The following is a 123,881-nucleotide window of genomic DNA, read 5'->3' on the forward strand; positions in this document are numbered from 1 at the left end:
ATTGAGGGTACGCTTCATGAGTTATGTAGCATGACCACCATGCTAAATGGGATTGATTTTGAATAGATCTACCAACTAAAAACTGCGCGTCCATGAATTGCTGGGGGCCATCAGCAGCAGCAGAATTGTATTCAATCACAATCTGTAACCTCATGCCCTGCCATATCCCCCACTCTACCATTACCACCAAGCCGAGGGATCAACCCTGGTTCAGTGAAGAGTGCAGGAGGGCATGCAAGGAGCAGCAGCACCAGGCATACCTAAAAATGTGGTGTCAACCTGGTAAATTTACTACACAGGAATGCTTGTGTGCCAAAGAGCATACGCAGCAAGCGATAGACAGAGCTAAGCGATCCCACAACCAACGGATCAGATCTAAGCTTTGCAGTCCTGTCACATCCAGTCGTGAATAGTGGTGGACAATTAAACAGCTCACTGGAGGAGGATGTTCCACAAGTAACCCCATTCTCAATGATGGGCAAGCCCAACACATCAGTGCAAAAGACAAGGCTGAAGCATTTGCGACCATCTTCCGCAAGAAGTGCTCGGTGGATGATCCACTTTGGTCTCCACCAGAGGTCTCCAGCATCATAGATGCCAGTCTTCAGCCAATTTGATTCACTCCACGTGATATCAAGAAATGGCTGAAGGCTCTAGATACTGCAAAGCTTATGGGCCCTGACAATACTCTGGCAATAGTACTGAAGACTTGTGCTCCAGAACTAGCCACATCCCTATCCAAGCTGTTCTTGTACAGCTACAACACTGACATCTACCCTGCAACGCCCTGCCCACAAAAAACAGGACAAATCCATCCTGGCCAATTACTGCCCGATCAAACTATTCTCGATAATCAGCAAAGTGATAGAAGGTATCATCGACAGCTCTAAGAAGCGGCACTTATTCAGCAATATCCTGCTCACTGACACTCAATTTGGGTTCTGACAGGTCCACTCAGCTCCTAACCTCATTACAGCCTTGATCCAAATATTGCCCGTTGACATTCAATGGCATTATCGTCACTGAATCTCCCACTATCAACCTCCTGGGGGTTACCATTGATCTGAAACAGAACTGGACTAGCCATATAAATACTGTGGCTACAGGTCAGAGGCTAGGAATCCTGTGGTGAGTAACTCACTTCTTGACTCCCCAAACCCTGTCCACCATCTACAAGGCACAAGTCAGGAGTGTGATGGAATACTCCTCACTTCCCTGGATGAGTGCGGCTCCAACAACACTCAAGAAGCTTAGCACCATCCAAGACAAAGCAATCCACTTGATTGGCACCACATTCACAAATGACGCACAGTAGCAGCAGTGTGTACCATCTACAAGATGCACTGCAGAAACTTATCAAGGCTCCTAAAGCAGCATCTTCCAAACCCACAACTGCTACCATCTAGAAGGACAAGGGCAGCAGATACATGGGAAAGCTACCATCTGCAAGTTCCCCTCCAAGCTACACCCCATCCTGACTTGGAACTATGGCAGGATCTTCCAGTCCATGAGCGGGGGCGGGGCCCGCTCGCTGACACATAAAATGAAATAGTATGATGTCAGGTGGAACTCCTGACGTCACCCCACGTCATTTCCATTTTCAGGTTGGCGGGGGTGCAGCTGAGTCAGCTGCGTGCCTGCCGACCTGTCAATGGCCAATTGAGGCCATTGAGACACTAATTAAAATCGTAAATAACCTGCCCATCCAACCTCAAGGTTGGCTGGCAAGCCGGGAGCCCTGGCGGGCTTCAGAAAAAGCATGAAACCTCATCCACAGGCGGGATGAGGTTTCATGAGGGTATTTAAATTTTAAATAAAGATTTCAGTTAAAGTTATGGACATGTCCCAACTCATGTGACAGTATCACATGAGGGTGCATGTCAGGGAAATTTTCCTATAATTTTTATTGCAAATTTTAATTCAGAGCCGATCTCCCTGAGGCAGCACTTAGCCTCAGGGAGATGAGTGCGCTCTTTCGTGCACATGCGTGAAAGAGCATACTCCCAGCTCAGGGAATCCCCCCTGCCTGCACAGGGAGCACATAGCGCTTCCTGGTGGTCGTCACACTGGGTGGGCCTTAATTGGCCTGCCCATGTAAAATGGCGGTGCGCCCCCGATTGGGGACACTGATCAGAGGCCCGCCCGCCCGCACCCACTCCCGCACTTCCCCCACAACGGAGGAAAATTTTTCCCTATATCGCTGTTCCTTCACTGTCGCTGGGTCAAAATCCTAGAATTCCCTCCCTAACAGCACTGTGGGTGTACCTACACCACAGGGACTACAGCAGTTCAAGAAGGCAACTCATCACCACCTTCTCAAGGGCAATTAGGGATGAGCAATAAATGCTGGTTTAGCCAGCGACGCCCACATCCCTTGAACGAATAAAAAAAATCCCAGCAATCATGGCATCTAGCCAAACTGGAAGATGTGCACTTTGTATCTTCCTGGCAAACTTGTTTTATACATGAACTGAAATAATCCTCCATGAGCACTTGCACTTGCTTTAATTTTCCTTTATCATAAATATTTCATACCATTACCTTCCAACAATTTTCATGCTTCTAAGACACTGGATATTTTGTTGTGTAACCACAAACTCAACAGCTTCAGGCCTCACTTCTGAGTGATGAATAATTCTTTTTCTTTGGCTTGAATTTAATTTTTGGCAATTCACCACTCTTCAATCCTTTCTAACATTCCAACTATCTATTCCTAATACTGCAATAACACTGTCAGGTCATCCATGAATGCTATCTGCATTGATAGTTTCACCTATTCTGTCATTACACCAAAGTAAGCCATGAAACAGCTATGTCTTCTAATTCACCACATGTTTGACAGTCTTTCGGATTACTTGAACATGTTTCAGACAGCCAGAGAAACAGGAAATTCCAGTTTTCTACATAGAAGTGTTGATCGGCTATTTCACGTTCATATTAATGGATCTGTTTTGTAAAGATTAGACCATAAGACCATAAGACATAAGAGCAGAAATTAGGCCATTCGGCCCATCGAGTCTGCTCCGCCATTCAATCATGGCTGATAAGTTTCTCAACTCCGTTCTCCCGCCTTCGCCCCGTAACCTTTTGATCCCCTTACCAATCAAGAACCTATCTATCTAGGTCTTAAATACACTCAATGACCTGGCCTCCACAGCCTTCTGTGGCAATGAATTCCATAGATTCACCACTCTCTGGCTAAAGAAGTTTCTCCTCATCTCTGTTCTAAAAGGTCTTCCCTTTAATCTGAGGCTGTGCCCTCGGGTCCTAGTCTCTCCTACTAATGGAAACATCTTCCCCACGTCCACTCTATACAGGCCTTTCAGTATTCTGTAAGTTTCAATCAGATCCCCCTCATCCTTCTAAACTCCATCGAGTATAGACCCAGAGTCCTCAAACGTTCCTCACATGTTAAGCCTTTCATTCCTGGGATTGTTCTCGTGAACCTCCTCTGGACCCTCTCCAGGGCCAGAACATCCTTCTTGAGATATGGGGCCCAAAATTGCTCACAATATTCTAAATGCGGTCTAACCAGAGCCTTATAAAGCCTCAGCAGCACATCCCTGCTTTTATATTCTAGTCCTCTCAAAATAAATGCCAACATTGCATTTGCCTTCCTAACTACCGATTCAACCTGCAAGTTAACCTTAAGAGAATCCTGGACTAAGACTCCCAAGTCCAGATTTCTGAATTCTCTCCCCATTTAGAAAATAGTCTATGCCTCTATTCTTCCTACCAAAGTGCATGAACTCACACTTCCCCACGTTATATTCCATCTGCCACTTCATTGCCCATTCTCCTAACCTGTCCAAATCCTTCTGCAGCCTCCCTGCCTCCTCAATACTACCTGTCCCTCCAACTATCTTTGTATCATCTGCAAACTTAGCCAGGATGCCCTCAGTTCCTTCATCTAGATCATTAATGTATAAAGTGAAAAGTTGTGATCCCAACACTGACCCCTGCGGAACTCCACTAGTCACCGGCCACCATCCTGAGAAGGACCCCCTTATCCCCACTCTCTGCCTCCTGCCAGACAGCCAATCTTCCATCCATGCTAGTACCTTGCCTCTAACACCATGGGCTCTTATCTTACTGAGCAGCCTCCTGTGCGGCACCTTGTCAAAGGCCTTCTGGAAGTCCAAGTAGATAACATCCATTGGTTCTCCTTTGTCTAACCTACTCGTTACCTCCTCAAAGAATTCTAACAGATTTGTCAGGCATGACCTCCCCTTGATGAAACCATGCTGACTTTGCCCTATTTTATCATGCACTTCCAAGTATTCTGAAATCTTATCCTTAATAATGGACTCTTAAATCTTACCAACGACTTAGGTCAGGCTAATCGGCCTGTAATTTCTCGTCTTTTGCCTCACTCCCTTCTTAAACAGGGGGGTTACATTAGCGATTTTCCAGTCCTCTGGGACCCTCCCTGACTCCAGTGATTCCTGAAAGATCATCACTAACGCCTCCACTATCTCTTCAGCTATCTCCTTCAGAACTCTGGGGTGTAATCCATCTGGCCCAGGTGATTTATCCACCTTCAGACCTTTCAGTTTTCCTAACACCTTCTCCTTGGTAATGGCCACCATACTCACCTCTGCCCCCCCGACTCTCTTGAACTTTGGGGATGTTACTCGTGTCTTCCACCGTGAAGACTGACGCAAAGTACCTATTCAGTTCCTCCGCCATTTCTTTGTTCCTCACTACTACTTCTCCAGCATAATTTTCCAGCGGCCCAATGTCCACTTTTGCCTCTCTCTTACCCTTTATATATCTAAAAAAACTCTTGCAATCTTCTTTTATATTACTGGCTAGTTTACCCTCATATTTAATCTTCTCCCTCCTTATTTCTATTTTAGTTGTCCTCTGTTGGTCTTTGTAGGTTTCCCAATCCCTTGGTTTCCCATTGTTCTTCGCCGCATTGTATGCTTTCTCTTTAGCTTTTATGCTGTCCCTGACTTCCCTTGACAGCCATGGTTGCCTCGTCTTCCCTTTAGTATGCTTCTTCTTCCTAGGAATGAATTTTTGCTGTGTCTCCCAAATTACTCCCAGAAACTCCTGCCATTGCTGTTCCACTGTCTTTCCTGCTAGGCTCATCTCCCAGTCAATTCTGGCCAGCTCCTCCCTCATGCCTCTGTAGTTGCCTTTATTCAACTGTAATACCGTTACATCTGATTCCAGCTTTTTCCTCTCAAATTGCAGGGTAAATTGTATCATATTATGGTCACTTCCTCCTAAGGGTTCCTTCACCTTAAGCTCCCTTATCAAATCTGCCTCATTACGCATCACTAAATCTAGAATTGCCTGTTTCCTAGGGGGCTCCACCACAAGCTGCTCCAAAAAGCCATCTCATAGACATTCTACAAATTCCTTTTCTTGGGATCCACTACCAACCTGATTTTCCCAGTCTACCTGCATATTGAAATCCCCCATGATCACTGTAACCTTGCCTTTCTTACACGCCTTTTCTGTCTCCTGGTGTATCCTGTATCCCACATCCTGACTACTGTTCGGAGGCCTCTACATAACTCCCATTATGGTTTTTGTACCTTTGCAGTTCCTCAACTCTACCCACACAGATTCTACATCATCTGACCCTACGTCATTTCTTGCTATCGATTTAATTTCATTTCTTACTAACAAAGCAACCCCACCCCCTCTGCCAACCTGCCTATCTTTTCGATAGGATGTATATCCTTGGATATTTAGCTCCCAGTCCTGATCCCCTTGCAGCCATGTCTCCGTGATGCCCACCACATCATACCTGCCAATTTCAATCTGCGCCACAAGCTCATTTACCTTATTTCGTATACTGTGTGCATTCAGATACAACACTTTCAGTCCTGTATTTCCCGTCCCCTTTCTCATTGTCGTCCCTTTATCTGATGTACTTGAAGTTAGATTCCTAGCCTTTTCCAAACACTCTGTCCTATTTTGTGTTCTGGGGACTTTAATAGCCTCTCCTGGGCTCTCCTTTCTTTTCAGTTTTTTCATAATTTTCCATGAAGTTGAATCCACCCCCCCACATGCTAACCTGCTGCTTTGTTTCCCATTAGTCATACTTCTTGGAGTTTTACCCTTCCCTCCCCCCCCACTTTCTAGTTTAAAGTCCTGTTGACCACCCTATTTACCCTTTTCGCTAGAACATTGGTCCCAGATCGGTTCAGGTGGAGACCATCCCAACGGTACAGATCTCTCCTGTTAGGTTAGAAAGACAGTATAGAAACCTCGGGTGACAGGAAATTCATGTCTGATAGAGTCTTACATGGATTGTGGAAAGAGGAATCTTGATGGGCAATTATTGATTATGTTTCATACCTCTTCTACGTCCATTTCTTCACTTGGTGTAGTTAAAGTTTCCATTTTTGCACATGATTTTCGTGTCAGGTTCTTTCAATTTGTCCCAATCGTAGATTTTTGTTTTAAATATTTACTTTTCGGCAGCTCTCATTTTCAGCCTTACTGATGCCAAAAATAATTTATGGTCAGAGCTGACATCAGCATCAAGGGATCTACATGTCAACACTGGATTTCAATCTTCAATTTATGACTGTGCTAAGAAACAAAACAGAGGCTGTATCAAAAGATAAGAGAACTAAATGACTCTTATAAACTTAAAGTGACTACAGTGAAAGACCAAAATGGTCAGATATTTGAGAAAGAACAGGTGAGGAGCAGCGATGGAAAGATTAGTTTGAAGATCCATACATTACACAGAGCATGGTTAATGAATGAAATTGGAAATATCGCTGTATACAGATAGAAACAGGAGTAGGCCATTTAGTCCATTGAGCCAATTTCGTCATTCAGTGAAATCATGGCTGATCTGTAATCTAACACCATATTCAATTTAAGCAAGGGGAAAATGTATGATTAAACTCATGTATCCAAAAATTCCCATCTGAGCTTTGTGCAGTAGATGCAAACTAAACCCACCACAGAAAGTTAAGTCTTGCCCATTTTAGTCTAAGTATGCTGTTAACAATGATTTGGATTTTGCAATCAGCAGTGAATGAACAGACCAGATGCTCATTGCACTTATACTTGCCCACAGACTTTCTATGGGGTTTTGTACAGGAACTTGAAGCAATTAGAGAGCCACTTCAGTTTGGCGTCCTCTACAGGGGACTTGGGACCTCTGTGAACAGGGCAAGCAACCCCTTAATCAATCAGACTGTAGAAGTGTTAAAGTGGCATGCAGAGTCTGAGCCAGGAAGCGTAAGGTAGAGTAGTTAATTCATTGCCAAATCATGTACAGAAAGGCATATAAAGAGAGGAAAGGAAAGATAGAATTAAGAGAGAGGTAAAAGGGACAGAAAGAAAAGTTTTAATTTTTTTATATCTCCCACAATAACTAAAATCTAAAGGAGTGAGACTTCACACTTATAAAGGTTAATTTTCAGGTCCAGAGAGGTTTTGTTGACAGCAATTAAGATTTACCACGCTGTTAAAAATGCATTTACACTGGAATGGACAAGCCGTAATTTTTTCTGGTGTGCTTAGTGTATAGCTATCACCTAAATACATCAATTTCATGCTATTGCATCTGTTTCAATTCTGAAGCCAGAATACCAGTATAGAACAGCTTCTGGAGGAGCAGAGTAACTCAGACAGCAACTTGCTGATTTCTGCATTTAGCTGTGCATGTGCAATTGCTGGAATTTGCTGTCTAATTTACACTTTAATAATGGTGCCAGCAAATAGACTGTGATAGTCTAAATGAGGATTTGTGTAGCTGTAGCATAACCTCTAACCCCTTGTATTCTAGTCCTCTAGATGTAAAGGCCAACATCCCATTAGACTTTAGATGATTTTTTTGTACCTGTCCATGCACATGGATCCCTAAAACTCTTTGGATCTCCACTACTTCTGGCTTTTCACCATTTAGAAAGTGTTGTTTTATCCTTTTTGGGTCCAAAGTGGATGACTTCACATTTGCCACTGATTTGGAGTTCTGGTAATGCAGCACTCAACATATACCCATTTCTGAATCCACCACCATCAACATCCTGGGGGTTACCATTGACCAGAAAATTAACTTATTCAGTCATATAGATACTATTGCTACAAGAGAAAGTCAAAGACTGGGAATTTTGCAGTGAATAACTCACTTTGCATCCCCCTAAAGCCTATCCACCAGCTGCAAAACACAAATCAAGAATGTGATGGAATAGTCTCCACTTGCCTGGATCACAACAGCTCCCACACAATGCAAGAAGTTCAACACCATCCAGATCAAAGCAACTACTTGGCTGGCACCCAATCGACCACTAAAAACATTCACACCCTCTACCGCCGGCGCACCATGGCTGCAGTGTTTACATGATGCATGCAGCAACTTGCCAATGCTCCTGCGACAGCACCTTCCAAACCCACACCCTACACCACCTAGAAGGACAAGGGCAGCAGGTGCATGGGAACACCACTACCTGCAAGATCCCTTTCAAGTCACAGACCACCCTGACTTTGAATTATATCACCTTTCTTCACTGTCACTGGATCTAAACCCTGCAACTGCCTCCCTAACAGCACTGTGGGTGTACTTACATTTCATGGACTGCAGCCATTCAAGAAGGCAGCTCACCAGCACCTTCTGAAGAGCAATTAGGAATGGGCAATAAATGTTGGGTTTGCCAGTGTTGCTCTCAACCCATGAACAAATGTTTAAAAATCTCCCTTCAAAGCCTAAATGCCCTGTTACAGCAAATTATGACCCAGTTCATTCAATTCGAAGCCATGAGGTAATTTCTGATGCACATTTTCTCTTCTCTGCCACATGCCAGATCAGTGAGTTTTAAAAAAATATTTCCATCTTTTCTCACTGCTGAAGCTAACTTGCTGTGATATAATGCATACCACTCATAGACAATGTTAGCTGCAGCTAAAACATACTTGCTTCTGGGGATTGGTAATTAAATTTAAGATAGAATTACCTATTCATATGAATATTCGAACATACGAATTAGGAGCGGGAATAGGCCATAAATTCAAGAATTTATGGCAGCTTACATTAGAAAAGAGATTCAAAATGATTTGCCTTCATCTCTGAAAACAAGTAAGTCAAGTTGAAACTTCGACAGTGTGCAGGGTTATGGATGCATCTTACTTCATATCCTTTTAGTCAGCGTTTGAACTGTTAGTTGGATTTCCTCTTATTATCCCCCTATCAACTGTGTAGATGTTGCAGACAAAGGGCTCTATGTTTACAAAGGGACTAGTGATTATAATTGACTGTTGAAGCAGACGCAACAGAGTATGCATTAGCACAAAGACTGATGGTGTTAATTGTGACATCTTCAAAAAATAAAATATTAAAGATTCTGGATGCAATTTTTTGGCAGATGTGGTAAGTACAATTAAATCACCAAAGTTTTTTTTAAAAGATGTGATTTTATAACTGATCTAAAATTTCTGATTTATTTGATTGTTCTGCTATTTATCTGACTGTATTTTCAGCAGAAACAACACTGACATCAAAACAATGTCATCCAGATATAGTAAGAAGTTTGATCTTCTTTCTGGCTGGTATTTGAGGAACAAGTATCTCCAAATTAAATAGATTGCCTTTCATACTGTTTATGAAAGTTTGAAATGTCATAACCAGAACAGAGCCTTGAATAACTCCATTTACGGTAAGAATTCATTCAGGAGTTTGGCCAACTCCCCTGACTTTAATTCTAAAATTAGTACCTCAGTGAAGTTTATAATAATTCAGATTTGACTGCTTACTAATCTGACAGGATTCAGTGTCTCTTAAATTTATTTCTGAGTGAGCTCATTGAAAACAGTCCTGAGATCTGGAACAGTATGATACAAGTTGTTAGTGTTGGAATGCATGAATATTTATTACCCACAAGTTAATATAGAGTCCACAACTGAGTCTGACAACTAATGGATTTCATGTACTTACTGTAAAATGTTAAATATAGCATAACAGATGGTCAAGGGTGGATTAATAATGAGTATACATTCGCAGATTGGTTTGAGGTTATTCGGGCTTTTATATCAGACATTCATTTTAGTTTCAAAGTAGAGTATTGTTAGGATGAATGCTATATATTCATTATCTGCTGAGGATATCCTTATATTTTAATATGCCCTAGGTATCAATTAATCATACGTTTAGCATATTGGAGGCAATAGAGAGTTGTTTATAGCATCTATTTTGTAACACAAAACTAATGTAGCAGGTTGTGCTCTTAAGCTGTGATCTAGCTCTTCAATTTGGTCTGACAAATTCCCAAATGTGTTGCACAGGCCATTGGGCATTATTACTTAATATAAAAAAGGTAATACTTAGTCACGGACAGTGCTACAGAGAGCATCTTTTAAGAGGATCACCACAGCAGTGAAGAACAACAAATATGGTGGATTTTGACGACCTCTCTATGAAGCACTTTTGGATTTTCTCTATATTAAAAGTGCAAGTTGTCTTTTTGAAGTCACACACACAACACTGTAATAGATATTTGAATCAGAGGTGAAGATTCAAGTGGACATAAATTGACTTAAGCACATGTAATTTATATTCAATTTCTATATATTCAAAATCCATTTTAAATTGTGCTAATTTCCCAAGCCTTCTGCTAATTATGCAGCTAAATTATGTTTCTTTCATTTAGCTCTCAGTGCAACTGATGATATCATTAAGTGAACACAGACACATTGATGATCCCAACATGAATATAGATAGCTTGGAAACTGTTGTTTCCTTTTGAGCTATATACTTTTGGATAGGATGTTTAAACTGAGGCTCTTGTGCCTTCTCAGATGGATGTAAAAGAGTTATTCAAGAGAAGAGCAGTGGGTTCTCCCTGCGTCCTGGCAAACATTTATCCCTCAACCAGGTTTCAAACAAATTATCTGGTAATTTTTAAATTGCTGTTTGAGGGACTTTACTGTGTGCAGATTGGCTGGCACATTTCATACATTACAACAGTGACTGTACTTCATTGGCATGAAGAGCTTTTGAACATTCTGAAATTCAGAGAGGTGCTATATAAATGCATGTTTTCTCTTGGCTTGTGAACGAAGAATGCCATGTTACTAGTTAAAACAAGAAGAAAGCGATAAGATAGCCCATTAGTTCTGGTAAACTATTACTAATACAACAGCACATCTATTAAAAGACGATGCTTAACATGAGTAATATGTTGTCAAGTTTTCTTCCTTTTGGTTGGGTCCATGAGTTCTTTAATCACCATATACATTGCGACTCATGCAATACTATATACACAATGCACCCATAAGTAGACTCGCATTATGGTGTTCTCAGTCAGGTTGTTGTTGCTCCACACTCTCTTCTTCATCTTGGACATAACAGCTGCAGCTTTTGGGATGTGTGTGTTGATTTCAGCATCAAGTGACGGATTGATGGGGATTGCAGAGTCTAGATATGTGAAGCTATCAACAACGTCAGCAGTGTCACATTGTCAATAATGATAGATGGCGGTATTATAACATACTGGACATTGACATTTGCCTTCCTAATGCTGATGGTGAAACCAATCTCATCACAAGTATGAGGGAGTCTGTCCAGTTACCGCTGAAAGTGTTCCTTGGTATGGAACATTAATGCAGCATTGTCAGCATATAGCAACTCTCAGATGAGGACTTGGCATACCTTGTCTTGGATCTCAGGCATGCAAGGCTGAACAGATTTCTGTTCAATGTTCAATGTTCAAGAACTCCAGTCCTTATTGAGTGGAAAATATATTAAAGTGACTAGGCTAATTAGTATATTGCAGGATCAAAATTTGCAGTATGAAATCAATAAATTTAATATATATTTTACATGAGAATTCATGTCAGTTGACACCCTCTGTAGATAATCTGAAGGTATATGACAGCAGCAAAGAGAAGAATATGCCAAATAATGTTGGTGCCAGAACACAACCCTGTTTGACCCCACTGCAGATCTCAAAGAGTTCCAATGTTCTCCTGTCATAACTGACCTTATTCGTCAAGTTGACATTGAAAAAGGAGATCACAATGAGCAGCTTTGGCGGGCATCCCATTATCTTCAGCAGCTTAAATAGACCGCCTCTGCTCTTATGGTTGATTAAAACAATATATAGTGGCTTGCTTTGTTCACGTCATTTCTCTTACAGCTGCCAGACTGAGACCATTTCAATTGTAGATATTCCAGTTCTGAAATCACACTGGGATTTGGGGTAGATGCGCTAAGCCAAGACCTGCAGTTTGACAAGAGCAACATAGGCAAATGCTTTTCTCACAATGCTCAGCAGTGAGGAGCCTCAATGGTTGTTGCAATCACTGAGGTTGCCTTTGCTCTTGCACGGGGTCTTTGCATCATGTATATCTTGGCGCACTGCCCCCTCCCTCCAGCAGAGCAAGTGAAGTTTGTGCAGATGCTGCAGGAGTTCCAGTTTCCCATGCTTGATAAGTGCAGGTGGTACGGCATCATCGCCTGGAGCTTTGCATAAGGCAGGTGAGTCAATAGCTTTGCTAAGCTCCTCCACTGTAGGTTCAATATCTAGCTTAGCCACGATCTGCTGAAACTATGATGTTACAATTAACTTTAGTGGCCCAGGCTTAAAAAGAACAGAGATGATCCCAAGGAACTAATTAGCCTAATCCCGATATCATACCAGTGATCCCAACTCAGAATTGTGATGGGATGTTAGTTGAGCTCAGATGTGATAGATGAGCAGTTTGGTGATATTCGCTGTTTAGGCTCGTATATGAAAATGACCGCTTGAATGAAATATTGGAGCACTGTGCATGTTATACTACATAGGAGAGGAAGGAGAAATTCTGGAAAAAAAGAGAAAATTTAACTTTTTCATTCTTGTTCAATAGGGAATTCACTCTCTTTTTAAAAAATGACCATTAAAACTCATTTCCATATCTCTGAGATGATTGGATGAAATTTGAATGGGTTAAGCTGCCAAAGTAGCGAACAGCTACAGTTACATGAGGATTGCTGTCACTGAGCCCTAGGTTCACCACATTTGCTGGGGTTAGCCTGATGGTTCCAACCTTCCTAAGCTGGTCAGCCATGAGCCAATTGCTTTCCTCCCACATTCTTCAAGTTTTTCATTGCATTCAGACAGCAAAGCTTTTCTCCCTGACAACGTTCTGGAAATTGTGCTTCTCCCATACACATTAATTGGTGAGAAAAACATGATGTGTAAAGGGTGCCCACCATTAACCTATTTAAAGTAAGAAGGTAAAATTGCGGACAATAAAATTTTTTCATTTGTTGGAGATTAAAACTTACTTTAACAGCATTTGTAATAGAGAAATATATTATACATTGTTATTGTAAAAAAAAGACCTCCACTGTACCCAGGTATAAATGCCAGTGTATGCAAAGCAATTTTAATATTCCTTTCCTTTGTATACATGTTTGGGGGTTATTACGTGGGTTGCTGGAGGTGTCCAATGTTCAAGAACTGCAGTCCTTAGTGAGTGGAAAATCGATTAAAGTGACTAGGCCAATCAGTATATTGCCGGTTCAAAAATTGCAGTATGAAATCAATAACGTTAATATATATTTTACATTAGAGTTCATGACCAACAACATAGAGTGAATTAATTCCTTGCTTCTATCATTGCAATATATCAGTGAATAAATGTTTATACAATATAGTTAATTGTTAGTCAATCTCCTTTGACATGCTCCCAGTGAGTCAAAGGATACAGTCTGTCACTCACGTGTAGTTGGTGCCTCACTGCTTTGTGTCCAATTTGATGTTACTGTGTTGTTACTCTTATGATGCTGACCTGTTATTTTGCAATCTTCAAAATGCTTATCAACTGTTGATGAGGGACAGTATAAAAGGAAGCAAATAATGCCCTGTCAAATAAATAACAACTGTAACATCAAAATTGTTATTTAAAAATATGAAAACTTGTTTGATAAGGCTAAAGAAGAACAAAGATAATTTTATATTGGTAAGGAGAAACAGGTAATAGGGTTCTGGAAGTCTAAGGTGGATGGTTGATGTGGGAGTCACGACTGGGCAGTGGAGATTGGCAGGCTTGGAGGACTACTTTCAAAAGACTTCATACATTAACAAAAATGAATTGCACATGGGAGAGAAAAGTTTAAATTTACCTGCATAAACTTTGCAAGTCATGGGGATGGGAGGAAGAGATTCTATTAGGTTTGTTGCATCCTTCGGAGGTGGGCAGGTTGGGGGAGGGTGCAGCTCTGTGTTATTGGTCAGCTGCAGGTAACTGGAAACTGTCAAGCTCTATCTTGTGGGAGAAGTGAAACTGTTAGCTTGAAAGTTGCTTCTAACTTATCATGGAAAATTTTATTGAGGTGCCACCCTGAGGTATGACAGGGAGTGATAATAAATGAAATACTGGCCAATACTTATCCCTTACCAAAATCATTTATAAAAAAAAAATATCTGGCCATTATCACATTGCTGTTCGTGGGAACTTGCTGTGTGCAAATTTGCTGCTATGTTTCTTACATTACAAATTAGTTATAATGTGATTTGGGGTGTCCTGAGGTCATATAAAGCACTTTTTAAATGCAAGGACTTTCTTCTCATTACATGCTTACTAAATGTTATAGATGGCAATGGATAATTATTTTTCAATGTTTGATTATAATTACAATCTAATGAAATTGTAATAGTGTAATAGCAACTACTTGTGTCCATTTGTGTATGTTTGTACATATAGTCAAACTGGAATAAATTATTTTCAGTTGGTACTTGACTTTACATGTGATTCATTGTCTCTTTTCTGTCCTGCAAAGATATCGCAGTCTGGCATTGAGATTGAATTGTGGATTCACTAGCCGAACAAATTTAGTTTAGAGAAGCTTCCAGCAAATCAGTAGAGGTTGTTTTTTTTAGAGTTTTGTTTGCTGAGAAATTATTTTAAAAATCCAGTCTTAGTGAAAAAGCCATACACGTGCGTGGACTGATCTGCGAAGATGGCTACATGAACAGGTATTGTTGGAGACTGGGAGAGTATAGCACTGACTGAGAGTTTTTCAGTGTGTATGTAAAGCGGCTCGAGATGTTTTTCACTGCTAATAAAATCCTCCATGTTCCCGCTAATCCAGCTGTCAATCAAGCAATGGGAGGAAGGAAAAGGGTGATATTTCTGATTGAAGCAGGCCCAGGAGTGTATGAAATGCTCAAGAATTTGCTCACCCCTGCTAAGCTAAAAGACACTCTGCTGTCAGACATTTTGTGTAAGCCTGAGCAGCACTAGGACATTGGAAAGTTTATCATGACTTAGGAAAAGCTGTCCATACATTGTAATTTTGGAGAATTTCAAGAGAGAACATTATGGGACAGATTTGTGTCCAATTTAAAAAGTGAATGCATTTCCAGTAAGTTGCTGACATTTTCAAAGTTAACTTTCGACATAACTTGTCAAACAGCATTGCCTAAGGACATGTCAGAACATGACTCAAGAGAAGTCAGGGTTAACAACTGCCAGTTAACTTCTGAAATAAATAAGCTGCAGCAGAGTAAGTAGAAGGCCTAACGACAGCACTTAATAGTAGCAGAGATACTAAAAAGTCTTGTTACTGGTGTTTAAACCAATATTTGGCACAGAATTTTCCATTTGTGAAGGCAGAGTGCTACAGCTGCAAGAAGAAGGGTCATCTTGCCAAGGCATGTTGAAGGAAGGTAAACAGAGAAAATGCTGGCTGGAGGAAATGGTAGTCATTGCATACAGTTGTCAAACAGCACCAGGTCGATGAGGATTGGTTGAGGCCCATACAATCTGAAGCACAAGGATGTCCAATGGCAATTCACAGGGTTTTGTAGTCCAAGTAGCATTAGATGGAGCTTGGGTAAACATGGAAGTCGACACGGGTGCACCAGTCAGCGTGATTCCTGAATCACTATACTATTAAAAGTTGAGCAAGCTGGAGAAATCACACATAGAATTGAAAGTTAGGGAAGACAGATAATCCCCATAACGGAAACTGTTGGTTCCAGTCACTTACAATGAATGATGTACAAAATTGCCCATCATTGTCGTGAAGGGTGATAAACCTTGTTAGGAAGAAACTGGTTAACAGCATTTAAGTTAAACTGGAATGAGCTTTTTCGCATGGAAGCGAAATTCATAACACAAGACAACATGATCTCTAAGTACTTTCAGGTGTTTAGTGAAACCAGCAAATCGATTCAAGGATATAACGCCAAAAGGAATGCAAAACCAGTTTTTTGCAGGCCTTGTTTGGTACTCTGTGCTCTAAGGGAGAAAGTAGCACAAGAACTGAAAAAAAGACTTGAGACTGAGAATATTATCTCTAAAATAGAAAGAGTAATTGGGCTCCTCCCATAGTGATAGTACTAAAGTGGTAGTGTAAGAATATGTGGGGATCATAAGGTAACTGTAAATCAGGTACTGGATTGTAATCCACCCAATACTTTGCCAAACGTGGAGGATCTGTTCACAATGTTGTCAGGAGGTCAGATTTTTTCAAACTTAGGTCTGACAAATGCCTATCTGCAACTTGAGTTAGGTGATGAGTCTAAGTCACATTTGACAATTAATACACACATAGGTGTTTTTCAGTTTCATAGGCTGCCAATTTGTGTTTCTTCGGCCTCTAGAATTTTCCAAAAGGTGATGAACAAAATTTTGCAAGGAATTCAGGGAGCAGTGTGCTAATTGGATGAGATACGTATTTCAGCTCCAAACAGGCAGACCCATGAGACAGGCTGAAAAAGGTGCTGCAACGTTTGAAAAAGCATGGAGTTTGGGCGAAGGCACACTAATGTGAAATGTTTCAAAACTCTGTAGAGTATTTGGGTCACAGAGTAGACAAGGATGGGTTACATCCTTCCAAGAATACGGTTCAAGCAATAAGAAATGCACCACACTCTCAAAATATCTCAACTCAGATATTTTTTGGGCTTAGTGAATTACAATGGTAAATTCATATCAAATTTGGCAATCTTATTGCATCTATTGAATGAACTCTTGAGTAAGGGTGTTCCGTGGAATTGGACAAGTAAGCGTGACAAAGCATTCCAGTTGTGTAAAAGTAATTTGGTAGATGGTATCATACTTGTACATTACGATGTATCCAAAAAGATTAAGCTAGCATGTGATGCCTCTCCAGATGGAGTAGGTGCTGTGATCTCTCATGTGTTGCATAATGGTGTGGAGAGACCAATTGCATTTGCCCCATGCACTCTCAGTAAAGCATTTAGATTACCATTCCCAATAGAGGTAGAGACCAACAGGGAGGATGTATTTTTATTTTTGCATGTAAATGAGCTGCCAGTCACAGCAGATGACATCAATAGAACAACTCGTAGGGACTCTGTATTCACAAGGTTATACGACTGTATTGCCAATGGGAGGCCAACATAGGTACTGGATTTAGAAATCAGGCCAATTTTTATATGTAAGAATGAGCTGTCTGTTGATAAAGATTGTGTTATGTGGGGAGCCATGGTTGTAATTCCTGAAAGGTACAGATCGCAGTTGCAATGTGATCTTCATATCAGTACTTAGGGATGAGCTTGACAATGAGTCTAGCAAGAAGCTATCTTTGGTGGCCAGGGTTAGATAATGACATAGTAGACACAGTGAAACAGTTTAGACCATGTCAACCTGTAAAAAAGATGTCACCGTCAGGACCTTTACAACCATGGAGATGACCAGCAAGAATGTAGCAGAGGCTTTGCAGAATTTGAAGGGCATAAGCCATTCATTGTGATAAATAGCCATTCAAAGTGGGTTGAGGAATTTCCAACGAATCAAACAACAACCTGCAAAACTCTAGATATTTTGTGTTGTTTGTTTGCTGCTTATGGGTTCCCAGGGGAAATTGTGTCCGACAACAAACCTCAGTTTTTTTCGGAAGAGTTTTCAAATTTCTTGAGAATGAATGGGGTAAAGCACATTAGAGTTCCACTGTATCATCCCGCATCAAGTGGAGCAGCAGAGCACACAGCACAAATTGCTAAGCATGCTCTTGTTAAACAAATACTAGATACAAATTGGAAGAAACGCCAGTTGTCATTGAATCATAAACTGGCGAATTTTTGGTCTATTTATCTTAACAACCTCACTACTACTGGCAGAATGCAGGCTGAATTATTTCTTAGAAGGCAGCCCAGAATAAGGTTTTCATTGCTGAAGCCACATTTAGCATAGTCAGTAGACAAGAAACAAACTAGGCAGAAAGAGTCATGATATCAGTACAGTGAGAGAAAGAAATCTAAAGTTGAATCAAAAGGTTAAGGTGAAAGAAAATCATCATAAGTAGTTGAAGTGACTACCAGGATGGGTCTTGAAAATATGTGGCCCTCGCACATATTTGGTCAAGATGTTTGGTAGTGGTAAGGCTAGGTTTGTACATGCAGATCATGTTTTATCTTCGGAAGTTCATGAAGAAGTAGGAAGTTGGGAAGAATCAGATGAGTCTGATGAATTGGATAGCTGGTATACGAGTGGAGTACCAATAGTTACTCCAAAACAAGTCATACCTGAACCTAGTTCAGATCCGAGTCAGAGTCAGAAAGATATGTCTGATGAAGTGGAAATTTAAATTGAAGGTCAAGGGCAAAATCAGACTTTGCTGAAGAAAACTTTTTCTCAGACTCAGGCCCAGATGGATTCAAGTCTTTCCCCAAGTCTTGAAAGTTTGGGCCAAGAAAAGAGACATCCTCTTAGGAATTGGAAATCAGTGGTTAAGTTGGATTTGTAAATAAATGAAAAACAAGAAACGTATATAAGTTGTTTAGAATTTGAACATTGTGTACATTTCTCATTAATGAGAGAGCAGTGTAATAGTGTAATTGCACCCTCTTGTGGCTATTTGTGCATGTATGTATGTATGTATGTATCTATCTATGGTCAAACCAGAATAAACTTGTTTCTATTGGTAATTGACTTTGCATGTGGCACACTGTTTCTTTTCTGTCCTGCAAAAAATCAGAGATATAAAAGCCTATTCCAAATGCTGTAGGACACTCAGATTGGCTGGGGTAATTTTGTGGCTAACACAGATGCTGGGTTTAGAAATCAGGTCAATTTTTAAGATTGTAAGAATGAGCTGTCCATTGCTAATGGTTGTGTTATGTGGGGATTCAGGGTTGTAATTCCTGAAAGGTGCAGCTCGCGGTCGCTATGTGATCTTCATGATCAATACTTAGAGGTGAGCTTGGCAATGAGTCTAGCGAGAAGATATCTTTGGTGGCCAGAGTTAAATAAGAATATAGAAGACACAGTGAAACAGTTTAGAGCATATCAAGCTGTAGAAAAGGAGCCTCCACCAGTACCTGTGCAGTCATGGAAATGACCAACTGGAGTGTGGCAGAGGCTTTGCAGAATTTGAAGGGCAACAACTATTCATTGTGATAGATAGCCATTCAAAGTGGGTTGAGTGATTTCTGATGAATTGAATTCGAGATATTTTGTGTGGTTTGCTGATTATGGGTTCCCAGGGGAAATTGTGTCTTGACAACAGATCTCAGTTTTGTTCGGAAGAGTTTTCAAATTTCTTGAGAATGAACGGGGTAAAGCACATCAGAGTTCCACTGTATCATCCTGCTTCAAATGGAGCAGCAGAGCGCACAGCACAAATTGTTAAACACGCTCTTGTTAAACAAATACTAGATACAAATTGGAAGGAACATCAGTTGTCATCGAATCGGTCGTTCTAACAGGGCCTTGGCTCCTCTCTGCTCTTTTTCCTAATAGCACAGTTGGGACAGTATAAGGAAAAGTGAGTCCAAGTCGTTTCTTGTCTCTCCTTCAGTGCATTGTACATCATGAATTTTCAACTTTGAACATTTATTCTGATTTAGTCAAACCTTGACTGAGTACGCATTGATGATCTCTCTCTTTCTCTGTGCTGCTGCTTTGGGCTAGTATGGGATCTAAATAAGGTAAGGGACAAGTCACTAATTGTAGCTGTTCCTTTACTGGAACACTGACTCAGTTGTTAAACTGCACTTTTCTGATTAGTGATGAGCTGGCTGATCTCAGCTGTGGTGACGCTAAGGGAAAATGAGCTATGGCTTGTTCAGTGACATTGGCTGTAAAATATGTGTGAGTTTCAACAGCAGATGAGAGCTAAGTTAGGTTTTGCTATGATGCTTCACATAGGAAAGAATAGTTTGCTGCTGCTCAACACTTAAGCTTCCACAAGTAAAATGGCTACTTGTTTGAAATACCTGAGGGCATCTGGCAACCATCGCATTGTACCACAAGCTGAAGCAGAAGCTTCAGAGGAATAAAGTAAACGTTTGAAAAAAACTTCAGTTTTGATGTAATTGTTCTCTCCAGAAGAGGGTGCTATATCCTCTTAAAATAAAAGGATAGCACAGCTACCTTATCTTTTTCACATTCATTTCCTTGTGCTAAAAGCTTCTTTTTCTATATAACTCTTTCCTATATAAACAAATCCATTCTTTACCTAAATTTTAATAAAAGGTTACCGCCCATTGCAGGGACGCTGAAGATATCTTGGAAAGATTTGCCGGAATGGTAGTGATGTTCTGCTCATTGAGCAACATGGCTGCAGAAAGAGTCATACATCTGCTTTGTGGATGTGGACCTTTGGCAAGGAGATGGAGGGGGATTACAGGGAACTAGCAGACGCAGAGCAACTACCACAGGAAACAGGATGGGTTTGGACTCTGATTTAAGAATTCTCCCTTGAAGCTTGCCTTTTGAATTGTATTTTCTCCTTATTAAAATGGCTTGATTGAAAATCATTAATTGAAAGAAAACAATGACTACCAAATGTAAAGTGCAGGATCTATTTCTACCTATTTCCCTGGCTCTGCCTGGATGACTTTGTTGCAGGCTGAGTCCTCACTTCAGGCACTGATTTGTTCAAGCAAAACTTTTGTCCTGCCACAAAGTCTCAATCTCAAACTGATATATATTACCAATGTCGCGCAGAAAGAAACAGTGCAGGAAGAGGAATTTTACCTGGAGAGTAGCCAAAGTATAAGATTATCACTTTATATACAGGAGAGCATAGCAGAGTGACGAATAACCTAAATATGTGATTTTGCCATCAATCGCCTGTGCTACAAATTATTCACTTGACATAATGAACATATGCTTCTAGACAGCATTCAAAATTAGATTGTGTATTAACTAAATAGAAAATACTTCAACTTTTCAGTCCTTTTCTGGAGGTAATTAGGTTGATTCCGCCGTCACCTTGTCAAACTGGCCATTCTTCATCTGAAAGCCTAAACAACAATTGTCAACAAGCTGTTCAACTATGCAGAATAATATTGTGGGAACCACTGGATAGTAATCAGACTTGGCAGCATTGGCTGATCTTTTTTTCTCCTCCGTCAATGCCCAGAGGAGCCTAGTCCAATTTTATCATCCCTACCACCCTGAAAATAGAAAAACTCAACATGGACTGGGAATGAAACTTGGGACCTGGCACTGGGCAATGCACTAACATACTAAACTATTGGGAGATTTATATATGCTAATTTTGGAAAACTAGCTTGGAGTTCAACACAATGAAATAGTGACAAAATGAGTACTAAATGGAGAATGAGATCCTGTTTTTCCCATTAGCAGGCTGAGGGGCACTTACATCATTGCTATATAAAAGTTAAGATTGAAATTTAAAAAGAAACCCTTTGAAGAATCTAATATTTTCCCAGCAGTTAAGAGGCCAGCTCTGGAACAAATGTTCTACAGCAGACTGTCCCTAACATTTTCCAGGATCAAGGTGTGCACAAAAAAATTTCCAGTGAGGCAACAATATCCCCACAAGTCATTAATACTGGACTATTTAAGTAGAGATGCAATGGTCTGCTTATCTGGTCTGTGACTGCCAGAGAATCTTTAAACTTTCCGAAATTACACCATGGGACGTTAGTCTGTAATTTCTTACATGTCATTTTATAACTGAGATGTTAAGCCAGCTATTTCACATAAGTTAATGCTTCTGCTAATACAGCAGCAGATGGAATTTCAGATGATCACATACTGTGTTTGTACAGTAGCCTCCTGCGGTGCAATTTTAGTACCCAAGTTTTTAGCAATAGAAAAGAACGGAATAGAAAGTTGGCATTTTTCGTACTGTAACTTTTAATGTCAGAGTTGGTTCAGTGGAAAACTGGAAGTCTTTATAAAGTTTCATGCAACTGCAATTAGCTTGAAGCCAAAATGACATAAAATTAATTTCCCCATTCAAGAAACATATAATTCATGCAAGCTTGCTGAAATTATGCTAGTCATCTTGTGTTAGAGCATTGTGGAGAGGTGGAAGCAACCTGAACTGGGTGGAAGAGTCCCAAAATTCTAGACGTAGATTTTTTTTAGACCTTGAACTGGCCCTGAAGGGAGGGAGAGGTGTCCTGCACACCAAACGGGGCAGCAGCATACTTCCTGCTGCACCAGCAGCTATTTTCCACCCTCTTCTTTTGGTCACCAGGATCAAATTCATGAGGGGTCTGGACACAGTAGGATAAGCTCCCCACAATGGTGGATGGTTTGAGAGCCAGAGGACATCATTACTAGCTGAATGGCAAAAGACGCAAGGGCAACATGAAAATGGCAATAGATGCGAAAAGCGAATGGCTTGCTGGGCCTCATGCTCTGCTGGGATTTTTTTTGCTGGTGGGTGGTATCAAGGTGTTCTGTGGCCTTCCTGGCAGGACAGAAAGCGAACTTAAATCGGGGGAGAGATGGGCTAGTTGACCTCGCCAGCTAAGTTGTTTTTCCTATATTCTGTCACTGCTCTGCCCAATTTGGACCTGGTTTGTGGGGGAAGATCCACACCCTAATGTGCATTGTAAGGAAGGAAATGACCCAACAGAATGCATGCTTGGAAGCACAATTTTTCCTTTGATTTTGAATTCATCAAATGCTTGCATTGGTTTGAGTGAGTAAGCAAGTGACATTGGGGAGACTGAGAGTAAGGGTCATGGTATGCACTCAAATTGAAAGGATGTGATTAGTGGTGTCCCACAAAGATCTCTGGATATGTGCTAGGATCTCACTTATTCACTGCATTTATTAAGACTCATTAAACACAACAGAATTCCATATATCTAAGTTTGTGGATAGCACAAAGATTGGTGATACAGTAAGTGGTGTATATGGGAGCATAGAATTACAAGGAGACATTGATAGATTATGTGAGTGGGCAAAACTGAGGCTGATAGATCCTGCTCTCTCAGGTGGATGTAAAAGATCCCATGGTACTATTTTGAAGAAGAGCAGAGGAGTTAATTTCAGTGTCCTGTTCAATATTTATCCCTCAATCAGCATGACTAAAATGGATTATTTGGTGATTATCACACTGCCATTTATAGATTTTTGCTCTGTGAAAATTAGCTGCTGCATTCCCTACATTGAAACTATGTCTACATGGAAAATTTTTTATTGGCTTACAACACTTTGAACATCCTGAGGTCATGAACGGCACATATAAACGTTTATCAATCCTTCCTTCCTTCCTTTCTTCCTACCTTCCTTCCTTCCTCCCTTCCTCCCATCCTCCCTCCCTCCCTTCTTCCCTCCCTCATGTTCTCCTTCCCTCCCTCCTGCCCTCCCGTCCTCCCTTCTTCCCTTCCTCCTGTCCTCCCATCCTCCCTCCCTCCCTGCCCCCTGCCTCACTCCCTTCCTCCCTGCCTCCCCCTCTCCCATCCATTTGTACCAAAAGAAGGATCGATCTGAATGTTATTTAAATGGCGAAAAGCTAGGAACAGTGGAGGTTTAAAGAGATTTTGTACACAGTTCACTAAAATGTTGTAGTCAGGTATAAAAAATAATCAAAAAGCCTAAAGGAATGTTAGCCTTCACAACTAGAGTGCGAGAATATAAAGGGAAGAACATTTTACTATAACTATATAAAGCCCTGGTTGAACACTACTGTGTGCAGTTCTGGCACTACACTTTAGGAAAGTGTACTTTGACTTTGGAGGCAGAGTGCAGATTCACCAGAATGTTCCAAGAATTAGATTATGAGGTGAAATTACAGAAACTCGGCTTATATTACTTGGAATTCAAAAGATTAAGAGGTGAGTTGGCTGTTGTTTTTAGGATTTTGAAAGGAATTGATGGAGTAGACAGAGATGAACTATTTCCACTGATAGGGGAGTCTAGGACGAGGGAATGTAACCTTAAAATCAGAGCCAGGCCATTCAGAAGAGAAATCAGGAAGCACTTCTTCAGGCAAAAGTGGTAGAAGTGTGGAACTCTCTCCCACAAAAAGCAATTGTTGACAGCTAAATTAAATTTTTTTATCTGTGATTGATAGCTTTTTGCTAGCCAAAGGTATAAAAAATATGGATCAAGGCAGGTGATGGAGGTAAGGTACAGGTCAGCCATGATTGTGGAATAGGCTTGAGGGGTTGAATGACCTGCTGCTGTTCATGTTTTCCTTTGTGAGTGAACGAATTAATGAACATTTGAGTGTGTGAGTATGTGCATTGGGTGTAAAACTAGATGGATTCTGTTAATGTTTTAAAGTTTACAAGTGGCTTTTCACTAGCAAAATACAAACTAAATTAAGATGAAATTGTTTTCAATGAATCCCTATGACATTATGAATTATGTAGCATTCTTTGTTTCTGTGCATTTTGCTAATTCTACTTTGTATATCTGTAATTTTTTCTACAATCAGCTTTTTAGATGTTACATGAAAGAAAAATCTGCGTGTTTTGGATGCACTTATAGGTCTGTTCTCAAGAAGATTTATCATCTCAACACATCTTTTCTATGGTTGGTTCACTAGACAGCTGGAGAGACCGAATTGTACATTGTAAGTGTGACTATGTAATCGAATGGAATCAAACACTAACCTTTTGGCTATTTTGTTTGTAAGTCAGTCCAAACCAGCATAAAAATTGAGGAATTTATAATGCAATCTACATCCAAAATTTGTATGTTTTATATCTCAAAGCTACACAGAAATGACACACCAGTTTTTACATGTAGGAGCTTTTTCACAGTGCTTTAAAATGTTTGCTCCATGCTTACTGCTTTTTGCTTCCAGCAACTTGTACAGTTTGTTTACTTTTCTCTGTGTCCACACCCAGGCTTAACTAATCAAGCACAGTATTATAATAGTCAAAAGACTCACATAATCAAACACAGAACAACTAAATAATAGAACACCATGGCTGGAATTTTCCTGCCCCGTTGGCATCTGGCATCATGGTGGGCGGTGGTGGGGAATTGATGTGTTGATGAAGGAGCATGACAGTACCCCTTAATCTCCCAAATCCGGTAAATGAGGAAGGATACTGCTGGGTATAGTCTGCATCGTCGATCACACTAGTGTGTGCTCCTTCAAGTTTGAAGATGTCTTTAAGTTTGAAGCCAAGCTATCAAAAAGATTTACCTCCATAAGTTTTCTGCCTTTGGTTACATGGAACGTGAAACTGTCTAGGGTAATGTTTTTGTAGTATACTCGAACTGTGATCATTACCAAAACTGAAATAATTGAGTTGTTGTAAGCTTGGAGGAACACCTGCAGCCAGGTCTTAGGGCTGACATAAAAGGCCTCCAACAACCACAATCATACTCCTTTGTGTTAGGTATGACTTCAGCCAGGGGAGAGTTATCACCCTGATTCCCATTGACTTTAACTTTATTAGGGTTTCTTGATTCCACATTTGGTCAAATCCTGCATTGATGTCCAGGGCAGTCACTCTCACCTCAACTCACCTTTAGAATTAAGCTCATTTGTCCATGTTTGACCAAAGGTGTAATGCGCTCTGGAGATGAGCATCAGTGAACAGGTTAGTAAGTGCTGCTTGATAGCACTGTCGACAAACCACCTTCCACTTTGCTGATGATGGGAGTAGGCTGATGGGGCGGTCATTGGCCGGATTGGGTTTGTCCTGCTTTTTGTGGACGGGACATACCTGGACAATTTTCCACATTGTCAGGTAGATGTGATGGCTGCAATCATGGGAAAGGATTAATGTTGGTTCCATTAGGGAACAGGCAAAATGAAACATAAACTGGAAGTAACCTGAAAGCCTGCAGTCTAGTTTGATTGGAATAATGCGTTTTATTAATAATTTTGTGTGAATTAGCATCAGGTATGAAGATATTTTGGTTCTATGGTGTTATCTGTAATTAGAGACAAACTTCAATTGAATTAATTTAACTTAGGATTTCCCTTTAAATGCACCTCCATCTTGGCTACACTGAGATGAAAATTCAGGGGATGAAATTCATCAATGCCAGCTGCTCAAACCATACTTGTAGCAAATCAGCAGCTGATTTTTCACTGTGGCAATTTTTATTTTCCATTTACTCAGAAAATATTGTCAAGATATTTAATTTTAAGCCAGGGGCAGAATTTTATATTCCCCTGCCGGCAGGTTTGTATGCAGGGGTGGCTGTAAAATTTCTCGAATGGCCTTCCCACTGGGCTCTCGCCCACCCCAACCTCTCCGCAATTTTACTCTGGGACATGCCCGTGCCCCAACAGAGAGCCTTAAGTAGCCTATAATTGATCACTTAAAGGCTGTTTCCTGCCCAGCCTCGATTTGCAGGCTGGTGGGAGGAGTACAGGGTCAGGGGGGAAGCATGAAAAATAATCCTGTTCAGGCCTTGGGTAGGATGGGTGGGAGGGGCCGGGGTGCAGGCGCCTCAGGTTGTCCATACCCACCTCCTCCCCCCCACCCCCCGGCCTTTCCACCAATACCTCTTCTGCCGACCCCCCCAGGGGCTCACCTCCTCACCCCACACTGAGGCCCGCAAAACTTACCTGGCCCTGAACTCCTGCAACTTAGGCCCCGGGGGGACTGCTTGAAGTCCCAGTCCTGTCCACTGCAGTTTCTGGAGCTGCAGGGACTAGAGAGCTGCCAGTCAATCTTATTGGCCAGCAGCTCTCTGAGGCAGGACTTCTCCATCGTGAAGGGTGGAAGTCCCGTCTCCAGGCAATTAACAGTTGTTGGACTGTTAAGTGCTTGCTGGACAAACAGTATTGGTGGAGATGTGCTTTCCACCGACTCCTCAGATGGCAGGAAGGGAAAACCTGCCATCCTAAAACCCCTGGCCCAAGTAAAACTGACATTGAGAATTGAGTCACTAAAAAGTTTGAACTATTATCCTGTGAACTTTTGTAGAAAGAAGAAAGGCATAGTGAAAAAGCAGCTGCCAATTCGCTACAAGCCCACTTCGCACAGCTGGCATTGACTTTTCACCCCCACTGTGGACAGAATTTAATGCCCACCCTCATGGTGAAGTTTGGTGTTGAGGGGGCATTTAATCAGGTGGGAGGATGATGGGTGGTGACCCCACTGCCTTCCTGCCACTGCCCTGATTAAGTGCAAGGCGGGAATGATTGTGGACAGCCTTCCTACCCCTCCGCCAATTGAAGCCCTTAAGTGGGAAATTAATGCCTACTTAAGGGCCTCATCCTGCCGCCGCTGGTATTCACCCAGTGGTAGGCAGGGACTCACCATGTGGAAAAACAGGAAAGCAAACCCTGTCGGAGTTGCTTCAGGGCTCCCTGGTATGAGTGGATCCCTCATTCAAAAGCACTCAGTGCCTTATTGAGGGACCCCCTCATGGGAAGGAGATTAGGGCTGCTGAGAGCAACCCCTTGCTTTGCTGCCCTTCCTTTGCTGCTGAGCCCCCTCCCCACCTCGTGACCCATCATTCACCTGTTCCTGGGTTCATGGCGATCTTCAGCCTTGGATGAGAGTAGCGCCGGCAACAGCCACCACCTGTCCTGTGGCACTGCTGATCAATGAAGAGCTGACGGCCTCTGATTGGCAGGTAGCTCTCGGCAGACCGGATTTCTGCCTCGGGGGGTCCTTGATCCTGGGGAAGATCCACTGCTGCCCAATTAAGTGCCTCACCTGCACTTAATGCAGCGTGCCTTCCTGAAAAGAAGCGATGCAGGACTCTCGCTGGCTGTCAAGAAATACTGCCCAGTATTTGATTCTATGACTCATTCCCAGATTTATCACATTATCAGCATCTAGAATTTATTCCAAAAGGCCTTGTAAGGATTTCATTAGAATTTTGTTACTCTTCTTCGTGGTGAGTCACAATAGTCATAATCATTTCAGCAGTTGATACATTAACAAATATATGTGGCAGCTGAAATATTTTACTTGACAAGTTTATTGGTTTTGTGACTGAAGGGTAATTTTCAGTTTGAGAGCATGATCAATGACCTATTGGCTTACAGGGCTGTTATATCTCATGTGACCATTCAGCATACCACACATGTGGAATGGCAAATAATGACTAATAACAGTATAGCATTCTAAAGAAAGAAAGATTTGCATTTATATAGCACCTTTTGTGATCATCCAAAGTGCTTTAGAGTAATTAAAGTACCTCTGAAATTATTGTGTAGGAAACACAGCAGCCAATTTGTGCACTGGAAACTCCCACAGACCTCAAGGAAATGTGATGATGAACAGATAATCTGTATTTAGAAACATTGAATAAATATTGGCTTGGAAACCAGGGAATTAATCTGCTGCTCTTCTTTGAAATAGTGTCATGGGATCTTTTGTATTTACCTGAGAGTACAGAAAGTTGGCACCTCTGATAGTGCAATGTTCCCTCAGTACTGGAGTGTCAGCCTAGATTGTTGTGCTGAAGTCCTGGGGCTGAATATTAAGTGTGGGGGGAGGTTGGGTAGGGGCAGGGGCAGGCAGCACACTCCCCTCCCCCCCCCCCAACCCCGCCAGCAAACTACGTTGGCATGCAGCCAACATGCCTCATGCGAACCTGCCCCACAGCCATAAAGCTCTGCGGGGTGGACTACTGAGAGCCAAGTGTGGCTTCAGCCCCTCTTTGCGGCAGAAGCCCCATTCTCTGGAGCTGCTGGCCAATCCGATTGTCTGGCAGCTCCATCAGTCCCGGCAACGTCAGGAAGGCGCCAGTGGCTGCTGCTGGGACTGCAGAAGGAAAAGAAGATCAAGGTCTGTAGATTCCTGGAGCAGCTAAGTCCAGGGTCTTGGGCTGGGAGGGTTGTGTAGGTTAGGGAGAGGGACGGAAGGGGGAGTGGATGGGTTTAAGGGAGGGAGCGGGAAGGAAGGAAGGGGGATGTTCAACCTAAGGGGGGGCTGCCCCGCGATTGGCAAAGGCACCTCCCTTCCTTCCCGCCCTTTAAACATTTAAGTTAAAAAAATTGGGCATCCTGCTCCCGCTCGGCTGCTGAGGTCAAACGTCTTATGGTGTGGGCAGAGTATTATCAGGCACAATTGGTTTGATAACAAGCCTAATTGACCCTTAATTATTCATTTAAATATGGCGAGTGGGCTGCTGATTTTGGCACCTGCCCACACCGCCACCCCCCCACCCCCCTCCCCGCTTCCCGTAATATGGGGGTGAGCCCGGGGGTGGGCGGGAAGGTGGTGGGATGGGTGCCCACCCCATTTTAATGTGTCATCCCTGTGAAAAACATGCCTGCAGAGGCACACAAAATTCAGCACCTGGTGTGGGTTCGAGAAATTAGTGTGAAAGGAAATGATTTTCCTGTAAAATGCAGTGAAATCATGAGGGGAATTGTAACCCACCCTCACCTCCCCCAACCCCCAGAAAAAAGCTGGGTGGGAAGTAAAAATGTTAAAAATTTCAATCCTGACCCTAACTTGCCCCAACTCCCTGATTTCTAGTTTTAATGGAAGTAGGATGAGGTGGGTGGGAGCTTCATTGGTGATTTCCCCACCTCTACCCCATGATCAGAAATCTGCCCCAGCCAAAATCTTCCATCAGTCCAATCCTTCCAATCTCCCCTCACTCCTCCCTTCCTATGTGCTCCTGCGATGCAGCCTCCAATCTATCTAAGCCTGATGATCTCCCTATCCACCCTTTTGATCGCCACCAGTCCGGGTCTTCATCCCATCCCCTCAGCACCTTTGTTCTCCTCTGCAGCCTCTGATCTCTCCCTACTCTATCTTCTTCGATCCCTCGCTCCTACCCGCTTGCTGGCTGCTGCCTGGTGCCAAAAACCTATCCGCCCAACAGCCTTTCAAACTGGTTGGCTGTGGCTGAGCAATGTTAAAATTGGCAGGGCCTGAGGAAAACCCATTTTGGGCCCAGTCCTACCCCAGGGCCCCCACATCCCACACTCTCCTTGCTTCCAAGTTGTAGTAATTATAGTTTTGATAAACGTAGGACTGTAGCTTTAAGAATAATCCTCTGTTGTAAGATCACATGATCTGCGTAAATCAATGAGTTAACATCACGGAGAACCTCTAGGAGGGAGTTCTTCTTTAGTTATGGAGTTGGATGCACACATGTAGCTGCTGCTGCTGTCTTGTAAATAAAGTTCAATATTTCCGCCAAGAAAAGTTGCCTGGAAAATCAACTCTATAACAACTGGCGATGAGGATAAATCAGATCCGTTGCTGTCCCTCGCCCAGGAATCGTATCTAAGATAATTTAAAATAAAGGAAGATATACTTGTCCGAGATGCCACAATTTAGCAGAGTTGATCCCTTTGAGCCAGCCACAGATGACTGGTCTCAATATATAGAACGTCTTGTGTTCTACTTTCAAGCCAACAAAATCATGGGACAGGAAAAGAGGAGAGCGATTCTCCTGAGTATTTGTGGGAGCAAAATCTACAGTTTAATTCGAAGTTTGATGGCCCCCAGTGTCCCCGATTCAAAGACTTTCAGTGAATTAGTAGACTTTGTTAAGCGACATTTTCAACTCAAGCCCTCAGTCACAATGCAAAGGTTCAGGTTCAATTCATGGAATAGAGCCCTGGGGGAGACCATTGCTACCTCCGTGGTGAAATTAAAGCAACTAACAGAATTTTGTGATTTCAGTGAAACCCTGAATGATATGCTCAGGGATCGTTTGGTCTGTGGCGTGCAAGAGGATGCTATTCAGCGAAGATTGCTGGCTGAGGTGGATCTTGATTTTAAGAATGTGTTAGAAATAACACTGGCGATGGAAAACCCTGCGAGCGATTCACAAGCAATTCAAGGGATGCAAAATGGTACTATTTTCCTAGTTGGGCAGGAACGGTCAGACAAAAGTGGTGTGAAAAGCCGGGACTCCGCTGTGGAGTGAGAAACAGCCCCCGCTAACCGAAAATTTAGAGGAAAACGGCTTATTAGCAAATTCGAAAACTAATTTTTATTGACTTGGGAACAATCATACCCCTGACGATTGGCAATTTAAAAAGGCAGAGTATTATTTTTGTCACAAAAATGGGTATATATGGAAGCATTGCAAAGCAAGATTAAAACAGGCTTCCAGGCAACAAATGAAGTCCAATGAAGTCTATAGTATGGAAGAGCCAGAAACAACCAATTCTGACATTTATTCATTATTCAACATGAAAGTTGGGAAGACAGGGCCAATTATTGTCACGTTACAAGTGCATGGTAAACCCTTAAAAATGGAAATAGACACTGGTGCTTCTACCACTGTAGTAAGGGAGAAAACCTGCAGATATTTAAATAAAGGTGTTCAACAATTAAATTTGGAACAAACCTCTGCCAAGTTGAAAATGTACACGGGTGAAGGAAGCCAGGTGAAGGGAATCACCAGAGTACCTGTTTATCATAGACACCAAACAGCAAAGCTACCAGTGATGGTATCAGAAGGCAGAGGTCCAAGCCTTCTAGGTCAAAATTCATTGAGGAAAATAAACCTTGATTGGCCAGTGAGGTTTCAAAAGCAAGAAGGAAGAGTTCCTGAGTTGGAAAAAGGAACAAGGTAAAGTACTTCAGAAAGAGCCTGGAGAATCCCAGGAACACAACTGGATGAAAAAGGAATGTGCAGCCATTCAGCAACCTGAGGAAATGAAGACTGTCTTAAACAGCAACAGGGTTCTGGGGGAGGTGGGACCAGTACAAACTGGACGGGTTACACCTGGGCAGGACTGGGACTGATGTCCTAAGGGGAACATTTGCTAGAGTAGTTGGGGAGGGTTTAAACTAAAATGGCAGGGGGATGGGAATCTATGCAAGGAGTTAGAGGAAGGGGAATCAAAGACAAGAACAAAAGACAGAAAGCGGAATAAGAAAAGTGATAGAGAAATGAAGGGCAAGAATCAAACAGGGCCTCAGTAAAATATAGTGGGAACGGGGACAAGTAATGTTAAAAAGACAAGCCTTAAGGCTTTGAGCCTTAACATGAGGAGAATTCTCAATAAAGTGGATGAATTAACCGCGCAAATAGATGTAAACAGGTATGATATAGTCGGGATTACAAAGACATGGCTGCAGAGTGACCATCCAGGGAACTGAACATCCAGGGGTATTCAGTTTTTAGGAAGGACAGACAAAAAGGAAAAGGTGGTGGAGTTGCATTGCTGGTTAAAGAGGAAATTAACGCAACAGTGAGGAAAGATATTAGCTCCGACGATGTGGAATCTGTATGGGTAGAGCTGAGAAACATTAAGGGGCAAAAAACATTAGTGGGTGTTGTATATAGGCCCCCAATGGTGATGTTGGGAATGGCATTAAACAGGAAATTACAGGCACATGTAATAAAGAAACATCTGTAATTATGAGTGACTTTAATCTGCATATAGATTGGGCAAATCAAATTAGTAACAATACCGTAGAGGAGGAGTTCCTGGAGTGTATACGGGATGTTTTTCTGGACCAATACATTGAGGAACCAATAAGAGAACAGGCCATCCTAGGCTGGGTATTGTGCAATGAGAAAGGAATAATTGGCAATCTAGTTGTGCGAGGCCCCTTGGGGATGAGTGACCATAATATGATAGAATTCTTCATCAAGATGGAGAGTGAGGTAGTTGATTCTGAGACTTGGGCCCTGAATCTTAATAAAGGAAACTACGATGGTATGAGGCGTGAGTTGGCTATGATGGATTGGGAAACATTACTTAAAGGGATGACGGTGGATAGGCAATGGCAAACATTCAAAGAGCGCATGAGTGAACTGCAACAATTGTTTATTCCTGTCTGGCGCAAAAGTAAAACAGGAAAGGTGGCCAAACCATGGCTTACAAGGGAAATTAGAGATAGTATTAGATGCAAGGAAGAGGCATACAAATTGGCCAGAAAAAACAACAGATCTGAGGATTGGGAGTGGTTTAGAATTCAGCCAAGGAGGACCAAGGGATTTATTAAGAAGGGGAAAATAGAGTACGAGAGTAAGCTTGCAGAGAACATAAAAACTGACTGTAAAAGTTTCTATAGGTATGTGAAGAGAAAAAGATTAGTGAAGACAAATGTAGGTCCCTTACAGTCAGAAACAGGGGAATTTATAATGGGGAACAAAGAAATGGCTGACCAACTAAATACATACTTTGGTTCTCTCTTCACAAAGAAGGACACTAATAACATACCAGAAATGTTGGGGAACACAAGGGTTAGTGAGAAGGAGGAACTGAAAGAAATCAGTATTAGTAGGGAAATGGTGTTGGGGACTGAAGGCCAATAAATCCCCGGGGCCTGAAAATTTACATCCCAGAGTACTTAAGGAAGTGGCCCTAGAAATAGTGGATGCATTGGTGATCATCTTCCGAGATCCTATAGACTCTGGAACAGTTCCTACAGATTGGAGGGTAGCTAATGTAACCCCACTATTTAAAAAGGGAGGCAGAGATAAAACAGGGAATTATAGACCAGTCAGCCTGACGTTGGTAGTGGGGAAAATTCTAGAGTCCATTATAAAAGATTTAATAGCTGAACACGTGGAAAACAATGGCAGAATTGGACAGAGTCAGCATGGATTTACGAAAGGGAAATCGTGCATGATAAATCTACTGGAATTTTTCGAGGATGTAACTAGTAGGGTTGATGAAGGGGAGCCAGTGGATGTGGTTTATTTGGACTTTCAGAAGGCTTTCGACAAAGTCCCACATAAGAGATTGGTGTGTAAAATTAAAGCGCATGGGATTGGGGGTAGCGTATTGAGATGGATAGAAAACTGGCTGGCAGACAGGAAACAAAGAGTAGGAATAAATGGGTCTTTTTCTGAACGGCAGGCAGTGACTAGTGGGGTACCGCAGGGATCGGTGCTGGGGCCCCAGCTATTCACAATATACATTAATGATTTAGATGAGGGAATTAAATATAATATCTCCAAATTTGCAGATGACACAAAGCTGGGTGGGAGTGTGAGTTGTGGGGAGGATGCAGAGATGCTTCAGTGTGATTTGGACAAGCTGAGTGAGTGGGAAAATTCATGGCAGATGCAGTATAATGTGGATAACTGTGAGGTTACCCATTTTGGTAGCAAAAACAGGAAGTTAGATTATTACCTGAATGGCTATAAATTGAGAGAGGGGAATGTGCAACAAGACCTGGGAGTCCTTGTACACCAGACACTGAAGGTAAGCATGCAGGTGCAGCAGGCGGTAAAGAAGGCAAATGGTATGTTGGCCTTCATAGCCAGAGGATTCGAGTACAGGAACAGGGATGTCTTGCTGCAAATTGTACAGGGCCTTGGTGAGACCATACCTGGAATATTGTGTGCAGTTTTGGCCTCCTTATCTGAGGAAGGATGTACTTGCTATAGAGGGAGTGCAATGAAGGTTTACCCGACTGATTCCTGGGATGACGGGACTGACATATGAGGAGAGATTGAGTCGATTAGGATTATATTCGCTGGAGTTCTGAAGAATGAGGGGGGATCTCATAGAAACCTATAAAATTCTAACAGAACTAGACAGGGTAGATGCAGGAAGGATGATGGTGGGGGAGTCCAGAACCAGGGGTCACAGTCTGAGGATACGCGGTAGACGATTTAGGACTGAGCTGAGGAGAAATTTCTTCACCCAGAGAGTGGTGAGCCTGTGGAATTTGTTACCACAGAAAGTAGTTGAGACCAAAACATTGTATGCTTTCAAGAAGGAGTTAGATATAGCTCTTGGGGCGAAAGGGATCAAAGGGTATGGGGAGAAAGCGGGAGCAGGCTATTGAGCTGGATGATCAACCATGATCATAATGAATGGCGGAGCAGGCTCAAAGGGCCGGATGCCTACCCTTGCTCCTAATTTCTATGTTTCTATGGAAGAACAGCAGAAGAAACTCAAGGAGACTCTGCTGAATGACAGAAGTCAAGATGAAACAAGTGAGCTTCGCAAAGAAAAGGAAAACCTACTGTTTGCACACTACAAGGGTCCCTCAGATCAAAGTTTGTACCTCTGGAAAAGTATGAAGAGAAACAGAGGGCTGAATTTTACCCCCCATCGGGGGCAAAGTTGAAGGGCGGGCGCGCACAGGCATGCTTCCGATCGGTGCCCCCAATCGGGGGCGGGGGACCATTTTATGTGGGCGGGCCAATTAAGGCCCACCCAGTGTGACATCCGCACAGAAGCACTATGCACTCCCTGTGCGGGGGGGGGGGGTGGGGGGGGAAATCCCAAAATTGAGAGAATTGAGAGTGCGCTCTTTCGCACATGGCTAAGTGCAGCCTCAGGGAGATCGGCTCAAAATGTACAAAGCCTAAAAGTAGAAAAGTAAAATTTCCCTAACATGTCCATAATTTTCACAAAAACTTTATTAAATTTTTAAAAACCTACATGAAACCTCATCCCACCTGTGGATGAGGTTTCATGCTTTTTATAGTTCGCGACGGGGCTCCTGGCCTGCCCGTCAACCTTAAAGTTGGACGGGCAGGTCCTTTTATTACATAATTGACTCTGTCAATGGCCTCAGTTGGCTTTTGACATTGGCTTTTGACAGGTCGGCGGGCGCATAAAATCAGTAAAATCCTGCCCAAAAAGAATTTAATGTCATTCTGAACAAACTGAAGAACCAGTTGGCAGAGAAGACACAGCAATGTTCAAAATTCCTGGAGGAAGCCAACAGATACAAGAAGGAGACAAAAGAGCTGAAAAATCAGCTGAATGAAGCTAAAGAGGCTTTGAAAGCAAAAGTCGTAGAACTGTGGAAGATGCGAGTAGATAATGAATGAGGTTGGAAATCACCTGGCATCAGTAAAAGCACACTCTCAGCCTTTCACCTAGGCATGGGCGCAGGGATTCAGTTTCACCCTTTGACAGTTTCTCAGTCTGTAAGTTTCACTGAATAAGCACTCGCCACTGTGCACTCACCTGATTGACCCTGGCGAGTTGCACATAATTTGGGAAACCAGTGCGCTGGCTGCTAAAGCCAGAATGTTGGGTTAAATTCTGGGTTCATTTACTCCTTGCATATTTTAGTTATTTACCTGATAGCTCTGTCTTTGCCTGCAAACCCAAGCCCGGGTTAAACCCAGAAATAATCCCAGAACCTGGATTATGTCGGGTGCCTGACCCGATGCCATTTTTTGGAGCTTTAACCCTCCTCTACCCCAAACCGAACCAGCCTCAGATAAGATTCTGTCCAATAGTGTATGAAGTCTCCAGCAGATGCATCGACTAGATGAATATACTTAAATGCTCCCTTCCATTCTTGCCAGAATGTTTCAGTTAAAGTAACGATTTTGAAGTGGAAACTAAACAGCATTTAGAGTTAACAATGCTGAAAATTCATCAATGTTGTAGATTAGAACCATGTGTTATTTTGTTAAAATGTTCTGTTGGAAAAGGTTTGATGGTTAATTGGGTTCTGGTGGGCATAAACCCATAATACAAAACCTTCCAGAATGTAATGGTTAACCTTAGTAATTGAGGTGTGTGCAGAAAGTAGAAGCAGTCAGACTGATGCATTTGCTTCCTTTTCATGCTAGATTCACATAAACAAATACATTTCTAAATGCAATGTGTGGATTTATCTGTGTCTGTAAGTTTTTATAGTGAAGGTCAAGACATATATATTTAAAAGTTGTAGTTTACAATATCTTTCCAATAAAACTTGAAGTTTCTGCTTAAATACATTTGTTTACATCAGGGCATTTAAAAAAACCCTGCAAGCTTAAATAATGGTGCAGTTTTTCTAGAATTTTCATTGTTTCTGTGGATTATTTTGTTTTCCTGGTTATTTTGATTTCTGAGATGAGCATAAGTAGAAGAAATACAATTGGTATAACCACTTAGAACAAATTACTAAATGTGAAGGTTTCCCACTCATGCTTTTCTCCTAGGTTGTTTCTGTGTTCAGCTCCCTTGACGTATTTGAGGATTATCATGGTGGAAGGTACATTAGTAGATTGTATGTATTGGTTTTGTTTTCAGGTTTGTCTCTGAAAAAATTAAGGAGTTTATGGTTTACGATTTTAAAAAATACTTTATATAAACAAAACCAAACTCTGGTTATTTTCACAGCTCCTAACAATGGTTTACTTGGGGAGTTGAGTGGTGTGAGTGGGAGGGAGTGGTGTTTGCTGTCAGTACTTTTCCATGATTGGGGGTCTTGGTCTGCACGATGACCGATCAGTAATGTGGCCAAAGAGAAAATAGATGGATAAAAGCAAAATACACCGGATGCTGGAAATCTGAAACAAAAACAAAAATAGCTGGAAAAACTCAGCAGGTCTGACAGCATCTGCGGAGAGGAACACAGTTAACGTTTTGAGTCCGTATGACAGAACTAAGGAAATGTAGAAATGAGGTGAAATATAAGCTGGCTGAGGGGGATGGGACAGGTAGAGCTGGATAGAGGGCCAATGATAGGTGGAGGCAAAGAAGAGATTGCCAAAGATGTCATAGACAAAAGGGCAAAGGGGTGTTGACGGTGGTGATATTAGCTAAGGAATGTGCTAATGGTGACATTAAGGGTAGAAAGCAGGACGAGCAAGTGACAGATAGTCCTAGTGGGGGTGGGGTGGGGGGAAGGGATCGAAATGGGCTAAAAGGTGGAGATAAAACAATGGGCAGAATTTTCTGACAATAAATAATCTTATCTGAAGGGCAGTGGGTGGGGGAGGGCAGAGGAAAGAAAGAGGAGAGAAAAAGTTAGAACAGCCATATCTGATGCAGTCTCTTCAAACTATGCATGCTATTGGACACTACAGAAGAGGAATGAAGATGGCGGTAGCTCAAAACACCCCAGCGGGCCCGACCCAATCTCCAGCGGGCGGGGAGCCGATCCCCACTGAAGAAGCGGGCCCTGCCGCCATTTTAAGTGGGTGGGCCAATTAAGGCCCGCCCAGCGTGACGTCCGGCAGGAAGTGCTATGCGCTTCCTGTGCGGGCGGGGGGGGGGATTCCCCAAAAGCGAGAGTGCGCTCTTTTGCGCATGTGCACAGAAGAGTGCACATCTCTCTGAGGTTAAGTGCTGCCTCAGAGAGATCGCTGATATCTGCATAAACTTTAAAAATAGAAAAATAAAAAAATCCTTAACATACCCCCCTCATGTGACAATGTCACACGAGATGGGACATATTAATAAATTTCACTGAAAGTTTAATAAACTTTTTTAAACCCTACATGAAACCTCATCCCGCCGGTGGATGAGGTTCCATGTTTTTTCAGAAGCCCGCTGGGGCTCCTGGCCTGCCCACCAACCTTAAGGTTGGATGGGCAGGTCCTTTAATTGTTTTAATTATCCTGTCAATGGCTTCAATTGGCTATTGACAGGTCAGCGGGCGGACAGCTGATTTCACTGTGCCCCCGCCTTTCTGAAGATTTGAATGGGGCGGGATGACATTGGGGATTCCCCCAACGCCATTCCGTGTAATTTTCGCGTAGGCAAGCGGGCCTCGCCTCCTGCTCGCTGACGGAAAAATTCAGCCCAATGGATGGAAATAAATTTTAAAATAATGGAATTAGGTGGGAAAATAAAAATATATTTAAAAAATCATAAATTATTGGAAAAAGGGGGATCGGAAAGGGGGTGGGGTTGGAGGAGAGAGTTCATGATCTGAAGTTGTTGAACTCCATGTTAAGCCCGGAAGACTGTAAAGTGCCTAGTTGGAAGATGAGGTGAATAGATGGATGTTGCTGGCACATATGCCATAGAGAACCATTGCCTGCTACCTTATTGAATGTCTCTGGTCATCGATTTGGGGAGTGTTGGCACTCAAATGCAAGCCTCTAAGATAGGCACAAGCTCCCAATGGAAAACATTACAAAAATGTATCTAATGTTGCTGCACAGATACGTTGCATTATTTTCTGAAATGTTTTTGTGTTTATTATATTAGAAACATTAAATTGCTTGTTTAGTGGGGAAACTAAGACAATACACAAGGTGAGTTTCAATAAATACTTGCAGATATTTTCCTTCCACCTCTGTGACAAATAAATATGTTGAAATCTGGACATTCCACGACTTGTCTCCACTCTGCCTCAGTTTATCTGTTGCTGGCATCCTCCTTTATGCCTTTGTTAACTCTAGATTTGGGTGTTCCAATGCACTCCTGGACAATCTCTCATCTTCTACCCTCTATAAACTTGAGCTCATCCAAAACTCTGCTGCCCATCTCCTAACTCAGGCCATGTCCTGTTCAGCCATTACCCTTGTGGTTGCTGACCTAGATTGGCTTCTGTTCCATCAACACCTCAATATTAAAATACTCATCTCCATTTTCAACACCCTGCATTGTCTGGCCCCTCCCTTTCTCTGTAATCTCCTCCAGCCCTACAGTCCTTTGATTTCTTTGTGCTTCTCCAGTTCTGGCCTCATGCATTCCCAATTTTAATTGCTCCACCATTAGCTGCTGTGCCTTCAACTGCCTAAACGCTAAGCTTTGGAATTCTCTCCCTACGCCTCTCTGCTTCTCTCCCACTTTTTCTTGCTTTAAGGTACTCCTGAAAACCTACCTCTCATATCAAGCTTTTGGTCATATGTCCTAATATCTCCTTATGCGGTTTGGTGTCAAATTTTGGTCAATATCACTTCTTAAAGCACTCCTTGGAGATTACAGAGATGGGGAGGGGCCAGATAATGGAGGGTTTTGAAAATGAAGGTGAGTATTTTAATATTGAGGTGTTGATGGAGCAGAAGCCAATGTAGGCCATCGAACACAAGGGCGAAGGCTGAATGGGACATAGGGCAGGATTTGAAGCTCAGCAGGTGGACGCAGCTTCCCAACAAGCCCCCGGTTACCCCCGCCAATCCCACATGCCAAGGGCAAAATTCTGCCCATTGCCTGACTGAATTTTTTTATTCATAAAATAATCAAACTAAGCATATCATAGGTTTGCATGAGTTATACAGTGTGAGACAGAAAGTGTGATGGACAAATTGATTCAGGGATTAACTTGTTTCTACTTACTCTTTAAGTAAAAGCTAAGTGATGGTAAAGTTATGCAGCAAAGTGTAATTTAAGGTGGGGGGAGTGCTGCACTAGTTAGTGTTCCCAAATTGTATTCTCTGACTTGCGAAAAGAATTGAATTTTAAATCTAATTCTGCAGATGAAAGAAATTTAACATGTTAATTGGTTAGGTAACAATGAAGTCGGTGTTCTATGCACTTGACTGTTTTGAAAATAATTTCAAACACCTGTGAGTTCAGTAATTCATAATTGATTTTTATTTATGTATCAAATGAGGTTTACATATTCTGAGTGTATTCTCCGAAATATAATTCAAAAGTGCAAATTTTTCCACAGTAATCCAGAGGCTTCTATGAATTCTCAGGTTGTTCATCTTCTTGTTAAACAGCTGCCAAGCCTTGGCCCCAAGAACAGTATTTCCAGGAATCCCCTTATCAGTACAGAAGGGATTCCTGGGAAAACTGGACCCTGAGGAGAAGGTCAGTGGAAGATCGGAAGTGATGGTGTGTGGAGAGACAAGACATTCTCAAGAGAAACACTATGCTGCATTTCATTTCTCATTACCTATAGAATAGAAAGTCTGACAACACTCCCTTTGTAGATTTCTTTAGGAAATATGTACACAAAGCTGGCAAAATGGATAAAGATCTGAAGTGGTTTAGTCGTCCAGAACTTGAGTATTTCTGAAAAAAGGGACACGCTATTGAAGCTTTTTGTCGTGCACTCATCAGGACAGTTTGCAAGAATACACGTTGTAAAGGGAACAACAATTTATTCTGCATGAGAAGAGATTGCTGATTGGTTGGTGAGTGGACTCTGATTGGTAGAGGTATTTCCATGGAAGATCCACAGGAAACAGTTAACTCCCAAGCTTTTGTTCAAATTCAAACCAGGCAGGTCAACACTGATTGATCACAGCACTGCCATGGTGAAAGAACCAGGGAATGGTTGTTGTTTAGTTAGTCTTTTTTTAGCAATATTCAAGATCTGAACATTTATACCGGGCAAAAGCCATGCTGTAGCTTTTGTGTAAAATATATTATCAACTGTAAGATTATTGTTAAGAAAGCATTTATTTACAAATGGAAACTCCAGGATCTTATCAGAAACGCACACCCCAATGAAGCATGTTATAAACTGTGCTGAATTCTCTATGCTAATATATAGGGTAAGTTTTCTGAGGCTTCACTTCTGATAAGGATCTTCATTTGACAGAAGCATGGATCAGAGAATCCCTGGTGAAGGTGACTCCCTTCCTAAAATTGATACAGGAAGATTGGAAGTAGAGTGAATTGTACATCTTGACCTTCATGCCCAGTTTCCTGACTGATACTCCTGTTGAGTGAAGCTCCTCCCAGGGAACCCTGCTTCACAAAATTTACCTTTATATCCCTAAAATAGAAAGGGAAAATGGTAGAAATGCACAGTAGCAAGTCAATCAACATTTTAAAGAGAAAGATGTTTACATGTTCTGGATTCTGATAAATAGTTTCACCCGAAAATGTTAACCAGTATTTCTCTTTCAGGCGCGAAGTTGCTTCACACTTTCAGAAATCTCTACTTTTATTCCAGACTTTCAACATTTTTGCTTTTAATTTCCTGGTATTTCAGGCAGGCAATTAATCACGTGGTTTGCAAGACAGAAAAAGCAATATATTTGGCCCAAATAGTAATAACTTTGCAAAATCTGATGCATATATTATAAATTTGAATTTGTTCATTTCCTTAGCAGAAGTAATAAAAACAATTACAAAAGTTTTTTTTTATTTTTCATCTTGCATCTTGGTGATTGAGTTCTCAGAGGAGTGAAGTGGTTATTAAGGTTTGTCATTATCATACATCAATTTTATTACATTCAAAGTAGTAATTACCTTGCTGAAGTTGTTTTAAAGCAGAACAATCTTTTCTTAAACTCCTTTTTATTTTCTTTCTTTAACAAACTATACAAAGACAGTACTGGAAATATTCTTTTTTTGGTAAGACTGCTTTGTAATCGCACTGAGATTACTTTGAATTTTGAGTTTCCAGTTTGATTAATGGAATGCCTGGCATGAGACTAGGAAATGGATTGGGAGTTGCCTCATTAGAAAGCTGACCCTTTATACTTCAGGATGTGACCCAAGTAACTCCACCTATCAGCTACTTGGCACCTCTCTTATGATGCTCCTGATTGGTTAAGAATCCTGTAGTAATCTTAAATTCTGAGATATTGCAGCTGTGACGCCATTAATTAAAGAGATGAAAGATATACAATATAATGATACCATGGGAAGAATAACATTCAGAATTGATTGCTACAGATTGCCAGCCTCCCATGGCAATAGCGAGTGACATCCTATTTAAGTTAAACAGACTGGCTGTTTTCAGAATGAAACCATAATATTCTCTCATGCAGCATAGTATATTATATTCACGTTCTTTCTGCATGAACTGCTATGCCAGAATCTCATTCATGCAAATTATTTTTGCAAATTTCTTCTTGCAGCAAATATTTTCTCTGGTTCCAGCAAAAGCTCAATTATGGACAGGAAAAAGGATTGAACCATGAGACGATGATCTCCGGATATGGAATATTTTTCATCTTCCCATGGGTTTGTACTAATGAAGTCTGACTGTTGCTTGGACATATTTGTTTTAATGGTTTTGTACATACAAAATAGGGGCAACTCTTCCTCAGCATAAATAATTCTTAAAATCTCAATCTGTAGACTTTTAGAAGCCTACAATAAAAAGAATACAATGCTCATATCATCAAATTGTTTTTCTTTTTAAATGCAATTTTCAAGTTATGCATTTGACAATATTGTACAAGCATAATGATAACTGTTTTTAATTAAATAAAATTCATAAGAAAATTCTTTCATGGGATCATAGCTTTATTTTGCTATTCAATAATAAATATATAATTAATGACACTTGTGTCAAGATCTTTGGCGAAAGCAAAAATGAAAAGCCTGCCAACTATACCAAGTGAACTTTATAAATGCAACAGAAGTCTGCACATTACCTTTATTATATGTGGTGCTGTCCCACTCTATGTTCAAGGCCATTGCTGCAGTGTTCATCCTCCAGAGCTACAGTGCTTCATCTCAGACTCACAACTGACCAGAGATGCAGCACTGCACCTCTGGCTGATTCACGTATGAGGCCTCAAGCTCCATTGTTCATTCTAGAGGCCTACAATGGGGAAATTTAGCTCTTTAATCATTGAGTAAGATCATCATTGAAAAAGATTCAGATGATGGGAGGAGAATTTTAAACAAAAATAAACTGCTGTCAAAATCTCCTGTTGATAACATGTTCTATTGGATATTATAGTGTCTGGCATTAACCAGTCTGCAAGCCATCCAGTATTTACACTATTGTAGAATAACTCTTATTTACGCACACAGGTTTAATGATCATAAAAAGATAAATTCGTCCCATTAAACACAAAGAAAGGGTGATTTAAATTTTGTAGCAGCCACAAGGACAAAGGAGTTTATTTTAGTTCTACGTGGCCAGGCAAGTGGGTAGTTAAAATTACCCAGTTCATTTTGCAACTTTGGAGTTGGCAGGTCCTTTTTAACACATGCACGATGATGCCATCAGGACCTGATTGTAATTTTTAATAAAAGCTATGAGGTAGAGGCAGCTTTGAAGAGGCCCCAAAAAGCTACATTTGAAAAAAAGTAAACTTTGCCTGTCGAAACATGACAGGAGTATTCCATTAGGCCCCACAGGCTTCCGCTGCCATGATCATTCAGAAAATACAACTGCAAGACATAAAGAAAATTCAATTTTGGATGACATCCTTTCAGAGCACATTTCTTTTTTGCTTATTTTTGGGAGTAACTAATTTTATGCTTAAATTAATGATTTTATCGAATTACAAAATAAAAACAAAATAATAACAGATGAATTTCTGTACAATAAATTTTTGATAAATGAGAATAACTAATTTGTTAATTTATAAACACTTGTCTGCTTTGATTTAGCTAGACTAATAAATGCCTCCTGTTGCAGTTGATATTAAAAGTGCTGCAGTAAATTATTTTATTTCTTTAGTATTGTAAAACACAGAATATTTGAAACAATAGCAGCATCTTATCATTTACTTGAATCACTTTATAGTTAAAGTTGGTAACTGTGAAGAGACCATAAGCTCACTGTTTGATTCACTTACAGTGCAATCTGTTATGTTATATTATTTTTAAAAATCTGCTTCCTGTTCAAAAATAAGCCAGAGCTATGGGTTTAGGAGGTTGAAGGCAGATCGTGGAAACTTGAATTAAGTTAGCCTTTAGTTGGATCCTTTTTCCCAGAGTTTCAAAATTGATGACCTTTTGACCTGGTGATGTGTATTGGCTGCCCTCTTAGTCAGTCCTGGCTCCTTGCCCATTAAGACAGAACCGTGGGTGGTCACACCTTTTAAAAAAAAGAGGGAAAAGGTTAAATTTCCACTCCTAATGAAATTGAGGAAAAAAGTGCAAATTTGATTAGGGTTGCGCAAGGAAAATAATTATGTTTGCTGTACTCAGATTTAGTTTATTCAACTGTACACTAGTGCCAACACTGAGGTCAAGTATGCTACTTAAAACATCTGGGACTGAGTCACAAAGAGCCAGTTTTAAAGCCTTCTGTCCATGCTTTGGAAATAATCATGCATGAAATGAAGGTGAGATTAAATACTGATTGAGGAAGGACTAACTTCAATATTTTATTCAAACAATACGACAATGGCAAATAGTTTGCATTTCAGATCAGGCCAATATGCCTGAATAACCGGTTCTATTTCTCAATCATGAGCTGGTATTAAGTAATCCAGTTATCATTACTCATTTTCAGTTACACACTTGTCCCTTTCACTTCCTATATAAATTCCTAGTCTTTTCTACTTACTGTATTGATGCAGCTTTTCCCTTCCATTCCCACACTCTTGTGTCAGAGTTTTTTGACTCACGGAGGCATGACACCAGTTTTCCCACACGTGGGATTCAATATTTCTCCCAGGAGTTAGCTAGCTTATGACCAGGTCTTAATATAATTTAAGTTGTGTTGTTAACCCTTCAGGGCCAATGTTTTCCATGTCCCCTAGCTGAATAGAAATGTTGGTATTCTCATGACTGTGAGCTACAGAGAAGAAGTGGATGGCTAGAATCTTTGGGTGGGTCCCGCTCGCTGATGCGTAAAGTGACGCGTGGTGACATCGGGCGTGCGTCCCGATGTCACAGCGCATCATTCCGATTTTCAGTGCGGTGGTCGACTGCGCGCCCGCCGAACTGTCAAAGGCCTAATAAGGCCATATAAAAACTAATTAAAACAATCAATGGAGCTGCCCGTCCAACCTTAAGGTTGGCGGGCAGCTGAAGAGCCCAAGCGGCCTTCGCATTTATCATGAAACCTCATCTATGGGTGGGAAGAGATTTCATGAAGGATTTATAAATGCAATAAATTTTTAAATTAAAATTCATTGACGTGTCCCAGCTCATGTGACACTGTCACATGAGGGGACTTGTCTGAAAAATGTTTCTTTTTTCTTCATTTAGCTTTTGAAAAATGAGTTTAAACTTCCTGAGGCAGCTCCGTGCCTCAAGAAGCGCTCAGCGCTTCCGGGTGCGCAACACACTGGGCAGGCCTTAATTGGCCTGCCCACATAAAATGGCAGCAAGCAGCCGATTGAAGATGGCGATTGGCTGCGCGCGTGCCCGCGCCCGCTCCTGCTCAGCACCCCCCGATGGGGAGAAAATTCTCCCCTATGTTTTATGGTTTGTTAGGTTTGATTATTTGATTCCTGATTTGAAAATTGATCGCAGATAATCTATGAAAATTGTTCCAGAGACAATAGAATGCATACAATATGTATATATATAAAACAAATATATTATATATACATATATATGTCTATCATCAGTGTGTATCGGTATCTATATCAGTGTATGTGAACTTATTAGCAGGGAAGAGCAATTTGTTAGTTCACAGACTCAGAAACTACAGCACAGATGAAGGTCATTCGACCCACTGTGCCTTTGAAAGAGCTACCTAGTTAATCCCATTCCCCTCTTCTATCCACATAGTTCAGCAAATGCTTCCTTTTCTTGTATTTATCCACTTCTCTTTCAAAAACTATGGTTGAATCTGCTTCACCACCCTTTCAGGCAATGAATTCAACTTGAAAATTTTTCTTTATTATTTAAAGTCAAGCAATCAAAACTAAAACTACTTCACCATCAGATAAAGTATTGTTTCCATCCTTCTCCCAATGATTTTCTTATTTGATTTAAAAGCTTTAACCATTTACAAAAAAGAACAGACATATTTAAGCTGTTGCAGCTGTTCCATTAGCAGCATAAATATTTATAACCTTTAAAAGGCTCCTTACATTACAGTAAAGTTGACCATACTGATATATATTTCAAAATAATTGCCTGCTAAACAATTCGTGTGTGGGCATATGGGACATCTTTACACGAGAGATCTTGATTGGCCAAGTGCCAAAGCATCTAAAAACAGTATTAAAAACAGAAAAGACTGGAAACACTCTGAAGGTCTGGCAGCATCTGTGGAGAGAGAAACAGAGTTAAGGGTTCATGTCAATGACCTTCCATCAGTTAAATGTTTCTCTAATAAAAACTAGTACTCAGGGTGGAATCTTATGAGAACCATGGAGATGGGGCTCAAGCTGGCTACAGGAGGAAAATCCAAAAGGTCACTATTGAGTCAATGGGCCACTGTGTTCCACCCTGGGGGTGATCTTCCTGGAGGCGGGGGGTGCAGTGCAAGTAGCTACCTGCCCAGCACTGACGATTGGCTTATTAGTGGCAATTAACTGATCACAGGGCCGGATTGAGAAGGCTGCTGGAATGTTACCAGTGGCGACAGACCTTACGCTGCGAGCAAAGCCTCCTTTATTTATTACACTCCCCCCTGCCCCCCCCAGCAACTCTGAAGCCACTTCTGTCACATGGTGACCACTGTCACCGAATGCCATCCTGTGGAGGGTCCCCCTCCACAATAATGGCCTAGCAGCTGTGGCCCAAATAATTTTAATCATTTCATATATCTTCTGAGGGTGCCTCCATATTGAAGCACTCGCACATGCTCCTGCCTGCCTCAGCACCAGTGTCCACTTTATTGTGAATATATGGAGGTCAGATTTATGAGTTTATGGATGTTTTTCTCCCTGACCAAGAGCCACCAAAATTCGCATCTGCAAACATATTGGTTAGAAACAGCAATCTGCTTAATGATGTCCACGACTCGAATCAATGGTGACAGATCAATTATTTACATTCATTTAAAGAATTCAAGGCCAGTAGATGGCTGAAAAAAAAATGATTTTGCATGACAGCTCTTGATCAATTGGTTCTTAGATGAAAGATAAACAAAACTATGCAGCATTCTCAGTTCAAGAAATAGAAAACTTGGTGATTCCGATGCTAGAGGTTAAATTTGTTTAAGATACGTGATCGCTTTTCTATCCGCATTACAAAACCGAGAGACTATGAGAAACTGTCAAACCGAGGAGCAAATATGTGCACAATTTGCGGAGGTGTGTAAAAACAGTAACAATAGGGTAATTATATTACGTTATTTCAACTTTCCCAAAATTTACTGGGATAGATATAGTGTTAAGGGCTTGGATGGCGTGGATTTCTTGAAATGTGTACTGGAGAACTTTTTCGGTCAATATGTAGAGGGTCCAACAAGGGACGGCACAGTGCTGGACCTAATTCTGGGGAATGAAGCCGGACAGGTGGCTGAGGTGGTGATGGGGGAGCATTTTAGTGATAGTGACCACAACATGGTACAATTTAAGCTTGTTATGGACAAAGAAATAGATAAGTTGCAAAAAAAAAATGTTTTGGATTGGGGGAGAGCGGATTTTAGTAAAATAAGGCAGGATCTAGCCAAGGTAGACTGGGAACAGTTACTTGTTGGGAAATCTGCAGAGGAGCAGTGGGGGACGTTCAAAAAGGAAATGGGGAGGGTACAGGCTCAACATGTTCCCTCTAGGGTGATAGGAAGGAGGAACACGCCCAGAGAACCATATTCAGGATATGATGAGAAGGAAAAGAGAGGCTTTTAGCAGGTACAAGGGAAATAAATCAGCGGAGGCATTAGTGGAGTACAGAAAGTGCAGGGTGGAGCTGAAGAAAGCAATTAGGAGAGCAAAGAGGGGATATGAGAAAGCTCTGGCTGGTAAAAGTAGGGAAAATCCCAAGATATTCAATAACTATATCAAAGGGAAGAAGATAACCAGGGAAAGGGTAGGACCCATTAGGGATGAAGGGGGCAATCTATGGGTGGAGCCACAGGACATTAGTAGAGTGTTGAACGAATACTTCACATCCGTCTTCACCCAAGAGAATGAAGATGAAGGTATCGAACTTGGGGAGAGAGACTGTGAGCTTCTTGAGCAAATTGATATAGGGAGTGACAAGGTATTGGAGGTGTTGGCAGGCTTAAAAGTGGACAAATCTCCAGGTCCAGATGATTTGTGTCCTAGACTGCTGAGGGAGACAAGGGAGGAGATCGCAGGGGCTCTGACCCAAATTTTTAATTCCTCTCTGGCCACGGGGGAGGTGCCAGAGGACTGGGGAACAGCTAATGTGGTTCCGCTATTTAAGAAGGGTTGTAGAGATAAGCCAGGGAACTACAGGCCAGTGAGTCTCATGTCAGTGGTAGGGAAACTATTGGAGAAAATTCTGAAGGAGAGAATCTACCTCCACTTGGAGAGGCAAGGTTTGATCAGGGATAGTCAGCATGGCTTTGTCAGAGGGAGGTCATGCCTAACAAATTTGATAGAATTTTTTGAGGAGGTGACCAGGTATGTAGATAAGGGTAGTGTAGTTGATGTAGCTTATATGGATTTCAGAAAAGCCTTTGACAAGGTCCCACATGGGAGACTTATAAAGAAGGCAAATGCACATGGGTTACGGGGTAATTTGAGAAGGTGGATTCAAAATTGGCTGAGATGTAGGAGACAGAAGGTGATGACAGAAGGATGCTTTAGTGACTGGAGGCCAGTGTCCAGTGGTGTACCACAGGGATTTGTGCTTGGTCCCCTATTATGCGTCATTTATATAAATGACATAGATGACTATGTGGGGGGTAGGATTAGTAAGTTGTGGATGACACAAAAATTGGCCGGGTGGTTAACAGTGTGATTGAGTATCTTGGGCTACAGAAAGATATAGACAGGATGGTCAAATGGGCAGATAAGTGGCTGATGGAATTTAACCCTGAAAAGTGTGAGGTGATGTACTTTGGAAGGAGTAATTTGACAAGGAAGTATTCACTGAACGGCTTGACACTAGGAAGTTCTGAGGAACAAAGGGACCTTGGAGTGTGTGTCCATAGATCTCCGAAGGCGGAGGGGCATGTTAGTGGGGTGGTGAAAAAAGCATATGGGACACTTGCCTTTATCAATCAAGGCATAGATTACAAAAGTAGGGAGGTCATGTTGGAGTTGTATAGAACTGTGGTGAGGCTACAGCTGGAGTACTGTGTGCAGTTCGTACAGGAAGGATGTGATTGCACTGGAGGGGATGCAGAGGAGATTCACCAGGATGTTGCCTGGGATGAAACATTTAAGTTATGAAGAGAGGTTGGATAGACTTGGGTTGTTTTCGTTGGAGCAGAGAAGACTGAGGGGCAACCTGATCGAGGCGTACAAGATTATGAGGGGCATGGACATGGTGGATAGGGAGCAGCTGTTCCCCTTAGTTGAAAGGTCAGTCATAAGGGGACATAAGTTCAAGGTGACGGGCAGGAGGATTAGGGGGGATGTGAGGAAATATTTTTTTACTCAGAGGGTGGTGATGGTCTGGAATGCACTGCCTAGGAGGGTGGTGGAGGCGGGTTGCCTCACATCCTTTAAAAAGTACCTGGATGAGCACTTGGCATGTCATAACATTCAAGGCAATGGGCCAAGTGCTGGTAAATGGGATTAGGTAGGTAGGTCAGGTGTTTCTTGCATGTTGGTGCAGACTCGATGGGCCGCAGGGCCTCTTCTGCACTGTGATTCTGTGATTCTGTGATTCTGCAAGAAGACACACAAGCTAAAGATCTCTGCCTCTTACTCAACACAAATATATCACCCAGAAATAAGTTCACAACAATAACATCATGGCCCCAAGAATGTGATAAGAAAATAAAGTAAAAATCAGAACCAAATTTTCCCAAACAACTCTCTAGCATTTCATTTAGCAATATTTAAGTATTTGCTCTCATATGGCAATATGTTACTTTTCACCTGCATATTCTGCTCCGACTGTATGTCCCTAATTAACAAGCTTGCACTGATGAGAATTCTGCTTATCATTTGATTTTGTCTGTATATCATTATCTCATTTCTGTACATTATCATTGTTTTATGTTGTCACAATGGCTTCAACAATTGCAGATCCAATTAGCTAATTGGGAAAATGCATTTCCTGAGAAAAGGATTGCACAAATGTTGAACCTCCAGCACTGCACAGGATCACGTGGTAAACAACATCAGGAACTTGAGTATAAAAGTTGTCATATCTGTGACTTTATTATTAACATCAGCAGACTCTGAATATTAAATCTACTTGCTGAATGTTAGGAACTCGCAGGGCAAATAGATAAGAAGTAAAGGATATATAAAGAAAGAATAATTAATGTAGCTGAAAAAAACACTGAAAAGCAAATAGTTGGAGAAATTCAAATGAAAGCAGTAATAAAATTTAATAAAATCAAACGGGGGAAAGAATAAATTGAAAACAGATGTATAAAATACAGAAGAAACAACAACGTTTATAAGGAAAATGAATTTAAAAGGATGTAAAGGAGAAGATAGAAATAATGGCGATAGGAGAAATAAAGAGAAAATTTCACAAAAATATCTGTTATACATTTTTTTAGACAAACGGAGTAATGGGCCAGATTTTGCTGTTTTGACAAGGGGTAAACTCATGGCTGGCATGGGGGGAAAGAGTCAGGGGAACCAGAATTCTGAAATTGTTACCTGATTTTCACCAACTGCCATTTTGACTGGCACAGGAAATGTGATGGGTTGCAACAAAAACAGGCGTTATGACTTCCATGTTTCTGCCTACCTCAATTTTGTATTACCTGAAGATTGAAATTTTCAGTGCGACAGGTGGACGTCTGAAGCTTGTGGGAGCTATGTCTGGTCGGAGGGTTTGTGAACATGGGGGAAGCCTGTTCTGGAGTCAGGAACCTTTTGACAGGTAAGTTTAAAAGTTGTTGGCAACTTCACTCATCATAATTAGATGCTGTGTGATAGTTAAGTGTGTCTTAATGCAGTGATTGATGATAGGGCTTTGTTCCTAAAAGATAAGTGACCATTAAATTGACCAGCACTGTGAAAGTGTTCAGATGCATTAGAGCACTATATCCACTGGATAAAGTGCTCCTCTGAATTCAACAGTATAGAGATTCAGATCACAATGTGTCATTTAGACTCTGTGTTTTAAGCTTTATATTAACTCTTAGTTCAGTCATTTGTTCAGCCTTTGAAATAGCTGAACAGATATCTATCCATTCATAAAACGGTTACCCAATCTGCATTTGATCTCACCTATGTAGAGATGACAGCATCATGACCAGTGAATACGGTATACTAAATTGAAAGGAGCACACCTAGATATCTGTTTCAGCAAGATAGATTGTTTTGGGGTGCTGGGTTTGAGAAAGGAAAGAGGTAAAAGGGCAGGCATTGCATCCCCTGCACTTTCATGAGAAGGTTTACTGGGAAGGGAAGGGGTGTATTAAGGGTGAATGAAGAGTGGACCAGGGTGTTTTAGAGGAAACAATTCCTTTGGAATGCTAAAAGGGGAGCTGAAGGGAAGATGTGTTTGGTGCTGATATCATGCTGGAGGTGATGGAAATGGAAGAGGATGATCCATTGAATATGGTGGTGTAAGGTGAGGGCAAGGGAAACTCTTTCATGGTTCTGAGAGTAAGGGAAAGGGGCAAGACAAGAAGTGTAGGAAATGGAATAGACCTGGTCAAAATCCCTATCAACCAGGGTGGAGGAGAACATTGGTTGAGGGAAAAGGAAGACATTCTGAAAGGTGTTAGCATCAGAACAGATGAGATGGAGAAACTGGGAGAATGTAATTAGAGTCCTTACAGGAACAGGGTGGGAAGAAGTGTAATCAAGGTAGCTGCATGTCAGTTAGCTTATAGTGGATATTGAGTTGATAGCCTATCCCCAGAAATGGAAATGGAAGGGTTGGAGATGGGTCAAGTGAAGTTGAGGGAAGGTTGGAAATTGGAATCCATTTTGTTTCTATTTGCTTTGCTGTTACATCTATTTTAATAGTCCTGGTGAAAGGTCATTGACCTGAAACATAGGCCTAGATGCTATATCAGAGAGGCTCTCCATCCTGGTGAAAATCTTGGAAATGGCTGGAAATTTCAAGTCTCGCTCCCCGAACAGGGCATTTCTTATTTTTGCAGGGGTGGGACTGGAGCACATGCACAGTTTACAGAGGTAGCTGACCATTTAAGTCACCAACTGCCTTACCTGAAATGGGATTTTGGTAGGCCAGGAGTGTGAAACTCAAAATGTGCAGATTAGATCAGGTAAGAGCTGGTCTGAACTTGGTAGATTCATTTGGATAGCCAGGGTATCCTTTTGGAGAGGCAAGGTACGCTTTTGGATATGGTCCCAGGACACATTTGGGGGAGGTAAGGCACCCTTTGGGATTGTTAAAAGTAAACATGATTGTGTGTAAAAAGTACATAGACTAATTGGAATTTTCGAAGCTGTCAAGTAACTGTCAAAGAACAGTCAAGTTTTCAAGGAACTGTCAAGGCTGTCAAAGGATACTAGGTGAGTTGACATGGGGATAAGGACAAAGGGTGCTGGTGGAGGGCATGTGTTGGCATGAATTGGCATTTGGCCTAGGGGCTATAAAGGGCCATGGAGATGTAGAGGGCACTGGGGATATGGGGGGCCATGGGGGTGGGTGTAGGGGCCTGTGTTTGCATTGGGGTGTAAGGTGTCATGGGGGGGGGGGTGTATAGGGCCATGGGTTGGCATAGTGAATACAAAGGGCCATGGGGTGAGTGGATGAATGAAATGGCATAGGTTGGCATGGATGTGGCATGGGAAGTGTGTAGGGGGATGAGGGGTGGTGAGGGGTGAGTGTTGGGAGGCCTGTTTTTTGTTTTAATCTTTTTAAAAATAATTTAAGTGAAGTGCTGGAACACAGAGGTAGGCCTTCTGCCCAGCCTGCCTCTGCACTTGGCAGCCCCGGACTTATTCCACTGGCGGTGGCCAGACTTCCAATCCAGCCTGCCCTCCCTTGAGGTATGAAAATCACAACTGTAAGCCGCCATTTTTAAACATTGGGTTTGCAGAACCAGGAGTGAAAATTTGGATTGTTAATTTTGTTTTTCTCTTTCCACAGATACTGCCTCACATGCTGAGTATTTCCAAGAATTTCTGCTTTTATTTCAGATTTTTAGCATCCATAGTATTTTGCTTTTACTAAAGTGTGGTTTTCCAAACAGATATTGCTCCTAAACAGCATTCAGTAGTAGTTTCCCAGCATAGGAGAATTTCCGAAAAATGCTACTCACCCATTTCATTTAATTTACATGTTCTTCAATCATTTACCCATTTATTAGCTAAAAACCTTGCGCCCCACACATTCCCCTTGAGCAAGAACTGTCAGTCAGGGAATCATATGCTTTCTGATGTCCGATTAGGTTTCCATCTCAAATCTCACCTGATTGCCGAGAGGTTCTGATTCAATGCAATGCAACTAACTCAATCTTGTGCAGGCTGATGAGAACCAAAACCCTATAACACAAACCTGCTGATACTGTGCTTCTCAAAGGAGTATCATCTTTATTCAAGCACTTACTTTCAGAAGAAGTCAAACCCCTGATCATTTGGCATCTACAAATCAGACCACCTTTAAGGACCAGTCCAGGTTTAACATGTTTCTCTTATACCTCAAGCGAAATATTCCTATTACCGTGGGACTATAATGTATACAAAATCTGCAAAATCGATACTGAAGAAAGCTTGGTTGCTTGATTTGGCCACCGACAGATGCAGAATTTGGTCTTTAAATTGTTGGGCTATGAAATAGCAGCTTGTGATATCAACCCATTGATCTACACTGTTATTTGGAAAGTACTGCAGCAGGAGCATTTTTGGGCCACTGATGCATGTGTCTCATTTAAAAGTAAAATAGTTTTGAAAAAATACAGATCCTATTGAAGTTCACTACTTACCAGGAAAAATAGGCATGATAATACCAGCTTTTTATAAATGTAGGCAAATAATTTCCCTAAATTACAATAAGTGAGATGAAGATAATTTGCTTTGGAATTAATTGATAGTGTATGTGCCGTATTATTATACCTAGAGTCACAGCTAATTGTCAGTGGACAATATATATGTGTACAATTTAAATTAACTACAAAATAATTAACTAGTTTAGAATGACAGAGAAGCAGGACTCAGTAATGAACTGTCCATAGCTTTGAACTTGCAGATTCTGTGCACTTTAATGTTACAATTATTCCAAGGTTATATTGTGTAGTTATTGAGAAATCTAGTCGATTTAACTCAAACTGTAGCTCTACAAAGTAAAACATGCATGCCCTTAGGAGCAGAAAGCAATCATTAGAACCAACAAGCCCTTTTTTGGTTGATCTGAAACTCAACTACCAATTTATTACCAAATTCCTCATTTGTCTCTCTCTCCAGAAATACATCTAATTGTCTCTTGAAGACATTTGTGTGCTCTTCTGTACTAACTCATTTTGAAATCCTATTAATTATTTTCTTTCTTCTAACTTCTTTATTTTTAATTTGTGTCTCTTGATATTTGAACCTTTAACTTTTAAAACAACACTTGGTCACCCTTCTGGAAGAAGAAGACATACTGTTGTATAAAATGTTCCATAGAAGTCCAGATATACAAATAATTTTGGCATCATTAACCAATCAGAATGGAGGCGAGGGAGTAATTGTTTTGGTCACTAACAGCATTGTAAATTCATTTATTGAGGATAATTCTCCTCCAACCCTACCACTGCGAGATCTGCTCACTATCATACCTTTTAACAGCAGAGTATGATTGTTACCAACTTTTTAAAAATCCTAAACCATTTCCTCTTCAAAATTATAAATTATCTAATTTATTACCACAACTTCTCTAAGTTAAATATCCTAGTCTATGCTGAACAATTTTAACCTTTTACCTTATCTCCGTTTTAATAGCCTTTACTTATTCTAAGATGGCTGAATTGGCAAACAACATTCTTGATACTTGAGGTCCTTTTTACCTTGAATTTGTATAATTTCCTGCTTCGGTTCTATGGAAAACATCTTACAGGTATAAAATAGTTGTCTATCTTACAAAATCCTCTTGCTTAAATAAAACAGAATTTAACCAGTGTGCTATTCTGAAGGTGTAGCTTTTACACAGGGTCAGACATTAAATTTATGTCCACTTGAAAGTATCAGCAAATGAAGCAAAAAAGCAGAATGAGGACATGATATATGTAGTGTTTTTATAAACAACTGTCAGAATGTTGTGGCAAATCAGACCTTTATATCTCTCAGTGTCTTGTAAATGAATAACTTGATTATTCATTGCTGTGCTTTCCACATGCTATTACTGCGCCACTAAATGCTGATGCTTGCTATATAAACATATGACAAAAGACAACCATTATTATAAGCTGTTTCATGAAGCTAGTGTGCTGGTATGAGACAAAGTTATGCTGTTTTATTGTATTGTTTTATCTGTAATAGTATTGTAGTCATTTATTTTATTAATTCACCCAATCAACGGGATACCATTCAGTTGCTTTGCTGTTATGGTTTGAAAAATGATCTGGAACATCTGATTAAAATATTTAACACTTTTTTTTTTGCATTTAAAGATACCCCAGCTGTATTTTATCCAGAGAACACAATAGGGGTTGATTTTAACTTCAAATGAAAGGCGGGTGCATAACAGGCAGGCTATAAAACAGGCAGCTAGTCCACTGTAGTGAGGATAGTTAATGTTTTCCATATAGATTCATACACTTCAGTGATCATATGAAAAAAGGTTGGAGTTATGGTGCAGTTGTAAGACTATCATGGAATTGTTAGTTCATACTTAAAGGTTTGTGCCAGGGAAAAGAATGAATGGTTTCCTTGATTAAATAGTTGTCATATTATGTTAGTTTAATGTTTCATTAAAATATACATAAAAATAATATGACTGTGATTTTACTACATTGCTTCATGAGACACACTGATTCCTTTATTAAATACTTATATAATGATTATTAGCATTTTGTGACTAAATAATAATGTGTACATCAAGGAAATGGCCTGATTTAATGTACTTGGTATTCAATTGGCTGAATGCACTACTTCTTCATGTCACTTCACAAAAATGTCATAAACTATCATATTTTCCCACTATTAAAATATGTCATGATCTATTTGTGCTTAAACAATGGTAACTATTACTATAATCTCAGAATCTCAAACCTGTCACTAAGGTCATGGTTTACTGGGCAGCAGTGATCTCCACACTCCTACATGCTTCAAAGACTTGGACAACCTACAGCAGGAACCTCAAAACACTGGAGAAGTGCCACCAGCAGTGCCTTCATAAGATCCTCCAATATTCTTGCCGGTGACAAAAAAAATGGTCCAATAGCAGCGTCCTCTGCCAAGCCAACCTGGCCAGCATCGGGATGCTAATCACTCAAAAACAGCTCCGCTGGGTGGGACATGTAGTTCATATGCCTGACACCAGACTGCCAAAGCAGCTGCTCTACTCAGAGCTTAGTCACAGCAGGAAACTCCCAGGAGGAGAGTGGAAACACTTTAGCAATGTCGTCAAAACATTCCTGAAGAGGTCAAACATTCCCGGTGACTCATTGGAAACCCTGGCTTGTGACCAACTAAAATGGTGAAGGCTCATCTGGGAAGGCACCAAACATACCGAAAGACTTTATTAGGAATGTGCAGAAGCATTGGAAGGAGGACACAAACCACCCAAGAACCCATCTACTCAGCCCTTCAAGCACCTGCCACACATAATGGCTGAGTCTGGAGGTCACGCATTGGACTTATCAGCCATCTCAGAACTCATCAAACTGGAATGAAATCAAGTCATTGTCGATCCTGAGGGACTGCCTAAGAAGAAGATTACTAGAACACATAATTTGAGAGCTGCACCAAAGGACATTTCTTTTTCCTAATAAATAAGCCTAAAACAATTCATATTCAAAAGTAATAGCATATGAGGGTCTTATTGTAAATGGCTAATGCATACATAGGTACATAGAAAGATTCAGATCAAAGATTTAAAAGAAAGTTTTTGCTTGTTTCTTCAAATTCTAAAAGCAATGTAATTTGGTTATAATACAATGATCATACATGAAAAGCAAAGAAAAGCAGGCTGCAGATTCTATTTATGTTGAACTTTTAGGAGACATATACTGTCTTTATTGAGGACATTTGTTGAGGCTTGTGATCCTGAGGATTTATACAGCCCGTGCAGTGAGAGGAAACAGCAGCTGTCATTGAAGCCCAATCTTTGTCATATACAAAACCAGACATAGTAAATTTCAGCACCAAGAAAGGAAATGCTTTACTCTTCGACTGCCCAGGAGTTCATGTTATTCTTAATTCCAGTCTCCCATTCCAGACCCCTTTGCTGCTTTCCCACAGTTCACATATGTATTCTGCTTGTGAAATGGGGGCTGGGATATGTCATGCCTTTGTTGTGGTAATAATAGTATGTGAATAGACTCTACAGAAATAATTGGAATTATTTTTAAAAAACTAAATAAATCTATTTCTATTAAATGAATAATTTTCTCTAGAAAAGATTTGACTACTTATTGGAAAGCATGACAAAAATGTAAAATAATTTGATACTTTTTATTACAAAATTTAAAGTAGCTCACAATTATTTGAGAGCTACTAAACGGAAAAGTTGAAAATTTATAAGCACAAAAACATGTAATATGCAATTAAAATATTTAAGCTCATGAGCAGACACTGCATTTTGGTGGATTTACTTTGATTTATTGTTAAGATAAGAAAAACAACACACATAGCTCATTACTCTGTTCTTGAATCTATTCAACTTCTGGTATCACTGAAAAAAATGAATCTTTATTCTGTTTATCGTTCAATGTCATCATTAATCTACAAAATATATTATAAGTATTTGTATTTTTTTAAATTAATTTTGGCACTAGAAGTTAATGACAAAAAGGTGCACTTTCTTCTGAAAGATCTTAGTTAAAAATGAAATACTTTAAGTATAAATGTTCTGATTTTCAGATCGCTGTATTATTATTCTGCCAGTACTTGGAAGAATTGATCAGTGATAGCAGATTTCATGTATTTGTGCAAGGACTGGCTGTTGTTTGAAGGTACATCTTTAAGTCTGATAAACTATCTGTGTTACATAATTGTTTGCCAGTTACTGTGAAGTCTCCTTCTAATTAAATACAATCATCTCTGATAATTAGGAATGACATTCCCTGTTTCTCAGAGGAAACTATTCAAGGTTTTGGGCATGGTCACTGCAAACGATTGGGCACACCTAAATGGTCTTTATACGTAAACTATAGCCAAACTGGATATAGATTCATTGTAAACTTAATGTCTTCATGAGCATTGCTAATTGCTTCAGTTACTCTCACTATTGTATAATCTTGGAGTCACTGCTAAATATAAATGGTGACATGTCATAATTTACCAAAGCTCTTGCAGCAACCACAGTTGAGTGATACTCAAGTTTGTTCTTTTTTTAATTAATACTCACCACAAGCCTAGTACATAAGGGTGTCCATTCAGTGCTGAGTGAAATAAAGCATTAATTGAATGGATATGAATGATACTTTAACACATGACCACTAAAGTGGAAGGGTTTTCAAGCCAACCACACCAAATAAAATCATACTTTTCTAATCATTTCAATTTAAAAAATGAGAGTGTTTACTATCCATGTTGAATGTTAATTATATTAGCAAGATAGATTAACCTTTTATAACATCAGATTATTTGTTGGGGCAGCTGAATTATGCTTTGAAGATATGTAGATCCTTACTTCACAAACAACCAACAGTCCTAGCATCTACAATATACAATAACTTCATATGACTATATAATAATATGAAAATAAGTGGAAATAATTTTTGGATGGGGGGACCACAGTTAGAGAAGGCATCTTCATACTTCTGGGATTGAAATCACCAAAACTTTATATGACTTCATCATTGCCCAATTAGCATAGAGAATGACATGTTTTATGTGAAGTATTAAATCTTTTGGATCATGAGAGTCATAAACTACAACACTGTTTTACTTTAAGTCACTTTTTAACGTGTTACTCTGCTATGCCAGTATCAATTATCTCTGGAGCTTTTAATCCCAAAAGAGACAGCACAAAAATGTTGAGATGGTGAATGGTCAAAGTTCATTTTTGTTGCAAACAATTTCAAATCTTAATTAACAATTGAGATAAAACATTTCTTAAAGCTCTACGTACCTTCTTTCATAAGGCCAGTTGCACAACCAGCCGCACAGATGGAAGATAATCCCACCACCCCCCCATTTATTTTCTTCCTTATTAACTCAACATCAATAAAGCTATGGGTCATGGGATCTTCAGCCTATCTGTAATTCCTAATGGGTGTAATTGTGATCCATCATAATTGTTGGCATATTTACCCCTACTGAGAATAAAAGTATTTCAGACCACTATTCTCAAGTGAGGCAAAGAGCATACCTGAATGTTTGCAATGATGGCGAGGGTCTTCAGCTTATCCAAAATGGTGCTGAATGCCTGATTCCAGAAGTCCTATCCCAAACTCAGCACCCGCCATTTTTGCCAGGGTGGGGGGAAGGGGGATGGTTTGCACTTCACACATCCATGGTCTATGGAGGCAGCTGCACGTTAGAGTGCAGCTGCCTTCTGTCAGATCCAATTTTTGCCAGTGGGGTGCCTAAAACACAACTTATGCACTTTAGACCAATTAGGAGAAAGTCCAAGTTCTGTGGAGAGGTATCTTTTTGTACAAGTAGGCTATCCTTTGGGAGAAATAAGGTGCCCTTTGGGAGAGGTCAAGTGCTTTTTGGCATTGTTAAAATTAGACATGAATGTGTGCAAAAAGTGAATAAACTCATTAGAACTGAAAAGCTATCAAGTGAGCTGTCAAGCTGTCAAGGGAAACTATCAAAGCTCACTGGAACTGTCAAGCTGCCAAGACATTTAAGTCTCCTGGCCTTTAAACTTTAAAAAAAGCAATCTACATCTTAATAAAAAAAATCAGTGCTTGCTGTTTCACTCTGTCTGTTGATATAAGCCTCAGGGCTATCATTATAGCATTTACACTGCATGACTGATTTCATGACCTATCATTATCACAGTTGGGAGCCTGTCAGTTCACAGTCTGATTGATATCTCCAAGTGGTTATAATGTCTTTGAAGTGGAACTATGAATACAAATACTTGTTGTTATAAGGGATTCAGTGGTTGAAGGAATTTAGGGCAGAATATTATGCTCAGCGTGCAGGCATGTGCCCGACACAACCGAATGTAAAATAATGCGCGATGACATATCGGGCGAGCGTCCCGACATCATCGCGCAGTCTCACGATATTTCATTCGGTGGGCAAGCGCTGGAGTTGGCTGCACGCCCACTGACAATTAAAATGCCTATTAAGGCCATTAAGAAACTAATTTAATTCAAATTTACGCTGCCTGTCCAACCTAATGGTTGGCGGGCAGGCGAAAAGTTCAAGCGGCCTTTACATTTTTTTAGGAAACCTCATCCACGGGCAGGATGAGGTTTCCTAAAGCAAACAAACATCAAATAAAAATTTTGTTTTTGAATTAAAAACATGTCCTAGCTCAGAGTCACATAAGGGGACATGTTTTATGGCAATTTTACTTCCCTTATTTATTTTTTTAACAGCTCCATGCCTCAGGGAGATTGAAGCGCTCCTTCGCGTGCATGCGCGAAGTTCATGGTAGGCCCGCTTGCCCTCTCCCCTCCACCTGCACAGGCAGCGCTAAGTGCTGCCACTCGTTTTACACGCTGGGTGGGCCTTAATTGGCCCCTAACGTGAAATCGCGGTGCAGAGCCAATCGCGGGTGGCGGTCAGCTTCCCAGCTGGCCCGCCCCGCCCCCACCCAGCACCCCCGCCAAGGACAAAATCCTGCCCTTAAATTTAATGAATGGGTTTTTCATCAATAGACACAGAACTTTATTTCATTCACTCTCAGTAGCGGTACTGAGGTCTGCCCATGGTTGATACTTGGTGAGTTGGTATGGAGGATGTAAAAGCACTGGTGGTGGGTGGGGGCATGGGTTACCATGAATTTGCACTAAGTTGGCAAAGAGGCTATAAAGGGTCCTGGGGGGTGGCTGGAGGGGCATAGGTTGGCATGGAGGGTATTAGATGCCATGGGGATGGGTGGAGGGTTCATGAGTTGGCACGGGTTGGAATGGATGGCGCACAGCGGCAATGTGGGGGGGTGAGGGGATGTGAGGGCTAGAGGGCTGTTTTTTGTTTTAATATTTTTTCTTGCAGCCGGGACAATGTGCCGGATCACTGAGCCTGGCCTTTCGCCCAGCCTGCCTCCAGAACCGGTCGCCCCTTTGCTGTCTCCAACTGTTTCTGAGGATGGCGGGCATGACTCATGTTAACATCCCACTCCACCCCACTCCGCCCACCCCTGCAATGAAAATTAGACTTTCTGGGGCACTTTCTCCTGAGACAGGTTTGTGGAGCCGGGAATTTTCTCAACTCTGCGTTCCCGACTCAGGAGCTAAAATTCAGGCTCATATGTGTGCTCTTCCATATCTGAGGTTCTTAAGTAGAGAAAGACCACTGCCTCAAGGATTCATTCAGGGATTGGGATCGGCTCTCTGCCCGCCGGAGATTGGCTCGGGTCCACCCGCCCGACAGGCAGAAAATTCTGCCCCATGTATCTCCAACCAACAACCACATTTTCAGCCTGCTACTAAACGTATGAGAACCGACGAGTCCTCAGTTAATCCTGAATACAATTATACCCAATTGACATACAATTAACATAGGAGGCCAATTCTCTGAATTACAACATGGTTAATGAGCTATAGTAATATATTTCTATAACTGCATCACTAATTTACTGTCGTAATTTATTAGATTATTATTTCTTATAGCAGGATTTGGTATTATTGTGATTAAACTCTGCAACTGGATTTAGGAGATGAGCCTGGAGGAGCAGGGACCTTGCTTCGCGTAGGGAGAGATCACTGGTCCACTGCAAATGGAAATGCAGTGGTAAATGATAAATGCTTGGTTTTATCTTTGCTCATGGTAAATCAGCAGTCAGTGTTAAGTGCCCTTATTGGATCATGTGGCAGTCCACTTATTTATTTTCTCCAGAGTGACAAGCTTCAGTTCTTTCCATCCTCTCTCTTGGATCTACCAAAGTTTATATGAGACATGTTAATTAAGGCTGGAGAAAAGTGAAAGGCTCATAACTCACTTGCTACAAACATACGAACATACGAAATAGAAGCAGAATTAGGCCATTTGGCCCCTCGAGCCTGCACCGCCATTCAATAAGATTATGGCTGTTTGTGTTTTGATTCCATGGCCAGGATTTTACTTATGGCGGGTGGGCTGGGCAGGAGTGGAGCCGATCGCCGCCCACGATTAGCTGCGCACCGCCATTTTATGCAGGCGGGCCAATTAAGGCCCACTCAGCATAACACGTGGCCGGTACAACGCTACCTGTATGGACGGGTGGGGAGGTGGAAGAGTCGGGGCCTGCGCTGTCTGGTGCATGCACACGAAAGAGTGCAGAAATCTTCTTGAAGCACAGTGCTGCCTCGGGGAGACTGAATAGATTATAAAACATTTTAATAAATGAAGTAAAAATGTATTTAAACATGCTCCCTCATGTGACAGTGTCACATGAGTTGGGACATGTTTGTGAAGTTGGGGAAATTTTATTTATTTATTTAATAAAAGGTTCAAGAAGCCACATCCTGCCCGTGGATGAGGTTTCCTGAAAAACGCGAAGGTCGCTTGGGATCTTTGCCTGCCCGCCAACCTTACGGGCAGCGTTCTAGAGTATTTTAATGAACCCCTTAATGGCTTTAATAGGCCCTTAACATTTTGGTGGGTGCGCAGCCGATTTCAGCGAAATATCGCGATGACGTCGGGGCACACGCCCGACGTCATCACGCATCATTTTATGCGTCGGCTTGTCGGGCCAGCCCCCGCACGCCGACCGGAAGATTCAGCCCCATATTCCCATCTGCCCCAAACCTTAGATTCTTGTTAGGCAAGGGAATCAATCTACCTCCGCCTTAAAAATATTCAATGACTCGCCTCCAACGTCTTCTGAGGCAGAGAGTCCGAAAGTTGCACAACTCTCTAAGAGAAAATAATTTCTCCTCATCTCTATCCTAAAAGAACAACTCCTAATTTTAAAACAGTGCCCCCTAGTTCTGGACTCACCCACAAAAGGAAATATCCTTTCCACGTACACTTTGTCAAGACCTTTCAGGACCTTACATAATTCAATCAAGTCACCCCTCACTCTTCTAAACTCCAGTGTAAACAAGCCCACTCTGTCCAACTTTTCCTCATAAGAATAACCCACTCATTCCAGGTATCAATCTAGTGAACCTCCTCTGAACCACATGCAATTAATTTACATCCTTCCTTAAAGAAGGAAAGCAAAACTGCGCACAGTATTTGAGATGTAGTCTCAGCAATGCCCTATATAACTGAAGCATAATATCCTTACTTTCATGTTAAATTTTCCTTGTAATAAAGGATAGCCATCACATGTGATTTCTAACTTTGTTGGATAATTAAGGGAAAACCAACAGCTCACCATCATGGAGGAAGTGTTTATTCTTTTCTGTTTGTGGCTTGTCATCCTCAGATGAAATTTAAGCACCTCTTTAAATAAGTTCTCAAATACCAACAGCTAAGCAAAATCTAATGCTTGTTGGATAGTGATATTTTCATAATTACAAAATAATAATTCAGAAGGAAATCAAGTCAGTGTTTGCAGTCACAAATGCCGTTAATCTGACTCACTCTGCATCCATGTAACATCCATGTGTAACAAAGCTGAGGCCCTTGCTTGTAACATTTCAGCTACACAGGAAAGTTAATCTTTGGCCATTGGTTTGACTGGTGACCAGATCAAAATGACAATCAGTGAGGGATATAAATGAGTCAGGGGAAGTGTAGGGCTGGAAATGAGATCCTGGCAGAAGGAGGGAATTAGCTTAAAACAGAAGCACTGGAACTGAACGTTTAAGTTTTACCTCAAACAGAGTGCATCTTAAGACTTTGAGACTTTGCTAGCACTCTAGTATTCATATTGTGCAAATTTCAAATAGCCTTTTGTTGGTATGGTAGCTTAAAAAATCTTCATGAAATATGTGGGTGTGCCTACACCACATGGACTGCAGCGATTCAAGAGGGCAGCTCACCACCACCTTCTCAAGGGCAACTAGGGATGAACAATAAATACTGGCCCAGCCAGCGAAGACCACATCCCGTGAATGAATTAAAAAAAAGTTATATCCCCAGATTTGAGGTGCATATACCTTTGAATATAATGACAAAAATGTTGAGTTCTATGCAGTCTAATCTCATTGTTCCAAACTGATGAATAGAGTACAACAATACGGTTCTTACCCAGAGGTCATTTTATCAGCAATTAAGCTTCTCTGACTATAATACACTTTCAGACAGGACTAAGGGAAAATTTTCTGATAATAAGCATGTAATAACAGTTTGGAACAACGCTTGGCTTAATTGTGACTTTCCCACCTCTAAGTCAGAAAGTAAGGGGTTAAAACCCCACTCCAGATGGCCCTGAGTGAAGGTTAGAATATCGACTCTAAATACTGGGTTGATATCTATGTTCAGATGGAGTAACCACTAACACAGTGGGAATATTCCCATCTTGGTGTACAGGACCCATTCCAGACAGAACTGGCAAGTGGAGACTGGAGCGCTGGCTCTGAATGCTGGATTGTTGTCCGGGGTGAGCATATGCTGCCTATGGGTGCAGGTGACCACCCCTTTGTAAAGGGCAGCTCAGGCTCTTTAGCTTTGGCTGTGGTTTACATGGGAGAAGGTACTCTAAAGGTAGTAGCTATTAGGAAAGCAGCATGGAAAACCACATCAACCACTCTTCCCTACTAAGTGGCTCAAGAATCTCATGTCTAAGGTTTGAGTTAGCATCTGCCCTAGGGCAGAACTCAAAGCACAGTCAAAATAACAGATTGTTGCAAGGATATTCAACTGCACAATGTCCTAATATAAACATTTGTAATCATTGAAAATATTAATAACATTTAGTCAACAGTGAATTTTAAGGTGCGTAGTGGGTATAATCCTCACTTACAGATCTGAGAAATATCATTTTCCAAACATTTGATCTGAGATTTCCCAGTTTCCTGAAGCATTTTATATGATTGATTTATGCAAACTGATTTAAAATATTACAATCTGGCATCAATTACATCAAGAAGAAGAACTAACAACCAGTAAAGTTTTTTTCTTCCCGAGACATCCATTTTGATTTAAAAGCAGAGATACTTTTTTTTTATGTTTGTTCCTAATAGTGGACTGTACTAATTTAACACTGGATGGTTTTCGATGTGAGTTTCAATCTTCTGTTTAGTTTGTTGGTCTGTTAGTGAAACTTTCTGTATTATTTCGCACACCAAATACTAATTATTTTGTGGTATAGAAGAAGCATAAATATTTGGCTTGACAACCTTAGATGGACATTTTTATAAATTGTCCCGATCTAATAGATTAAAGGTTAAATAAGTCACAAAAACAGTTGACAATTATGACAATTACAGTATTTACTAATTGACAACTAGCACATTTTCCTGAATATTTTCAGCATCCGCTATACAACCTAGGGTTGGAACTTTCATTTTATAAAAGATATTGCCCACAAAGTGGGGAAATCGACTGGCTTAATTAAGTTTACAAGCAGGGCCTAATAGTTCAATGAGGTATGTCACAAAATCAAATAACTATTTAGAGTTGTAATGCATTTTGAGAATAATCTGAAGTTGGAGAAAAAAGTTGAACCATTAAGTAGCAAATAGATGTATCACAAACCCATATTCTAAAGAAGACACCGGGTTGTTGTATATAATAACTATTCAAAAATGTTTCGGAATGTGTTTATATAATTTATACTGTGCTCCATGAAGGCAAAATTTTCCTTCTGTCCAGTGTCCTCTTAGTAACTAGCCAGAGACTAAATACTCTTTATGCAACTACAAATTTGATTCAGAGATACTCATTTAATTTTTCAGCATCCTATGCTACACACCAAAGTTATTAGCAGTATAGCTGAGTGCCCTGAATCTTAAATTCCCTGTGTAGCTTGAAGAATGTGTTTTCTATCATATAACATCGGCAAAATGTTTTATTTTGAAATTAATTCCAGTACTCAATGCTATAAAGTCAAATTTTAAGCCAAATAATTTATGTTCAAAGACCTTCATTTATTTTTTTTAAAATGTGTTACTTATTGAATTAATTTACCAGTTTCCCAATTGTAGTCAATCTGCCAACTTGAAATGTACAAGCTGGAAATTTATGCTGAAATTTCTTCAGTTAAACTGCAATTATTTGTATAGTCTACAGTTAATACACAGTATAATCCAAATACACTATATTAAGTTTTGATCCTTGATAAACAAATTCCTTTTCATTTATATATTGTTTCCAAGCCCCAGTTTCTCTTCCTTAAATAGTAATTACATCGGTAACTTTTCTTCTAACATACAATCTACTTGTAAATAACATTTTTGGCAAACAAGACTGTGGAGCATGTTTATATATTCCTAAATAGGTAGCAAATTAATATTTAATTCTCTTTCATGTTCATTAGATCAGGATTGAAAGCATTTACTGTTCTAGTCTATTTAGGCGGGTAAAGAGTGCAAATTATTCTGCAACAAAATGGATAAGTTATACAAAATACAATAAAAAGGTCTGGTTCTGATATCAAGGCTGAATATTGATGATCTCATAAGTCTAATGTTAACTAAAAATACCATTACTTTTTCCATTCTCCGAAAGAAAATCAATTCCATATATGGTAAAAGCCAGCTTCCAGTAACTGTGATTCAGAGTGCCTTAATCATGTTATTGGAAACATGCCAAAAGATCTGAAGAATTTGTGGTTTTTACTGGGATAAATTAGAATACCACGACTTGTAAAGGGTATAACATGTTAAACTTAAAAAGCTCAGTCTGACTTTGAAAAGTTTCTCTGCAAGGGGTCAAAATGATACCTTTGCTTTGGGCATTTTTTCCTTTAAGCTGTAACTGTTTCCTGAGAGGTGGTAGGACTGGATTCATTCAAAAACTGCTCTGCATCCAGGCAATTTGGCCAAAATGCATTTAGCACTTGGAACTGCAAAAAGAGCAATAAAAAAAGAAACTGAACTTCTTTGCCCATTCCAAGACTGCAGTAGCAATGTCCATGGATCTAATTCAGGAACAATTGGAATGTTTGTTTCGGAAGACTTACATTGCAACTTTTTTTTTCTATTTGATTAAATGGAAATTAGTAACCATCAGAAGAATTTGTGATACTGTGTGTTTCATGAGAACACAGTTTTGTTAGGGAACAAGAAACCAATGGGATAAATCTTGACCTCGAGCATATTGTGTAAAACAGCTGATAATGTATCAGCACAATTTACATTACTCCTGATTTTTAAAAGTCAGGAACGATGTAAACCAGGCTGCTGACTTGCTAAAACGTGATTAACACAATCACTTAAAATTGATCTATCTCACTAAGCCAAATATAACCTATCAGTAATAACGATTCTTTAATAATAACACATAACTAATGGAACTTTAAACTGACCTAAATGTTGAAAAGTGTTAATAAAACTGTGATGTGTGGAAAACTAATATAAAATTGCCAAGGTTAAAAATACCTCTTTACCAATCAGTCACTGGACATGCTGTTTGGCTGAGGTTGAATGGTTCTCAGTGAAACAAAGAAGTCAATAAACATAGCAATTTGTCTCAGAAAAAGTCATCAAAGCTCCAATAACTGGGGGACCTTATGGAAGGTACAGCAGGAATTGCACAATTTAAAAAAAAGGAAGGCAACTAGCTGAATAAAAAATACTGTACTGATATAGAGAGATGATATCAAGGATTTAGTAAGTTATTCAAAGTTAAAGTATCAATGATATGCAAATTGCATCACGCATACTGTGATAGCAGCTAAGTAGGGATTTTCATTTGTCAAATCATTCCATTTCAATTCTCACTGTTCTGTTGTTTAATGGCCAGCAGGCAGCAGCTGCTGTACCCTATATCCAATAATGAATGAATTAACTATGATGAAAGAATAGCTGACTTATTTGGGAAGGAAAGTCTAGACAACATTGGAATAGTGGTGATTAGAGGAGTGCGTAGAACTACTGGCATGCAACATATTAATCATTCTATGCTTTAGAAGTTATACGTATGGGGTATGGAAGCATAGTGTTACTGGACCAGTAATCCAGAGATTTGGACTAATGATCCAGTGACATGAATTCAAATCCCACTACAGCAGCTGGGGAATTTAACTTCAGTTAATTAAAAGTAAATCTGGAAGAAAAAGCTAGTATCAATAATGGTGACCATGAAACTGCAGAATTGTTGCAAAAAACAATCCGGTTCATTACTGTCCTTTAGGAAAGAAAATCTGCTGTCCTTACATAGTATTGTCTTTATGTGACTCCAGAGCTACAGCAACGTGGTTGACTCTTAACTACCCTCTGAACTGGCCTAACAAGCACTCAGTTGTGAAGGGATAGGCAATAAACACTGGCCTTACCGGTGACACCTGCAGCCTATGAATGAATTTTTAAAAAATCATAATTGCAAATTAAGAACAAGCGCTAGCTATGACAAGGACACATCCATTTGGGTATTGTAAAATTTACTCTTAACATTTGATCTCTCTTTACAAAGCAAATATAATCCAGTGGTCTATAAAGCACATCTGAAGACCATTAACCATCATCAGCTCGTTCATATATTAGTGCTGTTATACATACTATGGAAGAGAAAGATAATGAGGTTGAAGAGGAAGCATAATGTGACGTACAAATCACTATTGCCAATGGGTGAGCAGTGGTGAAAAATGATGGAGGCTGTGTGATACAGGGCAGAATTCGAGCATGCTGATGACCAATCCTGAGCTATACAGGGACATCTGTGGGCCTGGTTTCACAAGGAGACTAACACTGCATAACATGGAGGCGAGAAGTTCTTACATGAAGAATTGGATGGTGTTAGGATTCCAAGAGTTAAAAATAGTGTGCATTTTGAGGAGATGTGGAGTATCACAGAAGTAGCTGGTTGGCACTTATGTCAATGTCATCATGTAAACGTCCAGCCATCATCTAGAGCACGTTAGCAAAGTGACTGGTAATGATATAGGTCAAGTAGGATTAGACATAGAAACAGATAATGGCTCTTCTAATCCCATACGCCCTACCACTTGGCCAGGAAATCATGTAAGATGTATTCCATCAGTTAGGTGAGCACTTAGTCATAGTACATGCTCTCACAAGCAATATTAAGATCAAGCAATACATAAGGGAAAATCTACCAGGACAATATATCAAATGCATGCTAAATAATTATAAAAAGCTTAATTCAATTAATTCACTTTTAATATATCTTTCTGTTATTCTTTAATTGTAAAGGAAATGAAATGTCAGATGTCTAGAGTACAAAGTGCCTGATTCTGCAGTGTTCCTTGCAGAAGTTTGAAAGGTATCTGTGGTATATAGGTTGATGGTATTGATGATCTTCATAGCCACTGATAGAGTTTGATAGATGGTTGGGTGTCAATTCCGGTTGCATTGTCCACATAGAGCCTCCTTGGCAAGCCTGTGGCCCTGCATGCATTCTTCCCCAATCTTGACCACTCTGTTGCAATATTTTCTGTAATGAGTTGTGCAGCCTTTCTCTTCTCTATCTTCTTGGCTGCTCTATCTCCTCTTCCTCTTTCTTCACAGTGATATAACTGGAAATAGCAAATATATCCATGTTCTTGGATAAAAACTGCAGTCACTGCCATGCTGTTATTTAAAAATATTCCCTATCTTAACCAGGTGGAAGATTTCATAGTTTATTTTTTATTTTTCTTATTCTTGTTGTAGTGGCTTGTGTTTTCTACTCACTGTTATTCAGGAAACATTCAGGAAATATGACAATTGAGCAGAAGCTTTAAAGAAACCTTGTAGGAAACCCATTGGGATTTGTTAATTGGAATGTGCTGGGCTTCCATTTGGACAAGTGATCTACATGGCAAAGTATATTCAGAAATAACAAAACTAACGTAAAGGTGAATAAGACCACAAAGAACTGAGGGAACAGATAAGGAGTCCCTGAAAATGCCTCTGGTTACTTCCCAGCTAATGCCCCAAAAGCCATGTTAAGTCGATTTCAATATGTATATATAACCCATGAAGGATGAAATCAGGAAATGATTTTCACAGAAAAAGATTATATAAAAAAATAGGAAAAAATGAAAATGACAATTAATAAGAAATACTGATTGTTTGTTTAGGAAGATATTATTGAAAGGTTTTTGCTTAACAACAGAAAGAGGTGATACTATCCCAGAATTTGAACTAAGATTTGCAATGCAGCCAATAGTTTCTGTGTCTTAGATTTAACATTAACATATTTTTCTAGCCACAGATTCACTCTATGGCCAATTATAAGGGGAAATAAAATGAAAAAGTGCCACAAACCAGATGGTTTTAATCTTTCTAAGCTAAATTGCTTTGATGAACTTGAAGGTCAACTATCTGGAATGTAGCTGTTCATTTTCGGCTAAGTTGGAAAACAGAACAGTACGTTTTTCCACTGAACATGGTTTAAGATCATGCAATTATTTCTGTCATCTGAAAAGATGTTTAACTTAGATTTGAAAAATTATGTTTAGAAAGACTATATCTGCTGTATTACAAAATCACAGGCATACACTAAGCATTGTTATTCACAATTATAACCAATAGACAGCAATGTTAGTTTGCATGTGTGGGAAGTGTTCCATGTTTTTCATAAAAACAAAGCTTCCCAGAACAAAATTCTAAAGTGACATAATGCCTCCATCGATCAATATGTTGCCAGAAGAAATTCAAAATAACAGCGTGTCTTACAGTTCCATCAGGGATCTGTTTTTTTAAAGAAAGGATCTGGCAAATGCTGTTATAAATTGCTAATATGCTCCACACTAGTTGATTGTTGCTAAGGTCCAATGATTGTAATCTTGAATAGTGTATCAGTTTCAGTCTAGTAATTTCAGCTATGAACAGTTACTTGAACTCAAAAGTCTGATCTGTAACATAAGACAGGATCTACATAAAGTAATTGGATTTGCAGCTGGAAAATAGTTCACCAGTGATAAAAGTGACAAATGTAGGTCGGCATTCCTTTGCAGTACATTTACTGGTATAAGAAATTGGTGCTTCTTCACTGAGCTATTCAAAGTAATTGAACAGTGCATTTCATCTACTTCATACAATATAAAATATATTTGTAAAACAATTTGTAAAGTTATTGCTTCTTTGAGGAAATCATAGATGTCAATAAAAAGAATAGCGAATGTTAAATATATGGATTTCAGAAAGCATTTGATAAGGTTCCATATATCAAATTTGCTGCAAAAGTTAAAGCACGTAGGATTAAAGAGAATGTAGCTCCATGAATAGAGATAGCTTGAGACAGAAACCAAGAGTAAGTGGATTTTTTTGGATGTAGACTTTTAGTCTGATGTAGGTCATGTTGTGACTGGCACTTATCTTCTTTTCCATTTATATAAATGATTTGTATATAGGCACAAGAGAAATGATATTGAAGTTTGCATGAAGATGCTTAATTAAGGAGTACGACAAACTGTAAAATTGAAAGCATTGAATTTATATAGCACCTTTCACAACCACAGGTTGTTCCAAAGAACTTCACAGGCAATTAAGTACTTCTGAAGTGTATTCACTGTCACAATGTAGAAAGCACAGCTGCCAGTTTGTACAAAAAATCTCCCATAAAGGGCAAAATGATAATGACCAGATTATCAATAAATATTGGCCAGGACATCAGAGATAGTTTCCCTGCTCTTCTTTGACATAGTGCTATGGGATCTTTTACATTCAGTTCCGAGGACAGATGGAACCTTTGTTTAACATCTCATCCAAAAGATAACACCTTTAACAGCTAACTGGACTGTTAACCTTGATTTTTGTGCTCACGACCTGGGACAGATTTTACGCTGGCGGAATTTTACAGTCCCAAAAGTCAATGGACTTTTGAATAGTTTGTTGCATTTATGGCCCTGCCCCTGCTGAGATGGGGCCATAAAATTCCACCCCTAGGGTGGGACTTGAGCCCACAACCATCTAACTCAGAGGCAAAATTGCTACCAACTGAGATATGGCAGACTGTGAAGAAGAAGGTAGGAGATTGCAAACAGACATAGGCAGGTTAGCAGGATGGACAAATAGGTGGCAACTGCAGTTCAATGCAGACAATTGTGAAGCAGCACAGTGAAAGGAAGTGTATCCCAAATAAGAGGATTTTTAACAGAGTGGAGAGATCTAGGGGTGCAGACACATAGGCCAGAACTTTAAGCTCGGTGGGGGGGGTGGGTGGGCGTGCGCCCGACTGAGCATGAAATGACACGTGATAGCATCGGCGGAGAATGCTGATGTCAATGCACAGTCACGTGATAGTTCAGTTGGTGGGTCGGCGCTGGAGCTGGCTGCACGCCCGCCAACAATTATAAGGCCTATTAAGGCCATTAAGTAATCAATTGTCATTAATTTGTCACTGCCCGTTCAACCTAATGGTTGGCGGGCATGCGAAAAGGTCAAGCGGCCTTTGCATTTTTTTGGAAACCTCATCCATGAGCAGGATAAAGTTTCAAAAAGCAAATACAAATAATATAAAAACTTTATTTTTTAATTAAAAACATGTCCCAGCTCATGTGACAGAGTCACATGAGGGGGCATGCTTTATTACATTTTTCTGTTGTTTATTGATTTTTTCAATATCTTCTTCATCTCGGAGCTGCCTCAGGGAGATTATTCAACACTCTCTTGCGCACAAGCGCAAAGTTCGCACTAGGCCTGCTTGCCCTCCTCCCACCGCCTGCACAGGCAGTGCTCAGCGCTACCGCAGTGCATTGTCAATTGCAGGTGGCAGTCAGCTTCTTGCCTGCCCCCTCCGATCCCGCACACCAAGGGCAAAATTCTGTCCATAGGTTTGTATGTAGAGTCACTAAACAGAAACACATGGACATAATGCAGAATTTGTACATTTGGAGTGTTATATATAATACTAGGCTCCCCATCATTAGAGACATGGAAAGATTATAGAATAAAATGACTGGAATGATAGTAGGAATAAAATGATATTGTTTGATGAAAAACTAGCACAGCAGACTTTTTTCATTTTGAATAGAGTAGGTTAATGGGGACCTATTAGAGGTCTTCAAAATTGTGAAAGTTTTTGAGAAAGTAAATAGTGAAAGATTGTTTCTATTGGCGGAAGCATCAAAAATAAGACAGCTTAATAATAGTTCTCATTTTAAGAAAATGAAAGGGAAAGTTAGACTTTTTCATTCAAAATGCTATTGGAAAATTGAATGTCTTACCACCAATGTTTTTTGAAGCAAGAACATAATATAATTCAGAAGGTAACTGGATAAGCGCTTGAAAAGGAAATATATATGTATGTAACAGGGCAGGGAAATATGAGAACAGTGGATGGTTCCAGCTGAAGAGCTTGCTCAGGAACAATGATCTGTTTGGGTTCCTGTTCTGCACGTTCCAATTTTCCACGGAATGTGTCTAACATGCACAACAGGTATTTTACGATTTTTTACATGCATTTACATGCATCTCCATCAGAGCAAAAAGATAATTAACTTCACATATGTTACTTGAATAGATAAAGAGACAGAGAGTTGGAACATTCTGTTCAAAGCATTTTGTTAAGTGTGTTTTATCGTGCACAGTTTTTGCCCAACAAAAATCAGTTATAAGAATTATTCCATACAATAAGACCTGAAAGAAAATAAGCTGCCTTCTAATAATGTATAGAAATTTAAAATATATAAAATGACAACACTCTTTAATTGCTTAAGTTTACAAATGAATGTATGTCTGACATTTTTGTCTTACAAAAATAAATCAATGATATCATACACAACTTAACAAAACAGAACAGATTAATTTTCATAGTCAACTAACCACAAATAGCTGTAATTACACTCTGAGGGTGAATCAACAAACCATGTCTGAGACAGACTGCCTGAAAAGTCACTTTAACCATTTAGTGCACATATCTGGAGCAGTTTTAAAACAACCTAATCACTGTTAGAGCCTTTTCTCCAAGTGCATCCCAAAAGATTCTGAAGGGTTGGATTTAATGGAGCTTGTTGCAGCAGGAAACATGGCGCACTTGATTGCGGGAGTGGCCCGCCTCAGTCTCTCGGTGACAGAAAAACCTCCCCGATTAAGTTAGAGGACGGGTGGGGCTGACGCCGGATTCCCAGCTGCTGGGGGTATGATGGCAATTTAGCTCATTAATGAGCCTTGACACCCATTATCCCTGTTCCCTCCTCAATTTGGCGGTGGTTCAGGAATTAAATGGGGGCCGCATGGCTTTTCTGTGTTCTCAAAAGACGGTCCAGTGAACACCGTTGGGTTTGCCAGCAGCCTCCCGGGATGTGGGGGGCGGCGGGTTGGGGTCGGTGGGGGGAGCCGCCTTGCTAGCAGATACTCTGTGCCCAATCGATTGGCTGGCAACTCTCGGTGGCCACCGTGGGGATCCTAACCACAAGGAAGGTTCAACAGTTGCCACTTAAGTGCATAAAAGACACTTGATTCTGTTACCCCCACCCCTTCAGAGCTGACAGCAATTCACAGCTGGTCCTTTGACTGATGGGTGAGACCCCCATTGTTCTGACAAAATCCTAAAGAGTTTCTTGTAGATTTGATATTTAATAGAGATGATTTAAATTTCATCCATATAATGTAAATGAAGTAGTAGGTTGTACTGCAGCTGGTGTCTTTTGGAGAGTGTCTATGGGTTGAAGGTCAGAGTACCTGCCTGTTTTAAGGCAGGCAGTCACTTATAATATTAGGGTCCAATGATATACATCGGCCAGGGTTGTAATTTTGAGGCACAATCAGGTGGGGCAGACATTTGTATGCTCCACCCATTTGTGCCAATGGTTAAACAGTCCTGCAAAAGCCTGCTGGCGACTGCACACAAAACAGCCAGGTGCTGTTAGCCCACCTTAAAACACACCCCATCCCAGGGTCATGTCCACCCACAAGCTCTGATTGTCAGCCAGCTCAGCATGGGAGCTGGCCAATTCTCTGTTCTCCCAGAACATGTTAAAGAGTCTCAAAATGGCTGGAGCTGTAAAGCAGGACAAACAGGCAAGCAGAAAGCACATTCCATTTGCCGCCTGCCCATTCTCTGCTTCTAGTTAAAATCAGCTTTAATGAGTGAAATTCTTGACCATTAAAAATATCATGACACTGGAAATATCAGTCTGAATTGAAACTAGGACTGCTAAAAATCAGTCTAAACACAAATTGCTGAAAACATTGTGGGCCAGTCAAGCGCAGACAACTAAAGCTTTCAGGTATACTCCTTAACGTGATGAAGGGCAGCATCTGAAATATTAATTTGTCTGTCCTCTAAACATGCTGACTGAGCTATTAAGTGTTTCCAACATTTAGAGATTTTTGCTTTTTGTTTGAATTGTTCAATGGAATCAACAGAAATGCTTTATACTGATGGAATTGTGCTACACACTGGCTATAGGAAGAAAAGAGTTGTTAATGTTTGTGTGCACAAGCATCTGCATGTTGGTTACATTTTCATGGTAACCAGGAGTCAACAAGACAGATAGCATTTTACTAACATGATAAGATTAAAAGTTAAGTTTCAAAAGTGAGTTTCATACCACTTGCTCAAGTGTAATCTGAAAGATTTTTCTTCTGATTTACAATGCACAATTTCCATTGAGGAGAAGCTGAAAGTGCTATGCTTCAATATGTATTATATAACTGGCCTATATTCATTTCTCATCTCAAATTCCCAGTGGAACCGATCCTAAATGTTAAAGTAGACTGGAGGGGAAGCTAAAAGATTTACTTTTTAATTGGTTTACAAATGCAAGCTATAGACATGCTTTATACAATTTTTTAACAAAGAATACTCAGTACTGTTATGAAGATTTTCCTAAACCAATATACACTAAGTGCTGATTGCTGCTCCTTTAAAACAAAAGCATTAAGACCAAGGGATGTGATTTCCCTTCAGGAAGCCCCATGCTACAGAACATGTTGTAACATTTTATGTGAAGGAATTTTACTACAGTTTAAGGTTAATTGTTCCTTTGCATGCAACTTTGCGGTAAAGAACAAAAAGGAAGTCTGCATGGAGAGAACTTAATAGAGTACAGAGTTCCTGACTGGTACTGCATTTTCAAATTAGGTGGAATAAAATTGTGCTTGGACAATGTCAATAGGTTAAGGTTGGACAATAACAGAGTAAAGGTTACAGCTGATATTGTAGTGATTTATGTTGTGAAATAATTATAGACCAGATGTATATACCCTTACATGAAAATATTCATCTTAATATTAACCATGAAATATTATCAAGTATTCAACAACCTGAAATGTAGATCTCTAGCTACAGACTTTCTTTCAGTTTTTACATCAACATGGAGCCTTTTGTGTCAAAAGCTGTTGTTTTTTTTAAATCACTGATGTTAAGAATCTAATTATAGGAGAGATTTAATTATTCACAGCAATAACCTTGTTCTTTAGTGTTATGGAGGGTGTGCAACTTCAGGGTACTTGTGGCATTTGATGTTTTTATAGAGGTTAAACTAAGAGATTAGGATATAATTTGGACAGTTCCTTGTACAGATCACATATTAGATTTATCCAGATGTTGTATGTTGGACGATAGTAATTTGGGAAAAGAATTAAAATATCAAAAAGCTAAGAAAATAAACCAATAACTGAAATAAATAGATGACCCTAATAACTTAGTCTTTAATAAAGACCAGTGTGAAAATGAATTAAGATGAATAAGGTTTATTTTAATACCAATATATTTTAAAATATTTAAACAAAAATTGCGAAAGAGAACATACTTTAAAACCATTAATAATAGGAATGTGTTCTGTTCTTTGCTACATTTGATATGTTGAATCAATACAAGATGGATTTCATCAATAAAAATTTAGTTGATTATTATTCGCTTTAAATTCAATATTAAAATTCGTTGAAGAGGACAAAAATTGTTGCTGATTATGATGAAAAGAGTTCAGGCTTGTTGCTTATACTTGGTGCTAGTAAAGGATAATTCTTAATCACCAAATCCCTTTGTTTGGATTGTCCAGAATTACGATGGAAGCGTCTTTCTGTATTTGCTCTACAGGCACTTTAATCTAGTCTTTTCAGTAAGATTGGTTGATGCTGGTTCTCCTGTATTCATTAGTAACAATTCATATTCTCGGATAAGGCCAACTGAAGATTGTCAGAACTCAATGCAAATTGACAAGACTTTCAATCTGCAGTGAAGTCTGATAGAGTCACTCACACATCATTATTTGACTGACTAGAGCCCACAGATGACCTCACTATTGTGTTCTTTCCTTTGTTAGCTCCCATAGCTACCTGTCCATTGTCATCCCTACCTTCTTGCCCCTTCCCCATTCATTCCCACTGCCACCAAAGCCCAGAATGGAAAAATGTAATTTTTTTGGTATGTGTAATTAATTCTTGTTAAAACAAAAAAGTCCCAAGTACACATTTAATCTAATTTAGCCAATTAACTTCAAAATGAATGAAGATACTAAAAAAGAAATTTGGATAATGTTGGTTATTAAACATTCCACATGTTAAATTTCCAATTAAAGCTGTTTGTCAAACCATAAAATGTTATTGACTTTAGGGATGAGAATACTGATAATTATCTATGCAAAATAAACCATTTTCCTACCAACGCATTACTTAAAAGCGTTATTTTGCTGGCTTTCTCCATTGTTATCTTTGATATTGATAAGATCAAGGAAAAATAAATTTTTGGTTGAAATGGATGCAGAAAATGGCAACAACTTGGATTAGTAATTATTAATTACAATTGACTGAGAAACACAAATAAATCTGTATTCAAACACATTATCAAACATACAGATTCAAATAAAAGCAAAACTGCTGCTTAAATCTGGGCATTGCCTTTTAAGGAATAACTTGTCATCTGATCTGCTGTATTCATCTAGACAGGAATCAGCTTAAATCTGGAGGAGGCCACTTCAGTCTCCCAGCACATTTCCTGCTTTCACAACACAGTATTCTCTGGAATTTAGCTCATTTTCCACTAAAGTTACAAGTTGAGGATGAAAATAAGTCTGCAGCTTTCTAAAGCTATATTAAATACGTCTATTTCCTTTACAGACATATATATATTGTTTGGAGGATAAAATAAAAATCTAAAGCATGTAGTGCTGCATTTGAAATCTTTCACAAACACCATCTGGCTCTAAGGGCTGAATAAAATGTTTCCTGATGGAAAAGCATCAGGAGGTAAAGATCAGGGGCCCCATTGTTTAATCTCCTTTGACTGCTGCTTACAAAATTGTAATTTTTTGCCGATGCAGATTAGCAATTTAATAAAATATTTTGGCATTGGTGCTACACACATACACAGGATGGAAGTGTGCGCCCTCCTGAAGTTTCACAAATATTATTTTATATATCTTCAGCTGTTATAACATGACAAAATAGCTTATTAATGGTGTCTGTGGCATTTCCATCCCATCACCACTATCAAAAATGGTGCCTTTGAGACTGTGGTGTGGTAAAAGCTGTTTTAATTTGCTTATTTAAAATGTGCTGGTGCAGAACTATATGAACAACAAACTGCACAAAATGGGGATTTTCACTGAGCTAAAGCCAACACTATATCCACCTCTAAAATGTTAATATTGGTTTAGTAAAGCTGTTGAAAATAATCAATGCAAAAGTCAGTACTTATAATGAATTATATTATATAGAAGTTAAATAAGTTCAACACAATGAAAAGCACACACTTTATTTTGAAACCTCCATAATTTGGATTTAATTTTTTAAATTGAATTTAGCTTTCCCAATAATTCTGCGATCTATCCGGTGAGTAGCAGAGCCAGGCAGATCAGGCCAAATCCCATTTTCATCACCTCTCTGTAATGAGTTACTGTACTGTAGAAGCACTAGGATTGGCCTCATGTGCCCTGAGTTGGGGAAGGTGATGGGGAGTGCCTGCCGCCAAGGAAATGTTCTTTAACAAGGAGCTGAATCCTTTGGGAGAGGAGGAAAGGTGAAACAGTTGGCATGAAAAAGAAAAATTGAAATTAATTAGGATTGATTCAACCAAAAAGTGTCTATCAGGATTTGCAAATAGATATTATTACAATGGCCTTTAGGGGCATGTGAGTAAAGTAAATGCATTGACATCAAACTCAAATCCATTGCACCTTGCAGTCATTTAATAATATTATTGGTGGAAGTTTATTTTACTTAGCAATTAAAGCAGATACAGTTCATTGGTCCCTTTCATGAGTTACAAAGAAACAATTTGAAATCATTATTGACGTCAAATTTTTAGTAACACCTACATCTGGCAACAAGTTCACCAGTTGGAATGAAATTGGAAAGTGAAAGATTTTACAATATAACATACAAAGAATAGCCTTTTTTCTTTCTTTCTCCACTATTCTTAAAGTGTCAGTCTCCCTGTTACCTTGTGCCTCTTAGATGAATAGGCAAGTGAACAAGGTGTGGATATGTGCATCAATGGTTTTCTGTTCTGAACAGCAAGATGAGTAGTTCCAATTTGTTCTTCTTACAAAATCAAATGTTCTCCTGTTGTGATAAGTTCCACTGAATATTCCATTTGTAAATGAATGAAACTAGTCACAGGTGTAAGACTAAAGCCAGATGAGTTTGATGTAAGTGCCTTTGCTTCTGGCTAGGGAGAGTAGAACTAGGGGTCACAGTCTCAGAATAAGGGACCAAGTATTTAGGACTGAGTGAGAAATTTTTTTCACTGAAAGAGTTGTGGATCTTTGGAATTCTCCACCTTAGAGAGCTGCGGATGCTAAGTCATTGAGTATATTCAAGTCAGAGACCAATAGATGTTTGGATACTAAGGGGATTAAAGGATGTGGGAATAGTGCAGTAAGGTGGCATTTAGGTAGAAGGTCAGCCATGATCGCATTGAATGGCGGAGCAGGCTCAAAGGGCCGAATGACCTACACCTGCTCCTTTTTCCTATGCTCTGAAGTTCAATGATGCTTGGCTATCCTTCTTTACCTTTTGGAGCTTGTTTTGCATCCCACTGCACTGATTTATTTATGGAAACATTTTCATGCTGAAATTGGAATATTTTTATTATTGTCATTCTGTAGCAGCACTGAGAACTACTAAATCAGCTATGCCATAAACCTAAAGAACCACATTAACAATGCAGTCTTAATTGCGAGTCTAAGAACTTAACCTCCACAACGTTGATAATGTTTCCATTATCCAATTGTCCTATCATAGCACCTTTGAAACAAGAATGAGAAAACAGAGGCAGCAGAAGAATGCATGACTTAATTACTAAAATGATTAGGGAACAAGTACTTACTTTATTATGAAGAGTTTTACTACTTAATTTGAGTGATAAATTTGACTTAAATGCACAATGGTGTACTGGTGAGACCTCTTCAGACTAAAACTAATTTGTGGTCCAGTGCACAATCTCAGTTCTCTTCAGTATGGAACCACACATTATGTATATGCTAGAATCTAGTCCTCTTTGACCCAGTGATTTGCAGAGATTTAATTAACATTAAGGATCCACAAGTACAAATGCATGTACCAATTTAGCCATTTAGTGTAATTGGAGGAGATATTTAAAAACACTTCTTAGCTAGATTGCTGTGTTGTTTCCTTTATTCTAGTAGCATCTTAAGATATGTAACCATTAGCAATAAATACAAAAATAATAAATATGCATTCATTTAATAGATCAGCAAATTTGTTCTGACACTATCACACGTAATAATTATTAAACAATAAATAAGCAAGTCTATATTTTTGCCAAAATGAGAAAAAATGCCCTGCACCTTGGCCAGAAGTCAAGATTATTTTTGCAGACAGCTGGAACCATCTGGAATTAGTATTCTGTTCCAGAGACAACCACTGCTGTGTATTACATTCTGTGTTAACATAACATTTTGCATATACCCTGGAGTCTAAGAGTACTGTCTATTTAAACTAAGAACTTACTTTTTGAAATCTTTCAGACACTTTTAGCTTCATTCATCTATTCATTAATACAAAACTTTACATAGGTTTAAATCTAATCTAGGATAATATATAAAATTGAAGCTAAAGCTTTGCATTAACTGGCACAATAGCCTCCCTAGTTTATTCTGAAAAGCACTTCTACGTTTTGCAAATGATGCATGAAACAGATGGAAGTCATCAGATTTTTGAAGCTATTAAATACTAAAGCAAAAGAAAATATGACTCCGCTTTGGTGAGAAACTAAAGCTATAATAAGGGCTCGTGGATACATAATGTTTGAAAAGGGCTAAATTGTTCGTTGCCATAGGCATATTGTAAGATTGCATCATCCTACACAAGCAATAAAATAAAATTTCTATTTTCTTCACTGTCAATGCTTAAAAGGTGGTTTTAAATTCTTAACGCAATTTATATAAGCTCCATTACGTAAAGTATAAATTTAAGTGTAAACAATGTTTAGATTTCTTAAGGCATTGTACCTTTCAGTTCTGTAGTTACGGGGATTAACGGTACATACCTCTATTGTCACTGCTCGGCTGTTGAGTCACACCTGTTGGAAATGGACAGAGCCTCAATTTTTTCTTCCTGAATATAAATACTGTCGCTGAGGATCAGAGCTACAACTCTGGAATTTTATAAATTATGTGGGCCTTTTGAATACTTTTCTGTGCTGCTTCCTTTGGAAAACCCTTTTCTTTTACCTTATATGAACTGAAAAAGAGGCAATGCTGCTGCATGCCACAACTGACAGACCCCTGAATGAATCCTATTGGCCACATTAAGTCATATGAACCCTGCTGTGACCTGTGGCAGTTAAGCACAGAACTTGCTTTACCCACTAAGGAAGCCGTATTTGGCAATTTTCATATTTCTTCTAAATTTGGAGTTTTTCAACGATATTGTAGGCTTGGCTTGAGACTCCTCTCATCCATGTGGAAATCATTAAAATTGAGAGGCTCAGTGACCAGTGCCAGCTTTGTGCCTGGGAACGTGAGTGAGCTGCCTCAGAGGTTGTTTATAACAACTAACTTCCTCCTTCTCCCTATGGACAATCTCTGGATCTGGAGATTATAGTCACAAAAAGAGAAAGCAAACTAACAAGCCTTAAATTACCCAAATGCGTGGAATTTCTATCTGCATCGAAGTCTTACACAGCCCAAATAATTCCTTTTTGTTACAATACCTTCTCATTCTGTGTGTTGAATTTTCTTAGCAGAACACAAGGAGCAGATCGCAGTTTTTGAAACTGACATCATAAAGAAGCAAGATGAAGTTAAGCCAGAAACTCCGAGCTCTGTTGCATGTGTCAGTTGATACTGGAATGCTGCTTTAGGATCCAAAGAATAATGCATATTATATATAAAAGAAAAAAAAACTTTGATGGGACCAGCATTCAAACAGCACTTTAAATGGCAATGTTATTGTAATTTATCTTTCTTCTGCCTGAGAAAATAGCTGAGAAATGAGTAATTCTGGCTTGCTTTGTGCCTTTGCATTTGTAAATTATGAATCTGCAGTCCTAGTTACACGATGAATTTTATACAGCACTTAGATTCTGGAAATCTGTTGAACTATTTAATTCCTATTGCCTTCTTCATATATCTACACTGACTTATGAGTGGTAAGAGTTGAGACTTCCCTGAACCTGAAATTAACTAAAGCATGCCACACACAACAATTATATGATTAATGATATAAAAATTTATATAAAATATATTTATATAAGATATGAAATATATCTCATTGTGTCCCACTAAAAATATAATAAACACATTTTAATGAATAATTTAGATCTAATGTTAATCTCACAAAAAAAGCCCAGAATGCTGAATTTATATGAGCTTAACTTTCCTTAAACAAAAGACTCGTTCTGAAGCTTTTTCTAAAATTTAAATACAGAGGTAATTAATTCCGGCATTATTTTTGTGCTTATGTCAAGTTCTGTTGATTTCTTAGGCTGTGTTCCTTAAGTGATGATTGATGATCATGCTATTGAACGAACTGACTGGAAGTGTTACCAAGCTTGGTTAATTGGACATCAGTGCATTGAAACCACTTGGAAGAGATGGTTTTGCAATGATCAGGGGAGGCACTGAGTGGAAATGGAGCTGGTGTGAGGCTTCTACAAAAAAGAAATGTTGGGGGAGTTTTACCAAGCTGGTCTGGAGATGGGGAGCAAGCAAAATTGGAGAAACTGCATTGTGCTTGTTTCCCAACATGTTAGCGACTCCCTTTGCTTTTCTCTGAGGTGGCTGTTGTGTGGTGACGATAACCTGCTTGGCAATGGCGGAAAACCAATTAAGCATGTTAAATGGGCAATTAGCAGCAATTTTCCAATGGCAATGTAATTTTGATAGGGTCACACAGGCCCTATGCTATGTCAGAATCTTGACTACTCAGAGGAGGTGGCAGCACAGCAGGTGTTCGGAGCGGCATGAAAATAAAATGCAATCTGACCTCTAAATGGTACAACTGGCAAGCATGAGGACATCTGTAGGTAGAGACTGGTCATTGCCAGAGCAGCTCTGGAGGATGTTCTCAGAGACAGTTCTTGGGGTGCAGAGATAGCTGCCAATCCATTCACCCTTTGGCCGCGGCTAAAATAAGCTTTCATGTTGTGTGGAGATGTCACATAGACTTGACTTTGAGAATGAGGTCAATTGCAGCAAGGTAATCACTGGTGCTCAAATCATCAGACATGCTTTGTTCAATGTTTGCATGGGACACTGCTCAGGGTAGTTCTTATTGAGTCCAAAAAACCCATGGAAATGGTCAGCTTTAACAGTCATCAAAGATTGTGAATGGTGATGTGGTGAGTTCATGAGGTTTGTTTTAGCTTTAACAGGCTGAATTTTCCGGACGTGGAATATTTTCATTTGTCAGGTCCATAGCTTGGCCACCAGAGCAGTGTGCCTTCCCAATCAATTTCTCACAAGGTGACAAATAGTTGCCTCGGGTTTGCCATTCAAGTAGGAATGGCGGGCAGGCTGAGGAGCATGGAGGACCAATCAGCATGGTGGCAACTTTCACAGGCCTCCTTTGAGGCTTTTGCATCAGCAGCACAATGTCAAGAATGTCAGTGGCAGCACACTGACATTCCTGACATTTTGCTGGCAGTTGGGTTACGGACCTGTAAATGGTCCCAACAGCTGAAAAAATCCTGCAATATGTCCAGAAAACTCAGCTTGTTAAACCTAAGACCAACCTCATTCGCTGACTGTATCACCCATTCACACCTTTTAAGGACTGCAAAGAGCTGACCATCTACTGGGCCTTTTGGAATCAATAAATACTACCGTGTTCAGTGTACCATGGAACCATTGAACAAAGTGTATTTTTAAAAATTTATTCTTTCATGGGAAGTGGGCGTCACTGGCAAGGCCAGCAATTGTTGCCCTGTGCCCTTGAAGTGACTGGCTTGCAAGGCCTTATCAAGGGACAGTTAAGAATCAACCACATTACTGTGGGTCTGGAGTAGGCCAGATCAGGTAAGGACAGCAGATTTCCTTCCCTAAAGGGCATCAGTGGACCAGATGGGTTTTTACAATGATCAGTGATGGTTTCATGATCATGGTCACTGAGATTAGCTTTTAATTCCAGGGTTTTATTAATTGAATTTAAATTCCATCAGCTGACATGGTGGGATTTGAATCCGTGCCCCCGAGAATTAGTCTGGGCCTATGGATTACTAGTCTAGTGACATTACCACCATGTCACCATCTTCCCCTGTGATGTGATGATTTGAGCAGGCAGTGAATATCGCCTATTGTCACTATTCACAAAGCAAAGAGCAGAACCTTCCTTGTCCATTGGCGTTGGGCGTGTTCAGCTGCGTGAGTGGACAATATGGTGAGAAGGCCAAAAATTAATTTCACGACGTCATGAAACCAGTTTGCATTGTCCACTCTGCCCATCAATGGCATTTGCCGCCCTTTCCCGCCGTCGGATGTCGGAAAATTCAGTGTAATACATCTGTATGTCATTATAAGCCCAGATCGCCGGAATCATCCCCCGACTCTGAACCATCCGAGCCATGACGACAAGCGCCTGAGGAGCTGCACTTCGCTCGGGACTTTGGGGTTTGTTTGCCAATCTTGCTTCAGGCAGCACTTGCAGTCATCAGCGCCAAGATTCGCAGACAGCGCCACATCACTGTTAGTGGGCTCATGGGCAGGTCTCTACCTACCAGACCAGACATAAGGCATGGGTGGCTTTTCAACAGCTGCAGGGCCAGGGCTAGCTTAGAGATGGGAAAGAAGTGGCCTTCGGCAAGGAAACTGTTGCAGGGCGAGGGCTGTATTGGGGAAAGGGGTATCCCAGGGTGTGTGGGGGCACAAGTTGATCTGTGCAAATGGCCTCAAGATGGTAAGTGCTGAGGAGGCAGCCTCCAGAGGAGATGAGCCCAGGTGGAGATGTGAGGGTGTGTGTGAGATAGTGAGTGGTGATGTCGCTTGAGCTGGCAGTGAGTGAGATGCCAGTGAATTTGTGATGGCCTTGTGAGTGTGTGAGATTAGAGTGATGAGATGGTTGCCTTACCCTGGTGGCACAGATGAGGTCATTCATCCTCTACCTGCATTGGATGGCCAACATCTTCTGTGCAGTGGCACTGATCACCACGGCCATCGCCTACCAAGCTGAAGTGGCAATGTTGCTGCCCCTCCTGCGGCCAGAGCAGGGGTAGAGGACATCATGGCAGGCCTCCATTGCGTCCAAAAGGCGCTCGAGGGATGGATCATTAAACCTGGGGGCTGCAGTCTTTTTGCCTTTTGGGGCTATGTTTTCTTTGCAGCAGTTGTGGGCTGGGCTGGAAGCACTGCGAGGTGTGCGCGAGGCTGCACTTCAAATGAAGTGGCGAGGTGAAGGTGTGGCAGGTGAATTGGAGCCCGCCAACCATTGAAACTACGTGTTTCCCAGGAATGCATAATTAATAAGGCATGATTGGGATGATACGGCGTGAGAAGCCACCATTGTGGCCGGTGGGTAAACCATTCTTTTTCTCCGCCCGCTACCGCACTTAGTCAAATCTGGGATGATTCCGCCATATATGGTCTCTCTCAGTAAAGCATGGAAGTTTATTTTTTCTCCCTTCTTTTTTTCTTTCTTGACTTCCTTTTCCATCTCTTTTATTGTTTCTTTCCCTGTATACTTGGCATTTCAACTTCTCTTTCTATGTCACAGTTAATTGAGCTGCTCGACTGCAGAGTACATTTAATTCAGACTATGTCATCATTTTCCCTTGCTCATCAGTGGAAAACAACAAGCTATGGAATTGGGCATTGCTTAGCATCCATTGTGCAACTTGAAGAGTTGTATTGACAGAGCATTTTCAATTGCACCATGAATGTTAGGAAAGTAACTCCTCCCTGGTATTTTCCTTCCTTCTCTTGTTTAAGATCTAGAAAACAGGAAATAACATTTAACTCTCAAAACTGGAATGACTGACAGAAGTCCATACAGGAATTAAAATTACATATCTTAAATAAGTTGAGATATTTTAGAGGTAAAATTCACACCACAGCTCTTAATTCTTTCTTTCTTGGGAAACTAGTCAAATTACATTTGGAACCTATTGAAGCTTCAGCCCCAAGACCTTCTTTTGTAGTTTGGTTTCTGTAAGTCCATCATCCTTTGAGTGATATATGTTTCTCCTGACTTGCCTTCTTGTTCGAGTTTCTTGATTTTGAACTTGTGCCCCCTTGTGTTAAAAAACTTCCTTAAACTTTCCTCAAACCTCAAACTTCTCCTACTTGGAATCATCTTCATTTCTCATTTCTACAACCTCCTGAGCAGAATGACAACTTACTGATGATTAGGTGATGAGGATAACACACTGTACCTCCAGACGAGACCTACTCAATGCTTTACAGCAGCAGAATACAGGACTAGAGATCTGCTGTTGTGACCATTATTTACATGCAAGCCTTGGGAATGAATTATTCACAGACTACCTATCACAGTCAAGCCTGGTTATGTCTTCACTCATGATTCCCACAAGCATACATCCAGTTGGGATTGTTAGATGAAATTCATAATCAAGAGTCCTATCCAATGTTCTTTGCCCTTGTCCAGAGTATTCAGGTCAGTTGTGGTGCACCTTCTCAGCCCGAACTGAGATCAGCTAACAGTGCAGGCTAAGACACAAACCTGGTATGTGTGGCTGAGGTACTCATTGCATAATCTTATTGAGTAATCTAGAAATGTATGCAGTCATCTTTTGTGGGAAATTAATGATAGCACAGTCTTGATTTCAGACTTTGCAAATGCCAGAATTTTGAACATATCAAATCAGTTAATGCAGTACAAGTAAATTAAACAAAAGTAAATGTCAGAGTATTCCTGGCATGAAATTACCCAAATATTGTGAATTAAACTCACTGAAGGCTAATGATATATTTTATAAACAGGTTAAGGACAAGGACTGCCAAGATTTTATAAAGCACTGCACAAGAGGCTCAGGGCCAGATTTTTTTCTATCGAGGTGGGTAGCTCGAGTCGGGAAATTTCCCAACTCGGCAGACCAGCCTTGTTAGGCCCAATTTTCACTCCAAAGAGATTAAGACGGGTTCATCAGCCACATAAGCAGATCCTTGGCAACCACCGGGGCTGATAGGTGCCAAGGTGGGCTGGTTAGAAGACCTGCCTTGGGACTTTGTTCCAGTTGTTTTAGAAGCCATAACGCCCTCTAGCCCTCACCCCTCACACCTCCTCACCCACCCATCCACCCCCCTACCCCCCATGCCGGCTCATATTCCCTATGCCACTTTCATAGCCATTCACCAAGAATCCACCAAGGGCAGAGCTCAGGAGCCATGTGGGGATGAAAAAAATAAACTTCTAACAATCTAATACAGATCTCATTCATACACATTTGCTAATGAAAAACTCTCCCAGTCATGGAACCCATTCAAAGCTTTTAAATTTCCTTAAGTGGTTAATCTCTTAGAAAAGCAAACTTCTATTCAGACTCCATATCAAAGACAACTAATCCTTTCATAGTCTCTTTAAACTGTCAAACTGTGAACTCAGACCACTTGCTGAGATAACTGTAGCTTTTGAAAGTCAGTCAAGCATTCATAATTACATAATTATAGCCTTTGGGAAATGTCAACAAGGACCTCTATTGAAATGGCACGAGCAGTTGGTAATGCTTTTTCTTCTAACCTACACCAGATGGTCTGTCAATCAAAGCAGTCCAGCAGATAGTGTTTTTTTTAACTCTCACTGACGGCATAAACCTATTTTTTTTTCATGTTTAAAGAGCAGGAGATGTAAAAAAAACTTTAGATCATGACAGTAATATGGACCTTATCCACCTTTAAAGAAAGTTAACATCTATTCCATCAAATGGTGACACTCACACACTGTGGATAAGGTCTTGGCACAGCCAAAACAGGATATGCTTGAAATCAGCATTAAGTTCCAATGGCCCTGCTGAGTTCCGGTTTCTGTCAGAAATGGAGGTGGAACATCCAGGTCCCTTCTGCCATTTTTAAAGGTCCGTGGAATCTTCCTGACTCCACAAAAAATTCATCTTGGGGAATTTATTTGGGAGGTTTTACACTCTTTGCCATTGAATGAAAAGTTATTGCTTGAAATTTGTTAATGACAGTTTTGAAATATTTCTTGGAAAGTTACAATATTCAGAATCATTACATGTAATTTAATTTATATAGTTCACATTGTCAAAACAATTACAAAACTGGGTGGTGCCAGCAATTTAAACATTCTCTTTTCATCTCTGGGACTTATGTTTGTATGCAGCCCATGGGATGGGATGACAGGCCATGTTCTCTATAGCCAAAGAACTATGGGGAGAATTTTCCCCATGTCGGGCGGGCGAAGCGGGAGCAGGCACGGGCGGGCGTGGACCTGATTGCCGCCTGCGATCGGGTCCACGCTGCTGTTTTACACGGGTGGGCCAATTAAGGCCTGCCCAGCGTACTTCTCAACTCCTGAAGATAGTGGGAGTGGGTGGGTGGGCGTGCACAGACTGCCGGGTCCAGTGGCGACCTGGCAGCCTGTTGAAATGAAGGCCTGGCAGCCTTTGCAAGGCTGCTCACAATGGCTGGCAGAAGAGCACAGCAGAGGGCTATTGTCCATCTTGCAAGTCCGGAGGGTAGGCCAGTGGAGCAGGCCAGGCTGGAGGGTAGGCTGGCGGTGCAGTGGGCCGCTCGTTTCTTGGATGAGTGCCTAGCTGCCCTCCTGGAGGAGGTGACATGGCGGCGGGAGGTCCTGCCTCCGAGGGACGGGAGGCGGAGGCCTCCCCACCTGACCAAATATGCCTGGGAGGAGGTGGCCGAGAGTGTGAGCTCCCATGATGTGGTGCGATACAAAAGGTCCAGTGCCGTAAAAGATTCAACGACCTCCTGGGCTCAGGAAGGGTGAGTACCATGTTGGTTGAGGTCACTTAATGCAGCCGTCACCTTTCCCCCCAATCCCCACCCCCACAGACCGCCCCCCTCGACCACCCCACCCCACCCCCCCCTACCACCCAGCAAGTCTGAGTACGGTAACGGCATTGAATCCCTCAGAGCATGTATTCCTCACTGGGTGGGCCAGCAGATATTGCCCATGCCTAGTTCACCCTGAGTGGGTAGTGCTGAGATAGGTTCCGCACCCGCGGCATGTGTGACACTGACACCCAGAGTATAGATTCAGGGGGCAAACTCAAGGATCTGCACCTAGGCAGAGTGCTGGAACTGGGAAGCATGTCAAAGTCAGAGTGCTAACATGCTGGGATGGGAGCTTCCAGGTGGTGGGGCACCAATCCATCTGCTGGCCTTTGCATTCCACATTCTTGTGCCTTCTTGCTTAGCAAGGTTACACCTTGTGGTACCACATGTGATGGAGGCAGCATTTGGGCAAGGTGGGGTTGGGGGGGTCAGCCTTGGCTGCTTTGTGTGAGTGTGCGGCAGCTGCAGGGTGATGAAACGCTGGAGCCCTGCAATGTCCCACTCTGGTTGGGGTGGCAGGGATGCGATGGGAACCCAGGTACAGGCTGCACTAATCAATGCTCTTCTCTCCTTTTCAGGAGAAGACTGCACACAATGCCGCCAAGCGGATGTGCGCTGGCGGAGACCAGGCCCGGATGGTGATCCTGACATCTTTTGAGCAGCAGGCCATGGATCTGGAGAGGCGCCATGTGCCCAGGTCCACCAGTGGCAGTGAGGCAGGGGTGCCACGGGGAGGTATGTTTGCCGAGCACTGAGGTCACCATGTGTGTCCCAGCAGCCATGGCGCTGCTGAATGCTCAGTGATTGAAGTTTGCAATATGGGTTGACCATTGATTATGGAAGGATGAGCACATAATGATCCGGGGGGCAGGCTTGCACATTGACATTGTCTCCACTTTAACTAATCAAACGTTCTTGTTCTTCCTTTCAGCATCACCGGAGCAGGGCCTGGAGGAGGAGGCAGTGACCGAGGCTGCAATGACTGGGGGGATGCCAGCTGTGGAACTGGCCGCTCCCTCCCAGGTGGGGCCATCAAAGGCTCCATGGGCCAGAGGACTTCCGCCATGGCCATCGAGGCCAACAGGACAGCACAGTGAGCAGGCTGTCTCAGATGCCAGTGCCAGCGAGGGGACAGCACCTAGACGTAGCACCCGTAAGCGTAAATTTAAGGCACCTTAGGCACACCATGGGTTTCTCGCTGGTGCTTTTATGTTGCCCCATAATAGTTCATTGAAGACTTGGTGTGATGTACAACACCTTTCTTTTTTGGTTTCTGAAGTTACTTTTGTAATCTCAATAAATTTTGATATGTTGCCATGCCTCAGGGTGATTCCTTACTTCTGCAGGGGGACAGGAACCCATGATGTTATGAGTGAGTTGTTTGACATTGAGCTTTATTGACAAGGGCCTTAGTTACTGTTACTATCCAGGCAGATTTAGCACTCAGGTATCGAGCATGGAGCCTGCAGCCCTGGCGTGTGTTGAAGGTCCATCTGTGGTGTGCTAGCTGAAGGATCTTTTGGGTGTCCCTGCCTCCCCGGAGTATGCCCGGGTCAGTGTCTACCCCCTCAGCATTCTCCACTGCGTGTTCACCCTCGGACTCACTGCTGGACTCATTGTGTGCAGCCGGAGCAACTGCATCTGCGTCTTCCTCGTCCACTGCATCGCCCCTTTCCAGTGCCAGATTGTGGAGAGTGCAGCATGCACCCACTATCAGTGACACACGATCTGGGGGGTATTGGATATTAAAAATATATATAGTTGCTGTTTGTTGTGACAGGAAATTAAGAAGAAAGAAACTGAAATGTCTATTCACAGCATTTAAAGAAATCCTTCATTCACTAAGCCAGTTACTTTCACGGTCTCACTATTACACCTGTTTTATTCTTGAAAACAACCTCATACAAAATCGCTATTGGCCCAGATTTTGGAGTCAGCATTAAAGCAGGGGCATGCACTGCTGACTATACTTAAAGGAATGTTCTGATCTTCCCGTAGGCTGCAGCAGAAACCTGCTCTCCCAGTTGTAATGTGGATCCATCAGTGAGGTAAGTAGGGATGCTTAGTGGTGCAGCAACTCCAGCAAGGGCACACCTCCTTTGATGCCATGAACTGAAGACACACCCGTTGAGGTCTGCCTTCAGCTCAATGATAGGTAAGTGTTTTTAATTGTTTTAAATCATTTAAAACCTTTCTTTAATCTATTTTTAATTCCAACTCTCCCAACCCTGGCACCCTTGGCTCTGCTCTCCCCTCCCACCCTATCCCATCACTGCCAGCTCCATTCTGACCTCGCTGGGACTAAGGAGCCAGGTGTGATGGGGGAATGACCAGGGCCAGGGTAACAGGATGGGGTAGGGTGAGGGGGCGGATGAGGGGTGAGCAGAGCAGGGGATGATGGGAGGAGTGAGACTGCCAAGAAGCAGCCCTAAATAAATCAGTGTAAATATTGAGGTAAGTACAGGGAAATCAACCCAAGTTCAATGCTGACAGGCTCCGTCCGGACCCTCAGCTTGCACTCCTCTGGAGCCCTTTCAGGTGAACCTCAACCTGATTTGAGCATAAATCGGCTCCCCAGGAGTTGCGGTTTCAGTGTATCCTCTAATAGCGGCAAACATCTCAGCATTCACCACTATTGGGACCACAAGATCTGGGCCCTTATGTGTCAGGAAACTCACTAGATAGTACTCTCATATTCTGCACCAAAGACTACTCCAGGGCGCTCACTCACTATGAATTCAAGTGTCACCATAGTATCACTCATAATGTAGCATTGTCCATCATTGCTCACTGAAAATGACACAAGCTCTCTTGTGCCTCCCTAGTTCTTCAGATAACAGAAGAAATACCACCTAATCAGACTATCAGATTGAAATTATAATCTATGGTTTTTTATTGAAACTAGAAATAAAATACAGTAACAGTAAATGATCAATACATCAGATTTCATTGACTTGCAATACTTGCTTCTTTTCAATGCAACACATAATAGAATCACAACACTTCACTTACTCTCCTAATGATTCTGAACATGATCTAATGTCCCTCCTTCTTGTGTTCTCAGCCACATTAATGGAACTTGAAGAACCAAAACCAGGCAGCAGATAATATTTCTCTCTCTGACATAAAGCCTACCTCAACCCACCTTTCATGATAGCCTGTGGACAATCACCCTCCTTGGGCTACCAATTCTTTATCACTCATTTTATCCTGCCATCCAAGACCAATTTTACTCCCACTGAATTAATGATCAGCTAATTTTGAAGAAAAAAGACATATTCTAATTTCCATCTTATTGTATTATTACAGACAACTTTTGACATCAGCCAATTAGTGATGGTGATTCACAATAGACAACAATTACAAAGGCAACACTTACTTAGAAGCTCCAGCTATATTGGGCAAACTGAGGTCTTTAAGCAGCTGTCCAAACAACTTTTCACACCTCATTAAGATTACCCTAGCTATGTAATTTTGCATCTGTTAATCATCCTCAGAGTAAGCAAGCCCTTCGTATAATATAAACACACACTGAATACGATGTTCATATTTTCATATTCATATTGCAGCATGGAACATCTCAAAGAACAAAGAACAAAGAACAAAGAACAAAGAAAAGTACAGCACAGGAATAGGCCCTTCGGCCCTCCAAGCCTGCGCTGATCATATTGCCCGTCAACTAAAACATTTTGTACTTCCGGGGTCCGTATCCCTCTATTCCCATCCTATTCATGTATTTGTCAAGCTGCCTCTTAAACACCACTATCGTACCTGCTTCTACCACCTCCTCTGGCAGTGAATTCCAGACACTCACTACCCTCTGAGTAAAAAACTTGCCCCGCACATCTCTTCTAAAGTTTTCTCCTCTCAAATCCTTAAATCTATGTCCCCTAGTAATTGACTCTTCCACCCTGGGAAAAAACTTCTGACTATCTACTCTGTCCATGCCACTCATAATTTTGTCACCTTTTATCAAGTCGCCCCTCAATCTCCGTCGCTCTAGTGAGAACAATCCAAGTTTCTCCAACCTCTCCTCATAGCTAATAACCTCCAGACCAGGCAACATCCTGGTAAACCTCCTCTGCACCCTCTCCAATGTCTCCATATCCTTCTGGTAATGTGGTGACCAGAATTGCATGCAACATTCCAAGTGTGGCCTAACCAAGGTTCTATACAGCTGACTTCCCAGCTTTTATACTCAATACCCCTGCTGATGAAGGCAAGCATGCGATATGCCTTCCTGACTACCTTATCCACCTGCGTTGCCACTTTCAGTGACCTGTGGACCTGTACACCCAGATCCCTCTGCCCGTCGATGCACTTAAGGGTTCTGCCATTTACTGTGTAATTCCTGCCTGTATTAGACCTTCCAAAATGCATTACCTCGCATTTGTCCGGATTAAACTCCATCTGCCATTTCTCCGCCCAAGTCTCCAACCGATCTATATCCTGTTGTATCCTTTGACAATCCTCTTCACTATCTGCAACTTCTCCAACCTTAGTGTCGTCTGCAAACTTGCTAATTAGCCCAGTTACATTTTCCTCCAAATCATTTATGTATACCACAAAGAGCAAAGGTCCCAACACTGATCCCTGCGGAACTCCACTAGTAACAGCTCTCCATTCAGAAAAGCACCCTTCCACTGCTACCCTCTGTCTCAGTGGGCAAACCAAGTTTGCCAATTCTAGTTGGATGTATACCTTGAAGTTTGACCATGATCACATGACATTAGATCATGTGACAAATGCCCACAGTTTACAAATCTCTTTCAATTTACCTTGTAAAATATTTGAAAAAAGTAATTGAAAAAATACAAGACTAGTTAAACAAAACCCACATTATGTAAAAGTAGACAGTCATGTTCTGTTTCTCTTTGTAACCATCTTATCTCTATTGCAAAGCCAACATTTCTAAGGTGCACCTACATTTTTAATATTTGTTCTTTTGGAAAACTTGAAAGTTGCCTCAGTCCAAGTTAGTTTTTGAAATTTAGAAGTTATGAGTGATGCACTAAATTTCATAGCAAAACATAAACTGTATGCAGAAGGATTGGGGGTGCTCTAGGCAAACCACATTAGTGCCAACATGCCTGATACAACCAGTAGAGACCATAGTACTTGTTCTTGGTGAGTTCATTAATTTTTTAAATGACAGGCTATCTGCTGAAGCTGACACTAATTTTTATTGAAAACCTAAAGATTGTTGCCTACTGTGTGTATTGATTTGATGAGTTAGTGCATTGCTTTAGATAAACTGTGCACTCCCTCAAATCTTCCCTTCTTTGAAAACACTGGCCAGATAGGATATAGTGTTGGTTTTATACTTACAAATTGCAGCCCTCATTTATGTAGATCCATATTCAAAACTACTTTTGACATTTTTTCAAGTCACATCTGAAAATCCAAAAATGAAGAAAGTGTTTAAAAACTTACAATCTTCATTATGATCTGTGAAATATCATGATGCATGAACACAAAAACATATCTGCGGCAAAGCTGTTTGTGGTTTCTTCCCACGTATTCGTATAAGGATTTTTACTGTTTTATGTCACTGGTATATTTCACAAGTTAAAAACTCAAGATGAGTATGAATTTGAACTTTATTATAACTGAAACTAGTAAGTAATTAGATCTTGCAATTATTTCATATGGACATTTTAATAACTAAATATTGAATATCTTCATTTGTAAATCCTTTTTGCGATATTGTAATGAATCTATTAGTTTCTAGTTTACGCTGTATATTTGTGGGATTTTTAAGGCCTGCTTGAAATGGCTTAACATTTCCTTAAAACTACTAAAGAAATTGCACACTAATTTGCCAAGACTGCAGTCTTAGCTGGTATGAGTTTCTCTGTGATGGGGAAGACAAGTTCTCAGTACAGATTTGACATACACACATTAATGCTCACATAATCATTTTAATGTGTTACAGGAAACAGATCTACCTAGAAATGACAATTGATAATTCAGTGGGGTGAACAATATTTTCATTATTTCTATTGAGAATCATTTTTCAAATCTATTTGCAAAAGTGAAGGACCAGGTCAACTGATCAAATAGTACAATTACTGCTAAGTATGCCTGCAAAACTTCACAATTAATGTATTATTCATGCATGTATTCAAGGATTTTCCATGACCTCTTTTGGATATTTGTTATGGTTATAGGCAGATGGAGAATTTGGAAATGTTTAAAACTCACTTTGTCTAACCTGGCCATCTTTCACATATTGTAGTTCCCTTTTCACCAAAAAAGATCAAAACTGCATAATCGCTGCATTCACAAAATACCTCAAGACTTTTCAAGTGCCTAAGTAAAACATCCAACTGTATCTATGTATGGCAGACATTAGTTAATGTGCTGTGTGCATTTTAAAACATTTTGAAAATAGAGTTTTCAAGAGTGTGACACAAATGAAACCTCTGTAGCTTGGACTATTCCCTTTTTCATACATTTTTCAAAGAATGATTTTATTTAAGAAAGATGCCATGTATATAGAATCTAGTACTTTGGTGTACTGTTTGTTAGAGTGTAAATCTTTTTATTTGTTTAATTCTTCTTTCATGAACTGGTTCAGTTTGAGTCAACAACAACAAAAACAGTTTGCATTTATAGTGCCTTGAAAGTAGTCAAATGACCCGAGGATCTTCACAGGAACATAATCAAACAAAATTTGTTAGGGCAAATGATCAAAAACTGAGTCAAACGGGTAGGTTTTAAGGCATGTTTTAAAGGAGGAGAGAGAGGTAGTCATGTGGAGATGTTTGGGGAGGGAATTCCAAATCATTCAGCACCGAAGATGGCCTTTCTGTCCATCATGCCTGTGTCGGCTCTTTGAAAGAGTTATCCAATTAGTCCCACTCCCCTGTTATTTCCCCATAATTCTGTAAATTTCCCCTTTTTGTATAAGCATCCCATTTCCTTTTGAAAGTTACTTTTGAATCTGCTTCCACTGCCATTTCAAGCATTGCATTCCAGTTTGTAACCACTTGCTGCACAAAATGTTTTCACATTTTTTTGTCAATTATCTTAAATCTGTGTCCCCTTGTTACTGACCCTTCTGTCAGAGTTAGCCCCATCTACTCTATTAAAATCCCTCTATTTCATCTCCTCTTAACTTTTTCTTTTCTAAGAAGAACAATTCCAACTTCTCCAATAGCTCCACATGATTGAGATCCCGCAATCCGGTATCATTCTGGCAAAAATCTTTTCTGTACCTTCCCCAAGGCCTTGACAATCTTGTTATTTCAGTTGCAAGGATTTTAACAACTTGCTGTTACTGTTTACTTCTCTAAATGACTATCTGTGATTAAGTTTGTGTGGTAGCTAATCTGCTATGAAAGTGTGGCTGATCTGAACCATCATTCAATGAGCATGTGATGACAATCCTACATATGTTTCAAGGCAATGAAAGGATCTATTGTGCACACTATCCTAGATTATTTTGCTCATAAAGGGCGGAATTTTATTTGCCAAGAGGAGGAAGGTTTGAGTGTCAAATCCTCTGAAAATGACATCAGGTTGAGATCCTGCCCTCTTTAAGGTAAACGGGGAATCTCCTCCCCCTCCCCCTCGGAGCTGTTGGGAAACCAATCAGATTATACAAAAAAGCAATTAAGGGCGGAATCATTCCAGCTTTGCACTAATTGCGGTAACGGGCAGGTAAAATGACATTTTACCTGGCGGCCGCAATGGCAGCTTTTCACGCCATATGGTCCCAAACCCGCTGCATTAATTATGCATTCCTGGGAAACACGGCGTTTCCATGGCAGGCGGGCTCTCATTTTCCCACCGTGCCATCAGCTCGCCACTTCAGCATGCTGAGCGCCATATTTAAAGTCCAGCCGTGCGCACACCTTTCAATGCTTCCAGTCCACGACTGCTGCAAAGAAGACATGGCCCCAAAAGGCAAAAAGACTGCAGTCCTCTGGTTTAATGACAAGGCCCTCAAGTGCCTTTTGGACACAGTGTAGGCTCGCTGTGATGTCCTCTATCCCCGCTCTGGCCGCAGGATGGGCAGCAACCTCACTAATCCGGCATGGGAGGCGGCGGTAGCGGTGGTCAGCACCAATGCCCTGCAAAAGAGGACAGCCACCCAGTACCGCTAGAGGACAAATGGTCTCATCCATTCCACCAGGGTAAGACACTCTTCTCATCACTGTCAACTCACACACTCACAAACCCATCACACACTCACAGGGATCTCGCACCTGAAGGGACAACACCGCTAACTCTCACACACACCCTCACATCTCTGTCAGGCTCATACTCTCTCGAGCTTGGGCCCTCATCCTGTCCATCCTCACCACACAAATATTCCTCCCAGTGCCATGTATCCTGCTCACATTTTCTTCATCTGTTTTCATGCAGGAGAAGCCTGCTCATGTCAGCAGGGGAGGTCCCAGACCGGGGGTGGAGTGGCCCATATTAGGCCCCTCACTCATTTTGAGGAACATGCCATTGCACTGACTGATGAGGACATGGACCGTGCCTATGGTGACGGTGAGGTCAGCAGTGAACACCCTCATGAGGATCCTGCACCACATCATCCCTCTCTCAATGCAACTGTGTGTTTTCTCTCCTGCTTTTGAGTCTGCTGCCATGCACTAATTATCTCTACCAAGGGAGCTCTGCCAAGCAACTGACACCCTCAGCAAGCTAGTCTCTCAGCTCCAACCATGTCCTCACCTCCAGCCAAGAGGACACCTCCTCCATTGAAGAGCTGGAAATAAACAGCCTGGAAGACCTGTCACAGCGCTTACCCACACCCTTCACCAGCACAGAGACACACACCTTGGTGGGACCTAGGTCTGGAGCAGGCTTGGGTTCACAATCTGGTGGTCACCGCACGGACACATGTTCGGAGGAGCAGGGGGCAGGTTTGTGTGAGCTCCCCAGCACTCGGAGGACTGCTGGGGATCAGGCACCTGTCAAGTCCAAGTCAGGTGACAAGTCTCTAGATTTGGCCTTCCAACTATTCTGGAGAGTCAGCAGAAGGCGGGGCAACATCACGCAGAGCTGTTGGAAGCCCTCAGCAGAGTGGCACGCAAGTCAAAGGAGTGCGTCCGCCTGCTCACTGATGAAGCGATGCCCACATGTGTGTATGGAGGTCTCCATGGGGAGGATGGTGGACGCCATGGGGACCCTGGTCTAGCAGAACGTAGAGATGTGTGCAGACCTGCGCTCCATCGCAGGAGTCATGGGTGAGTCCGGTAGTGGCAACGCGAGAGGGAGACGGGGCACCTTGATGTCCCTCCAGGTGCTCCTTCCCCTCAAGGAGTCAGGCCGGGGCCCCGGGCACCTGAAGGGAGGAGGAGCGCCAGCTGTACACCCCCGGCTCAGAGGTTGTCCTCTCCCTCCGAGTTCCCTTTGCCTGTGAACCCCTCAACCTCATCCTCTGTCACCTCAGGGGGAGCAGCTTGCTAATGAGTGATAATGGAGGGAGAAGTGTGTGTGTGAGAGATAGGGCCTTTCGGAGCCTCGTGCAAATACTCCCCCACGTATGCGGAGCCTTCACGTATCACACTCATCTCAATGTCCTGAGCATTTTCAATGCTGCCTGCTGGGGTTCGCTCTCAGTTGTCCATCTGAGCTGACCTGCATCTCTGCCCACCCAAGGATCACATTCCCATGTAGCACCTGATCTTGCCCACCATGACTGTTATTTCTATTTGGACAGCATAGTCTGAATTCGGTTTGTCGTGTGCTCCTTTATCTTTTCCCCTCCTCCAGTTACTCATTTCCTTTCCTGCATCACAGTTGACCCCCCACCCCCCCGCCCCCAGTATCACCTTCCACCTCCCCTCCGTGACCTACCAGACACAATCCTTTTCATTCGGGGATGTCCAGGTGAACATGTATGTTCCCTTCCCCCCCGAAAATCCCTGGCCTCCTCCGTCCCACCACCAGGGTCTGTGTCTGCCTTCGAGTCCTCACCAACCACCGTTGCCATCCCTTCTACCACTACCATCAAACTCTCACCCTCCCACATTACCGCCTCACTCTGCCCTCAGTCACTCTCACCATTCCCTCATACCACACCCACCACCAATGCTCCCCAGGAGGCAGTCATGGATCCATCAGACGCCTCCCTTGCACATTCACCTGGACACTTCCCCCCTACCCCCGAACTCTCCCCCCACCCCCACCGCACCCCTTCTCCCCTCTGGACCCCCCCCCCCCCCACCAACCAAAGAACCCCTTCCCCCACTCAGTCCTCCCAACACCCCCCTCCCCCCGGATTCCCTCCACCCTCGCTTAGTCCATCCCCCTTCCTGACTCCTTCCTCCACTCTTACTCCCTCTCATCTCTGCACTCCTTCCACCCCCTGGTCTCCCCCACCTGTCTCCGCACTGCTTCCCTGCTCCGAACTCCTTCCCTTATATCTTCCATCCCCCCTATACCTACTTCCCCAGTTGCCATCTTCTCCCCGCTCCTTCCCCTGTACTCCGTTCCCTCCCAACCTCACCCCCTGGCACCTTCAATCCCCCAACTTCATCCCCCCGACACCTTCATTACCCCCCTCCCAACCTCACCCTCCTGACAGCTCTTCCTCTTCCAGTCGATACTAGACCTTCCTCTCCCACCTGCTCGACCATCATCTGTTGTGAGCATCAGTGGTGACTTTCCAACTTCTGTGAGCTGCTTTGCAGCAGAGCCATGTCCATGAAAATTTACCCAGCATGCCATAGCTCCAAGATCCCATTGCTGTCGGGTTCCAGCATCTTCAGCTCTTTGGATGTCCATGATGTGAGCAAGGCCCTGGCAGTAAGTCCCGACTTTTGCACATCACAGCTGCCAAGATGTGTACTGCACCGGCATTTTTCCCACTGACTTGGGTGGACAATCCAGTGGGGGTGGGGGGATGAGTCCAGCGAGCTGGCCTTATCATGATAGGCTGATGTATTACAATGAGGTTCCTGACGTCCAATGGTGGGGACTGCGGCCCCCATTGGCAGGCAGAATGGATGATTGCAAACTGCTTTCACGACATCATGAAACCAATTTTTGGCCGCCTTGCCATATTGTCCGCTCATACCACCAAACATGCCCGATGCCAGCGGGTACGGAAAATCCTGGCCTAAGTGCCTCTTTAACTCTGCAATTTGTCTTAAGTAGCCAGCGGACATATTTCCTGAGCTGTCAGCAAATTGCCAGGGTCAACCAGGTGAGCAAAAATTAGGGTGTGCGTCTTCAGCGAAACTGGCAGGCTGGGAAACCTTTGATCAGTGAAACTGAAAAGTTGCAGCCATACCCAGGTGAGAGGCTGCTCCTCACAGAGAGTACTTTCACTGCTTCACAAGTGATCATCAACTTTTTGAAAGCCAGCTCTCCTGTTTAGCACTACACTCACCTTCAGCTGCACGTTCCTGCTGCCAGCCTTCACCACGGCATGGGGCCAGCTTATGCAGCTTCACCTTTTACTTCTGATGAAGAACAAGAAGGGCAGCAACACCAACAGCACCAGCACAAGCTGCCTTCTCCTCAGCCACAGTCTAATCCACAGGGCAGAGGGGATAGGCACAGACGCCCAGCTTGAAGGAGTTGAGACCCCCAACACAGGGTCTACAGGCAGAGGATGACCTCTCTGAGTAGATCTGAGCACCAGTTCCTCAGGGGGCTTAGGCTTTCATAGCAGGTTGCTGCTGACCTCTGAAGCCTTCTGGAACAAGAAATCCTTCTCGTGGCCCAGGTGGACATGCGTTGCCAGCGGCTGTCAAGGTGCCTGTCATTGAAAGTCCACCTCCTCCCTCCCCCCACCCCACCCCACCCCAAAATCTCTGCCTTGTTCTCTTCTTGTGCAGGAAGAGAAAGCAAAGAAGTTGAGTATTGGAAATAGGTGGTATGAATAGCAGTGGAGGACAACATTTGTGGAGGATTACTGTGAGCTAAAGGTGAAAAAGACAATAGGCTGCTCAAACAAGGAACTACCTGGAGAGAGGGGAACGAGTGGAGCTGCTAAATGTGTTGTTCTGAAGAGTGCTGTGCAGGAGAATGCTGGGAAAGTTAGGGTGTGGGATTTGACATCTGAAAGTGTTGTCACTCACCTCATACACCCTCCAGAGGTCATGGATCCTTTTCGTAAGATCCTAGAAGGCCTAGGATCTTTTACATTCCTGTAGTTGCTGCAGCCTCAGGAATCCATGTGTGGTAAAGCATCCTGAAACTGTCACTTGGGTTCCTGACTCACTGCAGGTCCTGCCATTTCAGCAGAACTCCTTTTCCAGCTAGTATCCTCAATTATTTGAGGGTTGCTGAACCATGGCTTATGTCTTGAGTTTGCTACAGGGCAGGGCAAGGAGGCAGTCCCCAGTTTTACCTAGGCCAGAATAGGGTTTGAACCCTGCACTGTTGGTGTTATTCTAAGCCACACACTAGCCACCAAGCCAACTGAGCTAACTGGCCCCCAATTAGATATTTGAAAATTCCAACCGAAGCCTCACTTCAGTTCATGGCTTGCACGGGCTTATCTATAAGAGATGTATTTTATGTGGGCATAAGAAGTTAACTGGAGAAGCCCAAATCACAAGAGCAGTTTCAAAATAAATACTTTACTTTCTGTTGCATTCCTTTGAGGAAGAAAAAAAAATCAATGCACAAAGTCAGTTGTGCTATTCATTTTGCTTTAGCTTTTTATTTGTATATTTTCCCTTTTTCACATGCCAGTAACCATTGTAATCATCTGCATATCACAATGACGTAATTCATCACATACAATTTGTTTTGAGATATTTCTGAAATATTTGATAATGTATATAAACGCAAGCATTTCTTACAGTCAGCCCAAACAAATTTCTTAAAAATAACAAGAGATGGTAACGCATAGCACCAATACGACTTGTGTAAAGCCTGCCCTTGAGACATCATTCTTGAGTAGGAATAATAACATGGGAGTAGATTTTAAACAGGAAGCATCAGTGGTCAGCCTTATCACTTTACCCAGCATTTGAGGGATGCCAAGGCAATTAAGAAGACTAAACAAGTGATTATAGAGTACCTTGCTTACACGAAAAATAAACATAACTTAATTTTAATGTTTTCCCAACCCCCCCTCCTGCATTCATCTTCAGATGGAAGAATTCAGGAATTATTTGCAAAAATTATGGGATAGATTTGTGCCTTTACCGCCTAGGCTCTAAGCATCTTCTGGGTAGAACACCGAAAGGAAGGGCTGATGGGGAGGATTAAATGCCTTTTGCAGAACTTGCCTAATTTTCCATCCACTCATGTCAATGGGGAGAAAATCAAGTGGGCTCTGTTACTCATATGCTGTTGTTTACATTAGGTTATCCTTTCTGCCCTCTGCTCAGGCAATGCTTAATGCCCAAGTGGTAAAGATGAAAATCTAGCCCAGTATTCCTTACTTGCTTGGTAAGTGCAATGAAAGGTTGAGCTTGAAGAAACTCTGGATTTTACATTGAAAAATTAGAAATAAAAATAACTGCTTATAAATCATTTGCTCAATCAAATGCATTTAAATCCCCAAGGCAGATTATATGAAAGATATCTTTACCTATTGATCATAGATAGTTAAGTGTAACTGAAGGTATGTTTATAATATACAATCTAGGCCAGAATTTTCCGCCCCCGTTGGTGTCGGGCGTCATGGTGGGCACGAGCGATCGATATGGCGAGAAGGCCAAAAATCTGTTTTATGCCGTTGTGAAATCAGTTTGCAATCGTCTGCTCTGCCCACCAATGGCAGGTTGCATTTCCTGCCATCGCACGTCAGGAACCTAATTTCAATAATTAAACATCTCATTAGTCTTGCTCGCTGGAATCATCCCCCCACATTGGATCATCCGGGCACGTTGGCACGATTCCACACCGACGTGTTTCACAACTGTACATTAGTGACATGCACCTGGCGAGCTGCACTTCACTCGGGACTTCGTGGTTTGTTTGCCTACTTTGCTTCAGGCAGTACTTGCGGCCATCAGTGCCAAGCTTCGCAGACAGGACTTTTAGGGGGCTCACGGGGCAGGTCTCTAACTACCAGATGAGCCGTAAGACAGGGGTGGCTTTTCAATGGCTGCAAGGCTAAGGTTTGCTTGGGAAAGGGGGAGAAGTTACTTCAGGCAAGGGAAGAGTACTTGGGGGGAGAAGAGTATCCCAGGGTTTGTGTGGGAACACATTTGATCTGTGCAAGTGGCCTCAAGATGGTGAGGGCTGAGGAGGCAGTCTCCAGAGGAGATGAGGCTAGATGGAGATGTGAGGATGTGTGAGAGAGTGAGTGGTGGTGTCCCTTGAGCTGGCAGTGAATGAGATGACAGTGAATGTGTGATGGTTTTGTGAGTGTGTGAGTTTAATGTGATGAGATGGTTGCCTTACCCTGGCAGTACAGATGAGATCATTTATCCTCTTTCTGCACTCAATGGCCAACCTCTTCTGTGCAGCGTTGGCACTGACCACCACTGCCACCACCTCCCAAGCCAGAGTGGTGAGATTGCTGGACCTCCTGAGGCCAGAATGAGGTTGGAGGACATCACGGTGGGGCTCGAAAAGGCATTCCCGTGATGGATCGTTGAATTCTTTTTGGCTTTCAGGCCCATGTCTTTACTGGAGCCTGGAGCAGTCCTGAGCTGCAAGCATTGAGAACTGTGTGCACGGCTGCAGTTTAGAAACGACACCCGGAGTGAAGAAATGGCGAGATAACAGCATGGTGGGCGATTCAGAGGCTGCCCGCCAGCAAGACGCTGTGTTTCCTGTAGCTGCATAATTAATGAGGCAGGAAGCGGATGGCGCAAAAACCCACTATTGCAGCCGGCAGGTGAAATGTCTTTTTCACGCCTGCTACCACACTTAGTGCAAATATGGGATGATTCTGCCCATAGTGTCAGCATGGACATGCTCAAGGTGGATAGACTTATTCATTATCCTTACCCTTTAACTTTCCAGTTTGCCTTTAATTTGGCAAGGTGTTGAACATTTTCCATTCAGAAATGATTCAGGTGAAAGCACCTCTATCCTTTGCTCTGATAAGGGAGCACCATCTCAAAGTTTGCTAATGACTCAAAAGTATAAGCTTTGACAAGCAGCATAGAACTGCAACAGACTTCAGGAAGGCATACAGATTTAAAATTGAGCTCCATAGCATGGACGGTGTTGGTGGCTAATCCACTTCTGGCCAACTCTGTTGCAGCCTGCTTGGATCACTATGCCTGGAAGGACATTAATGTGGGTGTGCTGTGTGTGGTCTGGCAACAGGCACAGTGGGCAGATTGTGAAGTCACTCAGCATCTTACGCAGATTGATACTCGATCTGCCAGTTTGGGCATCGCATATCCTGTTAATGCCTAGTACGAACACTCTAAACTGGATATGCATTCATCTGTACCCACCCGCCCCCCAACACCCCCCACCCCCCCACCCCCACTATAGCTATCTAAAGGTGATTTTCAGGTGCAGTGTTTTAAACTTTTCTTTGCTGACGCAAAGATTTAGTGGACATTCTGTGCATAGTACTGTCACAAGTTGTTGGAGTGGAATGGGGTGGTGGCGGATTTATGCAAGGAGTTCAGCAGTATTTTAAGGCTACTGAACTGAAAGCTTGCTAGCATTCATGAGGATGAGAGCTGCAACCAATCTTGGGCAACAGCATGACAGGAGGAGAGAGTGGAGACAGCAGAGAAGGAAAGCTGTGTGCAGAGGGAGGGGGAGGAGGGCCTTCAAAAGACAGCCACGCCCACCTGGGGTCTTCAGGGAACATGTCTCTTATGACCAGGATTTGGTGCAGCAAACTGTCGGTGTTCTAAAACTACAGTTCTACTGGAGTTGAGCCCTCCAATACACTGCAGTATGTTTCCAAATTCATGGTAATCTGCTATATTCTACATAACATGGCTCTTATGAGGGTGTAACCCTTTCCACCAGACCTTTGGTGAACACCTTGGGAGGAAGAGGAGGAGGAAGAAGAGGAGGACTTCTGGGTACCATTGACCCAGACATGTGGTTTATCAGACTCCAGTTCCCCAAGAACATTTCTCCACCTTACTGTTCCTTTGCAACAAATCATCATAGCATCCTCGGTCAAAATCCCTGAAATCAAAGACAACGCAAGAAAACTATTCCATAACAACTTTATCCAATAATACATAAAATTCTCAACTTTCCACCTTTTGTGTTTCCCCTTAGTGCCTGTGTTGCAGTGTTTTTTCCCCATTCTTGTCCTCCTACAAGGTATGATTCTAGTGACTGCAATACAAAGGTTGTTGCCTTTCACTGGTGGACAGCAAGGTGGCAGCTGGAGTATAATGTGGGAATTGGGAGGTTATTCACTTTGGTTGTAAGAATAGAAAAGCAGAATATTTTTTAAAGAGCATGAAACTTGTAAATGTTGGTCTTCAGAACATGGGTGGCAGCAGTCTGGGCTTGCTGGCTGATAGGCAACAATAAGGGCACTGGTGAGTGGCAGTGTTGGGAGCACAAATGCTGTCATCCTGAGAGAGGACTCTAGATTAGTGAACCACAGCTGCACTGCCATTCCCCTGGGATGGTGCATCAGCAATTCTAGTAAACACAGATTGCTGAACTTCAAGAACCTGCATGTCTCTTTGAGCATTCGTATCCACAATCTGAGACTGCAAGGCACCAAGCAAGGGCCTCATGACTTCATTCTGAAATTCCGCTGCAGTACTAAGGTGTTGGATAGCTCCTGCCTGTGTTGCAATGGAAGCTGAGATAACCAGCCACTGGATTCTGCATCACGGCTGGATCTGCAAGTGCTGCCATTGAGCTGGCCATCATTTTCATGCTGGAAAGAATAGACTCCAAGCTCTGCACTATGCTCTATGTCAAGTAAGAATCAGACTCCTTCATGCTCCTTTACAGTGACAACAAGCACTATGGGAGGTCTGCCAATGCACCAAATATCTCTGTGTACATGCCCATCAAGCTGTTCTTGCTTGCACCCTTCAGGTTGAAGTTTTACTAACTGACCAGGCAGTGGTTCTTGGGTATTGAAAACATAAGTGCAGAAGTGGAGGTTTGGGGTGTGTGAAGGAGGCATTGGGTGGAAAGCAAGAGGTCCATGTTTACATGATCTGCAGTTTATACTTTATGACAGAAAGCAGGAAGAGGGTGAAGTGGGATTTGAGAAGGGCCATAATGCAGGAGGAAAGGAATATTCTTGATGACACTTATTGCAATGGCCTCAGTCATTGCTGTGCCAATATTTTGCAGTAGTTGCCTCCAAGGGGCTCAGGAAATGCCGCCGTGCCTGTCCCCCACTGTTCTGTGCTGCTGCATCCTGTATGCCACCTTGTCCTGGAAGAGAAAGGGAAGATTGTCGATTAGTGTATTGCAATGTGTTTGGGTGGTGTGCCTGTCATAACTTGGTAGTAGGATGTATGTGGAAGCTGCGTGATGTGAATGTGAGATTTGTGGCAGTGGTAAATGTGTGAGGGTGAGGTGGAGTATCTGAATGTTAGGCATGAGCCTTGATTGCAAGACATTGCCGATGGTTGTGTGGTGCATTGCACAATTTGTGAGGTCGGTGGTGCGGTGGTCAGGAGATGTCCTTTGAAGATGTATTCTCTGAGCTTGACCGTTCGTGTAAGGCCATTAAACTTTTCTGGTGTTGCAGCCAGGTCTTTGAGGTCAGACTCCTTTAGTTGACCACCTGCTCCCATTCTATTTGCAGTCTATGGCTTGAGGGCCTCCAGCCACCTGCACCCCACACCACCCACTGCCCCCCTCCCCAATTCCCCATCCTCCACTGCAGAAACACAATGTCTCAACTCCGTTTGATCTCCTGGGCTAAGGTCTCCTGCACTGCATCAGAGAAACCGGGTGTGGCCTACTGCTTCATTGGTATTTATTCTTCCCTATGAGAAACAACTTCTTGATACACCTGCTGCAGCTCCTCCCCTTAAGAAGTGCAAACTGACTGTAAAATGTGCAGGCTAGCCGCGTGCACACTTGAGCCCTCTGCTGAACATGCAGCCAGTCAGCATTTAGTACGGGCTGCATGGTACAATCAAGGTGATGAGCAGGCAAACAAAGTTTGCGTGCAATCTGCGTCAGTTTAATCCAGCGTAGAGCATCGCGCATCTTGATCACTGCACCTGATAATCAACTTTATTGAATTCTTAGCCCAGACAGTAAATGGATTAGGCAGATAAGTGGCCAATGCAATTTAATTAAAATAAGTGTGAGGTACTACACTTTGGCAGACAAAACAGGAAGGGGAGTATGCACTCATTGAAATACACAATGTCAAGTGGTAATGCTATCATCTTAAATCAGGAGGTCCTGGGTTAAAGCCTCACTTTGAGGTTTGAACATATAATCTAGGCCGAAATGTCAATGCAGTACTGAGGCAATGCTGCATTACTAGAGGTATTCCCTTTTGTGAGATGTTAAACCGAGGCCCTATCTGCCTGTTCTGATAGGTGTAATATATTCCATGGCATCATTTGAAGAAAAGCAGGGAATTCTTCTGATGCCCAAGCTAGTGTTTATCTCCGACCCAAAAGACAGTTTCTTTCAGTCCTGAATTGCATGTCATGTTTGTTTTAAATAACCAAATGCAAATGAAAAGTAATTCATTGCCTGTAAATGACTTTGACTTGTCCTGAACAAGTGAAAGATGCTGTTATATGCAAAATGATATGAGCCTTTTAATTATGTAATTCTTTTCAAGGGAAGTTGGGGATGGGGAATAAATGTTGGCCTTGCCAGCGAAGCCCATGAATGAATTCGATCCCATGAACGAATAAAAAAAGCTATTTCCTTTTCACATAATTACCTGAAAATGTGAATGGAGGTAGGTCAAGCTATAATATAGGTCCATACAATTTGGATTTTATAGGTAGCAGCACGTGGAACACAACAGTAAAAATGTGATAAGGGCAATTATAGACTCATAGACGTCTACAACATACAAGGAGGCCATTCGTCCCATCGTGTCCGCGCCAGTGCACAAAGATTTGACTACATTAATCCCACTTTCCAGTGCTTGGCCCATAGCCCTGGAAGCTATGGCAACACAAGTGAATATCTAAATACTTCTTAAACGTTACAATAGTTCTGACTCAACCACCCTTTCAGGCAGAGAGTTCCAGACTCCCACCACCTTCTGGGTGAAAAAATTTCTCCTCAACACCCCTCTTAGCCTTCTATGTCTTACCTTAAATCTATGTCCCCTGGTTATTGACCTCTCTATTAATGGGAATAATGCCTTCCTATCTACCCTATATATGGCCCTCATAATCTTATACACCTCTATCAGGTCCCCTCTCAACCTTCGTTGCTCTAAGGTGAACAACCCCAGTCTATCCAATCTTTCCTTATAGCTCAGATCCTCCAGCCCAGGCAGAATCCTGGTAAATCTCCTCTGTACCCTCTCCAGTGCAATCACATCCTTCCTATAATATGGCGACCAGAACTGCACACAGTACTCCAGTTGTGGCCTAACCAGCATTTTATACAGTTCCAGCATAACCTCCCTGCTCTTATATTCTATGTATCAGCTAATGAAGGCAAGAATCCCATTTGCCTTCTTAACCATCTTATCTACGTGCCCTGCTACCTTCAGGGATCTCTGGATATGCACACTAAGGTCCCTCTGATCTTTAGTACTTTCCATGGACCTACCATTCATAGTGTAATCCCTTGCCTTGATAGCCCACCTCAAGTGCATTACCTCACACTTTTCCAGGTTGAATTCCATTTGCCACTGCTCTGCCCACCTGACCAGTCCATTGATATCCTCCTGCAGTTTACGGCTACCCTTCTCACTATTTACCACCCTACCAACTTTCATGTCATCCACGAACTTCTTGATCATACCCCTTACATTTAAGTCCAAATCATTTGCGTACACCACAAACAGCAAGGGCCCCAGCACCGAGCCCTGCAGAACCCCACTGGAAACAGACTTCCAGTCACAGAAATATCCCTCTACCATCACCCTCTGCTTCCTGCCTCTCAGCCAATTTTGGATCCAATGTGTCACCTTGCCTTTGATCCCATGGGCTCATAGCTTTCTTGACCAATCTGCCATGAGGGACCTTATCAAAAGCCTTGCTAAAGACCATGTAGACCACATCAAATACATTCCCTCATCAATGCTCCTGGTTACCTCCTCAAAAAATTCGATCAAATTTGTCAAACACGACCTTCCCTTAACAAATCCATGCTGACTATCCTTGATTAATCCGTATCTCTCCAAGTGCAGATATATTCGGTCCTTCAGAATTCTTTCTAGTAACTTCCCCACCACTGAGGTTAGGCTGACTCTCCTGTAATTTCCTGGTCTATCCCTGCCTCCCTTTTTCAATAATGGGATAGCGTTAGCAGTCCTCCAGTCCTCTGGACCTCACCTGTGGCCAGAGAGGATTTAAAAATTATTGCCAGGGCCCCTGATATCTCTTCCCTTGCCTCCCTCAACAGCCTGGGATACATCTCATCTGGGCCTGCGGATTTATCCACTTTTAAGGCTGCTAAACCCGTTAGTACCTCCTCTCTCTCCATGTTAATTTCCTCTAATATTTCACAGTCCTCCGCCCTGATGTCTATACCTTCATCGTCCTTTTCCATTGTGAAGACTGACGCAAAGCATTCATTGAGGACTGTACCCATGTCTTCCGGGTCCACAGACAGATTACCTCTATGGTGCCTAATTGGCACTAATTTTTCCCTAGTAAGTCTCTTGCTCTTTATACATTTTTAAAAACCCTTTGGGTTTTCCTTTATTCTACCCACCAATGCTTTCTCATGCACTCTCTTAGCTTTTCTAATTTCCTTTTTAAGTTCCCCTCTGCACTTTTTATACTCCTCTAGGGACTCTGCCGTATTGAGCCCTCGGTATCTGCCATAAGCTTCTCTTTTTTTCTTAATCTTAACCTTTATGTCCCTTGACATCCAGGATTCTCCAGACTTGGTCCCCTCCTTTGTCTTTATGGGAACATATTTTCGCTATACTCTCACTATTTCCTCCTTGAATGCCTCCCACTGCTCTGACACAGTTTTATCTGCACTAGCTGCTCCCAGTCCATTTGGGTCAAATCGTATCTCATCTTAGTAAAATTAGCCTTTCCCTAGTTTAGAACTTTTATTCCCAGCCCAACCTTCTCCTTCTCCATAAGTATCCTAAATTTAACTGAGTTATGGTCTCTATCTCTAAAATGCTTCCCTACTGATATACCTTCCACCTGCCTGGCCTCATTTCCAAATATTAGGTCCAGAACTGACCCCTCCCTTGTTGGGTTTCTATATACTGGCTAAAAATGTTCTCCTGAATGCAAATTAAGAATTTTGCTCCCTCCCTACCTTGCACACTAAAATTATCCCAGTTAATATTTGGATAATTAAAATCCCCTAATATTACTGCCTTATTATTCTTACAATTCTCTGATATTTGATCACATATTAGATCCTCTATCTCTCCCTGACTGTTTGGGGGCTTATAGTACACACCCAACAGCGTGTTTGACCCTTTTATGCTTTTTACTTCTACCTATATGGCTTCATTTGATGATGCTTCCAAGATATCATCCTTCCTCACCGCTTTAATTGATTCCTTGATCAATATTGCAAACCCCTCCCCTTCTCTATTTCATCTGAATACCCTATAACCAGGAATGTTAAGCTGCCAACCCTGCCCTTCTTTTAGTCAAGTCTCGGTCATAGCTATGACATCATACTCCCATGTGCCTACCTGTGCCCTCAGCTCGTCTGTCCTATTCCTCAGACTCCTTGCATTAAAATATATTCCATTTAGTCTTGCTAAGCTCACTGCTTTCTTATCTAGCCTATGTTTCCTCTGTCTTCCAGACTCACTTACTAGTGTTTTAACTTCTAATTCCATCTCAGCTTCTCCCCCCTCTGAACTGCTTTTCAGGATCCCATCCCCCTGCCAATTTAGTTTAAATCCGCCCCAACAACAATAGCAAACCTCCCGGCGAGGATGTTGGTCCCGTTCAGATGTAATCAGCCCAACTTGTACAGGTCCTATCTTCCCCAGAAACGGTCCCAATGCCCCAGGAATCTAAAGCCCTCCCTCCTGCACCATCTCTCCAGCCATGCATTCACCTGCTCTATCCTTCCGTTCCTATACTCACTACTGCGCGACACCAGGAGTAATCTGGAGATTACTACATTTGAAGTCCTGTTTTTCAACTTCCTGCCTAACTGCCTAAAGTCTGCTTGCAGGACCTCATTTCTCTTTCTTCCTATGTCATTGGTCCCAACATGGACCACGTCCTCTGGATGTTTACCCTCCCCCTTCAGAATGCCCTGCAGCTGTTCTGTAACATCCTTGACCCTGGCACCCGGGAGGCAACATACCATCCTGGTGGCATGTCTACGGCTGCAGAAGCACCTGTCTACCCCCCTCACTAACAAATCCCCTACATTATTGCCCTTCCACACTTCTTCCTCCCCCCTGAGCAGCTGGATCACTCACAGTGCCATGGCCTTGGCTCTGGTTAGCGTCCAGAGAGGAAGCGTCATTCTCACCATTTTCCAAGGCCGAGAAACGGTTTGCGAGCGAGATGCACTGAGGGGATTCCCACACTACCTGCCTGGTCCCCTTCTGCTGTCTGGTGGTCACCCATTCCCTCTCTGCTTGTACTTCCTTAAGCTGCGGGGTGACCAGGTCCTGAAACGTGCTATCCACGAACCTCTCAGCCTCGTGAATGCACCATAGTGCCCCCAGCTGCCGCTCAAGCTCCAAAACCCATAGCTTGAGTTGTTCCAGTCGAGGGCACCTCCTGCACACATGGTCATCCAGACCACCAAGAGCGTCTAGGATTTCCCACATAGCGCAGGATGTACAAATCACGGGACTGAGCTCCCCAGACATATCTTAGTTAAATAGAATATGGACCCTTGCTTTTATTTTACCCTTGCTCCTAGTTGAGTATAGACTAGATGCTAGATCCTCTAGATAGATTAGATCTTCCAGCTGCTGTTGACTGCCTGTACCAGGGTCCTCCTCTCGCACTATGAGGGCGTGAAGACAGTGCTTGCTAAATTGAACTGTGAAATTAGGTTAGGGGATAGGTCAGTAGAAATGCAGTGGTGGACATTTGGGGAGACATTTCAGAATACTCAGAAAAGATACATTCCGGTGAGAAAGATTCTAAGGGAAGGACGCACCATCCACAACTAACTAAAAAGTTAAAGATAGTATCAAATTGAAGGAAAAAGTGTATAATTCCGTAAAGATGAATGGTAGGTCAGAAGATCGGACAGAATATAAAGAACAGCAAAGAATGACTAAAAGATTAGTAAGGAGGGAGAAATTAGAGTACAGGAGAAAGCTAGCTAGAAATATAAAATAGATAGTAAGAGCTTCTGCAGGCATTTAAAAAAGTAAAAGAGTAAATTAAGTGAGTATTGGTCCTCCAGAGGTTGAGTCAGGGGAATTACTAATGGAAAATAAGGAAATGGCGGATGAATTGAACAGATATTTGCATCTGTCTTCACTGCAGAGGATACAAATAACACCCCAGAAGTAATTATGAATCAGGAGGTGAAATGGATTAGATTAGTCATGATCTTATTGAATGACAGAGCTGGCTCTATGGGCCGAATGGCCTACTCCTGCTCCTAATTCGTATGTTTGTATGTGATGATACCATTGATCAAAGTTGCAGTACTGTTTTGGCATCCCATTATAAAAGCTACTAAATGTTCATGAATAAAAAATTGCTCAAGGAAGATAGGGGACAAAGGAAAGGAAGAGAGGTGTCAATAAGGACAATATTATAGATCTGGAGAGAGAAGGTGTCCTGGAGGGGCCAAGGACAGAATCTATTTTGTTAGAGCTAAGAAATAGTATAGGAACCATTACACCACTGGGTTTATTCTATAGACCAACAAATAGTAGGGAAAATACAGAGTAGCAAATTTGCAGAGCAATGCCGCAGAGCTGTAAAACTGTAAAAACTCTAATTATCTTATTATGGTTTGAGATAGTAATAGTGTAAAGGGAAGAGGGCGGGAAGGGTTTCTGGTATTGGTTCACTGAAATTTTCTTGAGTAGTCAAATGAGCAAAGAGGCATTGCTGGACATGGTTCTGGGGAATGAGGTGGGTCAAGTAGACCAAGTGTCAGTAGGGGAACATTTAGGGAACAGTGATCATAGTATCATAAGGTTTAGGTTGGTAATGGAAAAGGACAAGGAGCAATCCCAGGTAAAACTAATGAATTGAGGGAGAATCAATTTCAGTAGAATGAGTATGGATCTTTCCAGGGCAAATTGGAATCAAAGGTTCACAGGCAAAATGTTAAAGGAACAATGGCTGTCTAAAAAGAGGAGATGGTTCAAGCAGGGTTGAGGTATATCTAAACAAGGTGGAACAGTAGGGCAACGAAAGCCAGAGTACCCTGAATGAAAGAGACAAAGAATAAGATGAATCAGAAAAACAGTGGGCTGGATTTTACGGGGGGTGGTGGTGGGGTGTGGGGGGGAGGTGGGGTCTATTGCTGGCCCCCCCATTAGAAAAGTCGGTCATGACCTGACTGACTTTAAAAAAGGCCGACCTACAGTGGATGGCCAAAACAAGCTGAGAGTGAGACTCCCAGCCCTCAGTGGGAGGAAGTCCCACCCTCAAGAGCTGTTGGCCAATGAGATTGGCAGACAGCTCTAGTGGTCCCAGCAGTGCTAAAACTCAGTAGTGGCACTGTGGCATCAAGGAGTCCCACGATAAAGGCAGCATGGATCCCAGTCTCAGGTAAGTCACAGGATGTTTGGGCGGGGAGGAATCAGGTGCCCTCTAGTGGTGGGGGGAGGTGGGGTGGGTACAAGGGGTTGGGGGTTTGGATTTTGGAGGCTGGGGTGGAGGCACAAAGGGGTCACCATCTTTGGGGGGTGCCCTCAATGCACACAGGGCACCCCACAAGGAGGTATCCCCCCTTCCTTCCCACTTTTTCACCAGAGTTGGTGAAAAGGTGGCCTGCCACTCTTACCCACCTTCTCACACCAACCAAATTATGGCAAGGACAGCATAATATTCAGGTAAATTTGTTTACTAACCAGCTGAGTTGCCTGCTAATAAGTTTATTTTTAAATAGTAGGCAGGCTGCCAATTTTGGTGCCTGCCTGTCTACTGTATTATGGGAAACCAACGTGTTGACATCCGGTTCACAATCTAACATCATCACGCTGGGTTTTACACATCCACAGGACAGAGGTGGTCCCAATTTCCACATGTAAAATCCTGACCATTGCTTTTAACGGATATCAGGTTTATATTTCAAGTGAGAATGAGGCTGAATGTAGAAAGCTCAGGGGGGGAGTGAAAAAAGAAATAAGAGAGGCAAAGAGGGAGTATGAGATGAGACTGGAAACTAACATAAAGACCAGTATTTTCCGCTCCTGTTGGCAGAGGGTGTGTTTGGCGGCATGAGTGGATAATATGACGCGGGTGTTAAAAATTACTTTTTAAGCCATTGTGAAATCAGTTTGTGATTATCCGCTCCACCTACCAACGGCGTTTCCCGCCACCCACAGTATTGCAGTATCTTTACTGTGCAGAAAGAGGCCATTTAACCCATCGAGTCTGCACTCGCTCTCTGAAAGAGCATTCCACTTAGTCCCACTCCCCTGCCTTATCCCTGTAACCTTGCACATTCTCTCCTTTCAGGTAGCAATCCAATTTCCTTTTGAATACCTCAATCGAATCTGCCTCCACTACCCTTTCAGGATGTTTGTTCCAGACTCCAACCACCCTCTGGGTAAAAAGGTTTTTCCTCACATCACATTTACTCCTTTTGGCAATTATTTTGAATCTGTGCCCTTTAGTTCTTGATGCTCTCTTAAGTGGGAATAGTTTCTCACTATTTACCCTGCCCATGCCCCTCAGGACAGGAATACCTCTATCAAGTCTCCTCTCAGCCTTCTTTTCTCCAAGGAAAACAGTCTCAACCTCTGCAATCTACCCTCATAGCTACAGTTCTTCATCCTGGGAATCATTCTTGTGAATCTCCTCTGTAGTCTCTCCAATGCCTTCACATTCTTCCTCAAGTATGGTGCCCAGAGCTGGACGCAGTACTCCAGATGAGGCCTAACTAGTGTCTTGTACAAGTTCAACATGACCTCCTTACTCTTGTACTCAATGCCCCTATTAATAAAGCCTAAGAATCTATATGCTTTATTAATTGCCCTCTCAACATGTCCTGCTATCTTCAGAGACCTATATACATATACACCAATGTCCCTTTGTTCCTGCATCCCCTTTAGAGGTTCTGCCTTTATTTTATACTGTCTCACCACATCCTTCCTGCCAAAACGAATCAACTTTGGGAATTTTTAATTTTAATACATTTGCATCTCATCATTGTCCCTGTTCGCTAGAATTGTCCCCCCACATCAAATTTACCTGCAGCGTCGGTGTGACTTCAGAACGGCATGCTTCATGACGTGTACCTGGTGGACAGAACTCGGAAGGGAACTCTGAGTTGAGTGTGCACGACCTTGTGCAGCACTCACGAGAATCGTCCATGGGACATCAAGGAAAAAGCGCCGTAAATTCAGAGCAGGCACAGGCAAGTCGCTTTTTCCTACCTGGATTTCAGTTTGGGCCAGGACAAGGGCGCCAGTGCGGGTGGGGCTGGGACAAGGGCACCAAGACAGCACAGACTGAAAGAAGTACACAAGCTCGTGCCGTGGGGGGATGTGGTGGACAGTGAGGGAAGTGGCCAGGCACTTGGAAAAGCTTCTCAAAAGTGAGTATTCTTCAGCAGCTGAGATCGTTCAGCGGCAGATCCATTGACATGCTTGGATTCGGGCCTCTGGAGCATTTCTGCCCACTCAAGCAATGCAAAAGCAGGAATGGGCCTCCAAATGCTCCAGAACATTTCATCTCCGGGGCACAGACTACAAATTAATGTGTGTTTTAGGGGGCTGCAGAACAAATGGACGACTGGGCAAGTTGTAGAATCCCCTTGCGAAAGGTTGTCATGGCACAGTCGCTGGTGGAGGCACTCACAGCCCCTTGCAATGTCTTTAATAAGGTTTGGACCAGTATTGCTCATGGTTCAAGCTAACAGTGCAGCCTTGCTGTGTGGGATAGAAGAATGCCTGCACCTGAGCTGAGAGCACAGCATGCAGCCTAGTGGCCAAAGCTGCTGCCAATCGGTCAAATGGAGTAGGACAGATGGGGATGGTGTTTTGGACAGCCATGAATTGCACTATAGGATGGCCATCTAAGTGGTGGCCAGCACTCTCCAGCATGTATGAAGGGGCCTTCAGATTTAGCCAAGGGAGGTCATTAGGACACATATGCTAACCCATGCATCTCTCTCTTTGATCCTGCAGGAGGAGAACATCACGATCATGGAGCCTGGTGATCTAGCTGTATGCCTCACAGCTTACAGGGAGCAGAGAAGAGGAAGAGTGCAACAGAGCTGCCTGGCTCACCAATGGGAGGACCATCTCCCTCAAGATGAAGGGGCGGCAGGGCCTCCTGTGCACACAGCTGAAGATCCACTGTGAACCATCACTCATCGGCTAGACCCAGGGTCTATAAACAGTGCTTGTCATTCCTGCAGATGACTGAGAATCAGTGTTGCTGAAGACTGTGCATGTCTAGGGAACTGATCAGTCACATATGCCATGGGGACATGGAGGGCATCCACTACCAGTGGCCATGAAAGTGACCGCGGTCCTCAATTCTTATGCCAATGACTCCTTCCAGGGCTCCACAGGTGACTTGTGTGGGATCTCGCTAGCCTCCACTCACAATTGCATCTAGGAAGTCACAGATGCCATCTTTGCAAAGGCACAGAACTTTGTGCATTTGACCAGGATCAGGAAAGCCAGGAAGCAAGAGCCCGGGGGTTTATGCAGATCTCTGGTTTTCCACAGGTGCAGGGTGCAATCGATGTGGCACTTAGATCTCCTTAGATAACCGGTGAGTTAACTTTATCGGGCCTCAGACTGGAAAGGGGGACGAGCACTGCCATTACTGGCCCCCCCTCCTTCAAGAGCAGGTGACCCCCCCCACCAACCACTCAAAGCCTGGGGCCACTGGGTGCTTCCTCCCCACCTGGCTTTCAAATCTCTACCCCAACTCCCTCAACCCCCACCCCCAGGCATCCTCTCCTCTCCTCTGCCACAACACCTTGAATGTATCTATGTCTTGAGGTTCCGGCACTTTGACTCTGGGAACTGCTCATAGTCCCAGCAGTGACCACTGCTTAAAGAATTATCTGTCTTCGATGTGGTAAGTGTAATGGACGGATGTTTGTTTTCACAACAGATTGATCACTGAGGGGATATATATATTTTTGAATGGGTTTGATGAATGAGTTTTTTTTCAGTTCATGTGAGTTTGAGTGAGAGCTATAATAGATTGTTAAAAGTTTAATTTTTTTCATCTCCATTTCAAAGACACGGTTCCTGAGGTCTGATCATAGTGGATACTGCGTGAGTGGCTATGGGGGATACATGTGGACATGATGAGGGCAAGGGGTCAAAGAGGGCATGAGGGGGAATGGGCAATATGACAGACCATGAAGTGGGTAGGGGGCATATATGAGGGGCATAGGGATATCAGAGGGCATGGGGATATGAGGGTGCATGGAAGGGGCATGAGGAAAATATGGGAACATGGAGGGGGCATTGGAGGCATGGAGGGATCATGGGGTGGTGGGGCTGTAGGGGTGTGAGGGGTGAGGGCCTAACAGCCTTTATTACAACTGGGCCAAAGTCCCAGAGAATCAAGTCGGGTCTTCAACCAGTCCGCCTCAGCACTCAGGGGTCTCTGTGGCCACCTCTAAACAGCCTCCAGAGGCAGTGGGACTGACTCCATGCCGCTCCCACCTCCCCGGAGGGAAACTATGGCAGGCTGGGGGCCCCTTTTAAAGGAGATGGGCCTGCCAAGTCAAAAGTTTCCTGACTCAACTTTCCCACCCTTCATGACTAACTGGCTGTAATAAAATGAGGAATGTAGCAACACTGAAAATCATACCAGTAAGCCTTGCTGCTGACAGTGGCCATGGTATCAAAATAACTTTGACCCCAATATTTTCCTGTTTTTCTTAAATGTGTCAGGTACTGGGCTTCATGGGTGCCAACTGTTTCCAGTAAGTTCAATGGCTATTTTTGATGTCAAAGCCCAGTAAACAAGATAGCTTGCTCAAATTCTGGAGAGCCATTACAGTTGTTTCTTATGTGAGGTCCACACAAGAGCACGCTGCAGAATTGATGGTTGGAACCCTCCCTAATCTATAGTTCCCTAAACCAATTATAACATTGGCACTGTTGTGACTCAGCATAGATTAGGATTGAACTAAGAATGGTTGTGGCATGTACAACTCAAAACACTAACTGAGTGAACAGGGTAATTCAGGATCCAGTTTTTGAAAGAAGTAAATTAAACAGTGTTTAACGAGTTTTTCTTCTTAAAAAGAACAATTTCCCTCAACTACAAATTTATGAAGGGTCCCCTAATCATAACCTAACCTGCCTGCCGAGGACAGTTCAATTTTGGGTTGGACATTGGGTTTACAGTTTGCAGATTTTATGCAGCATTGAGTTAATAGAGGATAAAATCTGGCAAGGTTTAAATAGGCTTCTGATCCAAATCCTAGGGGCAGGATTTTCCCTTCACCAGGCAGGCGCGGTGGGTGGGCCCGGGTGCAGCCGCGAAACAGACTGCTGCCCGCGATTGGGCCCGACTGCGATTTCACGCTGCAGGGCCAACTAAGGCTCACCCAGCATGAAATGCAACTCCGCACTGGCCAGGAAGGGAGCAAAGACCTGTTGGCCGCCGGGTCCAATGGCGACCTGGCAGCCGGTTTAAAAGCGGCCCAGGCAGACCCTGGAAGGCTGCCACGGAGGACATTCCCTGAGCCGACACTATGTACCTGAGTGCGGCTGGACACAGCAGTACGGGTGGGCACAGCCTACCGCTTCTCAGATGAGTGCCTCGCCATCCTCCTGGGGGAGGTGGCTGCAAGGGGGGATGCCCTTGTCCCCAGGGGCGGGACGAGGAGGCCACCACACCTCACCAAGAGGGCATGGGAGGAGGTGGCAGCGCTGGTCAGCAGCCGTGACATCGTGCGGTGCTCCTGGGTGCGGTGCCGGTGTTATGACACAGCAGTTGGTAAAGGCTGAGTTATTTAAAATCCCAGAGGAAAACTTTAAACAACTGTCATAACCTATATTTTCAAATGGTATGTTTTGAGTTGTAGCTCTAAATTCAGGAATAAGACCACCAGTTCTCAAGTGGTTTTTATATCAAACTAATTGAAACATTTATTGAGTTACAACAAATTAAACACATACACATGGCTATGAATTACTACCATCATAACTTTTAACAAATTCCCAAATTAATCTCCACTAAGGCAACAATAACTAATAGACTTAACCAGACACCAGGCAAAGCATTTTTCACCTTACGAATTCAAAATGAGGTTCCTTTAAATTTGATTGCTTTGCAGATGCAATGGTAGGCTTACAGGCTTTGATCTTACATGCCTCTGACCTGCACACACAAACTCCTGTCTATTATACCCAGCCTTCCCCTTTGAATGTAAATTCTCATTGTATCACTAGGCCCTTTGAACTCCTTTCATAGTACCAATTTTATTAGGAACATAAACATTGCTTGGTGTCTCCTAGCTAGGTGCAAGATTTCACTCCCACACTTGAATGCTCTATTCAACAAAATGCAAATGTACCCTCTAACTCTGTTTACATCTCAAAACTACTATACATCAAAGCACCCAGGCTAGCTGGTTTTAATCCAATTAATGCACACAGAGACTAAACCCCTATTTTAAAAAAATAATTTCTAATAAATACCTTAATATCTCTTCCTGACAGCCAGAAGTGCTTCAATGAGCTGCTGCGTTCAGGAGGGGTGAGTACCATATTGGCATGGGCCAGTGTGCAGATGTGTTAAGGTCTGGCCATCCCACCCGTAGACCTCAGGGGTGCTAGAGTCTGTGTGCTAACTGTCAATCATGCTGGAACTGGCCAAAGGGGGTGAGCCCTGGCTGCTTGGACTGAGTGCCTTGCGGCTTGAGGGCCATGACTTGGATGTGCCCTGCCAGGTGCTCCTCAGCAGGGGTTGGCCAGGCTGCAATGGCGCTGCAGGTACAGGAGAAGACGGCCCACAACAACATAGAAATGTCACAGATCAGCGGAGGCCCTGCTAGCCTCCTAATCTTCTCGAGGTATGAGCAAGACGCCCTAGAGCTTGTCAGGAAGATATAATAATTCTCATGTTATTGGAATTTATTGTAAAATAGTGGCACCTGTGTCTGTGTGTGTCTGTGTGTGTGTGTGTGTGTGTGTGTGTGACTTAACTGGATTAAAGGCAGCTGGTCTGAAGGCTTTAATGTAAAAATGGTAAACATGGGGGGTTTAGAATGCAAGGTGTAAAAGGACATTTGCATTTTTAAATGAACCAGGCTAGACTGTTTACAAATGAGGGGTGAAATGTGTCACCTTGCCAGCTGAGGTTTAGAAACAGTGGGCAGAATTTTACGGCCCTCTTTCAGCGGGGACAGGGCCATAAAATGTGGCAAGCCATTATAAACCCCATTGACCTTAGTGGAAACGTAAAATCCCGCTGTCGTAAAATTCTGCCCAGTGTGTTTATTTTTCCAGAAGATTATTGGTAAAATTTAGATCTATGAGAGGTTTTTATTATCAGAAAGATAAAGTCCAAAGACATAGTGAAACAATGGGAATTTGCATTCAAAGGGGAAAATATGTATAAAGGAGCGAAGGCTGTGTGTAAGTGTAGGCTGTCTGAGATTCAACAAGTGTGAAATGCCTTCAGCCTGTATGTACCAAACTGTTGCCTCTAGGGACTGAAGTTAAGAGAACTCACTTTGATTTCGATTGTTCAGGGTATCGTTTACTTTGCCTGGGTCTTATAAAATCTCTATGTTTTACTGTTGCCTTAACGAAGGTGACTGGGAATCAGATTAACAGGGGGATTTAAAAGTTATTATAGCAATAATTTGTAGGCATATGTATGTGCTTACAATCTTTTCTTTTATTAATAAATATTTAATTTAGTTTTATAAAAACTTCTTAAGACTCGATGGTTTTATCATTACTGAATTCAAAGCCTGCATCTCGAAACATACAAATTGAAAATTAGTTGTGACAGTTGTTTCAAGTTTCCCTCTGGAACTTGAACAGCTCAGCGTTTACCATCTGCTGTGTCATAACAAGCTGAGAGCCAGCACGCCCCACATGCAACCAGGCGCGGAGAGGTGGGGGTGCCAGACGAAGGTAAGAGTGCAGTGAACAGAGGTAAGAATTTCAGCTTGTTGAACCATTCTAGTGTAGTCTTTTCATTGATATAAGCCTCAAATCTGGAGTCCCTATTGATCATTTGAAGACGATGGCACCATGATGCAGATCTTCATTGTCTTACCAGGGTGCCTGGCATGCACAGTGACAGTGCGATGACTTTAACTAATAATATGTCCTTCTTCTCCCTTTTAGGTTCATCAGCAGGCGTTCAATCTCCAGACCTCAAAAGGCCACCCCAGACACTGGAGGATCACTGGGTGTCATTTGCACCTGCGTCACACCCACTCTCTGAAGCAGGTACCAGTGCAGATACCAGTACTTTGGTGGGCGCTAGAGCAGCAGCTAGTATCTCGGTGCACATTGTTGGGGGCACTTCACAATCATTTGAGGTGCAGGCGGAGGAAGAGTGTACCCAGGGTGCCGGCAGTTAGAGGACTGCTGGGGACCAGGATGATGCTCAGTCAAAGGCAAATGATGAGCCTCTGGAGTCGTCCATTAGGTGGCAGATGCTGGATGACCAGCGAGATGTGTGGGAGGGTCTGGTGAAGATGCATGAGGGTATGCGTGCTGTGCTCTCCATGATGGAGGAGTCCATGTGGAGCGTGAACACTGCATTAACCATCATGGCCACGCGCATTGCCTCCTCCATTGAGAGAGTGAAGACTCTCATGGAGAGACAGCTCCGGGGACAGAATGAGGAGTTCCTCCCCCTGAGGTTGTGCTTGAATCTGCAAGCCCTCACACAGGCACTGACTTCAGATGGTCAGTGTCAGAGTGGGAGATGGATGAGGCTGTCAGTATCCCAGTTAGGTGCCTGTCCATCAATGTTGTGCAGGAAGGTCCAGAGCGGCCTCACCTTGCGCACAAGCTGCCTGTCATCTCTGCGGGCTCCTCTCAGGGAACTCTGGATGACGACAGTAGCTCCTCTGCCCATCCGCCAGTGACCATGGCATCAGATGAGGCTACTGCGACCGGGGAGATGCCAGCTGTGGCATTGGCCGCTTCCCCCAGGCAGGGCCAGCACAGACTCCACTGGCTAGAGGATGAACGCCAGGGTCATCAAGGCCCACCAGACAGCAGAGTCAGCAGGCTGTCTCCAATGCTGCTGCCAGTGAGGGGGGGATATCCTAGATGTAGCACTCACAAACGTAAGTTAAAGGCACCATGAGCACAAGAGGGACAGCTCACAGGTGATTTTATGTTCATTTTTGTTTACTTTATGTATACTGATGTTGAATACCAGAAACCTTCCTGTTAAGATTATTAAACTGTCAGAATGACATAAATTGTGTTTTTGTCATCATGGCCTGAGTATGCTTCACCTTTATATTTCACTGGTGTGGGAAACACCAATATGCAATGCTGGACGTAGGAGGATCTGAACTTTATTGCACAGGCACTGAGTGTTCTTTGGGTTGAAATGAAAGGGTCCTTTCAGACATCTGGGATGGAGGTGGCAGCTATGGCATGCTTTTGAAGCTGATCTTTGGTAGCCACGCTGTAGGAGCGTTGGATCAAGGCATCCCTGGGGTCACTGCCTCCTGCAGGTTACCGGGGTCTGGCTCCACACCCTCAGTGTTCTCCTCACCGTGCTCCTCTACACACTCAGTACTGGATTCATCATCTGTGGCCTGTGCAGCTATGTCAAGATCCTCTTCCTCTGGTGTATCCCTCCTTGCCAGTGCCAGATTGTGAAGAGCACAGCATGTAACCACTATCAGTGACACCCACTCAGGGGGTATTGTAGTGCACCCTCTGAACGGTCCAGGCATCGTAAGTGCATCT

The 123,881-nt window shown here is 42.1% G+C and overlaps 1 long non-coding RNA gene across 1 annotated transcript; it reads right to left on the reverse strand.

Moving 5' to 3' along the window:
* Positions 1–40,214: 40,214 nt before the first annotated feature.
* On the reverse strand, positions 40,215–82,154 carry LOC144685815 (uncharacterized). Its single transcript, XR_013577784.1, has 3 exons — positions 81,925–82,154; positions 44,303–44,387; positions 40,215–43,735 (listed from the first exon to the last, which is right to left on the reverse strand). It is a non-coding gene; the product is annotated as an uncharacterized LOC144685815 (long non-coding RNA).
* Positions 82,155–123,881: the final 41,727 nt, after the last annotated feature.

This window comes from Cetorhinus maximus, chromosome 10 (genome assembly GCF_964194155.1).
Source record: "Cetorhinus maximus chromosome 10, sCetMax3.hap1.1, whole genome shotgun sequence".
Taxonomy (NCBI): Eukaryota; Metazoa; Chordata; class Chondrichthyes; order Lamniformes; family Cetorhinidae; genus Cetorhinus; species Cetorhinus maximus.